This window comes from Salmo trutta, chromosome 31, assembly GCF_901001165.1.
Source record: "Salmo trutta chromosome 31, fSalTru1.1, whole genome shotgun sequence".
Lineage (NCBI taxonomy): Eukaryota > Metazoa > Chordata > Actinopteri > Salmoniformes > Salmonidae > Salmo > Salmo trutta.
The window spans coordinates 16,576,112-16,698,007 of NC_042987.1; the positions used below are offsets into that span (position 1 = coordinate 16,576,112).

Below are 121,896 nucleotides of genomic sequence, written 5' to 3' on the forward strand. Positions count from 1 at the left end.
TATAGTAAGTACTACACATGATAAAGGGATACTACAGTGTGTAGTATTGTATTATAAAGTATACTACAATTTAATACAAAACTCTATAGTAAGTACTGTAGTATTCTATAGTAAAGTGTGGTATTTTTTTAAATGTGGGTCATCAGTAGGGATTGGGTTTGTGTTTAGGGTCAGAAAGTAGTTTCAGAATAGTGGTGGTAGTTGAGGAATTCCTGGTCAGTATCCAGTGTACTCTGAAAAGTTCTTTTCAATAAATCATTTTTCTTGGAGAGTTTTTCCTAGAAGTTATTATGATACATGTTATTATTATTTTTGTACAAGAGACTACAGTATCTAATGAATGTATGTTGAATGCAATATATTATGGACAACATGCTCAATACATTCCAGGAGGTCTCTCTCTCTTTCTCTCTCTCTCTCTCCAGTTTATTCTGAGAATTTACTGTCGTTATGCTGCATGTTATCCTGTACAAGAGACTATTGGATCTAATGAATTGTGACGCATTGAACCCTGTGATGGAAAGGTATGGACAACATGCTCAATACAATATCTCTCTCTCTCTCTCTGTATGTTTGTCTGTTAAATGAAACTTGTTTGATACTTGTCTGAAATATTGCAATTTCATAATCGCTTCTCGTAAAATGTATTGCTTCTCTGTACTTTCCCCAAATTCCTTTTTCTCTGTGGGCCAGGGGGAAATGGGACAGCTACACCTGGGCCCACGCTTGCATTCTTCCCTCCCTGGGAATTCTTCACTTTCACCATCTGTCCAAGGACAATAGGGGGGAGGGAGTTCCTTCTCCTCCTCTCCTCCACTCTCCTCACAATGCAATTTGTGCCTCAGTCTCACCACCGGACCAGCCAAAGAAAGACCTGTCCAGACCTGCACCAACCAGAGAGAGCAGAGGAACATGTCCTGATTTCTCCAAGTGTTACATGACATGTTCCTGGATTGTCTTTAGGGTGCATCAACCAATAGACTGCGTTGTGACATCATCAACATTTGCACGATTTGCTGTCATAGTCATGCCAATCCAGGACCGGTACAGTTCACAAGACGATCCAGGACCGGCACAGTGCACCAGACGATCCAGGACCAGCACAGTGCACCAGACGATCCAGGACTGGCACAGTGCACCAGACGATCCAGGACCGGCACAGTGCACCAGACGATCCAGGACCGGCACAGTGCACCAGACGATCCAGGACCGGCACAGTGCACCAGATGATCCAGGACCGACACAGTGCACCAGACGATCCAGGACCGACACAGTGCACCAGACGATCCAGGACCAGCGCAGTGCACCAGACGATCCAGGACCGGCACAGTGCACCAGACGATCCAGGACCGGTACAGTTCACAAGACGATCCAGGACCGGCACAGTGCACCAGACCATCCAGGACCGACACAGTGCACCAGACGATCCAGGACCGACACGGTGCACCAGACGATCCAGGACCGACACGGTGCACCAGACGATCCAGGACCGACACGGTGCACCAGACGATCCAGGACCGACACAGTGCACCAGACGATCCAGGACCGACACAGTGCATAGAACAGTTCATGACTGACAGTGCAGTGAGTGCACAAGACAATCCAGGATCGATCCAGTGCACAGATCATCTTCTAATCAATCATTCTTTTAATATTGATTTTGTGCAAGTGTGTGTGCATTCTACTGCTGTCATCTACTCTCCTAATCTGTCACCTGTTTGATGTGAAGGTTAGCCGACTTGCTAGCCGACTTGTACTTCACCTTCCAATGCTGGTGTAGAAAATGTGTCCAGACAATGTGGTGCACATCACCTAGAGCAAGCACAACAACAACCATAGAGCTAGGTCACAAAGGATCTTACACACGTGGATGTGTGTGTTACTAGCACCCTCTTCTGGTTTCCTGGCTGAAAAATAGACATAAATGGTACATACTGTCAAACTCAACAAATCTCCATCATATTCTCTCTCGAAGAAAATAAATATATAATAATAATAATAATAATAAGTGGACCAATGACATAATTTTGCCCTTTTGTTTATTCACATTCAACATTGAAAATGCCATTTCTCATATACAAATGAACTTTTTATGTCACTTGCTGCAAATCAATATGAAACATAAAAAAATATAATTATTTTTTCAAATGTGAGATAGTAAAGGTATGAGGTACAGACTGTAAATAATATTAGTACATCATGAGCAAAATGGAAAAAAAATACAACTAAAATGTACACAATGAATGTATAGTATATCAACAAAGTGTATTGGAATTAGGTGGTCCCTGCCCTGATTATTTGACATTAATAAATGTGACCATTAAAAAGTTAATCTAGACAAAAATATGATTAAAAAGCTGCACTTCGTTGAGCTCGCTCGATGCATTGGGTGGGCAGTGTTGACACTTTTGCACTTTTCCATCGAGTTCAATCAAGCCCCAATGATCGCCTATTGTTCCAACACAATATTTCTTTCATAATTCCAAATGAAATATATAATACAAATGTCCTCTACTGAGTATAAAAACATTAAGGACTCCTGCTCCTTCCATGGACATAGACTGACCAGGTGAAAGCTGATGTCACTTGTTAAATCCACTTCAATCCGTGTAGATGAAGGGGAGGAGACAGTTTAAAGAAGGATTTTATGCCTTGAGACAATTGAGACATGGATTGTGTATCTGTGCCATTCAGAGGTTGAATGGGAAAGACAAAATATTTAAGTGCCTTTGAACGGGCTGTGGAAGTAGGTGCCAGGCGCACCAGTTTGTGTCAAGAACTGCAACGCTGCTGGGTTCATCACGCTCCACAGTTTCCTGTGTGTATCAAGAATGGTCCACCACCCAAAGGACATCCAGCCAACTTGACACAACTGTGGGAGGCATTGGAGTCAACATGGGCCAGTATCCCTATGGAACGCTTTCGACACCTTGTAGAGTCCATGCCCCAAAGAACTCAGGCTGTTCTGAGGACTAAAGGGGGTGCAACTACATTTTAATATTAATTAATACTAATGTTTGGTACACTCAGTGTACTGTATATATTTTAACACTGAGACATTTCAATATATAGTTAGTGCCAATAATATACCACCAAAAAGTCAATTTAAACACTTACTTGAGACTAGCCAAAGGAAAAACAAACAGTAATTTATCAATTTTAAAACAATCTTCCAGACAAAGCAGTACTGAACGAAGTAGTACATGGGTTCAAAGTACATGTAATTAACAAATGATATAAAGAAATCATAGAATATATTAGGGTTTACATATATAATATTTGATTCATTCCAACGCTCCCCTTCCAGATCTTCACATTTTTGTGAGTTATTGTTTTGATAGTGGTTTTAATTCGCATACATATCCAGAGTTGAGCAATATCAAAATTCAAGATAAATGATTGGGATGGTGAAACATCAGTTTAGGGAAAATATTTAGATTTTTTTTGTTCTAACATAAAGTCAATAGATATAACTTTTCAAATAGTATATGATGCATTTACAAAAATAAAGTTTTTTGATAACGTAAGGAGAAGTTATGATTTACAGTATTTTTCAGTACCATTTTTAATAGCTTGAATAATGCTTTATATAGTTTATTTATTTTTGGTTAAATATTCAACATGACAAACCCTTACATGCCAGGCTTCTATGCTTCCCTATAGTATAGTATCACAACACACAGAGCATGTTGAAAATAGGAATATGTAACTAACTTGTAAAGAGTTGGGATACATAAAACTGTAAACCCTTTTGAGACAGAAATGCAAACATCTGTATTAGTTCTACAACGATACATAAAAATGAAATACACATCTTATAACGTAGTTGTTGTATATTCTCTTTTTCCTTCCAGGCAAACCCCTAATAATCATCTTAATAAGGAAAGAGTCTGTTAGAAAATGAAGTCAAAGGAGTTTTGAGTTTTCACTCGACTCAGTGAAAGATCTCATTGAGTCTCCTGTCCTGCTGATGGTCCACAGTTCCCTCTGTGTTGTAAGCAGGAGATGACTTGGATAGGTTGTGGAGTTGTAACTTGTAAGTCTTTTCATGCTTGTTATCAATTGTATAAAGGAGAGCCACACACTCTAGAAGCTCAGATACAAAAATATTTATGTCCAACGTTTCGACAGACAAGTGATGGAGTGCTGCCCTGATGAAGACAGCTTGTCTGTCGAAACGTTAGACATAAATATTTTTGCATCTGAGCTCCTAGAGTGTATGGCTCTCCTTTATTTTTGAAGTGTTCTACTCCGCTAGCCAGCACCTCGCCTAAATAGGTGTGCGTTTCTTTCGCCTCTAGATTATTCTGTTATTAATTGTATCCCATTCTTAGGTAGTGTAACCATAGAAATAGTATCTCGCAAACCCATTCTAGTTCTGTGGTTGGAACTCTGTTCCACTGCCTGTCCAAGTCCTGGCTCATAACCTTCAGGTTGAGGGTTGTACGGTTTTAAGTTTTAGAAACAGCCCCACTAGCCAATTAGCTAGCAGCGTTGCAGGGCTACTTTGTCTTCTGGAAGCCAATCATCACCTTGGAGACGAAGTTGACGATGGCGCTGGCGGGCTGCTCGGGGTCGTGCTCGGCGAACAGGTGGCACACGTTGTCCTGCCCGCTGCCCGTCTTCCTCGCCACAAAGCCAAAGATCTTTGCTGAAGTGCAGCCATCTTTTTTCCACCTAAGAATGGATGGGGAAAAGAACACAGAAATAACAAACAAGGCATCATACAGACAGTGTAAGCTGATGACATTTTCACCACAGTACCTTTATTTCAAATGATGTTAATTCTGGCATATTTTACTCACTTCCGATCTTGAGGGTCCAATGCACAGAAGATGACAGTGTTCACTGCATAATGCCTTCTGAAGAACAACCTGGTAAGAGGAGAAGAGAACCTGGGTAAAAGAGAAATACATAGTACAACTGTGTATATATGCAGTACCAGTCAAAAGTTTGGACACCTACTCATTCAAGGATTTTTCGTTATTTTCTACATTGTAGAATAATAGTGAAGACATCAACACTATGAAATAACACATATGGAATCATGTAGTGACCAAAATAGTGTTGAATGAAAATATATTTATATTTGAGATTCTTCAAAGTAGCCACCCTTTGCCTTGATGACAGGTTTGCACACTCTTGGCATTCTCTCACCCAACTTCATGAGGTAGTCACCTGGAATGCATTTCAATTAACAGGTGTGCTTCTTAAAAGTTAATTTGTGGAATTTCTTTCCTTCTTAATGTGTTTGATCCAATCAGTTGTGTTCTGACAAGGTAGAGGTGGTATACAGAACATAGCCCTATTTGGTAAAAGACCAAGACCATATTATGGCAAGAACAGCTTAAGGTGAGGATAAGTTCATTACAGCTACCAGCCTCAGAAATTGCAGCCCAAATAAATGCTTCACGGAGTTCAAGTAACAGACACGTCTCAACATCAACTGTTCAGAGGAGACTGTGTGAATCAGGCCTTCATGGTCAAATTACTGCAAAGAAACCACTACTAAAGGACACCAATAAGAAGAAGAGACTTGCTTGGGCCAAGAAACATGAGCAATAGATATTAGATCGGTGGAAATCTGTCTTTAAGTCTAATGAGTCCAAATTGGAGATTTTTGGTTCCAACCGCCGTGTCTTTGTGAGACGCAGAGTAGGTGAATGGATGATCTCCTCATCTCCTCATGATCTCCTCATGCGTGGTTCCCACTGTGAAGCATGGAGGTGTGATGGTGTGGGGGTGTTTTGCTAGTGACACTGTCAGTGATTTATTTAGCATTCAAGGCACTCTTAACCAGCATGGCTACCACAGCATTCTGCAGCGATACGCCATCCCATCTGGTTTGTGCTTAGTGGGTCTATCATTAGTTTTCTAACAGGACAATGATCCAACACTCCTCCAGGCTGTGTAAGGGCTATTTGACCAAGAAGGCGAGTGATGGAGTGCTGCATCAGATGGCCTAACCTCCACAATCACCTGACCTCAACCCAGTTGTGATGGTTTGGGATGAGTTGGACCACAGAGTGAAGGAAAAGCAGCCAACAAGTGCTTAGTATACGTGGGAACTCCTTCAAGACTGTTGGAAAAGCATTCCAGAAGAAGCTGGTTGAGAGAATGCTAAGAGTGTGCAAAGCTGTATTTGTTTTTATTATGGATCCCCATTACTGGGGTCTAGCAACATTAAGTCAGTTCATACAATTTTAAAAACATTACAATACATTCATAGACTGTGTGCCCTCAGGCGCCTACTACACATATATATAATACAAAATCCATGTGTACGTGTGTGTATAGTGCGTATGTTATCATGTGTGTGTGTGTATGCATGTGTCTGTGCCTATGTTTGTGTTGCTTCACAGTCCCTGCTGTTCCATAAGGTGTGTTTTTATCTGTTTGTTTAAATCTAATTCTACTGCTTGCATCAGTTACTTGATATGGAATAGAGTTCAATGTAGTCATGGCTCTATGTAGCACTGTGCGCCTCCCATTGTCTGTTCTGGACTTGGGGACTGTGAAGAGACCTCTTGTGGCATGTCTTGTGGGGTATGCATGGGTGTCCGAGCTGTGTGCCAGTAGTTTAGACAGACAGCTCGGATCATTCAACATGTCAATACTTCTCATAAATACAAGTAGTGATGAAGTCAATCTCTCCTCCACTTTGAGCCAGGAGAGATTGACATGTATATTATTAATGTTTGCTCTCTGTGTACATCCAAGGGCCAGCTGTGTTGCCCAGTTCTGAACCAATTGCAATTTTCCTAAGTTATTTTTTGTGGCACCTGATCACACGACTGAACAGTAGTCCAGGTGCGACAAAACTAGAGCCTGTAGGACCTGCCTTGTTGATAGTGCTGTTAAGAATGCAGAGCAGCGCTTTATTATGGACAGACTTCTCCCTATCCTAGCTACTGTTGTATCAATATGTTTTGACCATGACAGTTTACAATGCAGGGTAACTCCAAGCAGTTTAGTCTCCTCAACTTGCTCAATTACCACATTATTCATTACAAGATTTAGTTGAGGTTTAGGGTTTAGTGAATGATTTGTCATCAAGGCAAAGGGTGGCTACTTTGAAGAATCTCAAATCTCAAATATAAAATATATTTTGATTTGTTGAACACTTTTTTGGTTACTACATGATTCCATATGTGTTGTTTCATTGTTTTTCATTCTACAATGTAGAAAATAGTACAAATAAAGAAAAACCCTTGACTGAGTAGATGTGTCCAAACTTTTGACTGGTACTGTATATATTTATATATAATTTTATATTAGCTATACATGCATTACTAATGTGACCATGTAGGTGTGCCTCGCCTGCCTGCCTGCCTGCCTGCCTGCCTGCCTGTCTGTCTGTCTGTCTGTCTGTCTGTCTGTCTGTCTGTCTATCTGTCTGTCTGTCTGTCTGTCTGTGTATTCCCCATGACTCACTTCCTCTGGTTGTCGGTGAGGGTGATTCCCTGTGAGGAGACTTTCAAGTGGACCACGGTGGAGGTGGGCAGGGGGTCTGAGCCCAATGTTACACTGGTGGCCTTCTGCACAGCCTGGTACCCTGTCAGAGATTCCATCTCCACTGAGCCCAGGAACCACACATTACATGCTGCAGAGAAACACACGTTACACACACTACACAATGAACACAGACTGGAACCACACATTACACACTGCAAGGACACAGGAGAGAGGCGCTAACACAACATGTTATATACACAATCCCTTAGGAACAGAAGTTGTTGTTGTTGAGGCTTACCCAATACTTATTTAGCCTTTAATATACTCTCCATTGATTAGCCTAATAGTCATACACCTGTTTAATCATGTGCTTAATTAATCATGTGCTTAAATATGTGGTTAGTAAAGGGATTTAAAGGGGTACTTTGGGATTTTGGCAATGAGGCCCTTTATCTACTTCCCCAGTCATATGAACTTGTGGATACCATTTCTATCTCTCTGTGTCCAGTCTGAAGGAAGCTACAGGTCGTTTTCAAGCGGCACACAGAGACATTAAAATGGTATCCACAAATTAATCTAGATAAAGGACCATATTGCCAAAATCCCGAAGTGTCCCTTTAAGCCCTACCTGCTCCTTGTTTAAGGAGCTCAGCAGCAGAGTTGGAGACAGATTGTGTAGCAGTATTCTCCACCACGTCTTCAAGAGGATCTACCAACATAGAAAAAAAATGTCATTTTTGTATATGACGTAAAAGTAAGATGTTTGAAATGAAGAATGGGAGGCAGTGACATATAACTGAATTAAAATAAATCTGATTAAACTCTCCCTTCCTCTCTCTATTGACCCTCTGTCACTGATGACATTGGTTTATGGCTACCACGTAAAGGCAATTCATCTAAGTTGACATGAGTTGCATGCACAGGCTTATAAATCACATCATATAATTCGAAACTGCCCTGCAATTTCCAGCCCTGCCACATTTAGTTACACAGAGAGGAGAGAGACCAGTGTTCATTAAATTGCTTTGGCAGAGGACACAGTTATGTTTTATAAAACTAAACCATGTTTACCTTGTTACTGTAACACAATGTTGTGTATAAGGACATAGAGATTTGGCACCTTACCTCTGTCAGGTATGATGAGTTTGCAGGGCAGAGCCATGGGAGTAATGGAGTGCTGACATACCAACGCAGTTAAACTACCTGTAAAACAAAAACAAAAACAACTGTAACCATCATATTACTTCAAAGAGGATTTCATATTAGCTATGAACATCATCGTAAGAGCTGAAGCAGACTTGCAATCACTATCCAGTAGAGGGCACACAGGAACGTTCTGCTTTTTTATCAGTACAGAGAGTAACCAGCAGGGGTCACCATTGTGTTATCACTGTCCTCAAAAGGGTATGACAAAACGTGTGCTACAGTAGAGACACTCACCAAAGTAGGGCTCATTGGGACAGCCCTTCAACCGAACTCCTTTCTGTGTACACTCAATCAGGAAGTGACGGACCAGCTCATTGGACAGATCACCTTCAATCATAGAGTGAGCGAGAGATAACATTATTATACACAAGAATGCTATAAATGCTCATACATGCCTATAACACATTATAACGCATTTTACCTGTTGACTGTAAGTTAAGTGTTAGCGGATTCTCAGTTATCTTACCCCTGTTAACTCCTACCCTGAATTCTAAGAGTTACATTCATCTTATCCAATCACAGCTGAGATTAGCGCTATTATGATTTAACAACAGTGTTTCTGAGGGGCGTGACGAGTGTGTATCTGAGGAATGTCCTCCCATAGAAAAGCCTTCTCCTGGAGCTGGCTTGGGTTTCAACCTCTTAAGAAGTCACAATGCTCGGAAAGGGACTGTGTCATGATGTCCCTGCAGGTGCCAGCCTGCTGTGAGTGAGGGGGCTGCCGACCCCGTGTGGAGGAGAAAGGGAGGAGTTAGGGCTTAGTGGGCTGTGCTCTGGGCTGGGCATAGGGACACCAGTGTCTTACAGGAATCCTACCCAGTTTTTTTCCCATCAGCACCCCTTTTATTTCTTTCCCCAAATAAATAATGATTGTGGACTATGGGGGGGGGGGGGAGCGGTTGGAGCACGCCCCCATCCACATCGACGGGGTGGCAGTGGAGGATATAGACAGCTTCAAGTTCCTCGGTGTCCAAATCACTAAATACTTAAAATGGTCAATCTTTGCAGTCTCTATGCACAATCACAGGGCTCTACACACTCACACACACTGTCACTCCAACACAAACCCTCACTCCATTTTTTGCTCACTTGCACATACATTTATACGGACTCTACACACCCGCACACCCACTGAAATACAAGCTGCTGCTACTCTGTTTATCTTATATCCTGTTGCCTAGTCACCTTACCCCTGTACATATTTACCTCCATCATTTCAGTATCCCTGCACATTGTAAATATGGTATTGGAACTGACTTTTTATATATTTCCTGTATATATTATGATTACTTACTCAATTGTGTATTTCGTATTTCCTATTCTTATTTCTAGTGTGTTTTTTTCTAGTATTACATTGTTATTGATTATTGTATTGTTGGATTTTGAGTTTGCAAGAAAGGCATTTCACTGTACTTGTGCATGTGACATTGAAGCTTGAAACTTATACAGCCCTATGTCAACTACTCCAGTAGCTCTGCACATTGTCAATTTGGTAATGGCTCTGACAATGTACAGTGCATTCGGAAATTATTCAGACCCCTTTTCCCTTTTCCACATTTTGTTACCTTACAGCCTCCTCAACCTACACACAATAACCCATAATGACAAAGCGAAAACATGTTTTTAGAAATTTTTGCAAATGTTTCCATTGATCATCCATGACATGTTTCTACAACTTGATTGGAGTCCACTTGTGGTAAATTCAATTGATTGGACATGATTTGGAAAGGCACACACCTGTCTGTATAAAACAAATTGTGAAATGTATGCATTCACTACTGTAAGTCGCTCTGGATAAGAGCGTCTGCTAAATGACTAAAATCTAAAATGTAAATGTAAATGTATAAGGTCCCACAGTTGACAGTGCATCTCAGAGCAAAAACCAAGCCATGAGGTCGAAGGAATTGTCCGTGGAGCTCCAAGATTGTGTCAAGGCACAGATCTGGGAAAGATACCAAAACATTTCTGCAGCATCTGAAGGTCCCCAAGAACACAGTGGCCTCCATCATTCTTAAATGGAAGAAGTTTGGAACCACCAACACTCTTCCTAGAGCTGGCCGCCCGGCCAAACTGAACAATCGGGGGAGAAAGGTGTTGGTCTGGGAGGTGACCAATAACTTCATGGTCACTCTGACAGAGCTCCAGAGATCTTCTGTGGAGATAGGAGAACCTTCCAGAAGGACAACCATCTCTGCAGCACTTCACCAATCAGGCCTTTATGTTAGAGTGGCAAGACAGAAGACAGTCCTCAGTGAAAGGCACATGACAGCCTGCTTGGAGTTTGCCAAAAGGCCCATAAAGGACTCTCAGACCATGAGAAACAAGATTTTCTGGTCTGATGAACCCAAGATTGAACTATTTAGCCTGAATGCCAAGCGTCACTTCTGGAGGAAACTTGACACCATCTCTACAGTGAAGTATGGTGGTGGGAGCATCATGCTGTGGGGATTTTTTTTCAGTGGCTGGGACTGGGAGACTAGTCAAGATGAGGGAAAGATGAATGGACTAAAGTACAGACAGATCCTTGACAAAAACCTGCTCCAGAGCTCTCAGGACCTCAGACTGGAGCGAAGGTTCACCTTCCAAATGGACAACGACCCTAAGCACACAGCCAAGACAACGCAGGAGTGGCTTCGGGACAAGTCTCTGAATGTCTTTGAGTGGCCCAGCCAGAACCCGGACTTGAACCCAATCGAACATCTCTGGAGTGACCTGAAAATAGCTGTGCAGCGACGCTCCCCATCCAACCTGACAGAGAGCAATGGGAGAAACTCCCCAAATACAGGTGTGCCAAGCTTGTAGTTTCATACCCAGGAAGACTCAAGGCTGTAATCGCTGCCAAAGGTGCTTCAACAAAGTACTGAGTAAAGGGTCTGAATACTTATGTAAATATGATATTTCAGTTTTTGCTTTGTCATTATGGGGTATTGTGTGTAGATTGATGAGAAGGAAAAAAACGATTTAATCAATTTTAGAATAAGGCTGTAATGTAACAAAATGTGGAAAAAGTCAAGGGGTCTGAATTCTTTCCGATTGCACTGTATACACATACGTAGCTTACATTCTCAAGTTTTTTTCCTTCCTTTCTTTTTTCTCGTGTTTAGTTTTTAGTTATACTATTTTGATATCGAATACTGCACTGTTGGGAAGGGCTTGCAAGTTAAGCATTTCACTGTACTTGTGCATGTGAGAAACATAACTTGAAATGTATAACAAGGAATGCCATGAACAAAGCAATATATTGCTTGCCAGAACATTTCTAAATTGAATTTAGGCTGTATTTCACGGTGCTTAATAAAACAATCTGTACTGAACGTCACACAAAGTTACATTACTGTATGTAGGGCAAAAAAGTACCCCTGGAGAAAGGCCTGAAATCTGTGCAGGTTTATAAAGCCTGCTTATTCTATTGTTTGTTTTAAAGCACTAGCTGCCACATCTAAAACTACTTAACAAAGAGCACGGCTGTTTGGTTCTATCACGATGCTGCCCAGAAGAGAGACCCAAAGCTAGGAGCTGTTGAACAAACAGAGAGGGGACTATCATGTTCCCTCCATGGAGGTGAATTCAGAGAGTTGTAACAGTAGAGGGCTTTTATAGCTGTTTGGTTCCCAGGATGCTGCAACTCAGTCAGCCAATTCCGTGATACCCCTGTTCTAATGGGGCCCTCTGGAACATGGAAAGGTTCTGGAAATGTGTGGAACCTGCCCGTATGTACAGATCTAGGACCAGCTTATCCTCCAACAATTCTAACCATGACCATGGATGAACACAAAATTGACCCTAGATAAGCATACACTCCCCTACGTATTTATTTGGACAGTGAAGCTAAAACTTTGAATTTGGCTCTATACTTCAGCATTTTGGATTTAAGATAAAATGTTTTATATGAGGCAACAGTGTCATCTTTTAATCAAGGGTATTTTCATGCATATCTGTTTTACCACACTTTATGTATCTAAGTATTTGGACAAATTCACTTATAGTGTATTACATTTTGTCAAAAGATTAGCATTTGGTCCCATATTCCTAGCAGGCATAAATATCATACCCACCCCAAAAATGCTAATCTCCCCTCTGATTGGTAATGGTGAGAGCTTAGCATGTTTTGGGGGCCTGATCTATAACATTATTCACGATTCATTCATGATTATGTGTAATCATGGTAGCATCCACATTAATGTAGAAGTGTTCAGAAACATATTATATTCTTATTTACAATAAAAGTGACTCCAAAATGGCACAATACATCATTTACCATTTATTTCTAATGGGCACAACATAATCCGAAACACAAGCAAAACAAACTGCAAATGCCTCCAACAAGTTTGTAGAGTCAAAAGCTTGATATTGTAGGCTTGGAAAATGGGAATAAATACTAAACTTTTGACTTCTTTAATACACTATAAGTGAATTTGGCCAAATACTGAAGACACCTTAAAATGTGGGGACTAGATACATAAAGTGCTTTCATTCCTAAACGGTAAAACAGATATGTATGAAAATACCCTCAAATAAAAGGTGACATTCTGTACTGTCACCTCATATAAAACATTTGATTTCAAATCCAAAATGCTGGAGTATAGAGCGAAATTTAAAGTTGTAGCTTCACTGTCCAAATAAATACATAGAGGAGTGTAGCCTATATGGCCTCATCAATCATCATCCTACTCCTATGTCCCACATCAAACAAGAACCGGTCTGAACCTAAAGCTCTGCCCCCTTATCTCTCTCAGCCAATGCCTACCTTTCTTGCTCTGCTGCAGGACTGAGGGAGGGGGTGTGGCCACCTTCATGGCCAGCCCATAGGCTCCTTTGAAGGAGTGGCTGTCCCGTACTATGAAAAATCCGGGCTCCGTGTCCTTCAGGACTGAGATAGCTGAGAGGAGGAGGAAAGAAGGAGGAAAGGAGAAGAGAAGGACACAGGAAGACATTTTAGAGACGGTGTCACAGAGGAGTGTGGAAACTGTCAAAATCTCCCAACACTGTCAAAATGTTGAAGAGCATTATGGAAATTTGGCAGACAAAATACTCCTGGGAGACAAGACACATATTTCCTAATGTTTTTACCTTGGTCCCTGGAGATATCAGGCTTGTACCAGAATTTCGATGTGTCTTGCACAAAGTTTACAGTCACATGCTTGCTGGCTAGGACATCTGGAAATACAGTATCACAAACACACCAGAGGTTAGCCAATGCACAAAGACCTCAGGCATTCAATCACTGTAACCAAGTTCAAAAGACATCCATATGTGGCAAATCCGAATTGACCGAGAAAACTCACAGGGCAGTACCTAAAGGATACAGTACATACAGTGTCAGGAAGACGTATGTGAACCCTTTGGAATTACCTGGATTTCTACATACATTTTTCATAAAATTTGACCTGATCTTGATCTAAGTCACAACAATGGACAAACACAGTGTGCTTAAACGAATAACACACAAAGTATTGTATGTTTCTTGTCCATATTGAATACATAATTTAAACATTCACAGTGTAGGTTGGAAAAAATATGTGAACCCCTAGGCTTATCTTCTCCAAAAGATAATTGGAGTCAGTCAGCTAACCTGGAGTCCGATCAATGAGATGAGATTGGAGATGTTGGTTAGAGATGCCCTGCCCTATAAAAAAAACTCACAAAATGTGAGTTTGCTATTCACTAGAAGCATTTCCTGATGTGAACCATGCCTCGAACAAAAGATCTCAGAAGACCTAAGATTAGAATTGTTGACTTGCATAAAGCTGGAAAGGGTTACAAAAGTATCTTTAAAAGCCTTGATGTTCATCAGTTCACAGTTAGACAAATTGTCTATAAATGGAGAAAGTTCAGCACTGTTGCTACTCTCCCTAGGAGTGGCTGTCCTGCAAAGATGACTGCAAGAGCACAGTGCAGAATGCTCAATGAGGTTAAGAAGAATCTTAGAGTGTCAGCTAAAGACTTACAGAAATCTCTGGAACATGCTAACATCTCTGACGAGTCTACGATACGTAAAACACTAAACACGAATGGTGTTCATGGGAGGACACTACGGAAGAATCCATTTCTGTCAACAACTAAAAAACATTGCTGCACGTCTGAAGTTCGCAAAAGAGCACTTGTTGTGCTACAGTGCTACTGGCAAAATATTCTGCGGACAGATTAAACTAAAGTTCATTGGTTTGGAAGGAACCCAACACTATGTGTGGAGAGAAAAAGGCACAGCACACCAACATCAAAACCTCATCCCAACTGTCAAGTATCGTGGAGGGAGTGCCATGGTTTGGGACTGCTTTGCTGCCTCAGGGCCTGGACAGCTTGCTATCATCAACATAAAAATGAATTCCAAAGTTTATCAAGAAATGTTTCATGAGAATGTAAGGCTATCTGTCTGCCAATTGAAGCTCAACAGCAGTAGGGTGATGCAACAGGACAACGACCAAAAACACAGAAGTAAATCAACAACAGAACGGCTTCAACAGAAGAAAATACGCCTTCTGGAGTGGCCCAGTCAGTCCTGGCCTCAACCCGATTGAGATGCTGTGGCATGACCTCAAGAGAGCGGTTCACACCAGACATCCCAAGAATATTGCTGAACTTAAACAGTTTTGTAAAGAGGAACGGTCCAAAATTCCTCCTGACCGTTGTGCAGGTCTGATCCGCAACTACAGAAAACGTTTGGTTGAGGTTATTGCTGGCAAAGGAGGGTCAAACAGTTATTAAATCCAAGGGTTCACATACCTTTTCCACCCTGCACTGTGAATGTTTATACGGTGTGTTCAATAAAGACATGAAAACGTAAAATTGTTTGCGTGTTATTAGTTTAAGCAGACTGTGTTTGTCTATTGTTGTGACTTAGATGAAGATCAGATCACATTTTATGACCAATTTATGCAGAAATCCAGGTAATTCCAAAGGGTTCACATACTTTTTCTTGCCACTGTAGAACAGAACTGATTACCTTCTTTACAGTATTGTACCAACCCAAGCCATTGGCTCAGATAAGAAGTGATTGGCTATTAACTGTGTAAGCAAGAGGGTTACCTGGCAGAGGTGAAGTGTTGCCCGGCATCTGTGCAGAGGCTGAGAGGTCAGGCAGGATGTTGGGAAATGGGATACTGAGGGAGCTTCCGCTATGTGGGCTGGAGAATCCGCTAGGGGCTGGGGAGGCTGTGCCCAAGGAGTGCTCCCCGTCCGACTCCCTCCTCTTCTCAGGCAGCAGTGGAGGCAAGGCCCCTTGGGCCTGGATCTGCTGCAGCTGCGGCAGGTGCTGGGTCCGGATGGTGCCCAGCCCATCCATGGAACCCATAATGGACAGGCCCCTCTCCATGCCTCCGTTCCCCAGTAGAGGAGAGGCAGAAGGTGGGCAGTCGGCTGTGCCATAGCCCCCCAAGCCTAAGTTGTCTTTCTCATCGAAGCTGTGCGTAAGGCTGTGGGTGAGGCCATAGTGTGCCATGTGGCTCTGCTGGCTGCCCCGGGGGGAGCTGTGGGCGTTGGGCACAGGGTGGGGTTGGGGGTGCATGGGAGGGGAGTGGTGGCCATAGTCCAAGGACATGGAGTGGGGCAGGAGGGCTCTGTCCTCTGGCCAGGGCTGACCCATGGAGGGGCTTGAGAGAGGAGGTAGAACACAAAAATTAGAAGATCATCAAAAACACCTCTCTAATGAAACTGTATGACCATTATGTATTTTCAGAACATGTAGCCTATAAGCATAATTAGCATCTGCTAAAATGTAAAATGTACATGTACAGTACCAGTCAAAAGTTTTGAACACACCTACTCATATTTTTACTATGTTCTCCATTGTAGAATAATAGTGAAGACATCAAAACTATGAAATAACATATATGGAATCATGTAGTAACCAAAAAAGTGTTCAACAATTTGAGATTCTTCAAAGTAGCCACTCTTTGCCTTGATGAGTTTTTCACACTCTTGGCATTCTCTCAACCAGCTTCATGGGGTAGTCATGTGGAATGGATTTCAATTAATAGGTGTGATTGTTAAAAGTTAATTTGTGGAAGTTAATTTGTTCATTCTTAATGTGTATGAGCCAATCAGTTGTGTTGTGAAAAGGTAGGGGTGGTATACAGAAGATACAACCCTATTTGGTAAAAGACTAAGTCCATATTATGGCAAGAACAGCTCAAATAAGCAAAGAGAAATGACAGTCCATCATTACTTTAAGACATGAAGGTCAGTCAATCAGGAACATTTCAAGAACTTTGAAAGTTTCTTCAAGTGCAGTCGCAAAAACCATCAAGCGCTATGATGAAACTAACTCTCATGATGACCGCCACAGGAAAGGAATACCCAGAGTTACCTCTTCTGCAGAGGATAAGTTCCTTAGAGTTACCAGCCTCAGAAATTGCAGCCCAAATAAATGCTTCACAGAGTTCTCAAGTAACAGACACATCTCAACATCAACTGTTCAGAGGAGACTGCGTGAATTAGGCCTTCATGGTCCAATTGCTGCAAAGAAACCACTACTAAAGGACATCAATAAGAAAAAGAGACTAGCTTGGGCCAAGAAACACACGCAATGGACATTAGACCAGTGGAAATCTGTCCTTGGTCTGATGAGTCCAAAAATGCTCAGCATATGTGGGAACTCCTTCAAGACTGTTGGAAAAGCATTCCTCATGAAGCTGGTTGAGAGAATGCCAAGAGTGTGCAAAGCTGTCATCAAGGCAAAGGGTGGCTACTTTGAAGAATCTAAAACATAAAATATATTTTGATTTGATTAATACTTTTTTGTTCACTACATGATTCCATATGTGTTATTTCATAGTTTTGATGTCTTAACTATTATTATACAATGTGAAAAATAGTACAAATAAATAAAAACCCTTGAATGAGTAGGTGTGTCCAAACTTTTGACTGGTACTGTACATTTTGAATAAACATGAGCTGGGCCTCTAGTAATTGTGTGAAAGGGTTGTATTTGATTGGCTGTACCTGTCTGTCCGTTGTGGCATCCCACTAATGAACGCCGAGCGAGAGTAACCGAAGGACCTATGGCAGCTGGGGGAAGAGTCTGGCAGGCACTCTTCTGCCGACTGGGGAACATGACCAATCATCTCTAAGTAACCTCTGGGCTCTGTGGGGGTGTGAGAGGGCATATATATTACAAATTACACATATAGGATATTACATTCAAGGACTAGGGATAGAATGCACTAAACCTGTCTGTTGACAGACCCTCCAAAATAAATCACATTTCATCCAGTTTCTCCAAAACATCTGGATATTACATGAACAGAAACAGAGCAGAAATCTGTTAACCATAACTTTACGAATTTCAGTCACATAAAAGTGCTGTCCTTCCACGTGAGACATATTAGAGTACATCCAATAGTGAAGAGAGCAGTCAGCAGTGGAGTTAAATGATTCTCCAGTCAGTCTGCTGGTGGTTCAACAGTACAGCAGCCATCCATCGCTCTGTTCAGGACGGAGCCGATTACTCTGCCTAGCAGAGCCCCCCGACATAATTGAATAAATCTTTTATCACTGATATGGAGGCACTGACAGGTGCCTGCCCCCAAAACCTGAAACCACATGTTTCCAGTCCACATATTCCACACAGCTTAGTGACTGACGGATGTTTCCATGGGTTACCAGTTATCTCTATGGGAATGTGGAGGGCAAGGCAGACAAGCAGACGAGAGCGAGGGGGACTGGTATCTTTTTGTCCCTCGCCCCTTCTATTGACACTAGTACTTTCACTGAGGAAATGTAAAAAAAATGGTGGGCCACCAGATTTCTCGACCCGCTGTAACCATGGCACGGCTGAATGCGGTGATTCTATATGCAGTGCGTGCTTGGGTAAAGTGGGCACAGTGGGGGAACAGATCAGTCTGGGGATGCTGTGACTCTCACAACCCCTCTGACACAGATCACTATGTCACTATGACAACAGTCACTGTGTGTGTGTGAGTATAACCCCAGGCATCATCACTGCCATTCCTCACCAATGACCCACAGTCACGACAGGACAGCACAACTCTGCCAACTACTCAACTGAATTTGGAACAAAAACCCTATTAATGACTGTTTTCAGAGGAAGGGAACCACAGAAGGTACTTATGGCATGTCTGATTATGTCTCTACACTCTAAACTATTGTTTAAAGGGGCAAAAGCGAATTCCTTGCCCCTGTTTCGGTAAAAAGCTCAGAGATGGGGCTGAAGAAATGTAACCACTCTCAAATTCATAGACAGAGCTATGGATGCAAGGACTGACCATCCATGATGTCAAAGTTATAGTTTTAACCATGTTTTGAGGCTGTACAGTGTTTGTTTACATTTACTTTGTTTACAAATGGAGTAAAACAAGCTCATATTTTGGGTTCTGATGGGGTACGAAAGTTGAACTATTAATGCTCATGAGGCAATTATTAGTTATATTCTCCAATAATTAATCAGCATATACAAGTAATTTAAAAGTCCAATAATGGATCCAGCATCTGCAGATTGTGCCTTTAAGATATATGCCAGTACATGATAAATCTCTACATCAGCAAACAATTCACTTTCATTGCAGCCACATAAAAACAGCATGATCACTTTGCTCGTTGTATATATCATTCCTTCGAACAACTATCTATATGCTCTCCTCCTCTCACCTTTTCCCTTCTCTTGTGGACTTCAGTACACAAAACATCAGCCGTTGATGTCAAATTGTGATTGAGAGACTGATGAAGTGTGTGCAGCCTGCTTTCCATTGTGAGAGCATGGGCTCTCAAAAAAATAAAATCTGGTTGTTTTTTCTCCTACCATATCAGTTGTGTTATAGTCTCATACATTATTTTAACATTTCTACAAATTTCAATGTGTTTTCTATCCAATGCTACCAATTATATGCATATCCTGGCTTCTGGGCCTGTGTAACAGGCAGTTTACTGTGGGCACATCAGTCAGGAGGAAATTGAGAAAAAAGGACCCCAGCCTGAAAATCGCTCAACACAGAATAGTGCACACTTTCTTGGAAATCGTTTGGAGAAAAAATAATTTCTATACTTTCTATTTTATTCAGCCTTGTTTAATTGTATTCTTCATACTATAAAATAATAAAAATAACGCCACGGAATTCTAAGCAAATCTTGTTTGTTAAAACCTGTTTTGGCTTGATCCCGTTAGCGGGATCGATATGACGACAGCCAGTGAAAGTGCAGGGCGGTAAATTCAAAATAACAAAAATCTTATAATTAAAATTTCTCAAACATACAAGTATTATACACCATTTTAAAGGTAAGATTCTCCTTAATCCAACCACAGTGTCCGATTTCAAAAAGGCTTTACGTGGAAAGCATAACATTAGATTATGTTAGGATAGCGCCTAAACAAGAAAAACCACACAGCCATTTTCCAAGCAAGGAGAGGCGTCACAAAAAACAGAAATACAGCTAAAATGAATCACTAACCTTTCATGATCTTCATCAGATGACACTCCCAGGACTCAATGTTACAAAATACATGTATGTTTTGTTCGATAAAGTTCATATTTATATCCATAAACCGCATTTTACATTGGCGCATGATGTTCAGAAAATGTATTCCCACCAAAACTACCGGTGAATGAGCACATCAATTTACAAAAATACTCATCATAAACATTGATCAAATTTACAATAGTTATTGAAAGAATTCTAGATACACTTCTCCTGAATGCAACCGCTGTGTCAGATTTTAAAATAGCTTTATGGCGAAAGCACATTTTTCAATATTCTGAGTACAGAGCTCAGGCATCAAAGCAAGCTATACAGTTACCCGCCAAGTTCTGGAGTCAATTAAACTCAGAATTAGTATTATAAATCTTCACTTACCTTTGCTGATCTTCGTCAGAATGCACTCCCAGGACTCCCACTCCACAAGAAATTTTATTTTTGTTCGAAAAAATACCTCCGTTTTGTTCACGCATTCAGATCACTAATCCAAAGGCATAACGCGTGAGCGTAAAACCAGAGACAAAAAGTCAAATAGTTCCATTACCGTCTGTAGAAACATGTAAAACGATGTTTACAATCAATCCTTAGGGTATTTTTAACATAAATCTTCGATAATATTCCAACCGGATAATAGCGTATTCATTACAGAGGAAAAAGAAGGGGTGGCGCACCTTCGTGAGCGCGAGGTAAACAACTCACTGGTCCCAGGCAGTCCACTGATTGACTGAGCTCCTATTCTCTGCCCAGTAACAGTAGAAGCATGAAACAAGTTTCTCAAGGCTGTTGACAGTCAATGGAAGCCTTAGGAAGTGCAAAATGACACCACAGACACTGTAGTTTGAATAAGGATTTGATAGAAAAACTACAAGTCACTTTCTTGTTGGATTTTTTCTCAGGTTTTTGCCTGCCATATGAGTTCTGTTATACTCAGACATCATTCAAGCAGTTTTAGAAACCTCAGAGTGTTTTCTATCCAAATCTACTAATAATATGCATATCTTAGTTTCTGGGAGTGAGTAGCAGGCAGTTTACTCTGGGAACGTCAGTCATCCAAGCTACTCAATACTGCCACCATCCATAAGAAGTTAAATTAATTTGTGTAGCCCACAGCCATATGGCCAAGCTATATCAAGGCCTAACATAAGGACAACTCAGAGTATGCTGTTCTGTTCTTCTGAAATAGACTACATTTTCTTCATATCATGTTTCTTTAGACCTTTTGTGATGGGGTAGGCTCTATTAAATTGATTTATTAGACTTTTTAAAATGTAGATGTTCCAAAGTCTGCATCAGTGGCTTATAGGCTATGTGTAGAAGCCAGGATATGCTAAATGTTTTTGTTAATTAACGGTAAATTACCATGAGACCGGCAGTTATTTGCTTGACAGTCAACGGCTGTGACCGCCACAGTCCTAATTTATGTCAACTTCTGAAGGTCGTCCTCCAGCCTATCAGAGCTCTTGCAGCGTGAACTGACGTATTACCCACCCAATCAAAGGATCATAGAATGAATCTAGTACTGAAAGCATATGCTTCAGCTATCACTGCCATGCATAAAATGTGATGAGTAGTTTACTCAAAGAGAAAAAGACAATAGTTGAACAGTTTTGAACAATTTAATTTCTTCCAAAAGCAAGGAGAGGCAAGAGAGAGATATTTGCTTGTATTTTTTTTTACTTTCACTTAGCTAGCAAATGCAGCTAGCTAGTTTTGCCTACTCAAACAGAGAGGGATGCTATGTTAGCTAGCTGGCTATGGATATCCAACACCGGAACTATGCCAAGTCAAGGTAAGCTTTTGGTTTTATAAATGTATTATAAATTCTTTGGTAGTGCAAACACACAATTTCATCAGCTGTCGGGTAGCTGGTCTCAGACGATCCCGCAGGTGAAGACGCCGAATGTGGACGTCCTGGTCTGGCATGGTTAGACGTGGTCTGCGGTTGTGAGGTAAATTTGATATACTTCCAAATTCTTTAAAACAATGTTGGAGGTGGCATATGGTAGAGAAATTAACATGACATTCTCTGGCAACAGCTCTGGTGGACATTCCTGCAGTCAGCATGCCAATTGCACTCTCCCTCGAAACTTGGGAGTCGGGACCTTTTATTGTACCCAGCACATTTAAAAAAAATGTTACATTTTATTTAACCTTTATTTAACTAGGCAAGTCAGTTAAGAACAAATACTTATTTACAATGATAGCCTACCCTGGCCAAACCTGGATGACGCTGGGCCAATTGTGTGCCGCCCCATGGGACTCCCAATCACGGACAGTTCATGAAACATGGGACCAACACTTTGCATGTTGCATTTATATTTTTGTTCAGTGTATTATATTCAACCCAAGGGCACAATGGCCACTTTGGCCACAAAAGGCATGTCTTTTTTAGAAGACATTACGGTGGGGAAATTCGAGGCCTGGTGAGAATATTATCAACTGACTTAATTTCTGCAAAAACATTCAGAAACCTTCTCAGGGAAGCTCATCTGCGCGCTCGTCGTCCTCACCAGAGTCTTAACCCGACTTAACCCGACTTCGATGGCTACAGGCATGTTGGAGAAGTATGTTCTTCACGGATAAATACCAGTTTCAGCTGTACTGGGTAGATGGCAGACAGCGTGTATGGCGTCGTGTTGGCAAGCGGTTTGCTGATGTCAACATTGTGAACAGAGTGCCCCATGGTGGCACTCTGGTGGCATGGTGGCAGTGGGGTTATGGTATGAGCTATGGACCATGAACACAATTGCATTTTATCGATGGAAATTTGAATGCACAGAGATACCATGACAAAATCCTGAGGCCCATTGTCGTGCCATTCATCCGGAGCCATCACCTCATGCATTATTATTTTCTCCCCAATTTCATGATATCCAATTGGTAGTTACAGTCTTGTCCCATCGCTGCAACTCCTATACAGACTCAGGAGAGGCGAAGGTCAAGAGCCATGCGTCCTCCGAAACATGACTCTGCCAAGCCTCACTTCTTCTTGACACACTGCTCGCTTAACCCGGAAGCCAGCCACATCAATGTGTCGGAGGAAACACCGTCCAACTGGCGGCCGTGTCAGTGTGCATGCTCCAGGCCTGCCACAGGAGTCGCTAGAGCGCGATGGGAAAAGGACATCCCGGCCGGCAAAACCCTCCCCTAACCGGGACAACTCTGGGCCAATTGTGCGCCGCCTCGGGTCTTCCGGTCGCGGCCAGCTGCGACACAGCCCTGGATCAAACCCGGATCTGTATTGACGCCTCTAGGACTGTGATGCAGTGCCTTAGATCACTGTGCCACTCGGGAGGCCCGTCATCACCTCATGTTTCAGCATAATAATAATAATAATAATAATAATAATAATGTCTCAAGGATCTGTACACAATTCCTGGATGCTGAAAATGTCCCAGTTCTTCCATGGCCTGCATACTCACCAGACATGTCACCCATTGAGCATTTTTGGGATGTTCTGCATCGACAACAGCGTGTTCCAGTTCCAGTCAATATCTAGCAATGTTGCACAGCCATTGAAGCGAGTGGTACAACATTCTACAGTTCACAATCAACAGCCTGATCAACTCTATGTGAAGGAGATGTATCTCGTTGTATAAGGCAAATGGTTCTCACACTAGATACTGACTGGTTATCTGATCAACGCTCCTACCTTTTCTTAACATTTCTGTATTCCTAGTCCTGTGAAATCCATAGATTCAGGCCTAATTATTTTATTTCAATTGACTGATTTCCTTTTATGAACTGTAACTCAGTAAAATCTTAGAAATTATTACACGTTTATATTTGCGTTTATATTTTTGTTCGGTGTAATTATAATTCCCTTCTCCCAGCTACCGTGCTCCTCTCACTCACATGGCTCTCTCAGATATCTCAATTCTTATTAGCCAATGCCCATCACTTGATCTCTGGTCCTTCTCACCGCTAAGAAGTAGGCTACAAGTAATGACAGATACATCGGGGACGCAAATGCGCTCGTCCCTCTTATCGAATTCCGAGGCGCATATTGATTTTAGAACTGTCCACATGTAGCCTACTTTTTGTCAGCCAACAAAATGAGTAGGCCTAACTAACAGCAAAAACACTAGCCTATGCCAATCAACTATCCCACATAGTACATTGACCTTTTCTATTGGTTAACTTGTCCTTCTGTGCAAGAAATAAAAATTCCAAACATTCTTCGGGACAGTTGTGGGATGCAATAGACCCCAAATTAATGCTACTACTAGCATCAAAAAAACTTTTTTAAAGCAATGAGGCTGATGCAACAGATCAGAGCGTTTAGCTTAAAATGTTGATAAACTATTAGGCTATATCTTCACGTAATAAACACATCAATGCGCACATGGCAGTATGCTCAAAGCGCAAATGTTCCAAAACGCAATCAATTAGCTGGAAAACACTGTTCTCAAAAGTGACCGCAAATGTGATTATGCATTTAATACTTTATTTTAAAGTTGCATTGTTATGGTGAAAATCATCTTCCCCAAACTTGAAACTCAAGCGTCGCCTATGTATGACTGTTGGGCTCTACACCAGTTGTAAAGAGGATTAACGTGCTTCATTCACTGAGGAGGATGGTCCTCACCTTTCTCCTCTGAGGAGCCTCCACCGATACAGATGAAGGATCTTCATTTGAGCACCCTTATACAGGAAAGCTTTTCTGCAATGCAGGACATTTTAAACTTGTATAATACTTTAGGTTTAAAAAGGCTTCTGAAGTTTGTAATTTCCACTGATTTCAGACTTCAAATTTATCAACCCCTACAAAAATGTTGCTGCAGAATTATTTTCCTGCTGAAGCAGACTGGCTCACATTAAGATCCTACATCTGTATAACTGGGTGTGTTCCACCACTGAGAAGCATCTAAAACCACAGCAAAACTTCTACGGACAAACAAAAAATGGAACTGTTTCAGAACCTGAAGGCTTTGACATAATGTGCTATAAAAGACTAACTTTTCAGGACTGAAACCACACAGACGTTCTCCAAACCAACCATGGGAGGAGAGAGTCTGGTATTGAACCCCCAGGGAAGGGAAGCAGTCCCTGGCTTTGTTTAGTGCACTGCCTCCAACCAACACAATGTTCTTAACTACAGGTCAGGGATCATACATTCGTTATGGAATGTGACCAGCAATGGTGCAATACCACAAGGAAAACAATTGCATCAAGACAAATAACTAGATATAAACACATAAACATCATGTACAGCTTACAGGGCTATGGTCGATTACATTCCGAGAGAAGTTCTCATGATGGAGACAGTCTCGGAGGAGGAGTCAAAAGCAGTTGATAAACAATGAACAAACCCAAAGGTTCTCATCCCTGTTCATACCCTTGTACTGTCTGTCACTGGGTCCCTCTCTGTCTCCTAGAGCTTCTTCTCTCAGTCACTCTCTTTCTCTGTCACCTACTCTCTGTTGTTAATTAAGTGAGAGATGAAGTAAAGAGGGAGAGGGGGATGAGAGGGAGAATGACTGGAATAGACTCCATCACTTCCAACATGTCCACTTCCCTACATAGAACACTTACTATGAATTGTTTCACTGCCCCATGGTCTGGCTCCTTCAATCAAATGGCTTTGTCAATGGTCAAGTGCCACATTATCTATTCACCTCACAATGGCCTGACATTTCAATATATCTATTCACTTTATTTAGAGACTAGTGGTATTTCTATGAGTGATTCTATACTCTAAAAATATAAGTATTTTTTGAGTAACAGCTGTAGTCCATTGTGTTAAAGAATATATTTCAACATTTATCTCAATTCATCTGAATGAAGAATGAATGAATGAGAATGTCAGTGTGCTGTGATACACACAGCTTAGAGCCTACATTCTCCAGAAGTACAGTACACATTGCCACAATGACCTACCGTGCTCCGTCCTGTAAGCTCCGTAGGATTGCATGCTGGGAGATGGAGTTTGCCTCAGTTGAGTGAATTCCGCCATGTTTTTCACTATGGAAGCATAGAAGAAGAGATGAGGTTTAAAATTCAGTAATTCAGCAACGATCACGAGAGCCACCATATGAACACACACACACACAAACCCCTGGGAAAAGACACAAGACAATAACGGAGGCTCTTACCATAAGGTGTAGGGGGAGAGATAGGGAAGGCAGGAGTAGGAGTCATGTCACTACCAGCCTCCACTCCACTGTCCATCTTTGGACCCTGAGCTCTGTAGTCCACACTGTCACTCCTGAACAGCATGCCATGCTGTAATACAAAACACACAGACGGAAATACACACACACACACACACAGGAAAAACATGCGTGTGAACATCACCTCATTGTCACCCAGCAAAAACAGTACACAGCAAAACACGGCACGAACACACAAAATAGGGCACATCATGACAAGCAAGATAATGACAAGGTATTGACAGACATTGGGAGTCAGTGATTTCACGGTTTCAGTATGTTCGAGTACCTGGGAGTGAGGTACGCAGGGTGAGTAGGTCCGTGTGCTCTTGTACTCCTCCTGCACGCCCCAGCGTAAGCCACCGAATCCTGGGTGATCTGTGACATCACTGCCTTGCCGACTCTGCATGGCGTCCACTCTGACGTCACCAACGGACAATGGGGCAGCTGCACAGACACACAAACAGAGAGACGGAGAGGAGGGTGAGAACTGGCCAGTAATGTTGAGCATACCAGAAAGCCATACCACCACAAATCTGTAGGAAATACACGCTTCTGAAGAATGTCAACCCGTTAAGCCATGTTAGTGACATGCAATGTGTGAAGCAATAGCATACCAAAGACTTCTGGCTCTAATTTCTTGACTACAATCTCAACTAGGAGTTATTATACCTCTCCAATAACTTCAACTGGGATCATATTTAGCTTAGTACTAGTGTCTGCGTCGTTGTGAGTGGACAGGTGAGGAATGCAGCGGGGGCTGAGAGGAATGTGAGGTGGGGGTCAGGATTGTGAATGACTGGCGTGGGGTGACCCTCCACTTGGCACGGGGTGCTAATTTAAGGCCTCCCGGTGTGTGTGTGTGTGTGTGTGTGTGTGTGTGTGTTTGTGTGTTGTTGTGACTGTCGTGTTATTTTGGACTTCATTTGTGTGTGTTTTTCTCTGTCAGCATCTTTTCTTTTGAGTGTGTGTCCGTTTTTTTTCGAAACCAGTATGTTTCAGTCTGGCTAGGTACACTTGCGCCTTTGTACATTAACATTTACATTTTAGTAATTTACAGATGTAGGATCTTAATTTGATCACTCTTTTGTTGCTTTTCCTGCAAATTAGTAAATGCCAACTTGTAGTGGATTTGAGTTTGAAAAAGGCTTCTAAAGTTTGTAATTTGAAATGTCAGACTTGATTTACCCTAACGAAAAAAGTTTTCAACCCCTACAAAAATGTCAATTGATTAAAATGCACATAATAATTCACATTTCCTGTTGCGACTTAAAATTTGTGCATTCATCTTAAGATGTATATAAATATCACAGTTGTAGTACATTTTCCTTCAGTAAAGAAGTTATCAGCAAAGTCAGTGCTAGTAGGAAAAGACAAGAGCAGGCTGTTTTTTTCTGGGGGCGTGGGATTTATTTAATCTACTCTTTGAAGAAGTAGAGTTTCAGACCTTTTCGGGAGATGGACAGGGACTCCACTGTCTTGACGTTAGGGGGAAGCTTGTTCTAAAATTGGGGTGCCAGGACAGAGAAGAGCTTTGACTATGTTGAGCGGAAGATGACCCATGTAGGGGTGGGAGGGCCAAGAGACCATAGGTGACATAACGGAGTGCTCTGATTGGGGTGTAGGGTTTGAGCATAGCCTGAAGGTAAGGAGGGGCAGTTCTCCTTGCAGCTCCATAGGCACGTACCATGGTCTTGAAGTGGATGCGAGCTTCGACTAAAAGTTTGTCTCTGTTGTGGGTTGGAGGCATCATGGGGAGTTGAGCTCATTGAATAGGATCTGAATGAATGGCCATATCATTACCATGTGATAGACAAACACTGCAATGACTCTCACTATCACCTCTCTAACTCCTGATCTCAGGTGGGATCTCTTCATTGTCTTTTAGCTTGTAAACAGTCATTTTTGGGATGTTGCTATCTTTTTCTGTTTTTGGGAGACCTCAAGATTATGTTAGTCACTCAGCAAACATAAGTACGACAGTACAACAGTACTTAGCCTATTTCCACGAAAGTGTGGCAGTGAGTGTGGCAGTGTTTGTGCATGTCTTCTATACAGCTGCTCTACACATGGGATCTATGGCTACAGCTGTTCTGTCTACCTGCCTGCCTGTCATATTGTCAAACCACTGCAACTTATCCAGAATGCTGCAGCCCGCATTATGTTCAACCTTCCCTATTTTTGCCATGTTATCCCACTCCTCTGTACGCTTCCAGTCAACGCTCGCATTCCACTTCAACACAATGGTACTTGCCTACGGAGCAACAAGAGGAACTGCCACTCTTTACCTTCAGGCTATGCTGACTGTCTCCGCACTGCTGTACTGTTGCTACCTGCCAAACCCTTGAGCTTTTTACTCTTAATAACTATTTAATCAAACTCTGTTTTTAACAAGTTTACCAAGGTCTTAGTTTTGTCCTCACACAACTTTTTTTTACATTCAACTTTTTCACCATGGAGGCCTTATCTGGACATAGATCTGCAGGACCTCCTCCGGACGAAAACAAGCTACTGTTGTCACGCCTGCTCCCCGTCCCTGGTGCTCGAGTGCGCCAGGCTACCCTTCTTTACACGCACCTGTCACCATCATTACGCCAGCAGCGCTCATTGGACTCACCTGGACTCCTTGACGTTGTTGATTACCCCCTGTATATCGGTCTGTTCTTCGGTGGTGTTCCCTGTGTCCGCATTAGTTGCTGTTATGTGTTCCTGTCCAGACGCTGTTCGTCAGCTATTAAACGTTCACTCCCTGTACCTGCTTCTCATCTCCTGCGTCACTCCATACAACTGCAACATTATGCCTTCTCATTGCAGTCGCTGTACTCTTAATATAAAGGAGAACTATCACCTTGTGGTGAGGATAGCCGAGTTGCAAGCTTAGCTTCAGACGCAATCGTTAGGCAAGGACAATTTAAGTGTAGGAAAGGATGATACAGCGTCTGTGCCACCAGTAAATACAGGTAGTATTGTTAATCCCGGGCAATTTTCTTATGGCTACTGGAAATAAATGCTTTTGGCATGCTCAACCGGTGTCGCTCATTCAGCCGCTGTAAACTTTCAAGCGGTTTTCCACACAAAGTAACGAGTCAGAGCCCGAGCCTTCTCAGGTCTCTCCTCCACCTGTTACTGGATCTGAGCCTCCGAAGCCTCCCACCATTACCTCTGACAAATTGAAAACCCTAGTCGTTGGCGACTCCATTGTCCGCAATATTAGAATCATCCAACGATCATACGTTGTTTACCAGAGGGCAGGGCTACCCACATAAAGGCTCATCTGAAGATGATGCTGGCTGAGGCTAAAACTGGTGAGTGTAAATAGTATAGGGATATTGTTATCCGCGTTGGCACTAACGATGTTAGGATGAAACAGTCAGACGTCACCAAGCGCAACATAACTTCAGCGTGTAATTTAGCTAGAAAGATGTCAGGAGGAATGAGCCAAAATTCACCCAACTTATTGTGGGAAGCTTGTGGGGGGCTACCCAAAACTTTTGACCCATGTTAAGCAATTTAAAGGCAATGCTACCAAATATTAACTGAGTGTATGTAAACTTCTGACCCACTGGGAATGTGATGAAAATATTAAAAACTGAAATAAATCATTCTCTCTACTATTATTCTGACATTTCACATTCTTAAAATAAAGTGGTGATCCTAACTTACCTAAGACAGGGAATTTTTACTAGGATTAAATGTCAGGAATTGTGAAAAACTGAGTTTAAATGTATTTGGCTAAGGTGTATGTAAACTTCTGACTTCAACTGTATGTATATTTTTAAAGTATTTTGAGCTTCTAGTCATAAAATCTATGCAGCCTACTCAATCACCTTTTATAGCTACTGTTTACAGGCCTCCTGGGCCATATACAGCGTTCCTCACTGAGTTCACTGAATTCCTATCAGATCTCATCATCATGGCAGATATTTACATTTTTGGTAACTTCAAAATTCTCATGGAAAAGTCCACAGAACCGCTCCAAAAGGCTTTTGGAGCCATTTTTGACTCAGTGGGTTTTGTCCAACATGTCTCCGGACCTACGCTTTGCCACATTAATACCCTGTGACTAGTTTTGTCCTGTGGAATAAATATTGTGGATCTAAATGTTTTTCCTCATTGTCCTGGACTATTATGTTTGCAATTGCAACAAATAATCTGATCAGACTCCAACAAAGAATTGTCAAAAGCCAAACTATAAATTCTCGGACAACCCAGATTCCTAGATGTCCTTCCAGACTCCCTCCACCTACCCAAGGACGTTGGAGTACAAAAATCAGTTAACCACCTCACTAAGGATCTACATTTAACATTGAGAAATACTGTACCCTAGATGCAGTAGCCAAAAACATTTGTCACAAGAAATTTGCTCCCTGGTCCAAAGAAAATACCAGAGCCCTGAAGCAAGCTTCCAGAAAATTGGAACGGAATTGGCGTCTTCCGACTATCTTGGAAAGACAGTACCGTACAATATCGAAGAGCCCTCACTGCTGCTCGAGGAAACCTACTTTCCCAACATAATTGAGGAGATTAAAATCAATCCAAAATGTATTTTTGATACTGTCGCAAAGACAGCTAATAAGCCGCATTCCCCAAGTGAGGATGGCCTTCACTTCAGCAGTGATGAATTCATTAACGTCTTCGACAAAAAGGTCCTGATCATTAGAAAGGAAATTACGGAGACCTATTTGAATCTGCGTATTTCTCCAAAACTCAGTTGTCCTAAGTCTGCACAGAACTGCCAGGACCGAGGATCAATGGAGACACTCAAGTTTTTTAATCCTGTATCTCTCGACACATTCACGAAAATAGTCATGGCCTCTAAACCTTACAGCTGCCTACCCTATTCCAACTACTGAAAGAGCTACTTCCTGTGCTTGGCCCTCCTATGTTGAACATAATAAATGTCTCCTATTCTCCGGGTCTGTACCAAACTCACTAAAAGTGGCAGTAATAAAGCCTTTCCTGAAAAAGACAGACCTTGACCGGTATTTTAATTTTTTTACAACTAATCAGTCTATATCGAATCTCCCATTCCTCTCAATTTTTTGGGATAAAGCTGTTGCGCTTCAACTCACTGACTTCCTGAAGACAAATTATTTATACAGTCTGATTTCAGACCCCATCATACTAATGAGACTGTGCTCGTGAAGGTGTTAAATGACCTTTTAATGGCATCAGTCCAAGGCTCTGCATCTGTCATCGTGCTCCTAGATCTTAGTGTTGCTTTTGACACTATCGATCACCACATTCTTTTGGAGAGATTAGAAACCCTATTTGGTCTACACGGACAATTTCTTGGCTGGTTTAGGTCTTATCTGTCTGAAAGATATCAGTTTGTCTCTGTGGATGGTTTATCAATGATACATTTCGGTGTTCCTCAAGGTTTCGTTTTAGAACCATCATGGTTTTCACTATATACTACCTCTTGGTGATGTCATTTGGAACACACAATGTCAACTTTCACTGCTATGCGGACAACACACAGCTGTACAATTCGATGAAACATGGTGAAGGCTCAAAATTGCCTACCCTGGAAGCCTGTATTTCAGACATAAGGAAGTGGATGGCGGCAAATGTTTTACTTTTAAACTCGGACAGAACAGAGATGCTAATTATATGTCCCAAGAAACAAAGAGATCTGCTGTTTGAGCTGACAATTAATCTAGGTGGTTGTACAGTCGTCTCAAATAAAACTGTGAAGGACCTCAGCGTTACTCTGGACCCTGATCTCACTTTTGACGAACATATCAAGAATATTTCAAGGCCAGCTTTTTTCCATCTTTGTAACTTTTTGTCCCAAAATGATGCATAAAAGCTAATCCATGCTTTTGTCACTTCTAGATTAGACTACTGCAATGCTCTACTCTCCGGCTACCCGGATAAAGCACTAAATAAACTTCAGTTGGTGCTGAATACAGCTGCTAGAATCTTGACTAGAACAAAAAAAAACTATCATATTATGTGCTAGCCTCTCTACAATGGCTTCCTGTTAAGTCTAGGGCTGATTTCAAGGCTTTACTGCTAACCTACAAAGGATTACATGGACTCTCCGATTTGGTCCTGCCGTACATACCTACACGTACGCTACGGTCACAAGACGCGGCCTTCTTATTGTCCCTAGAATTTCTAAGCAAACAGCTGGAGGCAGGGCTTTCACCTATAGAGCTACATTTTTATGGAATGGACTGCTTATCCATGTGAGAGACGCAGACTAGGTCTCAACCTTTAAGTCTTTACTGAAGACTCATCTCTTCAGTAGATCCTATGATTGAGTGTAGTCTGACCCAGGGGTTCAAAGGTGAATGGCAAGGCACTAGAGTAACGAACCGCCCTTGCTGTCTCTGCCTGGTCGGCTCCACTCTCTCCACTGGGATTCTCTGCCTCTGACCCTATTACGGGGGCTGAGTCACTGGCTTACTAGTGCTCTTCCATGCCATCACGTCCTTCCAGGCTTTTTTCGCTATACTCGACTTGAGTGGGTTGAGTCACTGACGTGATCTTCCTGTCCGGTTTTGCGCCTCCCTCGGGCTCGTGCGATGGAGGAGATCTTCGTGGGCTATACTCAGTCTTGTCTCAGGGTAGTAAGTTGGTGGTCTGTTGATATCCCTCTAGTGGTGTGGAGGCTGTGCTTTGGCAAAGTGGGTGGGGTTTAATCCTGCCTGGTTGGCTCTTTCCGGGTGTATCGTCGGACAGGGCTACAGTGTCCCCCTACCACCACTGTCCCCCTACCACCACTGTCTCTAGTAGCTATGCTTCAATAGTCGAGGTGCTACGGTCAGTCTGACCTATCTGGTGAAATATTACTGTCTTGTCTGATGTCCTGTGTGAACTTAAGTATGCTTCCTCTAATTCTCCCATCTCTCTCTCTCTGTCACCTGCTGTCTCTACCTCTGAATGCTCGGCAATGAAAAGCCAACTGACATTTACTGCTGAGGTCCTGCCTTTCTAGGGAGTTTTTCCTAGCCACATCTGCATTGCTTGCTATTTGGGGTTTTAGACTAGGTTTCTGTATAAGCTCTTTGTGACATCTGCTGATGTAAAAGGGCCTTATAAATACATTTGATTTGAGGCTCAACCCCTACACTCCAACCCGAGCATTCTGTTCTGCCACCTCTGGTCTCTTAGCCCTCCCACCCCTAAGTGGTGGGAGAGTTCTTCTCTGACCTGGCACCCCAATGTTGGAACCAGGACAGCAGACTCCCTGTCCATCTTCCCAAAAAATCTGAAACCCTACCTCTTCAAACTTAAACACTTGACCCCTTCCCCCTTACTAGCTCTGACTTTGCTATTTTATTGAGGAAAAATGTACTCACTATAACTGTAATATGTGGTTGTCCCACCTAGCTATCTTAAGATGAATGCACTAACTGTAAGTCGCTAAAAGCATTACACACCTGGATTTTACAATATTTGCACGTTGTTATAAAAACAAATCTTCAAGCTTTGTCACGTTGGTTGTTGATCATTGTTAGACAGCCATTTTCAAGTCTTGCCATTGAGATTTAAGTCAATACTGCAATTAGGCCACTCAGGAACATTCAATGTCATCTTGGTAAGCAACTCCAGTGTATATTTGGCCTTGTGCTTTAGGTTAATGTCCTGCTGAAAAGTTCATTTGTCTCCCAGTGTCTGTTGGAAAGCAGACTGAACCAGGTTTTCCTGTAGGATTTTGCCTGTGCTTACCTCTATTCTGTTTATTTTTATCCTAATAAACTCAGATGACATGCATACCCATAACATTATTTAGCCACCATCATGCTTGAAAATATGAAGAGTGGTACTCAGTAATGTGTTGTGTAGGATTTGCCCCAAACATAACACTTTGTATTCAGGACATAAAGTGTATTTCTTTGCAACATTTCTTGCAGTTTTACTTTAATGCCTTATTGCAGAAAGGATGCATCATTTGGAATATTTTTGTTCTGTACAGGCTTTATTCATTTAGGTAAGTATTGTGTAGTAACTACAATGTTGTTGATCCATCCTCAGTTTTCTCCTATCACAGCCATTAAACTCTGTAACTGTTTTAAAGTCACCATTGGCTTTATGGTGAAATCCCTGAGTTGTTTCCTTCCTCTCCAGCAACTGAGTTAGGAAGGACGCCTGTATCTTTGTAGTGACTGGGTGTATTGACTGGTGTATTTCCATAACAAAGGGGTTCTGAAATGACTTGAGACATTTCAGCTTTTGATTTGTAATGGTCTAAAAACATGATTCCCCTTTGACATGGTGGGGTATTGTGTGTAGGACAGTGACAAAAAAATTGGAATTTAACCCATTTAAAATTCTGTCTGTAACACAACAAAATGTGGAAAAGTCAAAGGCTGTGAAAAGATTGCATTTTTGTAAATAAACTAAACACAGTGTGTTCCTGTACTATACTGTGCTGTTTGTTAAGTCTAGGCTTTCTAGAGTATGTAGCCAATATGCACAGACAGGTACAAGTATCTGGAATCAGATGGAAAATGCGATGCCTCAAGGCACACTTGTTCCTCGCTTGGAAATTCCTTAGTCCTCCTCCCGGCACTGTGCTCACCTCTTTCTGTTCCCACTGGCTGCTCCAGGTAAATATCTTAAAGTTATTCACACTCTACTGACGGCCAGACCACACTCACGCACTCCAGGTAGAAACAAAATGGTGGACCACAGTTCCAGAGTCAATGAATGCACTGCCGTCCTTGAGTCAACAACATTCACAAGTTTAACAACTTAAGATACAGCTAAGTTTGGTGAAATGAAAAAGACAGAACATTTGTGGTTTTAGTAAGAGTGTAAGATTTCATCTGCACATTTGAATCGCTAGCTGTAAGATACGTATTGCAAATAGTGGGAAACAAACAAAAGTGAGATAGTGAAATTAGCTGATTTCAGATTACAGACCAAAACACTGTGAATGGCTAAGGTCCAAAGCTGGTGGGAGACCTAGGCAACTTTTCAGTCACTGATATGTACTGAACATTCCCAGGATTCTTTGGCACATTGTTTCAGTCTGTGTCCAAAACCATAATATCAGTCAGACCAATATCCAGAGGAAATACAATATTTGGCAGCTGAACTGTAGATAAGGGTTATTAGAGGGAAACTATTGTAATATTCAAAACATACAAGTAAGTAAGTTAGAATATTCCTCCACTTTTTGGGGTTTTCTATTCTTTTAGATGGATAACATGTAAGGGGACCTGCTGACATTGACTCCAACAGCTGTAATATTCCCTTTAAGATAATGTCTTCTGAAAGCAAGACACGTCAAGCTGGTGTCTCTACTGATAAAAGTGGCTTCAGTGAGCAACTGACAACTAAGGCCCGAGAGAGTGTGAGGAACCTTCAAAGACATTCCATGTCAGCAGTACAGTGTGCCACATGTATGAATGTCCTAGAGCTGTGAGCCTAGATCTACAGAGCTGATGACAGCTCTCTCTCTCTCTCTCTCTCTCTCTCTCTCTCTCTCTCTCTCTCTCTCTCTCTCTCTCTTTCTCTCTCTCTCTCTCTCTCTCTCTCTCTCTCAGTGAGACAGTTGTACACAGACAAGCCTCGACAACGGCCTATTACTCAGAAACACGCATAAAACATCTGAAAAGCTGGCAGGAACCCTGCTATTTACACTCGCTAACAGCTCTCAAGGTGGGAGAGAGCAATGGTGTGTTTGGGAAAAGTTAACACTGTGTTGTAAGAGAAGTGAGGATTTGAAAAGAAACATTACCAAATCTTCAATCGTCTCATTGATTTCTTACCACCACCATTTTTCATGATGCGCTGCTGTGTGCAGATGTTGGATCACATTTCCACCACCACTGCTAACATTACTACCACCAGTAATATTGTAATACATCAGCATTATTACAACCACCACCATTCATGTCACCACCACCACCGCCACCAATCACCACACCCAGAGCTTGCTGTCTTACCTGACGGCTGTGTGCTTTGCGTTGCGGCTGTACTGTTCTCTGTGACTCTGGGACTGACTCCGTTGGGGCAGCCGGTGGAGGTGGCGTTTGTGGTGGCTGAGCCATTCACATGCTCCCCGCCGTTCCTCTTGGCCGAGCTGGAGCGTGTGGGGACAGGCACGAACGTGGGGTCCAGGTCCATGATCAACTGGTTGAGCTGGTCGATGGAGTTATCAATGTCCACAGTCAAAGAGTTGAACTCTTCGTCTCGGCTGTTGTTGTTATTGTTGACGACTGCAGGAGGATGCTCGTTGTGTGTCTGTGGTGCCACCACCGTTCTCAAGGCAGCAGTGTTCATACTCAGCACGGATCCATGTTGTGACACTGTAGGGGCTGGAGGTTTGGGTGGGCTTCCCCCTTGTGGTTTGTTGTCCCCTGGGTACCTCTCCCTCTCCTCACCCTCCTCGGCCTGCAGGTAGGCGTACTGATGGGCTGCTACCATCTGCTGTTGGCGTACCCAGGTGTGTGTGGAGTAGCTGCCCTGCCGGTAGACCTGCTGCTTGGGCATCGGCACGGCGCTGGCAGGGGTGGAGACTGAGGCACTCCTCTGGCCAAAGCAGCTCCTCCGGGCCTCTACATAGGCTCTCTCGTACTCCTCCATTGTGGCCGGGGCTGGGTGGTGGTGCTGGGGTTGGTGGTGGTGGTGGAGCTGGTGCTCCTCTCCCCCAGGGCAACCGAAGCCATCCGACAGCAGGGAGTTCTGGCTACTCTTGTGGCAGGAGGAAGACAGGGTCCCGAGGCTGTCCACGCTGCGCAGGTCGTGACCCGACAGGAGGACCTCATCATCCAGGATGTCCGTCTCCCTCTCCCTGGGGGGCCGCAGGTCCCCGTTGCCATGCACCTGGGCTGGGACCCGCTTGTGTATGGTCATCACTCCTGGCCCTCCTCCTCCGCAGTCAGACATCTCCTCCAGGCCGAACCCGCTCAGCAGGCGCTTCAGCTGGGCCTTCTCCTGACGGCTGGGACCTTGCTGGGGCCTGGAGCTGGTGGTTGTGGTGATGGGGGCTGGGGGTTTGTCAGTCCACAGAGAGGTGCTGGACAGGCCTGAGTCGCTGCTGGCTGACAGGGCGTGGTCGCTGTGGTCGGGACTGCTGGTGGTAGAAGTGGCTTGGTGGGCTCCACGGCCCAGGGTCAGGGTGGTGGATCCTTCCCCGTTAGGGCTCCTTTTGGATGGGGAGACTTTGTCCTGGGCCAGTCCCTGAGAGCGGGGCACTGGAACAACAAGAGATGCAGCGGCTTCAAGTGGTCAGCTGGTACGGAGACACACACAGACATCACCACTCACAAACACATGGACACACATATGTACAGGTAGATGACCAAAAAGACGCTCACATGACCACAAAAGACAATCATTTTTTCACATACACAAATACGTTCACTGAACAACAAGTACAGCTGTCTGATAAAAACAAACAGGGTTACACAAACGTACAAAGACACAAATGAACACACACATCAACTCAGAGGTATGAAAATAAGTGAGACATTCTTCTCTCATGACACATTTACAGAGCTAATGGCCAATGAGTAGACCACAGGTTGTAAGAATAGCAAAGCATGGGAACGATCAGCACTTCTCACTGCACATAACAAGAGTGTTCTCCCAGACAACTGTGCACCACAGAATAGTTTCCCCTCAATCTCAAACCAAAACGACACAAACGGCAAAATGAATCATGGAGTCTAACCATTCTAATTAAATAAAAGCATAAAACTAGCGCTGTAACTTTTATCAAGCACTGTAACTCTTGTTCGTACCTTGTGCTGCACGGTAGACAAAGGTGTTCCTCGTGTTCAGGTTATATAACCAACTGGTAATGAAAGCCAAGCACCCATCCGTCTGTCTGCCTGTGAGCTGATATACGGCAGTCAAGGTACTCTTGAGTCCGTGGCCAGTCAGTCACTACGTTTGACCTCTGCATTCCTCACCGTGGCGTGATTTACCTACCGATCCCCACTGCCCACGGACCCTGCGACATGCTGTATGTTCGACCCGCAGCAGAAAAAGTGAACTACAGTCAGAGGTCAAATGGAAAGCAGCACAGTAAAATCCACCTGCGCCCTCTCTCATGACTCGGATAAATTACTCAGGGAAAAACAAAAGACTTCTAGTTAGCTAACAAGACAAGGAGCCTGGTCAGTGCTTACCGAATGGAGTTCAATGTACATATTTCAAGTGCAACCAAAAGCTGTGGTAAAGTCGAGGTTAAAAGCGCCATTCCATAATCAGTGTCACTTTCCTCTAGTTCAACGAAGGACATGCCTTTGTCTCAATCTAGCGGCGTGAATTACTTACCTTTCCTCGGGGCTGGAGTAGGATCCGAATACTAGACACGCATGATAAATTATACCCTCCCCCTCAACACACATATATACACACACACACACACACACACGGTTCTCTGGAACTCACATCTGGCTCTCTACAGCATGTCTCAGGCCTCCTCACCAGGCTACAGTCCAGGTCAGAACTCTGAGGAGTATTCCAACAGATCCCTCTACAACATTCCAACTGGCAAGGTGGTAACACTTCTGAAGACAAATGTCATCCCTCCACTCTCTCCCTCGGTATGTCACCCTCCCACTTCTCTCTCCCCCTCCCCCCTTCCACTCTTCCTTCACGGTCCCCCTTCTCCTTCAAGAAAGTAATGCAGCCACAGCTCTAACCTTCTCCTTCACCGACTGCAGTTAAATAAGTGCACCAGACAACCACCATCTCCCATATAACAATATGGAGAAACAGAGAGATGATATGGAGAGGAGGAGGGGAAATAAAGAGTAGGAAGTTTAGCTAACAGATAGTGACCAGGATCAGGAACCCACAAAGGTCTTCCAACCACAAACACTAGCTCTACTCTCCCTCTCTCCTAGCAGTGAGAAGGAAGGTGAGGGTGTTTGCACTCCACACAATGGGGGACCTTGAGTTCTCCAAATATGGACAGAAGAATGTAAACAAGTCGGGAGGGGCAAGGGGGTGGGGGCGGGCCCTGGGGTGAGCTGTAATCCGACCTCATGCCCCGGCTGCATCAGGGTACTACCCTGCCAGCAGGGAGGAAGAGAGGTACACAGAGAGAAAGAGAGAGAGGCAGAGAGGATCGGAGAATGAAAACAACATTCCTTTCCCTCTCTTCCGTCCCTCTTTCTTTCACACTGTAAAGACAGACTTTTTAATTAGAGCAAGCCTACCTTCAAGTTGGGCGCTCTCTGCCGGTTTATGAAACCCCTGGGATAGCCAGGTTGTTTTTCTCTCTCGTGTATCATGAAATGACATGCCTGGCGTCCGTACAACACCAGCACGGAAACAGATGTGCCCTAACCTCAATTATGGGGTTCAACAATTGTTTTGACAGTGTCAGAAGACACACATTGGCAAGACTGAGGTCCATAGATGGTTAACCAAGTATGGCCCCATCCGGTGGTCTTCATCTTTGAACCATTTCATCTATCCTAAATCTACATTTATGTCGGAATTTATCAAACAACTTTTTGTTCGAAATTGTCCATTTTCTTAGGTTATTATGTTGTTAAAAAAAACTTGACACTCTGTAAGCATAAGGCAAATGGGAATGTAGCAGCAAAACGGTTACTCCGACTCCCAACTATTCTTAACCCCCAGAGGGATTGTTGTTGCTACACCTCCGAAATTACCCTGCTGTTACTCCTTCTCCATTCATCATCAGTGTTATTACCATTTACCATCCCTCCTCCTCCTCCTCTCATACTGTATGCCAGGCCTGTGAGTCATTAAGCTTAATTACCATCATCACCATCCTCATTTTCATCACTCCTGGCCTGCATGGCTTGGCCTAGCTTCCGTTTGGGCTTCCGTTTGGGGCCCAGCCAGACGGCCCTCAGCTAAAACATTCCTCATTAATACAGCAGTCAAACCAGGGCCCTGTTACATGACTCTGGTCTGACTCACTCTCTTACTGGGAGCTAGATGCAGGAACAGAGGGGAGAGAGACGGGAGCCCTCGGTACAGGACAAGCCTATTGTGGCCTAGACTTTCTCTTTTAATTGGCTCAAATGGGGTTATGTCGATGTTGACACACACCTGGTATTGATTGCTTGGACATCGTCTGATGCATGTACATGTGTTTCTAAAAAAACAAACACATTAGCTGGATTTCTTCTATTGATGGGGAGGAAATCGACCCCGGAAAGAGTAGAGCAGTTTCCAGGATGTTGTGTGAGGTAAAGCATTATATCCCTCAATAAAGAACAACCCATACTCAAACACAATACTTAATTCACACTAGTGGATAAACCCACATTTTGAATGGGGGAAGGGGAATTTAAAAAGCCATTGAAGTAAATGATGTTGTCCTTCCACATACCTAACACTGAAGTGGTAAGCTGTCTTTAAGCTGATCGACGGGCAGTCAGAGGGACACTGGGAGCTGCCAAATCAAATGGACTGGTAAGTAGCTGCTGAATTCTAGCAGAGCTCCCAGTCTTTCGTCTCTAATCTCGAGTTTACATGAGAAAACAAGGCTGTAAATATTCCACAGGAATGCCTCATTGACTCAATGAAAAGGAGAAAGTGAAAAATCGTTTTTTAGGCTGTTGTTTGCCTTTAATTAATCTTTTCATTTCCAATGTTTGCTCTTTCATTACATGCCCAGAGACTCTCGATCTAGCACTTCCAACATAAAAGCTAACCTCACTTCATGATTGTGTAGTAGAGTTTCTCAAATAAAGCAACTAAACTAGTTGTCTTTATTATCAAATGGCTTAAATTGGTATTGTATATAAAATGCTTATTGTATAACAGGCCTGGGTGTGGATTCATGTTTTAATGTCACCATATTTCTCTATTCTGGTAAGTTGGCAGAGCAGCAAGGGATGCCCTGACAGTGTGTGTGTGTGTGTGTGTGCGTGTGCGTGTGCGCGTGTGCGTGTGCGTGCGAGTGCGTGTGCGTGTGTGCGTGTGCGTGTGTGTGTGTGAGAGAGAGAGAGAGATCACGCCCGAGTCTGTGTAACTGGGTTGGTTGAAGCACGTCAATTAATTTGATAAAACAATTATAATAATCTCTAGGGAACGACTTTTCTCTCTCTGACCCCAGTGCTTCTGTATTCCCTATGGTACTAACACTGTAAAGAGCATCCAGAAACTACCAACAAACAGGCACTAGATATTACCTAACCTTAACCCGAGCTGATTGACATGACCAAACTTAGCGCTACTCCTATAGGGAGGAGGTCAGAGACCTGGCAGTGTGGTGCCAGGACAACAACCTCTCCCTCAATATGAGCAGACAAAGGAGCTGATCGTGGACTACAGGAAAAGGCGGCCGAACAGGCCGCCAATAACGCCTTTTCCTGTAGTCCACGATCAGCTCCTTTGTCTGCTCATATTGAGGGAGAGGTTGTTGTCCTGGCACCACACTGCCAGGTCTCTGACCTCCTCCCTATAGGCTGTCTCGTTGTAGTTGGGGATCAGGCCAACCACTGTTGTGTCGTCAGCAAACTTAATGATGGTGTTGGAGTCGTGTTTGGCCACACAGTCATGGGTGAACAAGAAGTACAGGAGGGAACTAAGCACATACTTTAGTGCTTTAGTGGAATGGGTCGTGAGTGTCAAGGTCCTTGGTGTCCACATCACCAACAAACTATCATGGTCCAAACACACCAAGACAGTTGTGAAGAGGGCATGACAGCACCTTTTCCCCCTTAGGAGACTGAAAAGATTTGGCATGGGTCCCCAGATCCTCAAAAAGTTATTCAGCTGCACCATCCAGAGCATCCTGACCGGTTGCATCACCAACTGGTATGGCAACTGCTTGTCATCTGACCGGAAGGCGCTACAGAGGGTAGTGCGTACGGCCCAGTACATCACTGGGGCCAAGCTTCCTGCCATCCAGGACCTATATACTAGGCGGTGTCAGAGGAAAGCCCCAAAAAATGTTAAAGACAGCAGTCACCCAAGTCATGACTGTTCTCTCTGCTACCGCACGGCAAGCGGTACTGGAGCACTAAGTCTAGGACCAAAAGACTCCTTAACAGCTTCTACCCCCAAGCCATAAGACTGCTGAACAATTCATCAAATGGCCACCTGGACTATTTACATTGACACACCCCATAAATATTTTCTTAACTCTTTCTTGAACTGCACTGTAGGTTAAAGGCTTGTAATTAACCCTCCTGTTGTGTTCGTTACATGTTAATTCATTCTGTGTTCCCGATCCAAAATGACCGCCCCATTATAGCTGATTATAAATCCATAATAATACATATATTATCACCTAATATTGTGTTAGATCTTTTTATCAACTTAAGTTCTTGTGAACATTACACGTTTTGAACTTCTATTTGCTTTTTATGGCCTGTAGGCCTCATTGACCTGAGTTCACACAACTCGTTATTGAGTAAAAAAAAGCACAATGTATGGATTATTTTGACTATAACAAATACTCCTATGAAACATATTGTGCTATTTATCACAGACTACTTTGTGTCAAAGTTCTCCTCCTCACCAGTGTCACGATCAAAGATATGATCAAGAGCCTCACATACTGTATATCGTTTGGTCATTGTGCTGCCACAGAATTAATTGTGAGCAAGGCCTCAAAAAAGCTTTATATACCAGAGCTGTGAGAAAAGTTCTATATATTATTGAAACAATGTTGCGATTTTTTCTGAGAATGCCAACAGGTGTGGCTCCCGTGGGGAAAAGATTCTATTGGGGAAAGGTTCCCATGGGGGTTGCCATGGAAGCCAAGAAGGGGAGTGAGATGTGTGTGTGTGTGTGTGTGTGTGTGTGTGTGTGCGCGCTCAAACACGCATGCATGTGGGGGTCTGGGAGAGGAAGTGTGTACATCTGATGAATGGGCATGTGCCTGAACTAAATTTTATACACTAATTGTAGTGTCACCCATTAATTTCAAATGACCGGTCAATTTTGACCGGGAACACCACAGGTTAAATAAAACACCCAAAATGTTATGAAAATCATCAAACTGTATTTTGTGTGTTCAGATGCCCTGTGTGGACAAAGTCATGGAACTTATGACAATCAGATTAAATGAACTATGTTTTGTAAATTGGTCCAATTCGACCGGAACACAGCAGGAGGGTTAAACATTTCAAGGTAAGGTCTACCTACACCTCTTGTATTCGGCATATGTGACAAATAAAGTTTGATTCAAATCTTCTGCATTTGGTACACCAAGGGGAAGATGCTATCTTTCATTTCCTCTGTTTACCATTGTAAATAAAGAATGTTTCCATAGGAATTGCCCTGGTACAAGTAAAGCCACATAAACCAAGCCGGTGGAGACTGACTGTTTAAGTTAATGGTTTTACGCTGTGGTCCCTATATGATACGGTACAGAGCGGGCCTGGCTAACCAGAGCAGAGGACTCTAAGGGTGTGTTCGTAAATTCAATCTGGAGTGCCAGAGTACACTCTGGGTATTCGTAAATTCAGAGCGTTGTCAGATTGTCTGTTCGAGGAGCAGGGTTGATCCGAGCATAAACTCAATCTGGCTATCTACTCCGATTTCAGAGCATTCTCGTCTGAATGTGCCAGAGTGCAGAATAACTGATGAATTTACCAACGCTCAACAGTGTGCGCTCTCTGAATTTATAAACTGACAATCTGACAACGCTCTGAATTTACAAACACCCAGAGCGCACTCTAGCACTCCAAATTGAATTTACGAACACACCCCTAACAACGGGCAGTCAAGCACCCAAGCTAACTGGCTAACGTTGGCAAGCTTGCTACCTACTTCCAGACACAAATGAGATAACAGCTCACTCTGAACATTTTACTCACCCTTGCAAAGCTGATTAGGCTGTTTTCATTTTATCCAGAGCATTGGTGACTGTAACTGTGCTGCTGGCAACAATTGAATTACGCTTTCTTGCCGATGTTTGCCGACATCGCCCATATTCAACGGGTGTTGAGCGATCGTAAAGTTATTCTGCGCTCTGGCACACAGACGAGAGTGCTCTGAATCGGAGTAGATGGCCAGAGGGAATTTACAAACACATCCCTAAATCTGTCATGCTCTGCAGTACTGAGACTAGCATGAGGTTTATAGGGTTGCTGAGAGATCTGTCTCGCTAGAAGCTCTGCATTGAAAAAAATACTGCAGTTGTCACTTGGCCCTCTAAGGAAGGATCTCCATTCATTTAGAAAGCAGACATCGACTGACCCAGATTTGGTTGATTTTACTGGGTGTACTTGTACCTGTGTTGTTAAAAATGTAGCTAGGATCAAGAGTTGTTCCTGACAGGGATAGCCTAGATATGGCCCAGAGATTTTACTCATCAAGTAATGCGGTCAGATAAAAACTCCTGGCACTATTGGTCAATGTAAGTGCATGATCCACAGATATTGTTTGGTTTATCTTGATGAACTTGGTTGTTAGTTATGGTGGACAATATGATATTAATGCAGAGTGACCTGAAGCTTTATGTTTCACATTGTAATGAGGAGAAGTAAGTCCAAGTGAATGCTGTTACCTTCAGCGTCAATTATGTTCTGGTAAGAGTCCCATCGTGTCAGAGGGTCGGCTGTGTTGTAGTCCACACTTACGTCTGCCCCGTTCTGCCAGCGCTCTGCACCTATAGGAGACCATTTAAAAGCAAGGAATCATTGTGTGACGCTCTTATTTGGTCCAATCAACATCAAGGAATACGTGGGACATTCTTGTAGGGTTCAATCAACAACAAGGGATCAGTGGGACATTCTTCTAGGTTTAAACTTTCTGTGGACAGAAGCCATTTTTGTTTACTTTCTGTAAGTGATTTGTGGCCAGAGTGTTTTCATCTTGCAACTAAGAGTTGAAGGAATGTTACATATTCTGAGTTGTTTAGAGCACATGTATGCACGCAAAAACACACACAACACACACAACACACACACTCCCTCCCTCCTGTGGGGCTGGGAGGAAGGGCATGCTGTGCTCCTTTACCTCTCTGTCAGCACACACTTCACACTACATTTCCCCTCGAAGGATTTCCACATCCTCATCTCAGCAAGGGGTAGAGGGGAAAAGAGGGCGGATTGAGGGGGGAAGCTGGGTGGTGAAAGGACCATGTGTCAGGAGGTTTTCAAACCCTCCTGCTTTTCTAACTGAGTTATAGCTAAGGAGTTCTAGGAGTTTCGAAAAATACCTGGGATTTTCTCCGGGCCCTCAGAGAACACCAGCTCCACTTTCCCGTAATCCAGAAATCTGCAATCTGCAGAGGAAACACAAAGGAATGGAGTGAGTGTGGCTGCATTGGAATGCCACGGAAAGATGAATGATGCTGCCTATGACTGAGATTCCCCCAGGAAGCCATAATACATTACAGTCTATGGGAACACATGATTGGTTTTTATTAATGGATGAGCCAAACCCAAATGAAGTCCAGTGGTTTTTTTATCCTGTGACGGCAATGTGTATGCAATGTGTGTAGACCTTTATTGGCAGTCTCCATGTCTTCCTTCTCGAACACCAGGTTGTAGCCCTGCACTGCTCCTGTGTGGAACTGGAGCCGGAAGATCACCTCACGCTCCAAAGTGACATCACTCTTATGGTAACACTTCACCTGCAGGAACATGGAAAGACTGGCTGCTGTAACAGCTGTTTGTGTGTGTATTCATGTGACCTTATAAAAACCGTTCTCACTATTTCATGTGTGTAAGTCTAATCGGTCATAACTTGCATCTTTCTTCTTGTATGGTATACCCAGTACATTCTGTAGGATGTGTTATGTGATGCTATGAGACGTTATTCTTACCATGATGTCTCCCTTTAACATCTGAGCAGGTTCCAGACTGATACATATCCTGTCCCTGTGTCCAGGCCCAATGTGACTGGGTAATAGAGACAAACAACCAATCAGAGAGAACATGCTATGATGGCCAGGTTGCCCTGGTGGGCAGATGGCCCGGGTGGACAGAGTTTGCACCATAGACATTAAAGCCAGTACACAGTGATAGCGCTGACGTTATCCACATATTCCTTGGAAAACTCCCAATGGCTCATGAAGGCTGAAGTATTTGAATTTGAAGCACGCCATATTGTTGAATGAGGCCAAATGGCACCCAGAAATTGCTAAGGATCATGGTGAAAGTGGTCGTAACTAGCAAAGGATCAACAATATAGTCATTTTCATCCTGCCTGAGAGAGTTAACCCAACACTGCTAGGTGACGTTGGCATCAATACCGGAAGACTTGGACATAAACAGTCAAGAAGTGTGTGCATGAGTGATTGGTCTATGTCAGCATGTGGTCCTGTGTGATGACAAATATAGTAGTCAGAAAGGATCACTATTTAATTAAATATATCTTGATTTGTAGCGAACTTTGAAATAATTCACTGTGGGGCGAGAACTTGATCATAATAAACACATTTTAGAGCCCAAAACGCCTGTCTACATTTTCTGATGTTGGCTGTTCTTGCGATCGTAATTTGCTACATACTGTAGTCTATCTTGGGCAGACCAGGGCTTTTGGCACCGCTAGATTGCTACCAGTGGAGGCTGCTGAGGGGAGGACAGCTCATAATAATGTCTGGAACGGAGTGAATGGAATGGCATCAAACACATGGAAACCATGTATTTAATGTATTTGATACCATTCCACTGATTCTGCTCCAGTCATTACCACGAGCCCGTCCTCCCCAATTAAGGTGCCACCAACCTCCTGTGGTTGCTACATAGTAAACGATCAGCAGAGCTCCTGACTCCACACTCCAGACCGGACACTGGGGGCCTGGTGAAAAGTGATTGCCTTTGTTTTGAAACAGGGCTGCCCCGTTCAAAGCCAAAGTCGGCTCAATCCAAACTGACGTATATCAAGCACCTGGAGTACTGACTTCGTATTCTGAGTTTTCATACGCCAAAGTTGTGTTTAGTCTTGATAAAAACGCATATGTGCTTTATCTGCTGCATTCCAAAGGAAAACTATTATAAAATGTGTGCACATCTTATGGAAAAGACATGTATTTCTGAATGATGCACCATGCTGCCTTGTTGACATTGGTTGCCTTCCCCTGCTCAGACGTTGCATGCATAAACCAATGGTTGCGTGCCACGTCATCGACTGTGCCGTCAGGCACCAGATTTCTATAACATATGACGTGGTTAGCTGATACTTAAAATATCTATCCAGGCGTTGTAAGATCTGGAATGCGTCAGAAACGCCTGGGCAGAGGAACGCACCCAACATGACCGGGCGGCGTAGAGTACTGCTCAATTTATGCAGTCTACTCCTCCATCTCCACTTTAGCCCAGTCACAAATCATGGGCAAAAGTGACGGCCTATAGCCATAATCTAACTCCCTCGGTGACACTCACAGAGAGCGGTAAATTAGAACAACAGATTGTCATTAAAAGAAAATGTATCACTTACTGTCAAACAAAATTGAAAACTTAAATGAATGCTTACTAGACCCCCGAGGAGTAGACAGCTTGCATTCCTTGGTAGACTTTCAGGTATGGCCGACACACTGGAAAAAAATGATTGTATTATGAGAAGAGAAATACAGTACTATAATTCACGCGAGATCAATTTTGTTGTGGCAAAAGTGAGGAACAAAAATTCTTAGAATATTATTCATATCAATAAACTGCATCATAACATTTGTGTATTATCAAGCATTGATTCATGTTGGTATCAATTGACAATACGTGCTAACAAAATGGCATAAAAACTTTCCCTCAAGCTTCTTGTGGGCTATTACAGATGAATGGTGAACGCTCCATTCTAGATATTTTGGATCTCAGTGCCGCGTTTGATACTATTGATCACAACATCCATGTTCAGGTCATATCTATGTGGCGTACGTTTCTCAGTAAGCATTGGTGGTTCAGTATCTTCCCCAGCACCTATTTACTATGGCAGGTATCAACTTAAATCAGCCAAGTGCCAATTTTTTGTTCAGCGGATGGTCGGGGGGCAGTAACGTTATTAAAAAATCATTTATAGACTGCAAATTGACTTCCAGAAGCCCAAACAGATATAACATTCAGTTTCACTGCTTTGCGGGTGACACACAGCTTTATTTACCAATCAGACCCGGTGACCAAGCTAGCGTAGCTGCCCTTCACAAATTTCTCCAGCTCAATGACAAGAAATCAGAGGTTGTTTTATTTGGTTGTTTTATTTGCCACCTTGCAAAAAAACACCCACTGGGCAAAGAAGTCATTTCAACGTCTTGTTTTTATTTACATTTGGTTGAAATGTCAACTAATGTAAATTCAACGTGAAATCAACAACAAAAATCTCTATGTTATTGGTAGACAATTTTTTTTTTGTTATTCTGCGGTGTGTGTTTATGTATGTGCATGCGCGTGCATACACGTGTGTCAGTCCGAGGGAAAGGATAGGTTCCTTTAGCAAGCAAGCTTTCCAAAATGCCATTTTGGAAAGGGATTTTATTGGTAGTTATTTGTCAGACTTCTAGCTTCTATTGACTGAGTGGAATGTTTTTTTTTTATCCTAGTGGGCCGATATGTGAACAAAAGCAGGTAGTAAGTTACCTCCTGCAGTGTCAAAGTTTGGTATCCCATGTAGAATGATGCAATGCAGGAACAGTGGAGAGGCGTTGATTTTCATCGACCCACTCAGGAGACTGTTCAGGATCCAAACGTACCTGGCATGGCAGAATAGTAGAGATACAGTAATCCACACAATAGCGAGCAAGAGGATCCTCACTAGCTAAACCCCTCTGCATATACTGTAGGTTAAAGTAGACAACAACAGATCACTTACAACAATTACATCAATGGCTGGGTCCAACCATGACAAGTATAACAGAGAAACTGTAGCACACATGGGAATATTACTTTTCTGAAGATCCATTGAGGTTGTGTGTTTGTGATGGGGACATTCTTACTAAGGCGCCCACTGTATGACTGAGTCACAGTGATTCAGTGTGATGCAGCAGGATAAGATTACACCAGGTCACCACGGGATCCCATTCTGTTTCAATTACTCACAATGGCATGACTATCACGGGCCCTTTTCTATGGGAATGAATTAACAAGACCAAGACACGCAAAAGGTTTTCTATTGGCTCAGGTGGAACAGGGACCTGAACTTGCCCTAAGGTGGGCGGAGAGGGATATGTGTGTGGGTGTGTGTGTTGGGTGTGGGAAAACACCTTTACCTCACCATCCTTATCACACAATGGGCATTCTCTCAATACTAAAAGAGTAGATTCATATTATGCCTGAGAAGAGGTCTTACCTTTTCTGAGAGGGTGTCATTAATGCTGAGACCTTGTCGTCGTAGTACTTCCTCATTGCAAAGCGGTCCAGGGCCTGATCAGCACTACGCGAGAGAGACACAGACATAATTTAGGCTTAAACACCGAGTTACCCTCCTGTTTGGGCTTAAACACTGACAGGGTGGGTAAGCATGACAATCATGGTAAGTAAGCTGTAGATAAGAGCTTTAGTTTTAAATAAAAGTGAATTAAACTGAAGTGAGCGTAAGTCATCTGACTGTTACCAGAAACACTCCTGGCTGACTGAGTGGAGTGACACACTGTAAACAAACATTTGCAAATATTCAACACATTAAAAGGGATCTTAGACCGTTCCTACTTAGAGAATCTTTCCAGATTCTTGATATCCTTCGTCTACCCCTATGGACTGCCCTATTCAATTCAAACCACAGGTTTCTAATCAGGGCGTCATGCACCCCAAAAATCTGAGGGGGCACAAAGTACGTGAGGATGGCTGGGGGGGTTGGTCCATAGGAGGGCTAGGCACCCGTCCATAAGTTGGAGAATTTATACTTTTTCAAACACCTGATACAGCTTTTCCTACAATCTAGAGCCATAATCATTGTGCTTAACTATATGTAAAAAAACTTTAATAATACCTCTTTTTTTAATAACCTGCTTCTCTGCATCATCAAGCTCACTACTCCAACTTGATTGATAGCCTGAAATAGTTTAGCTAGTTATGAGGGTGGGAGATTGGGAACCTATTTGGGCTAGCTAGAGCCAACTTCATAAACTGAGGCTAGTAGTATTACAGAGATAAAAACAAACAAATGTTTTATTATAATAATTTGGTCGTTTTTTTAGCACTAGAACCGCTGGGCCTCGAATGGAACCCCCTTCAAGTCATTCTGACTGCAACATTCTAGCAGTGTAATTAATACATTTCATATATACTATTGCAAAAATAACAATTTGGTTGTGTTTAAGAATGCCTTTGGTAACATTTGAATATATATTTTTTTAAATACTACATTAGCATTTTCATTAGTTAATGGTATTCTACGCTATATGCAAAAACCAAAAAACATAAAAAAACACAAAACTGTTTCCAATACATTTCTTTCATGAATTGCCTTTGTTACAACTATGAAACAGAAACATATGTTTTGAAACATGGTAACAGCTATTTTTTATAACAACAACAAAAAAAGAACACCCCAGCCTAAAAAAATAAAAGACCCACGTTCAAATAATGACAACATCAGTAGCCTAAACATTATTATAAGTGGCCTTGATGAATAGTAAATCTCAGCACAAAAGCAATGATGCATTCAGAAAGTATTCAGACCCCTTCACCTTTTCCACTTTTTTTTCCCGCTACAGCCTTATTCTAAAATGGATAAAATATATATATTTCCTCATCAGTCTACACACACTACCCCATAATGAGAAAGCAAAAGCAGGTTTTTAGATTTGTTTTGCAAATGTATTAAAATTCAAAAATAGAATACCTTATTTACATAAGCATTCAGACCCTTTGCCATGAAACTCGAAATTGAACTCAGGTGCATCCTGTTTCCATTGATCATCCATGAGATTCTTCTACAACTTGACTGGAGTCCACCTGTGGTAAATTCAATTGATTGGACATGATTTGGAAAGGCGCACACCTGTCTATATAAGGTTCCACAGATGACAGTGCATCTCAGAGCAAAAACCAAGCCATAAGGTCGAAGGAATTGTCTGTAGAGCTCCAAGACAGGATTGTGTCAAGGCACAGATCTGGGGAAGGATACAAAAAAGATTCTGCAGCATTGAAGGTCCCCAAGAACAAAGTTACCTCCATCAGTCTCAAATGGAAGAAGTTTGAAACCACCAAGACTCTTCCTAGAGTTGGCCACCCGGCCAAACTAAGCAATCGGGGAGAAGGGCCTTGGTCAGGGAGGTGACCAAGAACCCGATGTTCACTCTGACAGAGCTCCAGAGTTCCTCTGTGGAGATGGAAGGACCTTCCAGAAGGACAACCATCCCTGCAGCACTCCACCAATCAGGTCTTTATGGTAGAGTGGAAATAAAGTAGCCACTCCTCAGTAAAAGGCACAAGACAACTGCTTGGAGTTTGCCAATAGGCAAAGATTCTCTGGTCTGACGAAACCAAGATTGAACTCTTTGGCCTGAATGCCAACATAACGTCTGGAGGAAACCAGGCCAATACCATCCCTATGGTGAGGCATGGTGGTGGCAGCATCATGCTGTGGGGATGTTTTTTAGCGGCAGGGACTGGGAGACTAGTCAGAATTGAGGGAAAGATGAACGGAGCAAAGTACAGAGAGATCCTTGATGAAAACTTGCTCCAGAACGCTCAAGACCTCAGACAGGGGGCGAAGGTTCACCTTCCAACAGGGCAACGACCCTTAGAACACAGCCAAGTCAATGCAGGAGTGGCTTCGGGACAAGTCTCTGAATGTCCTTGAGTTACCGAGCCAGAGCCCGGACTTGAACCCAATCGAACATCTCTGGAAAGACCTGAAAATAGCTGTGTAGCGATGCTCCCCATCCAACCTGACAGAGCTTGAGAGGATCTGCAGAGAAGAATGGGAGAAACTCCCCAAATACAGGTGTGCCAAGCTTGTAGAGTCATACCCAAGAAGACTCGAGGCTGTAATCGCTGCCAAAGGTGCTTCAACAAAGTACTTCAACAAATGGTCTGAATACTTATTTACTTATTTTTTTAAATAAAAAAAATAAAATTATTTGTCATTATGGGGTATTGTGTGTAGATTGATGAAGGGAAAAAACAACAATTTAATACATTTTAGAATAAGGCTGTAAAGTATATAAATGTGGAAAAAGTGTACGGGTGTTGATAAAGTGTCGATATGACAGTGTTATGGAAATGTTTACGTTTGTGCTTTTCTATTAACCAATTTCTGTGTTCTGTTCGTGCTTCTCTATAAACCAATTTATGTGTTCATGCAAGTGATTGAACAAGTCCTCAATATCAGTATCTCCAATTTGGCAGTACGTCCAGAACCTTGTTTAGAGAAAGGGATATCTCAGTTTCAAGGTCTCAGCTTAGAGAGAGGAAGCCTTGTGAGGTATTGATCTGTCACATAATGTACATGACCCAGTATTGGTCGTTACATGTATGAAGCAAACATTAATTATGAATGATGAATAAGCTAAATCATGCAAATATAGCTTGTCAATATATAAGGGAACTAACGGGACTGCCCTGTTAGAGCTCCTGACAGACGTTCACTATGGCGCATGCATTTTGTTGGAATCTCTCCAGTTAACTGTTAATAAACAATGATTCATTTAAGATTGACTTTGAGTGTCCCTGTGTATGAATTTCCTCGGCAACAGTATTCAAAAAGAGTAAATTATTGTCAGCTTTTGCTTGTGTGCATCTTCCCGCAATGGATTTCATTTAGCTGTTATCCCTTGTCCTAACAGAAGACACAATTTTCGAAACTTTCACTTGCTTGACACACTTTGACATACACTCTTTGAAAAAATGGTTCCAAAAGGGTTATTCGGCTGTCCCCATAGGATAACCCTTTAAGGTTCCATGTAGAACCCTCTGTGGAAAGGGTTCTATATGGAACCCAAAAGGATTCCATCTGGAACCAAAAACGATTCTTCAAAGGGTTCTCCTATGGGGACAGCAATAGAACCCTTTTAGGTTCTAGATAGCACCTTTTTTTCTAAGAGTGTACCTTTATATGGTTGTTATGTGTAATAGTTTCCAGTTTTCTCTTTATTGTGTCCTGTCTCTTTTTCATTCTTCAGCCCTGTTGCATGATGGCTGTGCAGGTGCCTTATTTTGCACAGAGGGAGCTCCCGTCTCACTTTGTTCATGGTGCCGGCCAGACTTGTTTTCTTTTCAAGCAACTTGTTCGCCAATGACAGTGAAGTGAATAAATTGTCCATGGTGACATTTCTCCCCTTGCCAACGAAAGGTTGCGCAAGCCTCATCACCACATTCTCCGAAACTCGCTCACCTTCTGCCCAATGTGGATATTTTCCCAGACATTAAAAGCTGTTCAGCATGTACAATTACGCACGCTCTCACTGTGTAGCCTATTCCAAGTAGGCCAGAGTAGCCTAACTTTGATTCTGTAGACAGATACAGGGTACATTACATTTTAAGATTAGAATTGGAATGGATCAAAACAATAGAATGGCCTGTCCTGTTCTTCATTCACAGTTGGGGGTTACATAAATTTACATTGTTCGATTTTGATGATCAACTCACCCATTCTCCCCCTTTCTCCCCATCAGACTTTACATCATTTATCAGACTTTACGCCATTTAGCAAACTGTAGGCGGTGCTACGGTCTGATGACATGAAAATATAGCTCTTTGGCCATGCACACCAGTGGCGTCAAAAACGGAAGCATATGTAGAAAAGTATCTCATACTTACTGTTAAATATAGTGGTGGATCTTTGAAGTTACAGGGCTATTTTGCTTCCACTGGTTCTGGGGCCCTTGTTAAGGTCATGAACTTTACCTAATTACCAGGACATTTTAGCCAAAAACCTGGTTACCTCTGCCAGGAGGCTGAAACTTGGCCGCAAGTGGATCTTCCAGCAAGACAATAACCCCAAGCACACATCAAATCCACAAAGAAATGGTTAATTGACCACAAAATTTAAAAAAATTCAATGGCCATCTCAGTCTCCGGGCTTGAACCCCATTGAAAAGCTATGGTTTGAATTGAAGAGGGCAGTCCATAAGCACAGAATCTGGAAGTATTCTGTATGGAGGAATGGTCTAAGATCCCTCCAAATATGTTCTCTCATAAAACATTTTAGAAAAAAGCTCATTGTCATTATCCTCACATTGGGAGGGTAATCAATTATTGAAAACAGGGGTGCCAATTATTTTTACCCCTATCCTTTTTTGGATTTTTTTATTACTTGTTAAACCCAATGTCTTTCTCTGATCAATTGTATTAGTGTAACATAATATAATTTGCCCATTTTTTAGCAATCAATATAGCTCAGTATTTGTATTATTTAATTTATACTGTCTCTTTTGCTCCTCTTTATCAAGAGTGCCAGTAATTTATATTCTGTTTCTCTCTGACACGAAAGGACACACATATGCACGTACATATGCAAGCATGCACACACATACACACACACGTGAACACACACGTGAACACACACACACACACACACACACACTCTCTCTCTCTCCCTTTTCTCTCTCTTCTTCATCATTCTCTTTTTCTCTCACTACCCACTTTCTCTCTCTGACCCTGTCACTATGTGAATAGTCTCTCCCAGTGGGAGCAGAACAGTGGGGGGAACGTTGATTGGCAAAACACAACACGGCCTCGACCAATGTGTACCCTATATCACACAGGGTTTGTGTGCAGAATGTATAGCCATAAGCGCATAAGACAAGACACACACAAACACACACAAACACATACAACACTTCCCTTTACCTTATAAACCACTTTCTGCCTTAATGTGTGCTGTCAATTGATGACTTTAGGGATTACCCTAGCTGCAGCTGCTCTGAATAGTCTTTCAGACTGGAAATTACCATGTGTTAATATCGTTCATCTCTGTTTGTGTAGCTTAATCCAATTTGAGGAACTGCATGTCCTTGAGGGGAAATTATTTTGAACTCAAGTGCATTACTGAAACTCATATTTCATACTAAATTCATTTCCAGGTCCATTCAGGAAAAATTACATTGACCTTTGTTCTAAATGACAAATGCTGTTACACTCTGTTATCATTAATGTCTAGTATGTTTATGTTGATTTAGAGTGTGTAATACTGTAAGCGTTACTCATGACTTATGGCTTTCCTTTGATCCCACATCCATAACTATTGTTTGACTCACGCTCTGACACAGTGAAAGGGCTGAGTAGTAGTGGTCAGGCACTGAGAAAGACTATACTTATGTCTATATTTATCTGAGACGTGGTTGTAGTTGATAAGGATATGGGTTTGTAAACCAACACTCAAGAAGTGCTACTCACGCTTTACCAGAACTTCTGGTTTGAGCAAAGTCACATTTCACAACAGTAAATGAATTGAAGGAAAAGCCATGGGAGCTGCCATTGTTTGCAGCCGTTAGCCTACCTGGCAGATATGTCGGTGAAATGCACAAATGATGAGATGACCACTCCAATTCGGCCTTTCCCACCCTGAAATACAAGACAGAAAGAGGAGAAAGAAAGATGGAGAGCATTAGCCTATTTTACTTTGAGAATGTAACAAGATAAGTCATATTTTGCCACTACGTAATCATTTTTAAAAGCCTTACATTCTGAATAAGCAGCTAATATTTATTCACCAAACAAATAGTAATAGTTTTTGAACTCCCCGGAACCATTAATCATGAACTCCATTGCAAAACGGAAGTAGCTCCCGCTAAAACTTAAACAAATTTGTGCCACCACGGTGGAAAGGCCTTCGAACCCTAGACACATTTCACTGCATTTCACAATGTTAGGTTAAACAAGGTACTTCAATGAACATGTGAAACAATGGTAAAACATTAGCAGGGAAAGCTAACCTGTTGGCTAAGTTGCTAACAAGATCACTTCCCGCAAAGATGTTCTATTAGAGTTGAAGTCGGAACTCCAACCTAAGTTTACATACACTTAGGTTGGAGTCATTAAAACTCATTTTTCAACCGCTCCACAAATTTCTTGTTAACAAACTATAGTTTTGGCAAGTCGGTTAGGACATCTACTCTGTGCACGACACAAGTAATTTTTCCAACAATTGTTTACAGACAGATTATTTCATTTATAATTCACTGTATCACTATTCCAGTGGGTCAGAAGTTTACATACACTAAGTTGACTGAGCCTTTTAACAGCTTGGAAAATTCCAGAAAATGATGTCATGGCTTTAGAAGCTTCTGATAGGCTAATTGACATAATTTGAGTCAATTGGAGGTGTACCTGTTGATGTATTTCAAGGCCTACCTTCAAACTCAGTGCCTCTTTGCTTGGCATCATGGGAAAATCTAAAGAAATCAGCCAAGACCACAGAAAAAAAACTGTACTGCACATGGGGATAAAGATTGTATTTTTGGAAAAATGTCCTCTGGTCTGATGAAACAAAAATAGAACTGTTTGGCCATAATGACCATCGTTACGTTTGGAGGAAAAAGGGGGATGCTTGCAAGCTGAAGAACACCATCCGGACTGTGAAGAATGGGGGTGGCAGCATCATGTTGTGGGGTGCTTTGCTGCAGGAGGGACTGGTGCACTTCACAAAATAGATGACATCATGAGGCAGGGAAATTATGTGGATATATTGAAGCAACATCTCAAGACATCAGTCAGGAAGTTAAAACTTGGTCGCAAATGGGTCTTCCAAGTGGACAATGACACCAAGCATACTTCCAATGTTGTGGCGAAATGGCTTAAGGACAACAAAGTCAAGGTATTGGAGTGGCCATCACAAAGACTTGACCTCAATCCTATAGAAAATGTGTGAGCAGAACTGAAAAAGCGTGCTCGAGCAAGGAGGCCTACAAACTTGACTCAGTTACACCAGCTCTGTCAGGAGGAATGGGCCAAAATTCACCAAACTTATTGTGGGAAAATCGCGGAAGGCTACCCGAAATGTTTGACCGAAGTTAAACAATTTAAAGGCAATGCTACCAAATACTAATTGAGTGTATGTAAACTTCTGACCCACTGGGAATGTGATAAAATAAATAAAAGCTGAAATAAATCATTCTCTCTACTATTATTCTGACATTTCACATTCTTAAAATAAAGTGGTGATCCTAACTGATCTAAGACAGGGAATTTTTACTAGGATTAAATGTCAGGAATTGTGAAAACTGAGTTTAAATGTATTTGGCTAAGGCGTATGTAAACTTCCGACTTCAACTGTATAATGACAAGATAGTCGAGTGTCCGCTCTAACATTGGAAACACATGTCCGCAAAGATGGAAGGCAGGTGGGAGGAGGCGAGATCAGGTGAGACCATTTAAGCCAATGAAAGGGCAGATACACATGTGAACAACTCCAATATAAAGTCTATTTTTTGCCATTTCAGCAACTTATATCAGTGCATCCGTAACAACCTACTATTACGAAACTGTTATTAGATGAAATAATCCTCACGTAGCAAATTAGACTTATTTGTTTTACCAAATTTGACACTCTCTCATTGACCCCCATACAGAAATGATTTTCTTGGGCAGAGTAAACACTAGCTTCACCTCGCTGCTTCCCGTCTAATCTCGTTCCGAGACACTTCCACCCAAACGTGCTGAGCGCAAGAGCATGGGGACGAGGTTTCTTCAGGGGAGAACGGCTGCCCCCTCTCATGGAAGTTATGGAACTTTAAGTCCGACCATGCAGGCATTGTTAGCAGAAAACAGGATCCCCCATTATAGTGAATGGAAAAATGGCAATCTTCGTGGTAATTGTTGTGTAAAAAGTTCATAAATCAAAGACAATCATGATACCAATAATTGCTTTAATACACCAGATGTATGTCCTTTAACTGAATAATTTCAAATTGCACACACAAGAAGTAGTTATAAGGACAATTAAGTTACTAATGGCAGCCTGCAGTATCCCGGTTGGCCTTCAACTTCAGTTACTAAATGAGAGGGGGCAGCACTGAGCTAGCCTGCAAAGTCACTTTCTGGAGTAGCTCAAACTGCGCATGTTAAGTCTCCATGAGACGCCATCTTAAACGACTTAATTTGGCTTCAATGTGCTGTTGAGTCTTCACATAGGAATGAATAGTGTCACTTGATCGATTGTTTTGTCCAGTCATATATACAGTCATTGGGTTACTTCCCGGCTAGCTGCTAGCAGAAAGGAAGAGGCAACCATCTTTGCTGCTAGCCAGCTATCCCCATGCAATCATCTTCACTACAGTGCTCCCTCCTGCACTGTCTTGATGGATGTGTTCCAAAAATCAGCTTTGAATAGATAAGTCAATGTAAAGTGAAACAAATGAGGCCAGAAGAAGAATGAGAGATAATGAAATGGTGACGATGACAGAGTGATGAGGATGCTGCTCACCCTGCAGTGTATGACCACCACATGTAAAGGGTCAGCATTTAGCCAGTTTTCCATGGCCTTACAGATGGTACAGATCTTATCCAGAGGAGGAGCATGCAGGTCAGGCCAGCCCGTGTCCAGAGTCTGCAAACACACACAAGGTAAGTCACACATACACATACGCACTTTGTAACAGATCATGCTCATCTATTCAACCTCTATACAATGTATATGTTATCTAATTAGCATGTGCAGAGTCTCCAGAAATCCTAGAGATAGCCTTTCTGAATTAAAGGGTTATCTAGTGATACATTTGTATCATGGGTCATCCACGAAATGAGTGCCTTTTGCATCCCTTTGATATTTTAGGTAGAAATTGTGCACCCACATTACATTTTAAAAGCCTGTTATTCAATGAAATGCCCTTTAATGCAAGTACCAGTCAAAAGTTTGGCCACACCTACTCGTTCATGGGTTTTTCTTTATTTTGACTATTTTCTACATTGTAGAATGATAGTGAAGACTTCAAAACTGTGAAATAACACATGGAATCATGTAGTAACCAAAAAAGTGTTAAACAAATCAAAATATATTTTGGATTTTAGATTATTCAATGTAGCCACCCTTTGCCTTGATGACAGCTTTGCACACTCTTGGCGATCTCTCAACCGGCTTCACGAGGTAGTCACCTGGAATGATTTTAATTAACAGGTTTGCCTTGTTAAAAGTTAATTTGTGGAATTTCTTTCCTTCTTAATGCATTTAACACTTTTTTGGTTACTACACGATTCCATATGTGTTATTTCACCATGTTGATGTCTTCACTATTATTCTACAATGTAGAAAATAGTAAATATAATGAAAAACCCGGTAATGAGTAGGTGTGTCCAAACTTTTGACTGCTACTGTGCGTCACATGGAGAATTTAATCCGATTTTTTATATTTTTAATATCTGCATTTTGACATCCCTCTGTGACTACCAGGAAGATTTGGTGGTGGAAAACTGAGCGGGTTGAGCATAACACATCAACCCTGTTACCCCTAGATAGGGGTATCTAGGGGTAACAGGGAGTCGCATTCAATTGCCACTCCCTGTTGCATACAACAAGCTTCCATTCCCCATCTCAAAAGGGGATTTATGGCTGATTTTAAGATGACATCGTCAACCCTGTTACTTTATTTGGCTCTACTATAGTCATTTTTTTATTTAACCTCTTGGGAAGGGAAAACATGTTTTTATGAAGTCAAACGTGCTCTTTATGACAGAATCTTTAAAATTAGGTGAAATCAAACCAAGTTATACATCTCAAAAGGTACCGAATTGGTGGAACGACCCGGATACGGTTGAGATCCTTGTTGCCATTGATATTCATTGATTAATGGCAAATACAGCTTAGTCGATCTGCGGCTTGTAGATGGCTATATGTCTTCGTGTCCTGCCCTCTCATTTGTTTATGCTCTACATTCGGAAAAATACAATATGGTTTCTTTACCTTAGGGTTCATTTTAGAGAGATCATGTCTCTTCTCCGACAGGTTGATAATCTAGAAAGAAAAAGTATACAGGTATGTATGCATGAATACATTCATTTATTTTGCTATTTCATTCTATGCCTTTATATTACTGTCTTATTAAAATGTAACTATTTCAACCGTTTTCACTCTTTCCAATATGAACTAAAAAAAGGCTTCTGTGCTTCACACTACACCACACTAAAAGATGGTTGTGCTGAGGTAAAAGTAGGCTATTTTCCTGTTATCATCACTTCTCTAAAACCCCCCCAAATGTGTCAATGATACAGAATCACTTGGTCAGTAACAGTCACAATTTCAACTTTTCCAAATCAAGAAAACAAACAACCCAGTAATAGAGGACTAGGCTTTTAAGCTTGAAAGGACTAGGTATCAGTGAGATGAAGGATGGTGTGAGACACATGGACGTGACTAGTGCTAACTGACCAGGTAGTTATCAGCGTGCTTGGACTTGAGCATCCGTGTGACATCCTTCAGGTTGTGAAAGTAGATCTCCTCTGAGCATGCCCGGGGGAAGGACACAGCGATGATGCGCTCCGTCACGTAAGTCAGGTCAAGTTCGTATCCCTCCTCCATCTTCACATCTGGGTCTTCTTCCTTTTGGGGAGAGAGAAAGAGAGATGCCTCAGGCCCTGTGATGCAATTTCCTCTGCCCATTAGCAGTACGCATATTTTGTTTTACTGTAGTCAGTGTTTGATGAGCAAAGTCCTTGGTGTCAGCAATTGTGACCGGCCACCCCACTGATACCTTTAGAATAGGAACACAGGCCTACTGTAGGTTGTATGACAAAGAAGGACGCCTGTTTACATTCAACTCTCTGTCTGCACAGGTGCCACACTGCCATTATGCCTCATGGAGATGTTGATGAAGCAATATTCCCACTATTATGTTTACTTTTAAGTGTATTCCTAATTTCTATTAACTCCATGTAAAAAGTAACTGCTTTTGAATAGGAAAACAAGGAAATAGTCACCAACTGATCATGTTCAAGTTGACACAGTAAAAACAAGACAAACAATGAAGCAAAAAAAACTTCTGAAGACTGTAAGAATTCCGGATGAAACCAGTCGTGTGCAGTGTGCTGTGTTGCCCTGAAACATGGCGTGTTCCTGTGACCTCATGGCCATGAACTTCCTGTGTAGCTGCTAGAGAGAGAGAGGGAGGGAGGCTTCCCCCACACATCTCTTATCTAGCCTATCCATTGTAATCTGTGTTCTAGGCTTCTGGCCTAGCGCTCTGTCTTGCCTGTCAGCTGGGAAGTGATTCTTTAAACAACAGGCAAGCTGTTAGCTGGCATCCCTACAAAGGTAATCCATCAAGAATACCACAATACAAATCTCAGTGTGAATTCTTCTTGGAATCATTTTTACATCAGAATCATATTCTATTTCTATGCCATTCTATCAGTTTCCCAATCTCACTGACAACAACAAGAATCAAACTAAGGAATCAAACTGAGTAACGTTAGATAACTTCTCAAACAGTATTGATTTCAAATTAGTTCCCCAACAGGGCATGGCTCTGTAAAAATAAAATAACAAAACAACAAAACTCTCAACATGCAAATCTATTTCATGCCTGTTCTCCATCTATTCTAGACCAACACGATGGCGAAAAATAGTCAGCATGGAATTTTCTGTTCAGAGCCCAACACCACACACACATGTAGACCTATAGAAAAGCTAATGAATCAAAATGTAGTGTTCCAGTCGAGTCACCTGCTTGTTTGTTGTGATTAACAGTGAAAAGGCCTTGGTCTGTCCCATTGGGGAATGTGCCTGTTAATTAAGTCTGAAGTGACTGCAGGCTACAGTCAAACACTTTGAAGGACTCTGGAAAGAGGGGCCAGGGTTGTAAACCAGGGAGCCGCGGCCTACTGCACCCAGGGGACTTAAACCACCCCTCAGAGTGGAATAAAAGGGGGCTATGTGTGTGTGTGCGTGTGTGTGTGTGTGTGTGTGTGTGCGTGCGTGCTTGTGTGTGTGTGTGAGTGAGAGGGTCATCGCTAGGGGAAACGGACTGGGGGGAGTGGAGGGTTTGTGTGTAGGATTTGTGTGCGTGTGCGCGTGTGTGCGTGTGTGTGCGTGCGTGCGTGTGTGTGTGTGTGTCAGGGGTGGTCACGAGGGTCTGCAGTTGGTGTTAATAGTGGGGTTAGTCTATTTCCCTCAGGAGCTGCAGGAAAAACTGTTGACTAATGAGAAATTAATGAACAGGTCGACCGGTCAACACTTGAGAGTTGTGTTTTCAGTGGCGAAGGGGACTGTGTGAGAGGAAGGCTGGACTGGACTGTGTTTTAGAAAGTGTCTGAGCATGGTGACAGAGAGAGGAGAGGGGTTCTGGAAACCACCACTACTTAACCTCTGAATGACTCTAAGGTGTTATGGAATGTTGTTTCAATAAAGTTATTCAAACGCTGAAGTTAAAGATCTGTTTCTGTTTAATAGTCTACCCCTGCAGAGGTATTTGAAAGAATCAATGTGCGCAAAGTCTTCCCTTATCCCATGATGTTCTATGGAGGGTAGGCTTAAATTATAGTAAAGTTGAATTACTTTATTAACAGACTATCCTACTTTCATTCAATTGAGACATTTTAATTTCCAAAACATAGGTCTATTTGATACATCAAAACATATGTCAGTCTACTTGACGACAAATGTACATTTCAATGTGAGCACAGACATGTGAAAGAAGTTAGGGTAACCCACTCCTGTGTTACATTTCATCCTGAAACGCCTTAATTTTATACTCAATCGCATATCAGTATAAATCATCCAGACATACGCTATGCTGCGGTAGTTCTTTTCAAGTAGGCCCCTCTCTCCGATAGTCCCATTCTGCCTCTCATCACTCAAGTCAGGCAAACAGCAGACACTTGCCCCAGCACGCACTACAGATAATTGCTCTTTAATTTACACGGAGTGCTTTTGTTCCTGGTTCGGGGCATGGTGCTCGGCCACAACAGCACAACACAACAACCGACCAAGGCAGCCGTGCCAAGGATCGCAAAGTTCAGCCCACAGCCCACCCATGGCACAATGACTGGGAGTAGACAGTTGACTGCAGAAGAAGAAGGGTAGTATAGCAAAGCTATGTGTTGTTTGAAAAAGTAGGTTGCCAGCAGACTCCATAGAGAACAAGCTGAAACAGGTCTGCTCGGTTAGGATGCTAGGGATTTAGGTGTTACTCTGGATTCCCTGGCTGACACAGCCCTGGGGGTATGGGTAAAGCTGGGCTGGGCTGTGGTGCGTGGGCGCTGTCAGCAGGACTGAGATGAGCATAGAGCACTCAGCACTGAGACCTGGGACTGCATCAATGGCTTCATTTCTTTCAGCCATCCTGAAGGAGAGGATGGAGGTAAAGAGAGGTGCCACCTCAAGAGTATTGACACACAGCCCTGATCTCTCCTGGGAACCACACCCCTCACCAGGTTGTAGCTGACACGGCATGGAATCTCCCATCACAAACTGCAGAGGAGGCAACAGAAGAAACAGTGAGAGCTGTTGGGATAAAATCCACCCACTAGTAATCAATGTCGGTCAGCCTCTGAGAATTAAAGCATGGTCCAATCATGTGAACATTGATATAATGGTTGTTTACATTTTTGATCACATTGTGGTGACAACATTTGCCAAAAACCCAGCATTCTGGACCGTCACAAATAATAAAGTAATCTAAGGGACTGTTCAAAAACTACTTGGGGGGTGGGGTCCAAAATAGGAGAGGGGGTGTAACTTTTTCATTTTCCTTTGGGGAGGGTTGTATGTCTTTTTTATTGGGCACAGGGGAGGGTAGTGCATTTACCCAAGGTTTACATTCAGTATTTTGCAGGTTTTCCTATATAGGCCTAATTTCTTCTATCCTAGTCACATTTCCTCATCTGCTTGCATGTGCCTCCCTAATTAAGGTGTTTTGGTACTTCCCTTACGCACTACGCTTTTCCACGCGCTAACTATACCACAAGTCAATATAGTCTACCAGTCTTACTGTCTATCCTGCCCTCTGTTCACCATTCATAGTGAAAATAGTGTTAGGTGGATTGTTTGTCCAGATCTGCAATAGGCTAACTAGCAATCATACCACACATCAAATCATTCAAAGCTGCACCAACATGTTCAATATACAGTACCAGTCAAAAGTTTAGACACACCTACTCATTCAAGGATTTTTAACACATATAGAATAATGTAGTAACCAAAAAAGTGTTAAACAAATCAAAATATATTTTACATTTGAAATTCTTCAAAGTAGCCACTCTTTGCCTTAATGACAGCTTGCACATTCTTGGCATTCTCTCAACCAGCTTCATGAGGCAGTCACCTGGAATGCATTTCAATTAACAAGTGTGCCTTGTTAAAAGTACATTTGTGGAATTTCTTTTCTTCTTATTGCGTTTGAGCCAATTAGTTGTGTTGTGACAAGGTAGGTTTGGTATTCAGAAGATAGCCCTATTTGGTAAAAGACCAAGTCCATATTATGGCAAGAACAGCTCAAATAAGCAAAGAAAAAGGACAGTCCATCATTACTTTAAGACATGAAGGTCAGTCAATGCGGGAAATTTCAAGAACTTTGAAAGTTTCTTCAAGTGCAGTCGCTAAAACCATCAAGCACTAGGATGAAACTGACTCTCATGAGGACCACCACAGGAAAGGAAGACAACGAGTTACTTCTGCTGCAGAGGATAAGTTCATTAGAGTTACCAGCCTCAGAAATTGGCAATTAACTGCACCTCAGATTGCAGCCCAAATCAACGCTTCACAGAGTTCAAGTAACAGACACATATCAACATCAACTGTTCAAAGGAGACTGCGTGAATCAGGCCTTTATGGTTGAATTGCTGCAAAGAAACCACTACTGAAGGACACGAATAAGAAGAAGAGACTTGCTTGGGCCAAGAAACATGAGCAACCAATATTAGACTGGTGGAAATCTGTCCTTTGGCCTGATGAGTCCAAATTTTTGATTTTTGGTTCCAACCGCAGTGTCTTTGTGAGATGCAGAGTAGGTGAACGGAGGATGTCCACATGTGTGGTTCCCACAGTGAAGCATGGAGGAGGTGTGATGGTGTGTGTGGGCCACATGTGTGGTTCCCACAGTGAAGCATGGAGGAGGTGTGATGGTGTGTGTGTGTGGGGGGGGGGGGGGGGGGGGGGCTTGCTGGTGACACTGTCAGTGATTTATTTAGAATTCAAGGCACACTTAACCAGCATGGCTACCACAGCATTCTGCAGCGATACACAATCCCATCTGGTTTGCGCTTTATGGGACTATCATTTGTTTTTCAATGGGACAATGGCCCAACACATCTCTAGGCTGTGTAAGGGCTATTTGACAAAGAAGGAGAGTGATGGTGTGCTGCATCAGATGACGTGGCCTCCACAATCACCCAACCTTAACCCAATTGAGATGGTTTGGGATGAGTTGGACCGCAGAGTGAAGGAAAAGCAGCCAACAAGTGCTCAGCATATGTGGAAACTCCTTCAAGACTGTTGTAAAAGTATTCCAGGTGAAGATGGTTGAGAGAATGCCAAAAGTGTGTAAAGCTGTCATCAAGGCAAAGGTTGGCTACTTTGAAGAATCTAAAATCTACCCTTGAATGACTTTTGACTGGTACTGTAAATTTGGAGGCGGCAGGTAGCGTAGTGGTTAGAGTGTTGAACTAGTAACCAAAAGGTTGCAAGATTGAATCCCTGAGCTGACAAGGTAAAAATCTGTCATTCTGCCCCTGAACAAGGCAGTTAACCCACTGTTCCTAGGCTGTCATTGAAAATAAGAATTTGTTCTTAACTGACTTGCCTAGTTAAATAAAGGTTAAAAAGAAAATCCACTAAAGAAAGCACATCTCATTATCAGAAGTAAAAATACAGCCAGAAAGGCTGGCTACTGTGCCTTCCTAGACCTTATAAACTGTTGACAGTAGACCCACAACTGATCCAAATGGTTGCCTAGGCTAGATGCATTCTTTAGTAGATCATCAATCTCCTAAATTGTCCTATAATAATGTGGCCACATATGCTCCCAGCAGGGCCAGTTATTCAGGAAACCTTAACACGCTCTCTGCCTCCTATTTGATCTGAGCGGCTTTCCCTTGTGCACCTAGAACCTAATTCTTCAATATAGCCTTAATATTTGTCATTTCACTTTTAAAGTGTATTACATTTTATGTGTGGCATGAACACAGCAAGTCACAATGTTTTAATCTGGATATAGGCTACTTCAAAGGTCTCCTGTAGGCTACCTATTAGTTTATCCACTAATATACTGCAATTCCAACAGGGCACTGTGCACTCCCCATTTGATGAATGGAAAGAGAGATCTCCTACTGGGCACACCACCAGTGGCGTGTAGAGAACATTTTGAATGGGGTGGCCAAGGTGGGGCACAGACCCAGTTTAGGGGGGCCATAACATTTTGAACCTTAATCGTTGGAAGGTGGATTTTTTCAATAGAATTATGATGGTTCAACATATTAAATGCTTCAGCTTAGGTTTGGTATATTTCCCTGTTCAAATAAATCATCAATCAATTCCAAAAGTCTTGTTACAGTGTTTGCTTCAGGGACATCAATTGGATAGGGCAGGCTAGCTTAACACCAACAATTTAAAACACATTTTAGTCATTTAGCATACACTCTTATCCAGAGCGACTTACAGGAGCAATTAGAGTTAAGTGCCTTGCTCAAGGGCACATCAACAAATGCTTCACCTACAGTTTTGAACCAGTGACCTTTCAGTTACTGGCCCAATGTGCTTAACCACTAGGCTACGAAAACCATTCCAATCCCTACTAAAAGGCAAAGGCAGTTTAGCGGTATGAAAGGGCTGACTTTAAGACCATAGGGACACCTGGCCATTGGAAGGGAAGGCTATTTGTATGGCTGGCTTTATGGACAGCCAGTCCATTCAGCTGCAGTGCAGAAGTAAAGATGGTTGTAGTAGACGGCTTTGGCTAGGTAACTGCTTGCGTGTGCACACATTTTCTGGGGGCTTTATAGTACATGTAATGTAACTGTAAAAATGTCCCTTTAAATGTGTCAGGAACTCACCAGTCATTATGTTTTTATCTGATTGTCAAAGAAATCACTTCAAACCGTAGGTTAAGTTTGTCGACTCCAAAATAAGTCCAGCATCCAAACAGTGTACTGTGCACCCGCAATTTGAATGGAAAGGGACATCTATTACAAACACCATAAGTGTAATGACATTCAGCCTACAAAGTGGTGTGTATTCCTAAAATAATATATACAATAACACAAAATAAACACATTTCTAAAATAATTTCTCATTCATGTCTATCCATGTTTCGTAATTGAATCTATTTCACCAAAGAAAGCATCCGGGCAAGGCAAACAGTGGCACTCTGTCTTAGTATTTGTAGCCCATGTATCTGATGCTGTCAGGCCAAAAATAATATGACATGCCCAGACAGCATCAGATACATGGGCTACACATACTAAGATAGAGGGGCTCTGTTTCGCTCGCTCTTCTAGGCAGAGTTGCAAAGAAAAAGCCATATCTCAGACTGGCCAATAAAATGAAAAGATTAAGATGGGCAAAAAAACATAGACACTGGATAGGGGAACTCTGCCTAGAACACCAGCATCCCGGAGTCGCCTCTTCACTGTTGACGTCAAGACTGGTGTTTTGCGGGTACTATTTAATGAAGCTGCCAGTTGAGGACTTGTGAGGTGTCTGTTTCTCAAACTAGACACTCTAATGTACTTGTCCTCTTGCTCAGTTGTGCACCGGGGCCTCCCACTCCTCTTTCTATTCTGGTTAGAGCCAGTTTGCTCTGTTCTGTGAAGGGAGTAGTACACAGCGTTGTACAAGATCTTCGGTTTCTTGCCAATTTCTCACATGGAATAGCCTTCATTTCTCAGAACAAGAATACCCTGACGAGTTTCAGAAGAAAGTTCTTTGTTTCTGGCCATTTTGAGCCTGTAATCAAACCCACAAATGTTGATGCCAGTTTTATTGCTTTTTTAATCAGGACAACAGTTTTCAGCTGTGCTAACATAATTGTAAAAGGGTTTTCTTTTAGCCTTTTAAAATTATAAACGTGGATTAGCTAACACAACGTGCCATTGGAACACAGGCGTGATGATTGCTGATAATGGGCCTCTGTACGCCTATGTAGATATTACATAAAAAAATCTGCCATTTCCAGCTACAATAGTCATTTACAACATTAACAATGTCTACACACTGTATTTCCGATCCATTTCATGTTATTTTAATGGACAAAAAGTGTACTTTTCTTTCAAAAAGTGACCCCAAGCTTTTGAACGGTAGTGTAATATTGAATTGTGTTTGGTTGACACTGCAACCAAATATCAACATTTAAATGTGATGTATCTACTGCTTGGGTAGTTTAATCTGTGCCACTGATTTAGTCTGGCTTTAATTCTAGTTGGTCTACAAATTAATAATTGATATGTTGGATTCACATCTCCATCTCACCCAAAAATCTAAGAAACAGAAAATACCATTAACATAAAGTTTGAATTAGTCCTATTCTTTAACTTAGATTTTTGGGTCGCTACAGATATTGTTATTTGTGGTCGTAATCATTATTTTGAGTTAATTTAATGAGTGGGGACGGTCATGTGAAAATGTTTTTTATGTTGTGGAGGGGGGTGTGCATTTTTTTTATGACACCCCGAGTGCTTTCGAAGGTTCCCTAATCGTATTGGAGGGTTGGACCACAGCAACTGAGTCCAATTACGACGTCCACATTTTGTTTGTATATTATTTGGTTGCATTTTCCATAAAGAACGCATTGTGATGATCGTGATGGAGATGTATTTTTGACAGTAAGAGAGATACATTTAAAAACAAGATATATACGGATAGAAATAGACGAGAAGCTGAGATGTGGATAAAACTCAAGAGAAGTGAAACAAGCAAGAAATATGAATGGTAAAGGGAAGTAAAAAGAGAGGGAGTCCTGTGTTTAGAGGGAAAATGAGCAGCACATGAAACAGCTTAAGGTGAGAGAAGCAGTATAATCCTTTAAAGCCAGTGTCTAAAACCAGGGGATTTAACTCACTATGCAGCCATAAACTCATGTCTTTACTTCCACAGATAACCATCTTTAGAAGTTCTAATAATATTTTTATTGGTTAATGTCATATATCCTGACTTAGCAAGCAAGCACCATTTCAACAGCACAGTCTGGCCAGAAACCATTACAATAACTGCCATAATAGTCCATGTCATGCATTGAGGCAGATTTCAATGAATCAGTAGATCAGTTAATAGATAGGGGAAAGTTTGATACTTGGAAGGAATGTAGTGAACAAAGTACATGATTCAAAGATCACTGGGAAAGTAGTTGGCATCAAATAGGCCCCGTTCTACTAAATAATTTGACTGCACCGGGGTCGCCCAACATTAATTTATTAGGTTATATTGGCCACATGCAGGGGCGGATTGACTATCTGCCAATTCTGGCAAATGCCAGATGGGCTGGATCATTTTTTTGTTGGGTGGGTTGGTCGAAATTGACACACACATTTTTGTGAGCACACTCTACATTGTCACTTCACTTCAAAGCATTCTATTAGACGGTTAAAACCATGATTTGGTCAAATAGTAATGTGCATTATGCTCATGATTCCTATATGAAGGTGTCAGCCCTGTCCCTGTGCTTGTGCACTCACTGGAGCCTTCCACTGTGATGAGTGAGCTACTATCTTCTCCCCCATGCACTCGAGAGAAAAATGCATTGTGATAATATAACATTTCAAAATGCAATTGCGGGAAAAACACAGCTTTGGAAGCTTTGTCCTCTTGTCCCTCTCGAAGAGAGGATGTTTGATGCACACCTGCCATTGTGAGGAAACAGGCCTATAGGGCTCATGGGTAGTAACCTAAATTAGCAATGTTTTTTTTAGGACATTACATTTACTGTTGGATAAATACATGGCTGCTAGCAGTAGGTATTATATGTAGAGTTAGTGATCTGCTTTGAGTTTCCACCTTCCTCAGGCGTTGAACCCCACGTTAGTGTGCGTAAAGATGAACTGTATGTAATTCATCTCTATTGAACCAAAACAATCTGGAAATTCTGGAGTTCTATTTTGACAGTAAAATATAGCAACTACTGTATCGTCTTATTGTCAACCCACAATTCCTGATAATCACTGGATTAGGTTGCACATCAAAATATATAGAATCTTGCATTCCTGCTTGGACGTGTTAGAGGAAAATCATGGGCTGGTGTAAAGGTTATTGGCACCAGTGACACCAGGGGAAAATGTTCATCTGGAGCTATGTAATATTAATAACACTTAGGTTAGCTGTTGATGCAGGGGAACACATATGCAATATAGCCTACGTCATTAGCTTAACTTTTATAATGACAGGCAAACAGGGGGAAAAAAGAAGCACAGAGTGACAGCAGAGAAGATGCTGAGACAGATAGACAGCACAACAGGGAGGGAAACAAAATGGCTAGAGCAGAAGAACAGTTAAAGTGGTGAGTTGTATCTCCAGACAGAGGAACAGTTATAGTGGTGAGTTGTATCTCCAGACAGAGGAACAGTTATAGTGGTGAGTTGTATCTCCAGACAGAGGAAGTGGTGAGTTGTATCTCCAGACAGAGGAACAGTTGTAGTGGTGAGTTGTATCTCCAGACAGAGGAACAGTTATAGTGGTGAGTTGTATCTCCAGACAGAGGAACAGTTATAGTGGTGAGTTGTATCTCCAGACAGAGGAAAAGTTATAGTGGTGAGTTGTATCTCCAGACAGAGGAACAGTTATAGTGGTGAGTTGTATCTCCAGACAGAGGAAGTGGTGAGTTGTATCTCCAGACAGAGGAACAGTTGTAGTGGTGAGTTGTATCTCCAGACAGAGGAACAGTTATAGTGGTGAGTTGTATCTCCAGACAGAGGAACAGTTATAGTGGTGAGTTGTATCTCCAGACAGAGGAAAAGTTATAGTGGTGAGTTGTATCTCCAGACAGAGGAACAGTTATAGTGGTGAGTTGTATCTCTAGACAGAGGAACAGTTAAAGTGGTGAGTTGTATCTCCAGACAGAGGAACAGTTAAAGTGGTGAGTTGTATCTCCAGACAGAGGAACAGTTATAGTGGTGAGTTGTATCTCTAGACAGAGGAACAGTTAAAGTGGTGAGTTGTATCTCCAGACAGAGGAACAGTTGTAGTGGTGAGTTGTATCTCCAGACAGAGGAACAGTTATAGTGGTGAGTTGTATCTCCAGACAGAGGAACAGTTATAGTGGTGAGTTGTATCTCCAGAGGAACAGTTATAGTGGTGAGTTGTATCTCCAGACAGAGGAACAGTTATAGTGGTGAGTTGTATCTCCAGACAGAGGAACAGTTATAGTGGTGAGTTGTATCTCCAGACAGAGGAACAGTTATAGTGGTGAGTTGTTTCTCCAGACAGAGGAACAGTTATAGTGGTGAGTTGTATCTCCAGACAGAGGAACAGTTATAGTGGTGAGTTGTATCTCCAGACAGAGGAACAGTTATAGTGGTGAGTTGTATCTCCAGACAGAGGAACAGTTATAGTGGTGAGTTGTATCTCCAGACAGAGGAAAAGTTATAGTGGTGAGTTGTATCTCCAGACAGAGGAACAGTTATAGTGGTGAGTTGTATCTCCAGACAGAGGAACAGTTATAGTGGTGAGTTGTATCTCCAGACAGAGGAACAGTTATAGTGGTGAGTTGTATCTCCAGGCAGAGGAACAGTTATAGTGGTGAGTTGTATCTCCAGACAGAGGAACAGTTATAGTGGTGAGTTGTATCTCCAGACAGAGGAACAGTTATAGTGGTGAGTTGTATCTCCAGAGGAACAGTTATAGTGGTGAGTTGTATCTCCAGAGGAACAGTTATAGTGGTGAGTTGTATCTCCAGACAGAGGAACAGTTATAGTGGTGAGTTGTATCTCCAGACAGAGGAACAGTTATAGTGGTGAGTTGTATCTCCAGACAGAGGAAAAGTTATAGTGGTGAGTTGTATCTCCAGACAGAGGAACAGTTTTAGTGGTGAGTTGTATCTCCAGACAGAGGAACAGTTATAGTAGTGAGTTGTATCTCCAGACAGAGGAACAGTTATAGTGGTGAGTTGTATCTCCAGACAGAGGAACAGTTATAGTGGTGAGTTGTATCTGCAGACAGAGGAACAGTTATAGTGGTGAGTTGTATCTCCAGACAGAGGAACAGTTATAGTGGTAAGTTGTATCTCCAGACAGAGGAACAGTTATAGTGGTGAGTTGTATCTCCAGACTGAGGAACAGTTATAGTGGTGAGTTCTGTCTCCAGAGGAACAGTTATAGTGGTGAGTTGTATCTCCAGACAAAGGAACAGTTACAGTGGTGAGTTGTATCTCCAGACAGAGGAACAGTTATAGTGGTGAGTTGTATCTCCAGACAGAGGAACAGTTATAGTGGTGAGTTGTATCTCCAGACAGAGGAACAGTTATAGTGGTGAGTTGTATCTCCAGACAGAGGAAAAGTTATAGTGGTGAGTTGTATCTCCAGACAGAGGAACAGTTATAGTGGTGAGTTGTATCTCTAGACAGAGGAACAGTTAAAGTGGTGAGTTGTATCTCCAGACAGAGGAACAGTTAAAGTGGTGAGTTGTATCTCCAGACAGAGGAACAGTTATAGTGGTGAGTTGTATCTCTAGACAGAGGAACAGTTAAAGTGGTGAGTTGTATCTCCAGACAGAGGAACAGTTGTAGTGGTGAGTTGTATCTCCAGACAGAGGAACAGTTATAGTGGTGAGTTGTATCTCCAGACAGAGGAACAGTTATAGTGGTGAGTTGTATCTCCAGAGGAACAGTTATAGTGGTGAGTTGTATCTCCAGACAGAGGAACAGTTATAGTGGTGAGTTGTATCTCCAGACAGAGGAACAGTTATAGTGGTGAGTTGTATCTCCAGACAGAGGAACAGTTATAGTGGTGAGTTGTATCTCCAGACAGAGGAACAGTTATAGTGGTGAGTTGTATCTCCAAACAGAGGAACAGTTATAGTGGTGAGTTGTATCTCCAGACAGAGGAACAGTTATAGTGGTGAGTTGTATCTCCAGACAGAGGAACAGTTATAGTGGTGAGTTGTATCTCCAGACAGAGGAAAAGTTATAGTGGTGAGTTGTATCTCCAGACAGAGGAACAGTTATAGTGGTGAGTTGTATCTCCAGACAGAGGAACAGTTATAGTGGTGAGTTGTATCTCCAGACAGAGGAACAGTTATAGTGGTGAGTTGTATCTCCAGACAGAGGAACAGTTATAGTGGTGAGTTGTATCTCCAGACAGAGGAACAGTTATAGTGGTGAGTTGTATCTCCAGGCAGAGGAAAAGTTATAGTGGTGAGTTGTATCTCCAGACAGAGGAACAGTTATAGTGGTGAGTTGTATCTCCAGACAGAGGAACAGTTATAGTGGTGAGTTGTATCTCCAGAGGAACAGTTATAGTGGTGAGTTGTATCTCCAGAGGAACAGTTATAGTGGTGAGTTGTATCTCCAGACAGAGGAACAGTTATAGTGGTGAGTTGTATCTCCAGACAGAGGAACAGTTATAGTGGTGAGTTGTATCTCCAGACAGAGGAAAAGTTATAGTGGTGAGTTGTATCTCCAGACAGAGGAACAGTTTTAGTGGTGAGTTGTATCTCCAGACAGAGGAACAGTTATAGTAGTGAGTTGTATCTCCAGACAGAGGAACAGTTATAGTGGTGAGTTGTATCTCCAGACAGAGGAACAGTTATAGTGGTGAGTTGTATCTGCAGACAGAGGAACAGTTATAGTGGTGAGTTGTATCTCCAGACAGAGGAACAGTTATAGTGGTAAGTTGTATCTCCAGACAGAGGAACAGTTATAGTGGTGAGTTGTATCTCCAGACTGAGGAACAGTTATAGTGGTGAGTTCTGTCTCCAGAGGAACAGTTATAGTGGTGAGTTGTATCTCCAGACAAAGGAACAGTTACAGTGGTGAGTTGTATCTCCAGACAGAGGAACAGTTATAGTGGTGAGTTGTATCTCCAGACAGAGGAACAGTTATAGTGGTGAGTTGTATCTCCAGACAGAGGAACAGTTATAGTGGTGAGTTGTATCTCCAGACAGAGGAAAAGTTATAGTGGTGAGTTGTATCTCCAGACAGAGGAACAGTTATAGTGGTGAGTTGTATCTCCAGACAGAGGAACAGTTATAGTGGTGAGTTGTATCTCCAGACAGAGGAACAGTTATAGTGGTGAGTTGTATCTCCAGACAGAGGAACAGTTATAGTGGTGAGTTGTATCTCCAGACAGAGGAACAGTTACAGTGGTGAGTTGTATCTCCAGACAGTGGAACAGTTATAGTGGTGAGTTGTATCTCCAGAGGAACAGTTATAGTGGTGAGTTGTATCTCCAGACAGAGGAACAGTTATAGTGGTGAGTTGTATCTCCAGACAGAGGAACAGTTATAGTGGTGAGTTGTATCTCCAGACAGAGGAACAGTTATAGTGGTGAGTTGTATCTCCAGACAGAGGAAAAGTTATAGTGGTGAGTTGTATCTCCAGACAGAGGAACAGTTATAGTGGTGAGTTGTATCTCCAGACAGAGGAACAGTTATAGTGGTGAGTTGTATCTCCAGACAGAGGAACAGTTATAGTGGTGAGTTGTATCTCCAGACAGAGGAACAGTTATAGTGGTGAGTTGTATCTCCAGACAGAGGAACAGTTATAGTGGTGAGTTGTATCTCCAGGCAGAGGAACAGTTATAGTGGTGAGTTGTATCTCCAGACAGAGGAACAGTTATAGTGGTGAGTTGTATCTCCAGACAGAGGAACAGTTATAGTGGTGAGTTGTATCTCCAGAGGAACAGTTATAGTGGTGAGTTGTATCTCCAGACAGAGGAACAGTTATAGTGGTGAGTTGTATCTCCAGACAGATGAACAGTTATAGTGGTGAGTTGTATCTCCAGACAGAGGAACAGTTATAGTGGTGAGTTGTATCTCCAGACAGAGGAACAGTTATAGTGGTGAGTTGTATCTCCAGACAGAGGAACAGTTATAGTGGTGAGTTGTATCTCCAAACAGAGGAACAGTTATAGTGGTGAGTTGTATCTCCAGACAGAGGAACAGTTATAGTGGTGAGTTGTATCTCCAGACAGAGGAAAAGTTATAGTGGTAAGTTGTATCTCCAGACAGAGGAACAGTTATAGTGGTGAATTGTATCTCCAGACAGAGGAACAGTTATAGTGGTGAGTTGTATCTCCAGAGGAACAGTTATAGTGGTGAGTTGTATCTCCAGACAAAGGAACGGTTACAGTGGTGAGTTGTATCTCCAGACAGAGGAACAGTTATAGTGGTGAGTTGTATCTCCAGTGGTGTTTTTATTTATTGTATTTGTTTTAAATATCAGCTGGTTAAAAAAAAGAGGAGGACCATGACTCACCAGTCACTGGTACAGAAATGGTTCAGAAATGGTGTACTGTACTGCCAATGTTATGTGTCAGTGCTACTGCCTGTGTAGGGTGTATTGGGTGTGTGTGAGTTGGCGGCACGCTGCGATGTGGGCTGGTGTGGATAAAATGCCAGGGCTGAATTCTTGTCCCAGTCCGCCCCTGGCAACATGATGGCCAACAACCTCCCCCCTTTCCTTGACTCAAAACATCAAACTGAGAACTGTTCTTATTGGCTGGTCTTGGTTCATGATTGACACCCTTACAAAAAAATATTGCAGTTTTGAAACTGCAGTGAAAGTGCAGTAGCTGCAGTCGACTGTGGTATTTCGGATGCAGTAATTGCAGAATAACTGCAGTGTACTGCAGTTGAACTGCAGTTACACTGCAAAGTTACTGCAGTAAAAAACGGTGTTATTTTGAATGCAAAATTTGCAAAATAACTGCAGTGTACTGCAGTTGAACTGCAGTTATACTGCACTCTGACTGCAATATTTTTTGTAAGGGTAGTTTGTGGCAATGCCGTCCATTTTGGGGTTAGTTAGAATTCACCATGGTCACATTAAACCAAAAATATGTTCCAGTGGTGAAAAGGAGAGCAGTCAATATAAGCAACACTCCGAAAAAGAAACCTCCCAGTTCTCTCTTAACCAAACATTGACAAAAGCCAAATCTATAGTCAATAAAGTACAAAGTCAGCCTTTCCACCATGGCCTAAGGTTAGTATGTTATGAATGAGTCAAACATGCCATAGTTTTATTTAAAAAATAAATAGGGAAACTAATGTGATATTTCTGCAGGGGGGATATGGCTCAGTACCGCTCAGCGTGGGAGGACTTGGCCATGCTGTGGACCAATGTATAAACCAGCCACACGGAGCCTACTGTCTCTCTGGGAGTCAGTGAGCTTGGCCCGGCAGCCAGGTACACATGAATGATCTCCTAAGCTGTTTGTCTTCGACCCTCAGCCACACCAAACGTGTCGTAAACGCTTCAGGAAGTCTAGCTGTCTACCGGGATATTGTTAAGGTGTGTAGGTGTGTGTGTGTGTGTGTGTGTGTGTGTGTGTGTGTGTGTGTGTGTGTGTGTGTGTGTGTGTGTGTGTGTGTGTGTGTGTGTGTGTGTGTGTGTGTGGGGGGGGGGGGTTCAGTAGTTCAGCTTTTCAACTCAGCACTGCATGTTCTTTGCTTGTGGTGCAATATATCAATTATCCTTCCTTCGGCTAGTTTGCAGAGACTGTGGGCTCCTGAAGGTATTTAGCATTCAAATCTGGACGCCATCTAATAACCCACTCTGATTCCCATCAGTCACTCAGACAACTTGGCATGGATAGAAAGGGGCAGCACGCTTCAAACAGTAGAAGGGATAACATCTCCCACCATGACATGACAGGCTGGGTGGATGAAGTAGCTTTGGGGAGAAGAGAATAGGCCACAGTTTGTTCTGCCCGTTTCCTGTCTCGCTCGATAGGTTTACATTGTGGCTTTGATGCCCATTCAACACCGAAGAACCGAAATAAACAAAACCGAGGAATCTGTTGCAAAAAAAGCTGCACTGTGGCTTTGACCCTCATTCAACACAGAAGAACCAGAAAAGAAAAGATAGAACAAATATTACAACAAATGTTATGGTTAAACTGAAATATATTGATTCATTTAAAAAAAATCTTTATGGATTTTTTTTTTTAATTGTATTATATTTATTAATGACATTATGAATAGAAATGGAGCAGTTATGTCACATATGCAGTTATCGAAAATATATGGGAATATCTGCTCAATCCAAATTTACAATCAACTGATTGCAGCACTACCACAAAAATGGAGGTGGCAAGTAGAAAAGGGAGAAGGTAGGGAACTTGTTATCCTGCCATATATTAAAGATTAAAGACAAATTGTCTGAAAGGAACTGGCATAAATAGAAAAATATACCAGTTTCATGTGAGGACAAAAATGTTGACAGCTACGCCATACAAGTTGCAAAGTAAATTGGATGAGATTTTTGATGTACCAATTCCATTGCACATGGTTTATGAACTGGTACAAAAACCTACACTTGACTCAACAATTAGAGTTTTTCAATATAAATTATTAGATACAATTCTTGCCACCAACAGAATGCCATATATATGGTGCATACAACAATCTCAGCTCTGTAGGTTTTGCTGCAAAGAGACAGAATCAATAGGTTATTTATTCTGGTATTGCCCCTATGTAGCTTGTTTCTGGTCACAGGTTCAGGAATGGTTAAAAAATCACAACATGCACTTAAAATGTACCTTACAAATAGCAGTGTTGGGCGATTTGGAAAGCCATAGCCAGTCAATAAATAATATAATAATACTCGTAGGAAAGGTTTTCTTCTTTAGCTCACAATCTGTGGATAGTATGCGATAAGAAAGATTCAAAAATGTTGTAAAACATCACAGCACAATTGAAAAATATATGGCACATGGAAACCAAACAAGGGTGGTCTATGGTGATAGGTGGGATGGGCTGAGAGTGGCTGAGGGTTGGGATTAAAGATTTTGTTTGGTAATGTATTATTGTTATATATAAAAGTACCGTGTATGTAAAATGTATATGCTAAAAGAGTATGTAAAATGTATATGCTAAAAGAGTATGTATATGTAGCAAAAAAGCAACAAAAAACAACATTTAAGATAGGGGTTAACTAACATAACAATAAAAATATATATAAAAAAACCACATAAGAACCTAAATAAATAATTCAGTGGAATCTGTTGGGGGAAAAAAGCTGTGGGAGGGGGAACCGGAGAAGAGAGGATATCTTTAGACTGTTTCTTTTGTGAATCTGGAATTAAACATATACTGTAGTTGTCTCTCAACTTCACAGGATTTTTTGAAGGGAAATAAAAGCGAGTTGCTTCCCTGCCTCTGGGTGAATATGTGTGTGACAGCAGCACCCACCAGGCACCTAAAGCACCACCTAATTACCGCCTTTCGTTTCCAAGGCCATAGAGGAATGCGTTCCAAAATGAATTACACTCCCACTTTATCTCTCCTCCTTCTATTTCTCTCTCTCTCTCTCTCTCTCTCTCTCTATCCCTCTCTTTCACTTACTTTCTCTCTTTCTCTCTCTCCTTCTCTTCACTCTAGCTAATGGCTTACATATGTGTGCTGTGTGGCTACAAAAGAGATAGCTTTCATTTCTGTGACACACTATACTGCCCCAGCAGCCCTCAGACCTACAGTCAGTCTGGGCTGTGTGAAGAACAGAATGCCCTGTTCTGCTTAGCTTGCTGTACATACACACACCAGCCCTTTGCCAACCCACCTGTCCAAACCACGTGGTCCTACTAATCCGTTTTTGTAATTGCCGCCTTTTTATCAAAGGAGAGAGAGACAGAGAAGATAAGAGAACTCCTGTGTTTTCTAACTTCTTTCTACACTCGTTTCTCATTTCACACCTGATAGTCGAAAATCATCTTGATGTGTGTGTTCTAATGTGTGTTCATGATGCATTAGAGCTTTTCTTCTGATTGTTTTATAGAGACGAAGGTGTAAATGCAGGTGTGTGTGTGTCTGGATCCAGACTTTAAGGAGATAAAGGGGAGGGATCTAGACACCGGTAAGGAGGGAGGGTGTAGCCTATGTGAGGTAAGAGGGACTCTTGTACATGTCATCAACAATGGGCCTGAGGCCACGAATACCACGCAGCAGCTGTGGCTTGAAGAGTTTAAGTTGTTTTCTTTCTCTCTTTCACTCTCTCTCCGTCTCTCTCCATATTTTTCTTTCCCCAGCAGACCAGCCATTCAACAAAAGAGGTTAAAAAAAAGGTGTTTTTAAATGCAAGATTCATAGAGCTATGTGAGGACTATGCTACCTAATGTTTCACATTATAAAGGTGTCCAGCACAGCAAAGCCCCAAAAAGCATGGAGACCCAAACCAATGCAAAAGACGGCTCAACAAATTGGACATTTACAGTTGTGCAATTCTCTCACTGTGTGAAAAGCTGCAGCCAAAGCTTGATGAGGAGATCATGGTTTTTAATGAACTACACTCACTGTCGAATTCAAACAAATCACAACCACACTGCTTGTAGTTTGAATGACACCGGTAATGACCCACTTCTCTCTCTATTCTGAATTCCGCCTGGTATTTTGAATCAATTCCCCTAAACGAAATGTGCCTGAACCACAGGTTAAAACTTCCCCAGACTCCATGAAACTACTCCAGAACTACTTTGATATACTAGCACAACACTAAAACCAGCTCCCCTGCAAGTATAGCACTACAAACAACTTCAAAACACCAAACCTTACCGTTTTAAAACCAAAGAAAGTTAGTTTTATTTTCCTTCTTTCTTTAAAATCCTTCGTCAGTCAGACACTGCTAGGGAGAGGTGGGTAAAGTCCAGTCCAGGTGAAGACGAGTAAAATAGCTCTCAGCCCGTCACACAGGCTTAGAGGAAGTTGACTGGCTCTCCGCTGCTGGAATGCGGTGATTAGAGGCACTTCTTCTGTGAGCTCACTTTGTTCCGGCTCTGCTGCCCCCACTGCTGCTCCCTCCCAGGCTGTTGCTGCTGGCTCCTACTACTGGCTGTTGGCTGCTGCTGGCCGTGTTAAAATGGAAGCTCTGCTCAGTGCCTGAACTGCTGCTCTGCTCCCATCAACCCTCAACACACTTCCTCCAGTCAGTCGAGGCTGCTAGCCGCTGCAGCCGCCACAAGTTCTGGCATGGGATAGTCCTCCCACTGTGTTGCTGCCTCCCTCCCTGATCCCTCCCTCCTCCACTTTCCCTCCCGCCTCCCTTTCCACACACACACACACACACACACACACACACACACACACACACACACACACACACACACACACACACACAGACAGACATATACACCAGTGGTGGACATAAACTAACAACAACAAAAAACATTTTAGAACACCTACTCATTCAAGGGTTTTTCTATATTTTGACTAGTTTCTACATTGTAAAATAATATTGAAGACATCAAAACTGTGAAATAACATATATGGAATCAAGTGTTCAACAATCAAAACACATTTAAGTCTTTGCTAGGTAAAGCCCCGCCTTATCTCAGCTCACTGGTCACCATAGCATGCGCTCCAGCAGGTACATTTCCCTGGTAATCCCGAAAGCCAACACCTCCTTTGGCCGCCTTTCCTTCCAGTTCTCTGCTGCCAATGACTGGAACAAATTGCAAAAGTCACTGAAGCTGGAGACTTATATCTCCCTCACGAATTATAAGCATCAACTGTCAGAGCAGCTTAGCGATCACTGCTCCTGTACACAGCCCATCTGTAAATAGCCCACCAAACTACCTCATCCCCATACTGTTCTTTTTTGTTGTTGCTCTAATGCACCCCAGTATCTCTACTCGCACATCATCATCTGCACATCTATCACTCCCGTGTTAATGCTAAATTGTAATTATTTTGCCACTATAGCCTATTTATTGCCTTACTTCCCTAATCGTACTCCATTTGCACACACTGTATATAGATTTTTCCATTGTGTTATTGACTGTACGTTTGTCTATCCCATGTGTAACTCTGTGTTGTTGTTTTTGTCGCACTGCTTTGCTTTATTGTCACGACTCCCACTGAAGGTGGCGCCCCCTCCTGCTCGGGTGGCGCTCGGCAGTCGTCGTCACCGGCCTACTAGCTGCCACTGATTCCTTTTGTTTTCCCCCCTTTCTGTTATTGTTTGCACCTGTCCTTAGTTGGGTTGATTAGCGGGGCTATATTAGCTAGTTGGCCCGCCTGCTCTTTGTGCGGGATTGTTTCTCTGTGTGTTGCTTTGGTACGCGCTGTAATTCATTTGCGCTAGTGCATGGTTTTGCGCTCACTGTGTTTTGTCCCCTGTGTTTGGGGCACTTTGATTTTTGTGTGCGCTCAGTTCGCATTTTGGGTTGGCTGGTGTTTTGCTTGTCGAGCATTAAAAGCTATAACCCTTATCGCTGCTTCCTGCATCTGATTCCTCCTCCACTACGCCCAAGCCTTACATTTATCTTGGCCAGGTCGCAGTTGTAAATGAGAACTTGTTCTCAACTGGCTTACCTGGATAAATAAAGGTGAAATAAATAAATAAATAAAAAGTAGAATTATGTTTTTAGATTTTTTTTTAATAAGTCACATCATAAGTTGCATGGCCTGAGATGAATGGCTGTGATTGGAGAACATTGAGGATGGAACAACACCATTGTAGTTACTATACAATGCTAACCTAAATGACAGAGTGAAAAAAAGGAAGACTGTGTACAATAAAAAATATACCAAAACCTTAATCCTGTTTGCAATAAGGCACTAAAGTAAAACTGCCAAAAATGTGGCATTTTTTTTTAACTTTATGTCCTAAATAAAAAATGTTATGCTTGGGGAAAAACCAACACAACACATCACTGAGTACCACTCTTCATATTTTCAACAAGGTGGTGGCTGCATCATGTTATGGGTATGCTTGTCATTGGCAAAGAGTCAGGAGTTTTTTGGGGGATAAAAATAAACGGAATAGAGCTAAGCGCAGGCAAAATCCTACAGGAAAATCTGGTTCAGTCTGCTTTCCAACAGACACAATGTCACGTCCTGACCCTAGTAAGATGTCATTTTCTATAGTAGAGTAGGTCAGGGCGTGACAGGGGGTGTTTTGGGTTTATCTATGTTTTCAATTCTATGTTTTAGTTCTAGTTTTTCTATTTCTATGTTGGGGTTGTTTGGATTGATCTCCAATTGGAGGCAGCTGATCCTCGTTGCCTCTGATTGGAGATCATATTTAAGTAGGGGTTTTTCTTCCTGGGTTTTTGTAGGTAGTTGTTTTCTGTTTAGTGTATGTCACCTGAAATATTTAGCTTTGTCTGAAGCAGAAAAAGACAGGAAATTCAAAAGATAATTTGACCTATGCACTAACAAGTTGTGAAGCTGCGTAATGCTGAAAAACCTAGGTCAAATTAGCTTTGGAATTTCTTGTCTTTTTCGGCTTCAGACATAAACTAAATCTTTCACTTAAAATGTAGTTTAAAATGAATTACCAGGGAAGCTGTGATAACAGAGACGACAGTGTAATTGTGGCACCCGTTTTACTGCGATAGAATATAAACTGACAAATGTTTACAGTGTTATGTATGTTCTTTACGTACAGTATGTGGGAGTGAGACAGACTTTCCACAGATAACAGCCCACAATAAGAGCAATCAGCAAAGCGCAATGAGGACCCTGGGTGTATTTCCCTTTCATCTGTTGTGTAATGTTGTAGCTACCTTAACTTGGTATATGTAGTGGACACTGTACCATTAGTAAGCTAGCTAGCTAGTTAGCTGGCTAGCTAGCTACACATCCTTGTGACCTTCGGCAAAGATGGTGGTGATGTATCGGTCAACATAACACCACCCTCAGAGCCATCGGCAAAAAGCTGGTTTTCAGGGGAAAAGGAAGAGACCCTGTGAACGACAGGGTCTCTCGCTGTTTACAGTGAAACATATAGCAGTTAGCTATGGCACATTTGCAAGCTTGCTGTCTGAAGTTTCCATCCGCATATTAACAAGGCGACCCTCCGTCTTAACTCCTCCTTCACCTTTACTGAAGTGGTTGAATAGTGCAGAAGAGAACCTCCCCTGACAGTTTATTTTTTTCTCGTCATGACCAGGATGTGGTTCAGGTAGCTTCAGGCATTTATTTTACGCCTGCTACGTTAGATTGACGTAACACGGACATCATTAACAACTGTAGGCTTGCTAGTTAGCCTCACTTCTTCCTGCTAGCCCGTCACCGAACGTTAACTAACTGAACATTAGGTAGCATTAAGGGTTGAAACATTAGCTAGCTAGCCAGTTATTTTGCTATTTTTTTGGACGTACCTTGCTATACATTGCTTTGACCTACTTAGCCAACACTATCAACCAGAGAGACATTCAGCTGGTAAGAATCCTAGCATGTTGTCTTACGTTAACGTTAGCTGTAACCAGGCACCTGAGTTGACTTTCTATTTCTAAGAGGCCTTGATAAGCATAATATCTAGCTACAGACAGGGGGAGGCCAGGGTGCTGTAACCCCGGATAAAGCGCCGATAACAGTTGGCAAACCCCAGGAAGCGTTGCAGCTGCTTCCTGGATGTAGGTTGAAGCCATTCCACCACCGCTTTCACCTTCTCGCGATCCATCTGGACACTCCCAGCAGAGATGATGTAGCACAGAAAGGGAATGGTGGAGCGATGGAACTCGCACTTTTCCACCTTAACAAACAACTGGTTCTCCAGAAGGCGCTGAAGAACCTGTTGGGCGTGGTGCACGTGTTCTTGGGGGGAGCGGGAGAAGATGAGGATGTCATCAATGTAGATGAAGACAAACCGGTTCAGCATGTCGCGGAGAACATCATTCACCAGACCCTGGAACATGGCAGGGGCGTTGGTGAGGCCAAAGGGCATGACCAGATATTCGTAGTGGCTGTTGGCCGTGTTGAAGGCGGTCTTCCACTCGTCCCCCTCTCGTAACCACACCAGGTGGTAGGCGTGTTGTAGATCCAGCTTGGAGAAAACAGTGGCCCCCTGGAGTGTCTTGAAGGCCGAGGAAATTAGTGGTAGCAGATAATGGTTCTTCACAGTAACGTCATTGAGTCCCCGGTAGTCAATGCACGGGCGCAGGGTCTTGTCCTTTTTCTCTATGAAGAAGAAACCTGCGCCAGCGGGAGAGGAAGAGGGACGGATAAATCCTGTAGCTAGGGAGTCCCCAACGTAGGTCTCCATAGCCTTCGTCTCTGGTCCCGGCAAAGAGTACAGACATCCCCGGGGTGGCATGGTGCTAGGAAGAATGTAAATCCCGCAGTCATAGGGGCGGTGGAGTGGAAGGGAAGTGGCCTGGGACTTTCTGAACACCTCCCAGAGGTCCTGGTACTCGGGAATGGCGGGAATGGCGGGAATGGCGGAGAGGTCCGGAGCAACTTCCGAGTCCCCAGGAAGATGTCTCGGGGCAGGTTACACCGACTTCTGACAATGGGCATTTGCAGAACGGACTCCAGCCCATGATAGCACCCGTAGACCAGTTGATGAGGGGATTGTGTCGTTGGAGCCAGGAGAATCCCAAAACCACGGGAATCTGGGGGGACTTAATGAGCAGGATTTGAATGGTGTCGCTGTGATTCCCTGACACACGTAGGTTGATGGGAGTGGTGTTATGGGTGACCCGAACTATAGAGTGCCCTTCCAGTGCTCTAATATTCTTGGGAATGGAGAGGGGCTGCGTGGGGATGTTCAGCTCGGAAGCCAGTGTGTCGTCCAAAAAGCTCTCATCGGCCCCAGAGTCAATAAGGACCCGGAGAGATTTGGACTGATTTCCCCACAGCAGAATGACATGAAAAGTGGTGCGAGTCAGGGAAGCAGAAAAGTTCTCCATATGGCCCACCAGAGTACTCGCTCCTACCGGTGAGCCTGGTCTTTTACCGGGCAAGAGGACACAAAATGACCAAAAGTATTGCAATACAGACAGCTCCTTGTGTTGATTCTGTGTTGCCGTTCCGTTGGCGACAGCCCAGCTCTGCCTAGTTGCATAGGCTCAGGACACAATGCCTCGGCCATCTTCGGTGACAACGTTTGGACCCCCTCCATAAGACCCCGAAGCAATTCCTCGTGCCTACCAATGGAGGCTCCTTGGGAGGAGATGGCGTTGCGCATCTGGCCCAGGTCTGCTGGGTCAGTAATGGCCAGTTCGTTCTATCAGGTATGAAGGTAAGACCCAGATGCAGACAACATCAAATAAACAATGGTTTAATAATCCAACAGGGGCAGGGAATAGACAGGTCAAGGCAGGCAGGGGTCAGTAAACCAGAGGTGGGGCAACGCTACCGGACGGCAGGCAGATTCAGGGTCAGGGTAGGCAGAGGTCAATAATCCAGAGGTGGGGCAAAGGTACAGGTTGGCAGGCAAGCTCAGGGTCAGGCAGTGTGGTCAGGCAGGCGGGCTCAGAGTCAGGACAGGCAAAGGTCAAAACCAGGAGGGCGAGAAAAAGAGAGACTGGGAAAAGCAGGAACTGAGACACAAAAACGCTGGTGACTTGACAAATAAGACGAACTGGCAACAGACCAACAGAGAAGACAGGTATAAATACACAGGGGATACTGGAGAAGATTGGTCGACACCTGGAGGGGGGTGGAGATAATCACAAAGACAGGTGAAACAGATCAGAGTGTGACAGCATGTTGGTGTACATCCCCATCACCCACACCATGTCAACCATCACAGGTAAGTTAACACACACGGTGAGACACACACCACGGGTGTGTTCACTAGAAACCATACGGAAGTCAACATAAACAAATGGGGAGGAACCTACAGTACCTGCATTTGTCTAATAGAAATTCAATTTAGTTGGTAAACATTTCCGTTGCAAAGCGCTTTGTGCCTAATTGCATCTGTTTGCCACAGTGTGCATTAAGAAATACACCCCAGGAGAAGCACACTCACTAATCACCATTCGCATGTACTTTTCATGTACATGTGAGTATCAGCTCCTCAATCAATCTCTTTTTAAAAGCTTTAGTAATGCATTATTTGCCTCGACAAGCACCCCATTTCCAGCCGGAATACCTGTATTGATACTGGTATACCTTACTGATAAAATCATATCAATTTTCACTCTTTCCCATCTATCCCCTTTGCCTTCCCCTCTTTCTCCATCCCTCTCTCCCCAGTATCTCACACTCAGTGTTTCTCTGAAGGGGAGCCTGCGGATGACTTCCGGCAGCGGGATGTGTTTGAAGTCTGTCTGGCCAATGAGAAGTGCTTGCAGTCTGTTTGACCAATGAGACCAAGGGCAGCTCCCCAGTATCGCCACCTCGTCTCACTGGAGAACAATGAGGGCAAAAGTGAAGAGGACAAGTACAGTGCTGGGTCTAAGGGAGAGAGGTGACATGAACGAGATGGGAAGTACACTTCCAGAGATGGGTAGGTGGGTCATGTGGGTCATGAGAGAAATCACAAACCTACACCATTTGGCAAAACTGCATCTGTGTGAGGTTGTGTTTTCGCGCAGATATACTATTTTTCTGTTTATACACATGTACAATGACACACACACATACTCTAACATCTCTCCCCTTTTCTCTCTTCCCCCCCTCCAGGGAGGGTAAAGACATCCCAGCAAACCGGGAACATTCCCAGAGCAGTAGCTAAGATTCCCATTAAGTTATAGTTAGGGTTTTATCTAACATTAGGATGATAACATGTCTACATTCAGAAATGTTTTAAATTAAATATCTTTGAAATGTTCTCCTACCATTCACTAAAATGTTGTGCACAACATTTTTATTTGTATTTATTTTATTTCACCTTTCTTTAACCAGGTAGGCCAGTTGAGAACAAGTTCTCATTTGCAATATCGACCTGGCCAAGATAAAGTAAAGCAGTGCGGCAAAAACAACAACACGAAATTACACATAAACAAACGTACAGTCAATAACACAAAATAAAGAAAAATTGAAAAATCTATGTACAGTGTGTGCAAATGTAGAAGAGTAGGGAGGTAGGCAATAAATAGGCCCTAGAGGCGAAAATAATTACAATTTAGCATTAATACTGGAGTGATAGATGTGCAGATGATGATGTGCAAGTAGAGATACTGGGGTGCAAAAGAGCAAGAGGGTAAGTAATAATATGGGGATGAGGTAGTCGGGTGTGCTATTTACAGATTGGCTGTGTACAGGTACAGTGATCGGTAAGCTGCTCAGACAGCTGATGCTTAAAGTTAGAGATGGAGATAAGACTCCAGCTTCAGAGATTTTTGCAATTAGTTCCAGTCATTGGCAGCAGAGAACTGGAAGGAAAGGCGGCCAAAGTAAGTGTTGGCTTTGGGGATGACCAGTGCAATGTGCCTGCTGGAGCGCAACTGTAACAACCACCACAGAACATTCCCCAAAGGTTCTCATTAGTTTTTCAGGGAATGTAATAACACAATATACCAGTAATGTTTTCCCAGCAAAAAAGATTGGTTCTGTGAAAATTCCCAGAACATTCGTTAGGTAGTGGCAAATGTTCTCATAACACAAATACGTTTCAGTCGTGCTGATGATTATACCATGTTTGTAAAATATTCACCTGATGTTACAAGGACATTCCTAGAACACATTTTGTCTGTTCTTTAAAGGTTCCCAGAATGTTTAATTAGGTTTTGGGAACAGTCTGGTCTGAACATTATGGGGACATCACAAAAGATACAGTATGTTCCCAAAACACAAAAAATGTCCAGTTGGCCGGATTATTACAATGTTTCTATTAGGTTGCAATAAGCATTCACCTGATGTTGCAAGAACATTCCCAGAACACATTGTTATGTTCTTTAAAAGTTACTAAAACATTTATTTAGGTTGTGGGAACTTTGTGGAGATATGACAAGGTAGGTCCCAAAAACACTAAAACCGTCCTGACATTCAGATAATGTTTGAATGTTGCAAGAATGTAGACAGAACAGAATTCTTTAAAGGTTCCTAGAACATTTAGTTAAGTTATGGGAGTTGTCTGGGATGTTGAACAAATATTATTGTGATATTAACGAAAGTTGCACAGAACATTCCCACAATGTTGCACAATGTTCCACAATTTCCAAATAAGTACGTTTTTATGACGATAATAGCATAATTGTTTTAGGTTTAACATAATATTCCATTGATGTTCATGCAAAATACATTTTACCTTGTCTTGGAGGTCCTCAGAACATTTAAAGAACGATATATTTAAGTTTTACTTAATATTACCACAACATTCTCAGCAGGCACATGTCTAGCTCCTTAAAGCAGATTAAAATTCATCCCCATTATGTTTCTCTCCAGATTTAATGGCAATTTGCAGACTGTGTTATAGGCCGACTACACCGTGGTACAGACACCCATGGCATTTTAATTTAATTCATAGGACATTTGAACTGTGCTAAATCATACAAAAAAACAACAATTTACATTTTTGGGTTGAAATCATGTGGAAACAATGTTGATTCAACCAGTTTTTGCAGGAGTGATATTTGACTCCAATAATCAACATGATCTTCAGTTTGGAATGGAAATAGTTTCATCAGGTGTGTTAGCATTAGGGCTGGAGAAAAAGTTTGACACTAATCACGTCCTCGAGGGCTGGAGATCCAGATGCAATCAACAGACTCATGCTATGAAAAACAAACATGCATCTCTGACATGTAGAATAAGGAATCATGTCAGCTCTATTTGTGGTATTTCTATCTGAAACTTTTCAGAATGTTTTTGTACTGAACATTGCCCAGGGCTCTCCAACCCTGCTCCTGGAGAGCTTGTAGTCTTTTTTTTTTTTTTCTCCAACCCTATCATCGCGACGAATGTATTTTCATCTGATTAACTATAAATCCGTCAAAACTATACCCAGTATTATCATTGTAATGTTTACCCAACTGAACTGCTTATTTTTGTATTCATAGTTGGCATGTTATCCATCATGAAGCAAATCAAGACCCACATGAAGAATGGAAGTGGTTTACATAAATACCAATCACATGACTACACTAAATACAAATAAGAGCAAACTGCAGTACATACAGTACAGTAACTGTCGGCAACAACAGCTACCCAACCCCCTTAGCCAGTGTTCCCCAACTCCATCCCTCAAGTACACCCAACAGCACACATTGTGTTGTAGCCGCAGACAAAGCCACCTGATTCAACTCATTGAGGGCCTGATGATTAGTTGACAAGTTGAATCAGGTGTGCTTGTCTGGGGCTACAACACAATGTGTGCTGTTGGCAGAGAGGAAGAGGCGAAGCGAGAGGGGTAACTGGGCCCAAAATCAGTCTTCCCCAGCAGGTGGCTTTTTTTTGTTTCACTCACCAAGCGAGGAGTTTTTGTATGGAAGTCAATGAGTGTCGAATTTGGTTAACAAAAATGTAATGGCTTATTTGATCGAATAGAAGTTTTGTAATGCTTAAGTTGTTACGAGTGTACAGGGAATAATTAGAACACCTGACATCCCGGCCACTTTGAGAAAAAAAACACTTTATATCGGAGTTGTGCCTGTTACCCACGCGTATATCTGCCATTTTATTGGCTAGAATGGTCCCCCCTGATCTTGCCTCCTGACTGCCTTCATTTTTAAGACATTTATTTTCATTGTTAGAGCGGCCACTTGAGTATCTGGTCAATGTAATGGACAATCTGTGCTGTTGGGGGTAGACTGGAATTGGAAAACACTGCCCTAGGCTGTGACATGTGGACATGGTATGGCAGAAAGCAAAGGAAGTGCATGACCTGAAACTTGGGAGTGATATGTACATGTAATATGAGACGTGACAATAAGTTGTAAGGACATGTCATTTCTATAGAGTAAGTTAGTCACTTTAAGTCACCATAGGGTTTCAGAAGCACACATTTCAACACCATTGGAGGGCAGTGACTGTACCTCGTATTGTGTAGTAGTACAAAGGTACATGATGATTCAGTTGTTTGGCACCTGACCTAAGGACAGTGGAACCTGGCTTACATAACAGCACTTTGTGAGTGGCGGACCTTGGTTACTGAAGGAGTGACCTGCTTAATGATTGACTCTGTCCAAACTAAAGCCAGGCATTAACGCGCACACACACTGATATTCCTGTGTTGCTGCCCTCTAAGACAACTTTCTGTTACTATATCTTCTCATGAAATGATTGTGTTAATTTTCATTATATTGCTAATTTTCAGTTGTACCGTTATGTCAGTTATGTTTGTGTGTGGTAAATGTTCACAGTAAAAATGCTTTAGAACAGTGTGAACGGTATGGGACATGGTCTTCAACAAGCCCATTGAGTTTGTGAGAGTGCAAGCTTCGACAAACCGTCAGTGAGTGAACCCACTATTGCATTATCATCATAGTTGAGGGCATGTTCTCCCTATTTTCATGCTTCTTAAAGCTCCATAGACTAATGATGGACTTTAAACAATCTCTACATGACACTTACAAAAAGACAGTGTTGGAAATTAACTTTTATTTTTCAATTGTTTGGAATACAAAATATATCATTACATAAAATCTATTCAGGGTAAATTCATAATGGTTTATTACTTGTTTTATAATTCAGTACCATTGGACATTGTGTTGTAAGTCACTGTCAAGTACATTCATTGTTACTTCAAATGATAGCTTGAAAACCAAAATCAGATCAGCAAATGTTTGCCAGCGATTGAGTGATATTAAAGCAAAATAAAAGTCAGATAAATTAATATTGTAGACATTGTAGAATAGATGCTGTGAGTCAAGGACATTGAAGCAGTAAGATATTCCCTTTACATAACAACAAAACATAGTACAATATAAAAGCAGTTTTATTTGGTAAAACGTTATATATTTCAAAACTACATTTATTTTCAAGTTTAAAAAAATCTAAACATTTACATGGATTTTAGACTTCATTCTAACAAACCGTTATCCATCAAATAGTTGAATATGTTCAACCTTTATATCCCCAAACCAGATTTAGCTAACAGCACAAAACATAAACTAAACACACAATCAATCAATGAAAGTTATACCACATTACAAATTCTACCCCATCTAACCCACTTTCCCTCTTCCTCAACAATAACAAATGTGCCACATCACATCTACCCCACACTAGTTGTCATTTTCAGCCCAAACCTGACGTGAAGTTCTGAGAATTTATTCGGGCCGGACGGGGTTCGGAATTGCCGCGCTCTTTTATAACATTTTGGGGACCGTGCGTGTCTTCGTGACTACTAGCGCACCATAACTTCTACTACTGCTCTCTCTCTCTAAATATCTCTCTCACCCTCCCTCTACTAGGCTTACGTGTTCAGATGATGAAGGAGAACAAGGAGGGTAGGACCGAGCGCTGCGTGCGTATTTGTGTGCCAAACAGGTGTTAGATTAAAAATGGTTTCATTTCTAGATTTGTTTAATTATTCAAGTCTCCCTTTGTTATTTCATTTTCAAAATAAAATGCCTGATTGTATTTAAGGCCATGAATGACTTATATGCTGTGTAAAGACATGAATGAATGAGTGAGATTATATATTGATGTAAATTTCCCTAAAACAGCTAAAACAGGAGGTGCTCTCATCTCGATGGTGAATAGATTATATACGTTTACTATAGCCTACCAGGCCTGATAATGATGATAATGATAATAATAATAACACTTAGTTCATTCATCATGATACCAATAGAAAATAATAGCAAACAATATTTTCAAAAGCATGTGAGTCTCGTGTTCATATTTCATAACCTCTGCGGGCTTTTGGAGTTACCTATACAAGAGTCAAGTGCAACATATTAACTTGATTTAGGCTACATTATTGCATGCAAAATGTTGCTGATCAGTGACAGATGAGCAAACAAATAAATGAGCTACCACCTCCACTTATTTGCCCAGCCAGAGATCAACCAATTTTACAGATTCAAACAAAATAACATTGATCAGACAAGTCGCAATGTTGAGGTTACTACGAGAGTGAAGAGCAAAATCCACTTGTTAAGCTATATAACATGCTCATGAGCACTCACCTCAACTTAGCTAACATTTTCCCAACCGAATTGTAAACAAATATCCAAACGGAGATTCAGTGAAAATAAATCCCCAAGCTTGTCTCAAAGCAGCGCGAAGGCACTGTCCCAATCAAAACGGTGCTGAAAATATCATCAAGTTGACCACCCATGGCTATTGCTTTAAATGTATTATAGGCTAACGGTTGGATATGACTTTGGGAGTTTCCATAAGCAAAAATGTGATACATGCCTTCAATTGCATTAGCCTATAGCCTAATTAATTCCAATATTTTCGTAATTCAGTTGATCATAACTAGGCCTAAGGTGAGTTTTCCTCTCTCCTCGCTTTTCTAAGACAAGAGCTGTTTCCTCGTCTCCTCACTCCGCTGCCTCCCGCTTCCGCCGCATTGTTCTCAACACCAGCTTAAATCAATAGGCTGTCTTCTAGAAATCTAGCTTTTTTGAGGGGTTCGGGTTCATAACATTTCTATGATGTCGGACCGGGCCTGAGCTCGGTCTTCAGCTCATTGGGCTTGGGTAAGACCAGGCTTTAATTTTCAGACCCAAAAACAACTCTACTCCACACCCTCTTTCCATTTATGTGTTTTAATATTAGAACTTTGAGTTGACGCTTAAGGTGTTGGAGGCAGAAGTGGTGAAGGTGCTGTAGCTGGAGGAGTAATCCACACTGCCCCTGCGGGAGCCACTCCTGGACCCGGAACGAGAGGTGGCCAGTGAGCCAGCCCTGGAGCCCGAACGGGAGCCTGGGTTGGACACGTTGTAAGGGCTGCTAATGCCCTTGCTGGACATGGAGGAAGCCTGGAGCATCTTCATGCCATTGCCTTCTTCCACCATGCAGCTGTCCATGGCCTCCTTGTAGGAGATCTTCAGCTTGGTCTTGGGGCATGTCAGGTTCTTGGTATGGCTCCTTGTGTCCTGAAGCTTCTGTGCTCCTCTCCCATCCAGCCAGCCCCTCCGGATGGCCGCCTCAATGCTGGTCTTCTGTCCGTTGCCGGGTTCTAAAAGCCCTCCTGTCAGATACTGGAACTCCATGAACCTCGTGCCAGCCTCGTAAGGCAGCCATTTCTCCTTCATGGCCTCGACCACAGACATCTTCCTCTTGGTCTTCACATCCTCGAAGCCCATGAAGGCTTTCTGGGCTGGCTTCAGCTTGGTGGCCATGTCATCATCGATGAGACCTTGGTGGACGGCATCCTGCAGGTTAAGCCGCTGGCCATTGGTGGGGTTGATGATTCCTCCAGTACAGGCCTGGGCCTCCAAAAGCTTCTGAGCTGTAATGGCATCAACTATGCCTCTCCGTAGAGCCTCCAGGATGGTGATCTTCTCCATTGTCTCCATGTCAAAGATGGCTGCTATGGGGCTCCCTTCATCAAACTCATCTGTTGGGGAGAAGGTGATGGATATGCTGTTGAAGCGCTTGCGTACGGTGGGGGAAGAAGGGCATGCCTGGGTGGGACTGCTGCAGGTGGCCACATCCTCCATGTTGCTGGCGGTGATTGACAGCTCGCTCAGGCTGCTCTTGCTTGTGATGAGATCGGCGAACTGGGTCAGAGTCAGGGTTCCTAAACGATACTGCTCTAGGGAGGTCTGGTCGATGATGCCGCGGTCCAGGGAGTCCTGGATGTCATACTGTGTGCCTGTCTTCCTGTCCACCACCACCATACGGGCTGAACCATCAGAAGCTCTGATGGTGATCTCCTCCCACTCACATTCCTGCTCTGAGAGATTCAGAAAGGTGTCGTAGTCGATGAGCTCCTTATGGTAGGCTTCCCTCACGGTCATCTCTTTTCCAGTGTCAGGGTCTACGATCACTACCCTCCTCTTACGGAGGATGTTCTTCTGGCTGCTCTGCTGAACCATCTGCTGAGGATTGGTCTTGTCCCTCAAAGGCAGAAGAACCAGACCAGTCTTGGGGTCGGTGATACACCTCTCCTTCAGCTGCAGATAGGTCAGGTTCTCCTGGGTGTTGGGGTCAAAGAAGCCCTTGGTGTCGTCTCCTTCGTAGGTCAGGATCTCATTCATTTCCTCGTCAAAGTAGCCCCTCTTGTAGGCAATGTCTACATCGATACGGTGGCTCTCCTTGGGGTCGATGATGCCACCACTGGCGATCTGTGCCTCTAGAAGCCTGATTCCATGGCCCTTCTCAATCAGATCCTTCTCGATGGCTTGGAAGAGGGAGATGGTGTTGCCAGTGTGGGGGTCTTTGTATCCAGTGACTGCTTTCTCTGCAGACATCAGCTTGTCCTTGAACTCTTTGCCCACAAGGCCTCTCTTCCAGGCCTCCTCCACATTCATGCAGACATTGTTGATAGGGTCGATCACAAAGCCGGAGGCTGCCTGGGCTTCCAGAAGTTCCAGGGTGGTTCCTCGTCTGAGCAGACCTTCCTTCATGGCCTGGTAGATGGTCATGATCCTGTTGTTTGCCTCATCATAGATCCCCGCAATACAGTTAGAACCATGCAGGTAGTTCTTGAGCTTGTCCTCAATTTCCTTGCTGCTGAGCTTTCCCTGGTTCAGCTTCTGCACATCGGTCTCAGACAGCAGGTTGGAGTTGATCAGCTCTGTGACGGACACCTCTCCCCTGAGACCCTGCACGGTCATGGGCTTCTCTGGGACTGGAAGGAGCAGCAGGCCAGAGGCGGGCTCCATCCTACACTTCAGCCTCAGATCACTGTAGCTGATCTTCTCCTCAGTGATTGGGTCCAGATAGCAGGCAGGTTTCTTGTTCAGAGCCCTGTAGAGGTCTTCGTCGATCAGGTTGCGATCAAGTGCAAGGTCTTTGGGCAGGAACACGCTCAGAACGGGGTCCAGGATGCCGCCAACGGACTCCTGAGCCTGCAGCAAACGGAGGGCTGTCTTCTTGTCCAGACGGTTCTGCTTTAGAGCCTGTCCGATGGACAGCAGCTTGCCAGTGTATGGGTCTTTGAAGCCTGTGCCGGCTGCTTCAGCTGTCATCAGGGTGTCTCTATCGTCTGTGTCCACCACCCCTCTGGAGCAGGCAGCATCAACTGACATCTTCTCGTTGAATTTGGGGTCCACGATGTGGCCGGTGGCAGCTTGGGCCTCCAGTAGCATGATGGCGCTCTCTTGGCTGAGCAGGTTCTTGGTCTTGGCTTCAGTGATGGACATCCTGCCCTGGGGGCCTCTGACCATCCCTGCAATGACGCCTGTTCCCTTGAGGCTGAGCTGGATGTCCATTGCCACATCCTCCACGGTCCTCTTTCCCTTCAGCAGCTGCTCCAGGGTGGCCTTGCTGATGATGCCGCAATCACACAGCTGGTGGGCGGTGACCTTTCGGCGAACCCCATCGAACACCAGCTTGGACGGATCCACAGTGACCACTTTCTCGTCCGTCTGGGTCTGGATGCTCATGGAGTCAGGCCTCTGCTGCAGCCTCCTCAGCTCCCTTTCCAGGGAATCTCTCTTCAGGGCCAGATCCGACACCTCCCTCTGTGAGCTTTGCAGCCTGCCCTTATGCCTCTCCTCCACAGTCCTCAGCTCCACCATCATACGCTCCAAATCGCTCTTCAGGGAGAGCCTCTCCCTCTCCATCTTGTCCTTGTCTGAGTCACATTGCCTCATCTGCCCCTCCTTCAGTTCATACTGGCTCTTCCAGTATGTAAAGTCCTTGTGGATCTTGTCTCTTTCTTCCTGGAGACGCTGTTTGTTGCGAAGCTCAGTCTCAAGGGAGACCTTGATGCGGTTCAGTTCCTCTTCGTAGCGACCCTGGCGAGTCTTGTCCTGTTCCAGCTGCTTCAACTTGATCAGAAGGGTGTCCCTCTCAGACAGGATCTCAGTGTAGTGGTTCTGAGACTGCTGCACCATCATGGAGGTCTGGAAGGGAAAGAGAGAATAAGACATATTGGTCAACACACTCCCATGTTTAAAAAAACTGTATGGATAAAGACTGTATAAATCATTATTCATTAAAAAAGTTACCCTCTCCTCTTCTAGTAAAAATATTGACGGAAGAAAGATGAACACTATTGTTAGCAGATTGTTAGCAAATTTCCAGCAACAAGCGAATGTATAGTCTTAATTTACTGTAGATATCATGAGTGAGTGCAGTGCAAACCATGGAAGCACTCAGGTGGTGAACATTGGTCCTCTGAGAAAACAATGAAATTATTGATTAAATACTTATAGAATTTAGCCAGTTAGTTTAGGAATTATTAATAATTCATGAATATTTCATAGTTGAGTAATAGTTATTAATTGTTAACAACAATACAATTGTTATTTGAGTGAACAAAAGCAAAGCCATTTTCTCATGCAAAAGTTTGAGAAAAAACCCCTGAATAATAGAAAACATTAATTAATCATGTAAATAATTTGAACTAGTTCCTCCTAGTGCCAGTCATTCATGCAGAGTTGTTGGAATTAGTTGGAATTATTTGGAATTGACCCCTCAGATCAATCAAAATACCTCAAATGATTGCTTTTGGACTTTGTCTAAATCCGATTTGAGCTTTTCCCTCTCCTTGGTCATGTCCTTAATGAGCGCTTGAAGTTCCAGTGTCATCTTGCTGCTGCTCTGGAGCTGGACATGCAGGGATGAGATCTGGGATGTGGTCTCTCCATCCACCCTATCTCTGTCAAGTTTCAGTTGCTCTTTCTCCTGCTTTACTCCTCTCATTTCCTCCTCCAGCCTCAGCCTCTCCTTGGTCAGCTTCTGGGTCAGGCACTGGAGTTTCTCGATTTCTGTGGTGGCATCATTGAGCAGCCGGCTCTTCTCCTCAATGGTTTTGTAGAGGCTCTCGTTGCGGAGATTGACCTCACGGACCTTCGCATGCTCCTGGAGGAGCTGCTGTTGGAGTGCCTTTAGCTCTGCGGATACCTGACCCAGGCGATCCGTGGTAGCTGTGTGCACCCGCAGGCTCTTGTCCAGAGCCTCCTGGAGAGGCCGGAGCTCCTGCTCATACTTCCTTTCTGAGGTGGACACCTCTTCCTGCCTGGCCCGGAGGGTGTTGATGGTGGTGGTGTGTTCTCTGCAGCTCTGGGTCATCTTCTTCAGCTCAGACTCCATCCTCTTCCTGCGGGTGAACTCATCCTGGGTGGTTCTCTTCTGCTTCTCCACCTCCGCTTCCAGACTGTTCACCATGACCTGCACGTCCCGGATGCGTCTCTGAAGCCTGGCGGCCGTCATCTCAGCCTTGGTCCTCTCATTGGTCTGCTTTTCGAGCTCCACTTGGACCAGGTGGATCTCCTGTTCTGAGCTTTTGAGCTTGTTGATGACCTCCCGAGAGGTGATGTTACTGGTCTGCAGCTCAGTGTAGGTCTGCCTCAGCTTGGTGACCTCTATCTCCAGGGCACTCCTCCTCTTGCCCTCCTCATCTAGGTTGTATGTGAGCAGGCTGATCTGCCTGCTCTTTTCCTGGCTGCTCCTGATGGCCTCGGCCACTGCTTCTTTCTGCCTTAGCTCCTCTTCTCCTCTCTGGGTGACCAGGGTCTGGAGCTGTATCTCCAGCTCTCTCCTCCTCCTCGACTCCTCCGTCCCCTTAGACCTCTGCTGGTGGGCCTCCTCCTCTGCCTTCCTCCTCATATCCTCAGTCTGAGTCACAGATAGTCTCAAAGTCCTCAGCTCCTCTTCAAGATCACTCTTATCAGCTTCTAGTCTTTCACACTGCAGTTTGAGCTCGGCCATGTCCTCTTGTTTCTGCTGAGAAGCCTGGAGGATGGTGGTCTTGGTGACATGTATCTCCGACTCATAGTTTTGCTTAAGGTTACTAATCTCCTGGTTGCACTGCGTTCTTACCTTAGAGATATCCTGCTCTGCCCCGCGCCTCCTCGTGGCCTCCTCTTCCAGCTGCATCCTGAGCCTCTCCAGCTCACGATCCTTGTCCTTCACCGCTTTCTCCAGGTCGATCTTGGACCAGTTGACCTCGTCCAGCTCCTTCTGGCGCCGGCGCACGGCTGCCTCGTACTCTTCCTGCTGGCTCGTATAGCGCTCCTCAGCCAGCCTCCTCTTCCTCTTCTCCTCATCCAGCTGGTAGGTGAGGCGGGCCAGCTTGTCACTGAGCTCAGTCAGCTGGCTGCTGGTGGTGTCCAGGCTCTCCCTGGCCACGCTGGCCTGCATGGCTGTGGTCCTCTTCACCTCCTCCATGGAGATGAGCTGTTCTTTAGACTGTGAGAGCTCTAGCTTATAGCGGGACAGGGCATCCTCTAAGGAACGGTTCTTCTCGCTGCGGTCCTGGATGTTATCTTTCAGACGCCTCAGCTCCTCCTCCAGAAGCTCGATCTTGGTGTTCCTTATCTGAGGGGGGAAAATAGAAGAGTCACAATGAGATAATAGTCGCAATGAAAAGTAGTTGCCCTTAAAAACTAGGATCAGATTAACCTAACTCTATCATAACCAAGGAAAGTTATCACTTCCGGAAATTAATAATTTGGAGGAAACTCATATGCTACATATATGGCAAACACATTATTTGTATGATTCTGCCATTACGCCCTTACCTTCAGTTCCTCCATGTTTTTCAACATCTCCCCCAGGAACTTGTAATAATCACTGGAGCGGGTCAGGAGCTCTATGTAGCGAGACTGGAGGTCATTTGCCTAGTGGGGTACAGTTAGATTTAATAGATAAACAAGCAGGCATAGACTCTTAAATTAGTGTAAAAAAATGATAATAGAGCAACTACTATGTACACTTAAAAAAAAGGGTTCCAAAAGGGGTTCTATGGCTGTCCTCATAGGAGCACCCTTTTTAGTTCCAGGTAGAACCCTTTTGGGTTCCACGTAGAACCCTCTGTGGAAAGGGTTTTACATTGAAGCCAAAAAATTATACCTGGAACCAAAAGGGTTCTAGGTGGAACCAAAAAGGGTTCTTCAAAGGGTTCTCCTATGGGGACAGCCGAGGAACCCTTTAAGGTTCCAGATAACACCTTTTTTAATAGAGCCAAATAGCAAATCAATCCAAAAAACAAGGATTACCACACTGGGATTAACATCACTGTAATACCTGTAGGGTATTATGACTGGCATTATGCCACCTCAGGCTTTATGAACTCCTTTATCCACATTACCAGGGTGATTACCAGGGTGATTACCAGGGTGATTACCAGGGTGATGAAGAATGTCTTTGTTTTCTATGATGATAGTGTTTTGTATTCCTGTTTTGCATTTCATATGTGTACTTGATGTGCATCTTTGTAATTACAGGGGTCATTTGAAAAAGAAAAGAAAAAAGACCAGGCCCAGCATAAAACATAACAACACCCCCCCACACACACACACATTGCTCTAAACAGCTAAACTGATCCTACTCTGAGACGCTTTATATATACGGGCCCTGAAATCTTTATAACACTGTATACTGCCCCCTGTTGGACAGGCTGGTTCATTACCTCTTCTCTGACCACAGTGGCAGGAGACTGGAGCATGGTTTTCTTAATGGGGATGTTCAGCAGGGTCTCCAGTCCAGCACTGTAGGAGGCCAGCTGCAGCTCATAGTCCTGGAACGAAGTAGAACCATGTATGAACACAAGCATATCGTTTTTATTTTATTTTACAAGCTAAAGTATGATACGGTTTTAGTTGGCGATGTGATATGCAAACTGGTAAGATACTTTTTGTGACAACCAAATTCAAGGTGTTGAGAGAGGTTGTGAAAGCATGCCATTCACCTTGATGGAGGTAGCGCAGGTGTCTGCATCCTTCTGTACATCCTCCACCTTCTCCTTCTTTCCTTTGATCTCACTGTGCAGCACCTGTCCATCAAACACACAGGGCTTGTCATGAGTGTGTTCAAATCTATCAATCATACCTGAAACTACCAGTTAGTCTCTGTACTGTACAGAATTGTACAAAACCATTTTGGATAAAAAATGTTTTGGGGGGATGGCTGTGCAGTGGCCTACCTTCTGTTGGTTGAGGTGCTCCATGAGGGCCTGGATGTCGCTGAACTTGGCTGCCTGCAGGGTGTCCTGGCGCTGTTTAGCATTGTCTATCCACTGGTCTACCACTCCACTGCTCTGCTGGAAATGTCTTAGCTGTTTCTCCTGCTTCTCCAGGTCCCACACTCTTATTAGAGAGGGATGGAGAGACGGAGAAGAAAAAGGAGAGTCAGTCCCATGGTCAATTGAGTTGCTGACTACCAGCAAAAAGAAGACTATGGAATGCAAGGAGGCAGAGTGTGATGGATCTCCTACTAGTGCATAGAAGCAATTATTATGAAACATCAGAACTGGATATGAGAGTGATTTCATGCACAGCAAATTGGCCAGTCTTACCTAGCGAGATTTCTCAGTGTAACATTTCTAGTGTTGATTCAGAAGTTAAATGAACACTCAGTGGTGTAAAAGTACCCCAGTGTTGGTGTTAATAACCAGAGTTGAGTGTGATTGAGACAGTTTTACTCTGTGGAGAGTAAAACACTCCCATCAAAACCAGGGCCATCTTTATCTTTATTTTTCAGCATGCTCTACTGCAGCTCCATTTTTTGGGGATTGTTTTTAATATGTGTTTTTGCATATACATTGATTGATTAATCTTATGGTACACAAAGATAAATAACATACATTTTAGTTAGTTAGATTTATTGCACATGTAACTGAAATAGTTGTTCCAGTTGAAATGGTTTAGGTTGTCTCCTTTATCAAAGTTCCCAAGACTGACAGTCATTCTGAATGCAGGTCGCGGGTGAATACAAATTCAAACTGTTGGTTGTCTTAACTCTGTCCAGATTCCAATAGGAAATACATATCATTTTGCAAGCCAGCATAATGTGACTTGGAGGCCTGATGTGGCTAGTGATGGGGAAACAAAGCTTCCTGAAGCATTTAGCATTTCTGGCCAATTGTGTCGAAAATAGGTTCATTACGTGAAGCTATGATCAACACATTGTACACTAGTGGCACTTGCTGATCAAAAGAATTTAGAACAGACAAATTAGTATAGATGATACCGTAGCGCGTTGTGCGTGCACACGGTACCAATTTTGTCTTCTACCGAAACCAATACCAAACCAATCAGGTGGTTGTTTGACAAAACAAAGCCTTGGACGTCATTGATCACGTGCTTCTGATAAAGTGACACAGGCATCGGCACACTGCTTCAAAGCAAACTGCTTTGCGATTTCGGCGCATGCCTCGGAGCTCCGGTATCAAATATTACATCACTAAATGTGGCCTGTAAACCAGTAGATTCCTAACACACCGTGTTAGGGTAAAACATGGCCTTGTGATATATGTAATGTATTGTCCCAAACAGTTACATTTTTATGATAACATACAGTAGAAACTCAATTGGTAAAGTCCACAGAACTAAGGATGTTCTAATTCAACAACCATGTCTCTGTCACTAACAAATATAGTCATGGGTGGTAACTCTACAAATCATTCAAAAAGTCAAGGCACACTGGGAAATTATATTTGAGGCATGGCTTAGTGGCAACATGGCTTCCAATTCGTTATTTTTGGCCACCAGTGAGTGGAAGTGCCTTTCTAGGGAGTTTTTCCTTGCCATCATGCTTCTACAGCTGCATTGCTTGTTGTTTAGGGTTTTAGTTTAGTTTTCTGCTTATGTAAAAAGGGCTTTATAAATACATTTGATTGATTGATTGAAGTATTGTACAGTTTGTGGTCTATGGTTATGTTAATTTAAGTTTGAGAATGTCTGCTGCCAGTTCTGAAGTCTATAAATGCTCACAAGGGCATGTTGCAGTAAAGACCAGTAAATATTATATTATCTCCTTAACCCAACACTGAATGACCTTGTCAAGAGACAGATCTCTTGCTGTGATGGTTAAAAATACTATGAGGTGTTATTGCATAACACTGAAAGTGTTAATTACCTAACATCAGCACTAAGCTGATCATCACATCAGCACTAAGCACTTTGTTCATTTAACACTCCAAAGTGTGGACCCGTATAGACACTGGGCCAGTGTTAAATTGAACACTGTCAGTGTTCATTTAACACTGGAGAATTTGCTGTGTGTGTTTAGAAGAGTTTGTAAGAGTGTATGTTTAGAGATCTAAGTGCCCTCACCTGCTGTCAATCTGGGTCTGGATGCGTCGCCAGCGGTCAGACATCTGACCCACCAGGTCAGCGTACTTGGACAGGTCCACATCACACTTGTGGAAGGAGGCTGATATCTGACTGTTCACGTGCACTGCATTGACCAGGTCACTCTCCATGGCCTTCAGCAAGTCTCTCTTATTTTCCAGTTCCGACTTCATTTGCTGTAGGGGCAGACAACAGACAGACAAGCCTTAGGAAAAACACTGACACTCTTGTAGTTGAAATACACTCCCCTTTGCAATGCCATCACCGACACAGCCACTGTGCAGCAAACCACACAACAACCCAGAAGCATCATATATTTGTTTATATTAGGCCATTCAGAGTCAAACAGTCACAGCACTCCATAATGTACACACTAAACATGGATTGAAAGACATGAATTGACAGCAGTTGGTAACTGATGGTTTATCTGACCTTGAGGGTGGATCTGTAGCGCTCCACCTCGTTGAGATCCAGGGAGGTGGTCTCCTTCTCAGTCAGACGGGCCTCGTGGACCTTGATGACATCCTCAGCCTGGAGGAGGCTCTGGCACAAGTTCCGAAGATACGACAGTCTACACAAGGAAAGCAGACACATGCACCACGTTACAACACCATCTCAACAAACGACATTTCAACAGTGAAACATGAAACAACACCACAACAAACTATAACCATTTTACAGAGGTGACACTTTCCCCCAACAAACATTTGCTAACCAGTTTGTTTACACAACCATTTCTTAACATAGGAAGAAGACTAGAGGTAGGAGCTCCTGTGAGAGCCATACCTCTGGAGGTAGGCAGAGGATAGTCCCTGCAGATCTCCCAGTTTCTGGTTGAGGAGGTCTAGCTCTTTCCTGAGGAACTTGGCCTGCTCTGAGTCTGCTGCTGTCCCTTCCAGCTGCCTGAGGACCCTCTCCCTTAGCCTCAGGTACTCATCACGCACCCCGTCCAGATCATGGTGTATGCCCTGAGAATCAGGAACAAGGGTTAGTTCATCATGTACAATAGGTTGCGTTTAGGATTATAAAGATTATTCAAAGAAAAATACACAATTGGATAGGATTGACCACACAGGTTGCCTTCATTGCTGTCGCCTATCCAGTCATGTTATCTCAGATACTACATTAAAGACAGGAGGAAGAAATGCAAAGTTTGGAAAAGTTTTTACAGGCCCATTTTCTCTATTGAATGTCTGTTGTTGATGTAGTTGCATACTTCCAGCTTTAGGAGATGCTGTGAGCACTCCTGCACACTGTTCTCCCCCAGGGGCACATGGAGGTGGTGGCTAAGGCCGGACTCGGCCAGCTCCAGCCTGCGTCTGAGGGCGTGGAGGTCACTAAGCAGGGTCAGGCTGAGGGTAGAGCCCTGTAAGATATTGGTCGTCTCCACCTTGATGGGCGGCTCATGCTGGACCACCAGCTTGACCACCTCCTTCTTGACCACCTCCGCTTTGGATTGATCTGTGAAATGGAACCAATTTGAATTAAGTGCACTGGCATCAAATCCAGTCACATAACATATTCATGTAGTAACCTATATCCAACATAATCTGAGTGATTTCTTGGCAAACATCTGTAGCAATTGGAGTCACAGTATCCTATTTCAATGATTCAATTCATTCTCTTAACCTCCCTGACTCTACGATTTCTACTGAACTGATGTAGTTTGCAGTGTAGACAGGGAAGGCATTCAGCCATCTAAGAAGCTCCACTAGGTGCCCTAGGACTCACTGTATGTAGGCAGCCCTATGACCAGTGTGTCGTAGTGGGTCTGAGCTCCAGCATACTGGCCCTCCATCCTCTTCTTCTCATCCTCTCCAAACATCTCGGAGCCATGGCTGTTGCGAAGGAACTCCTGGTAGTGAGTCTCCAGACTCTTTATGATGTTCCGGTACTCCTCAGGACGCATCTGGGACAGCTAGGAGAGAGAATGACAGAGAGGAAGGAAGAGTGAGATTTACAACTACTGTGGGCTAAGAAGACTACTCTTAAAGACCACCAAGGGGAGAGAGAACGCTTATTAAACATATACAGTTGAAGTCGGAAGTTTACATACACTTAGGTTGGAGTCATTAAAACTTGTTTTTCAACCACTCCACAAATTTCTTGTTAACAAACTATAGTTTTGGCAAGTCGGTTAGGACATCTACTTTGTGCATGACACAAGTCATTTTACCAACAATTGTTTCACAGACAGATCATTTCACTTATAATTCACATTTACGTCATTTAGCAAACGCTCTTATCCAGGGCGACTTATCTGACCCCGCTGTGTAAGTGGTAGTCTTGTGTAAGGCCTTACCATGGTGAGGGTGAGAGAGTTAATGTGGTTGATGTCTTTAACACAGTACTGCCAGGAGATGAGGCTCTTGATGTTGATGTAGAGCTGATTCCAGATGCCCATGATGGCCTCGTAGTACTGCTCATTCCTGCAATACACAATATAGGATCAGTTACTAATCAACGATCTGTTTGTGTCATAATAGTAGGAAGTCAGTTGATGTAGTCTGACACCAGCTTTAATGAGCTTTTAATATGTATTGTAATGTCATTTTTATGGCAGAGTTATTGAAATGGCAGTAATGTCAGAGAGCCAGACAGCGTGGACGTTGAGGGAGTCTTACTTGTTGGCCAGTCCGATGCTGATGGGGTTGGGCGGGGGGATGAGGAGGCACACAGATGGGATCAGCATGTCCAGACCTCCAGGACCTGTCACGTGCCACTTACTGCGCTGGGTGTTGTCCGTCAGGATGCCCTCGTCCCCCTTGAAGATCCCTTTCTGATGGACACAAAGAACACAGTTCTTCTCTGCAAATATTGTATGTGTGTGTTGGTGGTGGTAGTATACAAGCATATACACAAGAATGTGCATGTGCTACATAAGATCATGGGTTAACAATTTAGAATGAGTGTTTTTTCTTGTGTGTGTTGTTGTGTTGTGCTGTGCTGTATGTGCTGTGTGTGTGTCTGTCTGACCTGGTCTTGCTTGAAGTCACACAGTGCCTGTACTATAACAGGACTAGGACTACTACTCTTTTCCTCAGGGTTACGTGGTCTCAGCCTCACGATGCTCTTGGACTTGTTGACCAGGTTTTTGACCTGCCTCTTATTCTCCATGATCGTCTCCTTCTCTCTCTGGGGACAAACACACGTCATATAAAGGTCACGGAAACAGGTCCAATAGTCCTATAGTTATCCCTAAAGCTACTAGTTCTCCCATTGAAATAATTCCAACTAGTTTTATATCCACAACTTTCTCACCAACAATAATTCAGTTACATATCAATCATGTCTTAGGATACATGAACCACCCTAAACAATTGCAATATACCTGTATGTCATATGTATTCTGTTGCACATTTTTTTAAACAACCCAGAGCGGATCTTAATTTGAGCCAGTTTGCCACAGCAGGAAAATAATCCTGCAGCAACAGGAAATGTGAATTATTATGTGGATTATTATTAATGGACATTTTTGTAGGGTTTGACACATTTTTCGTTTGGAAAAATCAAGTCTGAAATTTCAAAGTAAAAATTACAAACTTCAGAAGCCTTTTTAAAACTCAAATACACTGCACGTTTTACATTTCCTGGATTGCAAGTAAATTCACCTGCAACAGGGGGATCGACTTAAGATCCTGTAAGAGTAGTAAGGAGGATTGTCTAATATATAGCAAAAATGCTCACTTCATGTCCATCATACTCATGTCAACTATTTGTTGATATTATGATAGTTACTATAGAAACTATAGAAACATTCCCAGGTGTCAATCAGTTTTAGGTACCTCAAGGTTCTTGAGGAGCTCAGTGAGGTTCTCCAGAGATGTTCCTTTATCACAGGTGAACTTCTTACGGATGTTCTCATGTTCCTTCTGCAGCTTGCTGTAGATCTCATTGGCCTCCTTGAAGAACTGAAGTGGAGCGGGAAGTTTAGTAAAAAATTACCTATGGTAGCTTTTAAGCAGCCTCCCTTGTGTGTGTGTGTGTGTCTGTGCATGCATGTCTGTGTGTTTATGGAAGCATGCACTTGTGTGTTCACCTGGCTGTAGGCAGCGTTCTCCTTCAGGTGGACATGAATACACTTGGTGATCTGGAGGAGCCAGCTCCACTGGGTCTGCAGAGTGTCCATGTAGGCCTGGGGAACAAACACCGCCTTTTGGATAGCAGCACCTCCATAAATTGTATACAACAAACTGATGTTTTCACTTCACTACTTATGGGAGGCTAAGGGTAGGGTTGCAAAATGCCGGTAACTTTCCCCAAATTCCCAGGTTTTCCTGTGTTTACCCGTCTGATTCCAGGAATCTTCCAACCTGAATTTCTAGAAAACCTGCGGATTTTGGGAACGTTGGGGAAATGTTCAACCCTAGCTAAGGGTAAAGTGACTCTCACCTCGATCTTGTCTGAGGCTGGGTGATTGTTCTTCAGGAGGCCATCGACTTTTTGCTTCAGTTTGTTTAGCTCCTTCTCCTTTACCTCCAGGGCACTCATCAGTTTCTGGATAGAGACAGTGAGAGGACCTTCAAAAAGGCTACTAGAGTATAGGAATCTAGGCGTGTCTACTCATGGTTACCAGTGCAAGGACTTTGATATCCATTGTTCCCATGTTAGTTTGAAAATAGATAGCAAAGTGAAAACGAAACTAGGAAGTGTAACATGAGACTAATGAGCGTTCAGAATAGGTATAATGTCAGTGTAAAGCCTTACGGAGTAGCTTTCCTGTTTCTTGGGGATGTAGACGTCAATGTTCTTGTCTCCCCAGTTGAACACCAGCTCCTCCTCCTCTCTCTCGTTGACCCACATGATGGCCCTGGAGATCTCCTCGATGATGTTCTGTAGCTCTCTCAGCTGGCCCATACGAGCAAATGACATTTTCTGACAGAGGAGAAGAGTTCAATGTTAATACACTAATCATAACTCTGAAGAAATGAATGATCAAATAAGTGTATTTTGTTCAATTGATTGTTGTTAATATGAACTCATACCTGAAGACTGTCCCATTCTTGCTGCAGCGAATGGAGGCCACCCTTGTCATCATTTTGGGCCTGAGTAAAGACACAGACGATCAGTAGGGTCTATGTGAACTATTTGGCCTGTCCATGGGGAACTCTGGGCCCTAGTTACAGTCAGCTCTACAGTACGTACCAGCTCATCTCTGGCGCGTTCCACCTCTTGGCTCCTCTGGATGGAGCTGTGGAACTTGTTCTGGCTCAGGATCTGTTGCTCGATGGTGGCTGCGTCCTCACCCCACGGAGACGTCTCGATCAGACGCTGCATACAGACAGACACAAAGGAGAGATACGGCTTACTTTACCACAACGACACTGCAAAACAGCATGCCACCAAAAGCTTAATTACATTATTATTACTGAATAACAACCTCTCAGCTTCAGGATTCATTAAAAAAAAGTGCAATTTGGTGTCATTTAGTTAGCAATTCTATTGAATATTTCCATATAAGCTGTAGGACAGTGACAACGTGCTACTGAAACCATGTCTGTTTGTATGGAAGCCTAAATAAATGTGTTTCTTAACTCTATCCCCTAGATGGTAGTAAATAATAATTAACTGTTCCCACTGTCAGTGTGTCTGGCATCAGCAGGAAACTATTCCACCTATTCACCCTGTAGAGAGTTCACTTCACTCCACTCATCTTTGATAAGAAAAAGGGTGAGTGCTGTGCTCAGTAGAAACTAGCTGGGATGGTTGGCCACCCCACCACTCCCAGACAGTTTCTACAGAACTCTCCCTTTTTCTTCTCTCTCTGCTTCCTATTGTTTTCTTTCCCCATCCTTTTTTAAATGCATTTATGTTTGTAAGTTGGTATGCACAAATGTCTATTTGGTGAGCTACACTGTCGCAGTGAATAAAGAGGTAGGAGAGGGATATGTGGGTGGGAGAGAGGGTATGTGATGGCTCAAATAGGGTCACGACAGAAACGTTTTATTGTTGCCGTTTTACTGTTGCCAATACTTTTATCACCTTGACTTGCTAAAGAGAAGGAGAGAATGTACACAACACAACACGCAGTGACAAAGTCAGAAGGACAAACATCTGGGAAAGAAAAACATCTGAGAACAAGGGATGAGATAATGATAGGTAAGGGATGACACGGAGGGATGGAATTTTTTATTTAACTAGGCAAGTCACTACTAATTCTTATTTACAATGACGGCGTAGGAACAGTGGGTGAACTGCCTTGTTCAAGGGCAGAACGACAGCTTGTCAGCTCGGGGATTCAATCCACCAACCTTTTAGTTACTGGCCCAACGTTCTAACCACTAGCCTACCTGCCTCCCCAAATAGGGAGAGGTAGGGAGTGGTGTGTGTCTGACTGAGCAGATTAGTTGGAAGCAAGGCGTGCAGGGTGTGTTCGCATAGGCATGTAAGTCATCAGTCTAACAGTCATGTTCCACAACACTGTGTCAGTAGTGAGTGTTAGATTTCACATTCCTCTCCTTCTTTTGCCCTTTTTTCACTCTCTACTGCTCAATCTCTCTCTCCCTCTCTGGTATGTGTTCTCTCCCCCCTGTTTGTCATTTCTCTTTCTCTGAACCCTCCCCCCTTCACTCTCTCTCTGTCTGTCTGTCCCCACCCTCTCTCTCTCTCTCTCTCTCTCTCTTTTTTTGAGCAGCTTATGTTTTTTGCATCGTGGTGGTTTGAGTTTCAGCAGGCCAGAATCTGCGATAAGATTGGTGTCATGCTCCAACCTCCCTGCACACACACACGCACACACTCAAACTATCTATCCTACTGCTCTAAACCGGTTTGGAGCTTCGAGAGAAGGATGGCATGTTGTCTAGGGGCTGAGTTCCAGAGTGATGCAGTCATCTATTCACCCTTTGCAATCACCTTGAGGGGGAAATTGGTCGATACATTATGCAGGTTTAATTGCAGGTTTTCTAGCTTTAATACCTTCTGTTGGCCGATCCAAGACATGGCATCAGTGTAGGTCCTCCCCCTCTCCTCCCAGCCAATGCTGCCCCTGCTCATCCTCTGGGTTGTCCCACTGATGGAGGAGGTGATCCCACTCTGCATGTTCTGGAGATGCTGTATGCTGTAGGGAGGGTGAGACGGCAAATGTCTGACATGAAAGATAAGAGTGGATTCGTCCCATCTGTTTCTGAGCACAAATGTAAATGCAAACACATATGCAAATGAATGTATCAAACACACACAAACACACGAGCACACTCTCACTAGCTCTCTTTCTCTGTCTCTCCATCTCGTTCTCTGTCCTTACCTCTTGATGATTTTGTCTTTGGGTTGTTTCATGTGCTGCAGCTCCATGGCACATCCCTTCAGCTGGTCTATAGCCTCAGAAGACATAATCATCAGCTTGTCCACCTCCCCCGCTGGACCACCCTGGGGGAGGACAATCATATGGTCAGTACAACAATACACACATACACAGTCAACACAGTACTGTCAACACACCCACACTGTCCACAAGACTGCCCAGTAAGCTACTATGTCAACATGGTAAACACACCAAAACAGCCAACAAGACAACCGCCTAACACCTGAACATGGCAATACAGTACGCACCAGTGGAGGCTTCTGAGGGGAGGACGGCTCATAATAATGGCTGGAACAGAACTACGTCAAACACATGGAAACCACCCCACTTAATCCGCTCCAGCCATTACCACGAGCCCGTCCTCCCTAATTAAGGTGCCAGCAACCTGCTGTGGTACACACTACACCAGTGTTTCCCAAACTCTGCCCTCCGGACCTCAAAGGGAGCACTTTTTTTTCTTCCCTAGCACTACACAGCTGATCCAAATAATCAACTAATCATCAAGCTTTGATCATCTGAATCAGCTGTGTGGTTTTTTACATTTTTATAATTTGACCTTTATTTAACTAGACAAGTCAGTTAAGAACAAATTATTTTTTACAATGACGACCTACAGAGAAACAGTGGGTTAACTGCCTTGTTGAGGGGCAGAAACAGATTTTTACCTTGTCAGTTCAGGGATTTGATCCAGCAACCTTTTGGTTACTGGCCCAACACTCTAACCACTAGGTTGCCTGCCACCCCAGTGCTTGAGCAAAAACACGAAACACGAACCCCTTGGGGTCATGAGGACCGAGTTTGGGAAACACTGCACTAAACTGTCAAAAAGACAACCAGGAAGACCAACAAGGTCAAAAAGACCACACCATTATGACCCATAATGGCTGAAAACACTTCAGGAAGGGGAGATAATAATGGACCATTCATGGACAAAAAGGCAAACAGCACGTTTCAGGACAGTAAATCTAGATGAGTGAAATAGTATCAGTACAGCTGAAGACAGCTGCTACCAATGTTCCATCAACACAGAAAAAACAGGATTGCAAAATCCTCCTGTTTACACAGAAACATCCAAGATAATTAAAAAAATATGACTTTATATTTGTAAGTGAAAGATCAATTATTATGCTAAAGCTAAACCCATTTTAATGCTGCTATTCCACAACCAAACATGTTTGTGTGTGGGCATGTGCATCCATACGTGTGTGTGTGTGTTTCTATCCATAATTGACCTGTGTAGGGTACTTACTGCCTGGAGAATCTGCTGTACTCTCTGCAGGTACTCCTGACACTGGCTTTGCAGGAAGAAAGCTTTGTGTTGGATGCTCTGCACACTAAACATGACAAAACAAAGAACACACCATCAACGTTTGCAATATTGTAACACAAAGCATCCATTATATTGGCATTATACTAATATTAACAATAACAACAAGGTACGTGACATTAGGTGACGTCACGTTCTGGGGGAGGATCAAGTTAAGGGGTATGTGTGTGTGTATGTTGTGTGTTGAAAGTTTTCAACACATTTCACTCTTGAACACAGTCAAATATAGATCTCAGATCTCAATGTATCGGCTTTGACCACTATTGTGAGTGTAGTTTTGTCATTTAATACATAATGTAAAACAGTACTTTGTATAATGCTAATCATAATGTAATAATGTGATTCCTAATATCAAAGATAGGCCTAATTTCAATGTAATCTGATTTATCTTAATTAAGTCTAAACAGTGTATTTCTTGAGTATTTAATATTCCAAAATACCATAAATATCAATGTATCAAAATAAACTACAAAATACTTGTAGTTTGTAATGTATTTAATTAAAATACATGTATTTTGTATTTTAGAATAAAAAAAATACATTTTCAAATAGCCAGCCTAACAACAACAACGTTCTCAGTAACAGATTACGTAAATGTTGACAGTGACATGTTGTTTATCTATCTTAGTTGAATACTCTGACTGTAAGTGTCTGCTAAATGATCAAAATGTAAATATATATGTGAAAATGAACATTCCTAAATTAACTGCAAAGCACACTGGGTATTATTATTGGCCTTGTTTCAGGGCGAAGCTTATTAGAATAATACTAATGCATGCTTTGCAATCATATACTTTTTATTTAGTTCATTTAGCAGACGCTCTTATCAGAGTTCTGAAGGCACTATGGTGTGATACCAATGCAGAGTGAAAATACAAACTACAGCTCTCGAAAGTATCTTGTTACAAAATACACTAGAGTGTAGTTCAGCCCAATGTATTTCAAATGACAAAATACTCAGAAGTAATTGAAATACATATTTCAAATACATGCAACAGAAATACTGCCCATCTCTGTTCAAGGGGCGCCACAACCGGTACGCGAACCCTGGTCCAGCTACTGTCAAACCAACACGTAGCCACCTAAATGCGTGGTTCGGACCTCTTGGTCTAACGATTTAGGTGTTGGCTAGACAGTTGCTGGACTCCGGTTCGACTTCTGGCCGGGGATAATCCCCGAAATCACTATGATTAAAAATACTGATCCAATGTCGGATTTATGTATTTGACAAAACAAAGTTAGATTTTTTTTCCACTGTGTAAATACAATGCATTTATTCATCTGATTCACAGTAAACTAGTCATTAACGTTGACTATTGGTCCAATTTTTCTCCTGTCCTTAATCAACCTTTAGGCTAATTCTGAACGCAAGGTGCACATACCTTGTTCCCCCTCCAAGTCCCCCTCCGTAGCCCCCACCACCTCCCCCCATGGCCGTTTTGGAGAAAGTTTGTGAATAGCTGTATCCGTCTGCATATTCCTGTTGATAGCCGTTTCCACCAACGACGAACTGAGTGCCGCTTGTCAGGTCTGGTCGAGAATTAGACCTCCGACTCATTGTCGGAAGTCTATTGTGAGAGCCGTACATACTAATTTAAGGTACAGTTTCTAATTTACAATTTTGTTAAAAAAAGGTAAATGGTGTTGAAAGAAGTGTAGTCCTAAACGTCGGAGGTGTTCGTCCCTACGCCCACCCTTTCGGACGTCTTCCTGTCGCGCAGATATTGTAGTTACTACCGTGAGAACACGGAGGACAGTCGTTTTTGGACAGACCACTCCTAGCGTCGCAGCGTCGCAAACGAAGACAGACAGTGGGCGGCAGTAACGCCCCTTTGTTAATTATATTTGGTGGTAACTTTCTACTGCTGTGCAAAGAATTTGTCACGCTCTTCACAAGCAAGATTCTTGAGGTCGGGAAGGTCGAATGAGTATAATAATATTGTCTCTCTTTTTTTTCAAACTAAATGCTCAAATGGACAAGTGATTATTATACTATGAATTTGTTGGTACAATTATATTTTCTGTCTGCAACAAAAAACAAATTAAAAAAAATGCTATAATATGGGAATTGGTTTTATTAGGTTGAATAAATTAGATTTAGACACACATAGGGTACAGGTGTGTCTGAGCAGCAGGCTTTAACGGGAAAGGAGGAGAGCGTAATGGAGGGAGGGGAGTACACACCCAGTCTGAGGCAGAGGATAAGCTGAGGCAGACAATAAGTGAGCATTAGGCTATGACAGTGGTATTCAAACTTCTTCAGCGGGGACCCCATTTTTTTCCGGCAGAATTTCTGGGGACCAATTTCTTTCCACAATAATTTCTCTTGACCCCACCCCAAATATAATGACACAACCTTAAAATCATTTTTTTTTACATCAACAAATAACCCTCAATTCATTACATTTTCAACTCTTATTAAAATGAAAAGAAACCACTACATACGTTTACACAATAATCTTTCTCAAAAACATTTGTATATTGTCCCATACAATAATCTGTCATCTTAATATTTTGTTCCTTTTTGGGGACCCCACTGCAGTCCCTCCGTGACCCCGACTTGAATACCATTGGGCTAATCATAGCCATAACATAAGACAGCAACGTCACACAAGTGAATAGCTGATTGATGGAACAAGTGAAGCTGATCTGAAGTGCTTTACAATACCTTCAACAATATGACACTCACATGTTCAATGTTATCAACCACTCCATCTTAAACTGATAGTGGCCAGACGTTATGCTTATTTTGGCCAGAAGATAAAACAGCTGAGTCATGTGTCTCTTTTTAAACAATATGTCTGAGAGTGGATTTTTCAGAATGACATATTCTGCCCTCTGGTGTTTAAATCCTGTCTGTGTCGATCCCTAATGGATTGAGTGCACTCTCTCTGGTGTGTGTGTGTGTGTGTGTGTGTGTGTGTGTGTGTGTGTGTGTGTGTGTGTGTGTGTGTGTGTGTGTGTGTGTGTGTGTGTGTGTGTGTGTGTGGTCATAGCCACTACTTCCAGTGGTTATGTCCACACCTCTCTAGTAATTTACTATAGTAAAGATTCAGCCATTCATATTTGCTTCTCATCAATTAAATTAGGCTACTGTAATTACAGGAAAAAGAAACATCAATGCACCCACATATAACTGCATGGTGAATAATACATAACATGTGGTCCTATCCAGTGATGAAGTGGTAAAAACAAATGGGTGGGTAAACTTTGATAGCTGGTCACAGTGAGAAAAGAAACACATCATGTACTCCCTGCTAAAATAGTGGTGCATGTTTTTTATGAAATACAATCCCCCAAAAGGTGGGTAAACTGTCATGCAAAAAAAGGTGATTAAATTGTATTTACTTGTGTTTACCCTCCACTACACCACTGGTCCTATCTCTGTATCGTGAGATATCTCTTTGATATGTATAGAGCAGCAGAATCCATGATTCGTGTCTCTTATTGAATGGACAGTGTTTCGAATGAAGAGTGTTTTGCATGTGCATATACAGGTAACTGCCAAAATAAAGGAAACACCAACATAAAGTGTCTTAATAGGGTGTTGGGCCTCCACAAGCTGCCAGAACAGCTTCAATGCACCTTGGCATTGATTCTAAAAGTGTCTGGAACTCCATTGGAGTGATGCAACACCATTCTTCCATTAGAAATTCCATCATTTGGTGTTTTGTTGATGGTGCTGGAAAACGCTGTCTCAGGTCTGCTCCAGAATCTCCCAGATTTTTTAATTTTAATTTTTACATTTAACATTTATTTAACTATGCAAGTCAGTTAAGAAGTAATTCTTATTTAGTGTTAAACTGGGTTGAGATCAGGTGACTGACACACACGGACACACACACTTTTAAACCCCCTGTGCTCTTTTATACATTACCCTACATTACCCATGATGGGATGTTAATTGCTTAATTAACTAAGGAACCACACTGTGTGGAAGCACCTGCTTTCAATATACTTTGTATCCCTAATTTACTCAAGTGTTTATTTTGGCCAGTTACCTGTATCCTTCAGAGGTGTTAATGAGGGTCCTCCTAGGGCTTGGCTATTGATATAAGGTAATCCGATGTTTATAACCAATACTAAAATGTTTATAACCAATGTCTGCTATGGTTATGGAGGTGTGTAGACACTTCGCAGTGTATTTTTGGGTGAAACAACAACGACAGTAACATTTCTATTTTGCAATGTACCAAACAGTTCTACCCTATTTCTTCTCTACCGTATGCATAATCAGAACCAGGCCATTGTTCTCGACTTGAAGGGCCAAACACACCCTACACCCAAAGGACACACCTTGTTTTTTTCAGCAGAGATAGAGTGATGATGTTTGCTTTGCTCCTTTCTTTCCCTCCTTAGATCTAATAATCCTTACTGCACCAACAAACCCCAGAGCGAGACTGAACGCGCCTGTGTTTTCAAATGTCATGTGTGTAGTGGGGAGCCACTTTGAAATAGCTGGACTGAACACTGCCTAATATCCCCTAACAAAGACTTCAACAGACATGATGTGTCACCCTGTCTCCCTCCAGCAATATGGGGTTGGGATCATTAGATAGTTAACAGAACGATGACAATGAGTTGCAATTATGTCCATGCCTCATTTTTGTATTTGTTGTTAATGTCTGATTCTAGATTGGAAAGTTGGGGTTCAGTAGGAAGGCTCCAGTATAAGGGGTTCAGTAGGAAGGCTCCAGTCAGAATGTATGAAGCTCTTACAGACTCACTCACTCAACAGTGCAGTAGGTGTGGCACAGGGTTGGGCCTTCATGTCTGCCCCCCTCCCTCGTCCACTTCACTCATTGTCAGCAATGCTAAGAGCGTGTGTCCATGTTAATACCCTGTCTAACCCTCTCTAACCCTTTCTCAATATCCTCTTGGCTACATGTGCTGCTATGAACAGCCTGGAGAACTTTTGCAAGCTTTTACTTTCGATTGGCAGTGCACAACCAGTTTGGCTGCATGTCTATCTTTACCCCTCTCTCTCTCTCTCAACTATTTCTGTCTGTCTCTGATCTTTCGCACTCAGTCACACACACACACACACACACAGACACACACACACACACACACACACACACACACACACCGTCATAAAAATGTTGAGGTACCTGCATTTCCAATTCAATGGTAAATCACTCCCATGTTTGCTTTCCACTCTACGACACTGCACATTGGAGTATACACTACTACAATTCAGACATTAACAGAAAAAATATGATTTACTAAATAAATCTAATATCCCTTTACATTTAGACAGTTGTATTCTTTTCAACAAATATAAACAGCATTATGAGGCACACCTTGTCTGAAACGTGTTATGGGTGTCTGTGTGTGTGATAATTACTCCAGTCCCAAAACACAGTGTTCACTGTATGTGAATCATAGTGATTATGAGCCAGTCAGAAGACAGCTGGTACCTGTAGAGACTAACCTGAATCCACCAGACAGTGACATTATTATCATCAGAGTAAGACAGAGAACGGATTGTGACAGCTAGGTGATGAACACTTCCTATGTATACTCAGTGGCGACCAGTCATTCAGGGCAGGTGGAGCAGAACCCCACCTGTTCTGAGCCCCACCTGTTAAGCTAAATATATATAGTACCAGTCAAAAGTTTGGACACACCTACTCATTCCAGGGTTTTTCTTTATTTTTACTATTTTCTACATTGTATAATAATAGTGAAGACATTTAAACTATGAAATAACACATATGGACTAATGTAGTAACCAAAAAAGTGTTGAACAAATCAAAATATATTTTATATTTGAGATTCTTCAAAGTAGCCACCCTTTGCCTTGATGATAGCTTTGCATACTCTTGGCATTCTCTCAAACAGCTTTTCAATTAACAGGTGTGCCTTGTTAAAAGGGGTATACAGCAGTTAGCCCTATTTGGTAAAAGACAAAGTGTCACGAATCCTACCGAAGGTGGCTCCCCTGCCTGCTCGGGCGGCGCTCGGCGGTCGTTGTCGCCGGCCTACTAGCCGCCGCTGATCCCTTTTTCCTTTTCGTTTGGTATGTCTTATTGTTTGCACCTGTTCCTTATTTGTGTCTCTTGATTTATGGTTATTTAAGCTTGTTTAGCCCGCCCGGGTTTGTGCGGGATTATTTTCGTCAGAGTGTTTTTGTTGTTGGATGTGCTGGCGATCTACTTGTGTTATTTTATATGCGTACTGTGGACCCGTTGTAATTGGGCACTTCGCATCTCACGCCGGTTGTGTTGGCGTCGACCGTTTTTTGTATTTAAGGAATAAATACATTTTTTCCTTACCTCTGCTCTCTGCACCTGACTCCTACCACCACTCCTAGCATTCGCTGACACAAAGTCTGTATTATGGCAAGAACACCTCAAATAAGCACAGAGAAACGACAGCCCATCATTATTTGTCTTGTCATCTAAAATACTCACAAACTTTTACAGATGCACAATCGAGAGCATCCTGTCGGGCTGTATCACCGCCTGGTACGGCAATTGCACCGCCCTCAACCGCAAGGCTCTCCAGAGGGTAGTGCGGTCTGCACAATGCATCACCGGGGGCGAACTACCTGCCCTCCAAGACACCTACAGCACCCGATGTCTCAGGAAGGCCAAAAAGATCATCAAGGACAACAACCACCTGAGCCACTGCCTGTTCACCCCACTATCATCCAGAAGGCGAGGTCAGTACAGGTGCATCAAAGCTGGGACCGAGACACTGAAAAACAGTTTCTATCTCAAGGCCATCAGACTGTTAAACAGCCATCACTAACATGTGACGGACGTTAAGGATAGGGGCGCTACAGCGAATAAAAAAAAAAACGTGCCCATTTTAAACGGCCTCCTACTCAAACTCAGAAGCTAGGATATGCATATAATTAGTAGATTTGGATAGAAACCATTCTAAAGTTTCTAAAACTGTTTGAATGGTGTCTGTGAGTATAACAGAACTCATATGGCAGTCAAAACCCCGAGACAGATCCTAACAGGAAGTGGAAATCTGATTTGTGGAATCACCTTCAACACTTTGCCTATGAAACACACTGTGAGTTAGGATTCATTGAGCACTTCCTAAGGCTTCCACTAGATGTCAACAGTCTTTAAAAAGTGGTTTGAGTCGTCTATGGTAGAAACTGACCGAAAGAGAGGCTTGGAAAGTTGGTCATAAGGGGAGGGCCATTACTACTATGACACGGGCGCCCATGGGTAGCCTCCCCTTCCGAAACGTTTAGTAAGACAATGCAATCGTCCCCCTTGAATATTATTGAAGCTCTGATTGAAAAAGGCCCTAAAGATTTATGTTATACAACGTTTGGCATGTTTGAACGAACGTAAATATATATTTTTTGCACATTCGTGACGACAAGTCCCGCGCGCTTCGTTACATTTTGAGTAGCCTTCGGAACGCGCTAACAAGAAGGAGCTATTGGGACATAAATTATTAACTTTTTCAAACCAAACTACATTTGTTGTGGACCTGGGATTCCTGGAAGTGCCTTCTGATGAAGATAATCAAAGGTAAGGGAATATTTACAATAGTATATTTGATTTTAGATGGTTCCAAGATGGCGCTAATCTGTATCGCCTAGACTATTTTTCTGAGCATAGCACCTCGTTTATTGCAAAGTGTGATTTCCCAGTAAAGTTATTTTTAAATCTGGCAATGCGGTTGCATTCACGAGATGTTAATCTATAATTCTTTGAATGACAATATTACATTTTAAAAATGTTTTCGAATAGTAATTTAGTAAATTGTAGCGCTGATCCACCGGATGCGTTTGAGGGAAAATATTTTCTGAACGTCACGCGCCGATGTAAAATGATGTTTTTATATATAAATATGAACTTTATCGAACAAAATAATGCATGTATTGTGTAACATGATGTCCTAGGAGTGTCATCTGATGGAGATTGTCAAAGGTTAGAGCTTCATTTAGCTGTTTTTTGGTTATTTGTGATGCATGTGGTCGGTCGGAAAATGGCGGTGTGGCTATTTTGACGATGTACTCTCCTAACATAATGTAATGTTTTGCTTTCGCTGTAAAGCCTTTTTGAAATCGGACAACGTGGTTCGATTCAGGAGAAGTGTATCTATAAAACGGTGTAAAATAGTCCTATGTTTGAGAAACAGAAATTATTAGATTTGGTTATGAATATGGCGCTCTGATTTTTCGCTGGATGTTGATCCCGATTACGGGACCAGCGTTTAATACGTGTCATATATCAGTTTGAAAACAATGTATTTTTTTCAACATTCAGTTAATAAAGCCGCATACAAACATGGTCTCTTTTTTGCTTTTTTGAGTAAGGCAGCTCCAAAATGCAGGTGTTTCAGCCTAGCTCATTGTTTTCTGTGGTGGTGGAGCAGCCAGCAGAAAATACAGAGCACAGGGGTTGGTAATGTTTTCTAGTTGTGACATGATTAGATCAGTGTTCTGTCACTCACGGAGACACTATGTCACCGCAAAATCTATGGGGAGAGCTCGAAAATTCAAGCCCCTTGGGTGCTGCCATAGAGTTACATTAGAAGTGCCCATCCAAGAAGGCTCAAGATCATTGGCCACAGATAAAATGACTTCAAATCCTGTTATATTTATTGTAGCTTTGATTGGACTTATCATGTCAACATCATACTTTCAAAATCTTAGCTAGTAAGCTAGTGTAAGGGTCCTGTGTGTAGCTGGTGTAGAGAGTCAGGCGCAGGACAGCAAATAGGAGTAATCAATGTACTTTTACTCAAAATGACAAATGTACAAAGTAACATCACGAGCACACCATAACAGACCAAAAATACAATAAACAATCACTCACAAACAAACATGGGGAACAGAGGGTTAAATAATAAACAGGTAATTGGGTGAGTGAAACCAGGTGTGTAAGACTAAGACAAAACAAATGGAAAATGAAAAGTGGATTGGCGGTGGCTAGAAAGCCAGTGACGTCGACCGCCGAACGCAGCCCGAATAAGGAGAGGGACCGACTTCGGCGGAAATCGTGACAGTACCCCCACCCTTGACGCGCCGACACCGACCTCGGGGATGACCTGGAGGACGAGGCGCAGGGCAATCCGGATGGAGACGGTGGAACTCTCGGTCCAAAACGTCCTCCACCGGCACCCAGCATCTCTTCTCCGGACCATATCCCTCCCACTCCACAAGGTACTGAAGGCCCCTCGCCCGACACCTCGAGTCCAGGATGGCTCGAACAGCATACGCCAGGGCCCCCTCGATGTCCAAAGGGGGCGGAGGAACCTCCCTTACCTCGGGCTCCTGGAGTGGACCAGCCACCACCGGCCTGAGGAGAGACACATGGAACGAGGGATTAATACGGTAATCTGGGTGAAGCTGTAACCTGTAGCATACCTTGTTCAGTCTCCTCAGGACTTTGAATGGCCTCACAAACCGCGGGCCCAGCTTCCGGCAGGGCAGGCGGAGGGGCAGGTTTCGGGTTGAGAGCCAGACCCGGCCCCCTGGTGCGAACACCGGGGCCTCACTGCGGTGGCGGTCAGCGCTCGCCTTTTGCCGCCTCACGGCCCGTTGTAGGTGGACATGGGCGGCGTCCCAGGTCTCCTCCGAGCGCTTAAACCATTCGTCCACCGCAGGAGCTTCGATCTGGCTCTGATGCCACAGTGCCAGAACGGGCTGATACCCCAGTACGCACTGGAAAGGAGAGAGGTTAGTGGAGGAGTGAGTTTTGGGCCATCTCTGCCCAGGGGATGAACGCCACCCACTCCCCCGGCCGGTCCTGGCAATATGACCGCAGAAACCTACCCACATCCTGGTTTACTCTCTCCACCTGCCCGTTACTTTTGGGGTGAAAGCCTGAGGTGAGGCTGACCGAGACCCCCAGACGTTCCATGAACGCTCTCCAGACCCTGGACATGAACTGGGACCCCGATCAGAAACTATGTCCTCAGGCACCCCGTAGTGCCAGAAGACGTGTGTAAACAGGGCCTCCACAGTCTGTAGGGCCGTAGGGAGACCGGGCAAAGGGAGGAGACGGCAGACTTAGAAAACCGATCCACAACGATCAGGATCGTGGTGTTGCCCTGTGAGGGAGGAAGATCCGTCAGGAAGTCCACCGACAGGTGTGACCATGGCCGTTGTGGAACGGGTAGGGGTTGTAACTTCCCTCTGGGCAGGTGCCTGGGAGCCTTGCACTGGGCGCACATCGAGCAGGAGGAAACATAAACCCTCACGTCCTTGGCCAAGGTGGACCACCAGTACTTCCCACTAAGGCAACGCACCGTCCGACCGATGCCAAGGTGACCAGAGGAGGGTGACGTGTGGGCCCAATAGATCAACCGGTCACGGACAGCAAACGGAACGTACAGGCGCCCAGCTGGACACTGGGGGGAAGTGGGCTCTGTGCGTAACGCCCGCTCGATGTCCGCGTCCAGCTCCCACACCACCGGTGCCACCAGGCAAGAGGCTGGAAGTATGGGAGTATGATCCATGGACCGCTCCTCTGTGTCATACATCCGGGACAGTGCGTCTGCCTTAGCGTTCTGGGAACCTGGTCTGTAGGATAGAGTGAAAACAAAACAGGTAGAAAACATGGCCCACCTTGCCTGGCGAGGGTTCAGTCTCCTCGCCGCCCGGATATACTCCTAATTGCGATTGTCAGTCCAGATGAGAAAAGGGTGTTTAGCCCCCTCAAGCCAATGTCTCCACGCCTTCAGAGTCTTGACAACAGCCAACAGCTCCCGGTCCCCCACATCATAGGTTCGCTCCGCCGGGCTGAGCTTCTTCGAAAAGAAAGCACAGGGGCGGAGCTTTGGTGGTGTGCCCGAGCACTGAGAGAACACGGCTCCTATCCCAGCCTCGGACGCGTCCACCTCCACTATGAACGCCAAAGAGGGATCTGGATGAGCCAGTACGGGAGCCGAGGTAAACAGAGTCTTTAGGTGACCAAAAGCCCTGTCCGCCTCAGCCGACCACTGCAACCGCACCGGTCCCCCCTTCAGCAGTGAGGTCATGGGAGCTGCTACCTGACCAAAACCTTGGATAAACCTCCGGTAGTAGTTGGCAAACCCTAGAAACCACTGCACTTCCATTACCGTGGTGGGAGTCGGCCAGTTACGCACGGCTGAAATGTGGTCACTCTCCATCCACACCCCTGAAGTGGAAATGCGGTACCCTAGGAAGGAGACGGACTGTTGAAAGAACAGACTTTTCTCAGCCTTGACGTACAGGTCATGCTCCAACAGTTGACCAAGCACCCTGCGCACCAGGGACACATGCTCGGCGCGTGTCGCAGAGTATATCAGAATGTTGTCGATATACACCACTACACCCTGCCCGTGCAGGTCCCGGAAAATCTCGTCAACAAAGGCCTGGAAGACTGATGGAGCATTCATCAACCTGTATGGCATGACGAGGTACTCATAGTGCCCTGAGGTGGTACTAAATGCCGTCTTCCACTCGACCCCTCCCGGATATGCACCAGGTTGTAAGCACTCCTGAGATCCAATTTTGTGAAGAAGCGC

General features: G+C 43.1%; 2 protein-coding genes across 3 annotated transcripts; both read right to left on the reverse strand.

Annotated features, from left to right (window-relative positions):
- Window positions 1–3,332: 3,332 nt before the first annotated feature.
- Window positions 3,333–80,007, reverse strand: LOC115169643 (tensin-3). Its single transcript, XM_029725466.1, has 26 exons — window positions 79,590–80,007; window positions 60,336–60,506; window positions 59,871–59,921; window positions 58,398–58,520; window positions 55,473–55,537; window positions 49,377–49,460; window positions 48,668–48,780; window positions 47,574–47,634; window positions 45,922–45,997; window positions 45,600–45,729; window positions 45,313–45,378; window positions 44,659–44,760; window positions 36,146–37,396; window positions 26,530–26,687; window positions 26,184–26,313; window positions 25,969–26,052; window positions 17,602–17,743; window positions 15,688–16,250; window positions 13,732–13,818; window positions 13,409–13,540; window positions 8,896–8,988; window positions 8,581–8,658; window positions 8,084–8,164; window positions 7,435–7,603; window positions 4,806–4,874; window positions 3,333–4,677 (listed from the first exon to the last, which is right to left on the reverse strand). The coding sequence occupies exons 2-26, from the start codon at window positions 60,483–60,485 to the stop codon at window positions 4,503–4,505; spliced, it is 4,233 nt and encodes a 1,410-aa protein (XP_029581326.1). The 5' UTR covers window positions 60,486–60,506; window positions 79,590–80,007; the 3' UTR covers window positions 3,333–4,502.
- Window positions 80,008–90,231: 10,224 nt separating this feature from the next.
- On the reverse strand, window positions 90,232–112,188 carry LOC115169644 (desmoplakin). 2 transcript variants are annotated; one of them, XM_029725468.1, is made up of 24 exons: window positions 111,807–112,188; window positions 110,347–110,431; window positions 109,041–109,162; window positions 108,713–108,854; window positions 106,943–107,068; window positions 106,783–106,842; window positions 106,505–106,672; window positions 106,190–106,294; window positions 105,837–105,932; window positions 105,583–105,708; window positions 104,774–104,932; window positions 104,422–104,576; window positions 104,100–104,226; window positions 103,529–103,715; window positions 103,014–103,258; window positions 102,584–102,765; window positions 102,230–102,368; window positions 101,780–101,973; window positions 99,649–99,811; window positions 99,415–99,498; window positions 99,136–99,243; window positions 98,246–98,344; window positions 96,216–98,042; window positions 90,232–95,623 (listed from the first exon to the last, which is right to left on the reverse strand). In XM_029725468.1, exons 1-24 carry the CDS (start codon window positions 112,010–112,012, stop codon window positions 92,381–92,383), a joined length of 8,148 nt encoding a protein of 2,715 aa, XP_029581328.1. In that variant the 5' UTR covers window positions 112,013–112,188; the 3' UTR covers window positions 90,232–92,380. The 2 variants fall into 2 exon arrangements, with proteins under 2 accessions (XP_029581328.1, XP_029581329.1); XM_029725469.1 differs by having other exon boundaries at window positions 97,545–98,042; window positions 111,807–112,186.
- Window positions 112,189–121,896: the final 9,708 nt, after the last annotated feature.

Coding starts and splice junctions, on each gene's coding strand:
- LOC115169643 (XM_029725466.1), bottom strand. CDS start 60,485: ATGGAGGAGGGATACGAACTTGACCTGACTTACGTGACGGAGCGCATC. Junction 45,730..45,921: donor TGTTAAAGGGAGACATCATG/GTAAGAATAACG, acceptor ATGTTCCTGCAG/GTGAAGTGTTACCATAAGAG. Junction 44,761..45,312: donor GGGCCCGGAGAAAATCCCAG/GTATTTTTCGAA, acceptor GGTCTCCTATAG/GTGCAGAGCGCTGGCAGAAC.
- LOC115169644 (XM_029725468.1), bottom strand. CDS start 112,012: ATGTACGGCTCTCACAATAGACTTCCGACAATGAGTCGGAGGTCTAAT. Junction 107,069..108,712: donor CTTGGATCGGCCAACAGAAG/GTATTAAAGCTA, acceptor GTCTGTATGCAG/CGTCTGATCGAGACGTCTCC. Junction 106,673..106,782: donor AAGAATGGGACAGTCTTCAG/GTATGAGTTCAT, acceptor CTCCTCTGTCAG/AAAATGTCATTTGCTCGTAT.